The sequence below is a fragment of the Aulostomus chinensis genome, chromosome 12, assembly GCF_037954235.1.
Source record: "Aulostomus chinensis isolate RoL2024-O1b breed Wild chromosome 12, RoL_Achi_v1.0, whole genome shotgun sequence".
Lineage (NCBI taxonomy): Eukaryota > Metazoa > Chordata > Actinopteri > Syngnathiformes > Aulostomidae > Aulostomus > Aulostomus chinensis.
In genome coordinates, this window is record NC_141331.1 from 15,907,036 (window position 1) to 16,020,143 (window position 113,108).

Sequence of the window (113,108 nt, forward strand, 5' to 3'; positions counted from 1 at the left end):
TATCAATCAGCCTCGTCCTCTCTTGATGTCTTTGGACTGTGGGAGGAAGCTGGAGTACCAGAGAGAACCCACACAGGAACAGGGAGAACATGGAGACTCACACAGAAAGATCCTGTGCTGGAGCCGGGGCTCGAACCTAGAACCTTCTTGCTGTGAGGCGACAGTGCTGACCACTGTTGTTCAATATTCAAAAAAAAACCAAAAACAAAATCCTGTCTTCAGCTCTCCGGTGGGTGTCCCCCCCACCCTGCTGCGAGCAGCGCTGTGTCCGCCCACAACTTAAAGGCGGATTGCTGATGACCTCCTGGTGCCCTGCAGAAGCAGAAAACTGGAAAACGGCAACAGTTTTTGTGATTTGGGCTAAAAACGTTACAATCACAATTAAAAAAAAAACAAACACAGAGAACACTTTAAAACAGCTAAAAAGGAGGATTGGAGCGGGTCGTTAAGGCACATTCGAAACGTGTCTCCGTCACCAAACTTTTAGTTAGGTTTGTAAGTCTGTGGTTAATGGGTACAAATGAAATGAAGCATAAATATCAAGATCGTTAATAGTAGAAGTAGACCAAAACCATTGAAATGACTGAAGAGTAAGAGTAGTTCAGTTTAATAGTAATAACCAAAGAAAGCACTATTGTGTCAACAAGACTTAATTGCAATGACAAAAAAAAAGAAACAAACGTAGAACTGACAACTTGAAATATTATCCCTGAACAGTTAGAGAATTGAATAGTTGTTTTAAAATATATACATAAATACAGGCCCCAACACAACTAGCCAACTTTTTAAATGATATCTCCATAGCAAGTATGAGTCAACAGAGTTTACTCAACAGGAAGTTAGCAGTATCAGAGGGAAGCAGTACACACACACGCGCACGCACACACAGAGGGAGAGAGAGAACATTTTTTTTCTTTTTCCCTACAGTTGAGTTGATCTGTTTGAAAGGAGGGGGAAAAAAAATGATATGGGGAACCACAGCCGACCGGAGCAGCATTTGACCACTAGCTGAGAGATTTTGCAATTATGCTGAAAAGTTAGTTCCAGTGTCTCGTGTGTGCCAGCTCACTGTCAGCTGAACCTCTGCAGCCATATGTGAAATAAACAATGTCTAATATTAGATGTCAAAAAAGAGAACAGATGAAACAACAAACAGTTGAACTTGAACACTCTTACCACACACACACACACACACACACACACACACACACACGCATCCTTGTACTCATAATTTTGTGAGGACTTTTGTTGACGTAATGCATTCCCTAGCTTCTTACCCTAAATGTAACCCTAACCCTAACCCTAAATGTAACCATCTCAGCTGACTGCCTAACTTTGACCCTAAGCCTAACCATAACCTAGTTCTAACCCCAGCCCTGAGACCAAGTCCAAGTCAAGTGTTTTTAATATATCTCTGAAGTCAGCGTCAAGACAAGGAGGAGCGTCCTCTGTTGAAACGTTTAGTGAGGTGATTTTTATTACATCAAACCAACCATCTTTCATCAGTGAAGGATTTTCTATGTTTTATTCTGGCTGCTAAATGCAGGTGTTGAAATGCAGCGTGTTGCCACTCACTGAAGAAGCTGGTCATGTGACTTACTAGAAAGGAAACTGTCTTCTCATTTGTCAGACATCATATTGTTTGAAAGGAGCAGGCACATGTTTGGGTAGAAAAGGGGAAGGGATAGAGAGAGAGAGGAGGAGGAGAGAGAGAGAGAGGAGAGAGATCTGTTGGCCACACACTCTTCATATCTTTCCACCATGAGGCATATTGAGTTGGATCAACCTACCTCACTGTTGGATATAGCAACATGTCATGATAGCGCGCACCAGACCAGACGTGTCTGTAGGCTGGGTTCACTTTGAATCCTGACACCAGACTGGTTTGACTGGCGTGAGCAGCTCTAGGACACAGGGACCTGAGGACATGGGGGACATGATTTTGCTGTTGGCGGTGATGATCTTCTTGGTGGGTGAAGCAAGGGCTGTGGACAAAGGTTTGAACTTTTTTCAAATTGATATTTATATCCTTGAAAAAATGAAGTATACATACTAAAGCATTGTGTTAGCATGATTACTGCTTTTGACACGCATGCTAACTCATACCGTGTGGGTAAAGTAGAATACACTTTGTGGTATGTCATGATTTTTTAGATAAATAGAGTAGGGCAGTCTGAGTTGTCAACCGTGTGACTCAGACAACCAGTGGAAAGAAAGAGCTTTCATGGAGGTGGTGCTGGGGAGGGTTGAGTAGCAGAAAAGGTTCCCCCTTATTTTCTCAATTAACAAGCAATGAGAATGGAAACCTTGATTCCACATCGGGCTCACGCAGAGACCTGTGCCCCTCAACGCCCATCAGGAGTAAACACCCCTCACACACACGCTATCCCCACAGATTTATTTTGAACTCAACCACCGCTTCCTCCCTGATTCCTTTCTTTCTGTTCTCTTCATTATTTTGCCGTCAGCGCTCTCTTGGATCCGGCTGATATTACTTAATGCTCCACTACTACTTAATTACACAATATAATTCAGAGGAAGATGATTAGCAATTATCAAATTCTCAGAGACGTTTAACACAACAGTGGACTAATACCACTGTGGACTTTGATAACTACATTTGAGAAATTATTATTAAAATAATTACATTTATTTACCAGTTCCTTTAGAGTAAGAGCGTATTGTTCAAGCTGGAGTTATTACAATATTTTGTGAAACTGTAAATTGACTTTTCTTCATGGCATATATAAGTGTTTAATAGCTATGTTTCAAATATAAGGTCAGAGTTGTACTACATCGATATGTAGTGTTCTCTCACTCCCTGGTACCAGTATTGATCGTGAACCGGGTATCACTCAAGCCCTCTTATCCTCCCACTTTATGATTAGGAAAAAAAAAACAAGTATTTAGGTGTGACTCCTCCGAATTGAATGGAAACAACCTTTTTTTTTCTCCGAGTAAGATTATCGAATTAAGAAGTATTTTTTTCTTCGACGTACTGAAACGTTGGTTTTCCTCTGAAGCACATTTTGTTGATTTTCATTTCAAAAAGCAAACACAAGGAGACGATCATTCCAGTGGAGCTGAGCTGTCCTGATTGAGGTTCCTTAGGATCCAATCAGCTTCCATCTGATTCACTGAGGGCGGAATATTATAGATTCTTTTGAATTTGAAATACCGTAATACGTCAGCGGTCATTTCCGACTGATTTCTTTGAGTTTATTTTTTAACACCCCAGCCTCACGCCTTCATTAATGAACTGAATAACAAAACATCAGATAAATGAATGCATTTTGTCACTTTGAATTGATTAAACATTTGGTCCCGAACATATTTCTGCTTTACTGTGTTGAAATGTAATTTTATAGAATCCGTTAATTTTAAGTTGTTGGTTTATTTTTTTTCCTCTTTTGCATGTTAGAGTTAGAGAATACGGGTTTTTAAATCATTGTCTGGTTTTGTTCAGTTCTATCGATGTGTGTGATACCTATTTTGTGAAGGACGCCAAACCCCGCTGTAAAATCTGTACCTTTTGTGTTTTTTTGTTTTGTTTTTTTTTGCAGTTTTCAATTCATTCTTCAAACTGGGGACGGACAGCAACCTGACCTTCAGCAATAAGACATGGAATGACACCATCTTTGTCGTCTGTGATATCAACTTCAAGTACAAACAGTGTAAAATCGCCCTCTCCACTGATAAACGCATAGATACCTGCAATGACGGCAAGTCTCTCCGACTGACGCCAAAAAATGGGATACACCTGCACATTCCAAACTTCTCAACCAAGGACGAGGGCTTCTACAGCTGTTCCACGGCTTACAAGGGATCAAGTGACACCTGCAACATCACCGTGTCTATCATAGGTAGAAATTCATCTCTATTGTTGCTATTGCTATTGTAGCTCTAGCGCTTTTAATTTGAACCTTAAATTTGTCATGAAAAAAAATTGCTTGTCACACAAGTGTTCTTTTCCCTCAACAGACACTTGTATGGTTTGGGACAGAAAAAAAATCCAATTCTGCTCCTGGCATAGAGACAACGCAGTTTTAGTTGCCTTAAAAAGGAAAATAAAAGAGCTACTCTACCATCGTGTACAAAACCTGGAAAAGAGATGATTAAATGAACCAAAATAAGAAAAAACAAATAATACTTGTTCTGTTTTATTGTGGATGAATGGATGATGACTTAAGCTCTGGTAAGTTATTTATCCCTATTTTGCCTGGCCCAGTTCCTCCCAGTTTATCCTACTGGATAGAATGGAAGAACAAAGACATGGTGGCGGTGTGTAAAGCTGAAAGGGGAAAACCAGCAGCCAGGATCATCTGGAGCCGAGAGGGAAACTCCTCACTTGTGGAAGCCCAGACAAGCTCAGATGGGTTCGTCACAGTAGAAAGCCGCCTGGAGCTTCCAGAAGGAACCGACACAGAGAACCTGACCTGCAGCGTCACACATCCATACTGGGAATCAGAGAAAGTGTTGGCTCCTAAACTACAGAGAGGTCAGTCGGCAGTTTATAACCACTCTCAAACCAATCATATCCAGACCAAGCAAACAAAGTAACGAAGAAACAAGCAGCAGTTCCTCCTTGGAGTGCCTAAGCTGTACTTGAGTGGGGTGAAATATCCCACATAACTCATAATAAAAGAATAGCAGCACATTATTATCAATATGAAAGCTGGCGGCCGCTGGCCCTACAGCGATGTGCACTCTACACCACTATCACCACAGGAACATTTGTCTGACTCGATTTATTCCCAACTGCACAACGCATTCAAGTGATGATCTTGAGATGTGTTTCTATGCTTACAGTACATTTTTGTTGACGTGTTGACCTCAGCATTTCTAACCAGACGTGTTGTTATATGCAGTGTTAAACCGTGATCTCTGACAAAAATAAAGGGAAAATTTTTTCCGACCAAAATCAATTCTGATCCCCAGCAATTGGTTGCCTCTTTGGGGGGCTAAGTAGCCCCAAGGAGAGGAATATGTAGCGATTCTGAACTTTTTTAAGAACAAAAAGGTCACTGTTCAGGTAGTTTTAGCTAAGGTAGGTTTTAACTGCAGCCAAGGCTTGTGCGAGGTACACCAAAAAATGTCAAATGAAGCAACTTTTTTTGTCGAAGAAAGCAGTGAAACTTCTGATGTTCTTGAACTGATTTTGTGTAACCTCGGCCTGTGACAACGATGCATTATGTGTTGCACATTCATGATAAAGAAACTATAAAATATCACATCAGGGTTCTGATTATTTGCAAATAACTGTTGGATCCACAATCGGCCTTCAGTCTTTACCGAAAATTCTGTTTATTTGTATTTACTGCCTTTGTACTGAGTCATCAGCGTAGTACATGAATGAATATTTCAGCTTTTGGAGTTCAGAATGTTTCGCTCTTGATGTTGTTTTTGAAAAAATGATCTCTGATTTATAGGCATCGATTTAATCTAACAGATATCATGTGCATCGTTGATGACAACCTTCTCTTTCTTCTCTTGCTCCAGGTCTTAACTTTATTGTGGTGTGCATCGTTTCAGTCTTGCTAATCCTCGTATTTTTGGCGGGATTCTTACTCTTTATGCATAAGAAACCAGTATTGTTGAGGTAAGAATTGTCAAATGATAAGTGGTCTATTTGATGAACTTCTTAGTAGTGAAATAATTCAAGTATCCACCTCGTTCCAGATTTCGCCAGCGGAACGACTCCTCAACGTCAAAATCTCCTCCGGTAAGTGATTTCTCTGTTCCGCGATCCATGGTTTGTAATTCTGTAACTTCAGTTTGTGAAGTTTGCATCACTTCTCTGTTTTTTTTCAGCCTGAAGATGCGGAGGAAGTAGAGCCGTACGCCAGCTACGTTCAACGTGTCAACTCCATCTATAACTCATGACCTGTTGGTTTGCTTGAAATCTGTACATGCGTTTCACACATTTCTGTCAGTAAGAAACTGTGAAACTGACAACTAGAAAAAAGAGGAGCGACAATGATTGGGGGCCTCACGGTGATGACGGAGGAGGCGATGAACCTGAAGCCACTGGCCCATCACTCTGTGCTTCTTTGTAGAAATGCTAGAACTGCTGCACAGCGTGAAAACCATCCTCAGCAGGCTGAGGTTCCCACCATTGGACTTTACTGTTGCTGATAGAATATATAATATATGAAATATGTGTAAAGATATTCTCACCTTTAATGGCTTCTAACTGAAACCAGTGCAATGTGTGTATATATATATATATATATATATATATATATATATATATATATATATATATATATATATATATATATACACACACACACACAAAACAAAACCTACTTACTTAACTGCTTGAAGATGAATAGAACTATGTATTTACATGCCAAAGGAAAGGTTTGACCATTAACCCTTTCAGTGCACATATGGATATGTTGGTGTGCTTAATATCATCCTTTCATTCCAGTTAAGAACACTAAAACACTGGAAAAAAAAAAAGTCATCATGTTTGGGATACACTTCTGCTTCACAGTGTGAAGTACAAACTAGGTTAGTATTAAAACACACACTGGAGATCCTTGTTTCACGAGTGACAACTATCACTGCTCTGCCTCCCGAATAAACGCAAAGTCTGTGAATGAGGCTCATTATTTTCATAATGACTGTGTGCTAATTTCTGGAGAAACTGAATGAAGTGAACAGGAAGTGAACAACGAGTAAACTGAACTTTTGGGCCATCTAGTGGTGGAGATCATAACTACACTGCATCAGTGTTACGCCATCTGAGTCATGAGAAAAACGCCTGAATGAATGGATTTATGTTCAATGGTACTATTTGATACTTCGAGCTGATACTTGTAGAATTACACAGCCAGGATCTGGATTTCTATCATTCCTGCAGCTAAAACTTTCTACATGAATGGGAAGCCTTTTTTCTTTTTAGTTTGGTCTCAAAATGTATTTCTATCCTCAGAACATGGGACACATTTTACAATTTTCCCCCCACATCTACATTTCTGATAAAGTCATCGGTGAGGGGACACAAATATCTCCGTTGAAGGTTTGACTCAAGATCTGTCATCTCGTATTTGTAGGTTTTCTGGCCAAAGGCGGGCCAGTGAGTTGACGTGAAAGCGTGCTAGACCAGACACACCCTGCATGTGGGAGTATTTCAGATAACTGGAAGCCAGTTCTCAGAGTTTTCATGAATATCAGACTTGTGCATAGAGGTCAACGTGAGTGCTTTCTCAAAAGTAGTACTATGACTCAGTTCTGGAGTCCAAACTCATCGGTCGCTGGATTTGACGTGTGATGGGTGACCTGAAAACCTGACGCACAAGCATTTACAAACCCCGAGTCTCCCTAACGACACCGGTGGATTTCTTTCTTTTTTTTTTTTTTTTTTTTTTTACATTTTAACACTTTAGAATTCATTTCTGTTTAATGAAATAATACATGAAAAAAAGAAGATAAGATTGGATGTTTTTGTGATGCAGATTTTTGGCAAAAAAAAAAAAAATCCCACTCAATTAAAGACAAACTTCAGACAAAAAAACAAAAAACCTACATGAACCGATGGAGAAGAGAGTGGAATTATGACGAGAAACAAGAAGCTGAGGAGGAGAGGCAAAGTTTTAACTTAGAAATGAACCAAGTTTATTTTCATGCATGAGTTGACAGATTTCTTTTGGGCGAAGAAGAAGAAGAAGAAGAAGAAGGAGACTGGTAAGAAACGTTAGTCATTTTTTTTTAGGTTGAAATGTAAACAGATCCATCACATCATCCACCTGCATCTTGAACGGAGCTCCTGTCAGCTTTTCGGCTTCATTATGTAAGAATTCTCAACTCAAAAAGAAACGGGATTTTAGGTGAAATGATATCTCTTTGCACACGGCTAAAAACGGAGATTATTTGTCCAGCGACAACATTCGTATTACAGTATTGCAAATAATAATAAAGAATAAATAAAATGAAGGTTTAGTCCTTCTTGTTGACAAGACATCCTTCCCTGGTTTTCAAGACGGTGGTGTGAATGGGCCACACTCTGGCGGTAGATGAAGAGCTCCTCCTTCTCATCATCATCATCATCATCATCATCATCATCATCATCATCATCATCATCATCATCATCATCATCACCATCATCATCACCAGCTGTTTAGAAATCCCACTGACGTCTCAGCCCTTTCAGAGGATCTTGAAGGAACTTTTCCTTGTTAACTTCTTATTCAGCTCATGAGAACATAATCGTCCGTACAGTCGTCTTTAGAGGAGGCGTCTGATCCACGTCTGGGCCGGGGGGTTCCAACCACAACCACAGAGTAGTCACAGTTGTCGTCACTTGGTAGTTTGGTTCTTCTCGATCCTTTGGTGTTGATGTGATCAATGGAGGCGTACATTACCTCCTCCTTAGCCTGTTATGAGATAGTGACGCGCTGACTCCTCGGTCCTGAGCACACGCTACTCATCTCACAACTTTTCACAGTTACTGCTAATTAGGCAGTTCGTTAGGGCTCACATTAGTGTTTGAGTAAACATGTCTAGGCAACAAATAGCCGTGATGGCTTCCGGTATATTGACTGCAAACTATGGAGATTCATTAATGATGTGACGTAAGCAGGCCTACCTTATCATCTGCACTTCTTTTGTTATCTGACGTAGAGAGGAGAACATGTCAAATATCAAATACTCTTCTGTTTTCAGTGTTCATGATATTAGAAACAATCACAAATGGAGCCTTACCTTCCTTTTCCCCCCTTAACCTGACAGTAAAACAAATGAAAATCGTTATAGATGCAAGTTTTCCCCCGACCAGAACTAAAAAATCGTATTTATGTTTTAAATACTTACAGTATGTCCTTCACATTTTACATGCAGCCTAATAAAACATCATAACTCATTTCTCCTCAGCCCACTGCAGTTTTTTTGTCCTTGACAGCTGAGCTGCTGTGTGTGCAGCAACAGGAAACCGATTATTTACCACATCCTTCTCTGACTAGCTGTGTAGAGGCTAGTTCAATAGAACAGGACATTAAACTCTGAGTGCTTCTGAGTCTCGGCTCACACTTTAACACATACAAAGTGGAACTGTGTGTGTTTGTGTTGCTGGATTTGATGCTCAGGGAGACTTCTTGCACTCTTTCCTCGCTCAAACAGAATGTAGAAGAGGCTGACAAAGACGTGGTGCGTTCTGTCTTCTTGGATTGTTTTGTGCTAATAACAGTTGTCTTATCCTCAAACTCCATTAAACACAACAAGCAGACGTGCACTCCAAGGTCATTCTGTATGTGCAGCAGTGTTAGGAGAGGTTCATAGCACAAAGTGTGAATTTAAATGTGTTTTTAGATTCTTACTCACCGTGAAGTGCAGTTTCCCATGATGCTGTGGGAGAAAATGAAGACTCAGGGCTAAATATTAGCAGCAGATTCCTTCAGAGGAACCTAAAACCTTCCTGATGTTGCTGTAGACACTAATCTGACTGATGTCTCCACCATGGGGGGTGGGGGTGGAGAGAGTGAGCGAGGGAGAGAGGGGACCTCACAGAGTTGTTTTCTTGTGTGTGAGCGATTGTGATGTCAGAGATTATTCGTCAATCTTCAGGAAACTCATCAAAATGTATGAATTTCCTGGAAATTTACTTCAGCTGCTTCTTGCCAAATCTGAAGACTAATTTTATCATCTCAACCACTGACCAAAGAATCTGCATTTTATCATTTAGAAACGTAATTTTTGCAATAAAAAACAAAAACAACAAAAAGTAACAAAAAAAATAAAATAAAAACTTGTCTTGGGTCTAGTTTGTGTCCATTAAAGGGGCTTAAAATCAGGCCCAAATCATCCCAGGGTGGGTTCATGTGAAGAATAAATCACCCACTGTGCTTTCTAATGGAAACACACTTTTTGTGAGAGAGATTTCTTTCCAGTCAAGTAAAATATTAATCTGGAAATGTGATTGACATTTAAACCATTTCATTTTTTTTAAATTTGTAAAACAACACAAAAAAAAAACCCTTAAAAATCCATTTTCAAATAAACAAGCTTAATCTGAGATCGACTACTCATTTTAGCACGCTAACCAGTTACATTAGGCAGGGGTGCGGCAAATGATAAAGAAGCTCCTGTACTTAAAAAAAAGCTTCCTCGTTACACTTCCACCCAAAAATATTACATTTGTAGGCAGATGTTGAACTGACCCTGCATCAGAGGCCATGTTATCGACATAGGATATACACATACAGTATGAGATAAATGATATGTAACGGTTAATATGACCAAAACTATTAGCGTATGTGCAGTATAATCTGCTGAATTATTCTACACACAGACACTGTCAACTGCTGTAGATTGTACTCCACCACTACACTGGAGGGAGCTGTTGTAACAGTCTTGGTCTTGGTCCCACATACCAGAAACAACCATCTTAAACCGTCTGCTGGCTGCAGCAAGGGAACAGTCACCTGAGACGTTTGCAGAGTGAAGGCAACGCAGTTACAGTTCAAGTCATTTTTTTTGTTTTTACTGCATCTGTGGAATGAAATGTTTCCATACGCAGAAGTAAGCAAGCAGGCTGTTCTGCAGTTCTTCCGTGTGGGCAAGCCTGTGGGGTAAATGATTCTGATATGATCGAGAGCAGAAAGATCTGACAGTGAATGTGGGAGGTCAGGAAGTGGTGAGATTGTCCCAATTGAACTGAGAGGCAAGCAACTTTACTGCTGCAGTTAGAAATAATCTGTAAAGCTGCAGGTCGAGAACAAGTCGAGTCAAGTCAGTTTTATTTGTAGAGCACCAAAACACAACAAAAGTTATCTAATGACACTTTGCAAGTAGAGCAGGTCGAACACCAGATGAGTAGAGACAAGCACCTCAATACTGCAGGGTGGAGACGAGAGGGAACAAACACATTAATTGATGTGTGTAAGCAGATTCTCATCTTTTAACAGATTTTGTGAGCTCTCCTTATGCCCTCATCCTAAACTAAGCCAGAGGTCTCTTGGTACCAGCAACCTATTACTCACGAAAGCACTGAAGTAGGATGGTGGCCCTCCCCTGGGCCAATGTTCCCCACCCTTTTTGTCTCATAAACCCACTTTTGTGACCTTTGCAGTCCAACTACCGCAGTCCACCATCTACCCTGATAATCAAGAGAAACAAGCTGCTGATGCGAACAGATGAAAGTCGGGAGGTAGACTGTCATCAGACTGGGAAGGGCTGGGATACGTGTCTGGGAACGGCATGCTTCAAATCACCAAGATGAAGGAGCTGCTGATTCCACCGTCAAAGCGTCTTGAACATTTTTGATCAGTCACACAACAAGAGGTGTTGCAGAGGAGCAGAGGTCGGTTACAGAGCGGTTCCACACTCTTTTTTAAAAAAAAATTTAAACCACATGGGTTCGTTTTGTCTCTGCCGACGTCTACATTTGGGTCCACTTGACTCCTTCCTTTTGTGACAGTAATTAATGATTAGAAACAGTGTCGCTAGAAATGAACCCATGTTCACCCATGACACTGTTTCTAATCATTAATTACTGTCACAAAAGGAAGGAGTCAAGTGGACCCAAATGTAGACGTCGGCAGAGACGGGAACTGATAAATTGGGGGATTTTATTATAAAAACCTAAAGGAATGTTGAACAGATGAAAGGAGAAGAGAGAACATGTCAGTTTTAATGCTGCAATTTAAAAAAAAAGAGAGAGAGACAGAAATGGGAATCTGGCTTCAACATTTTAACATAATGTATACGGAAAAAAATCCATCTGATATATGTGGGAAATACTTAAAACTGGGAATATGTTGGACCGAGGTCAAATTCAGAATTATTATTATTACTAAAATCGAAATTATTGAACGGAAAACTGTTCAATGTCCTGATTATACAGTTGTCTGAATCATAGATGGGGATTTGAGACTCTACTAAATAACCAACATGCTTTACCTTAAGGGGCTTTAGATATGCAAAATTTGTATTGCATCTATTATTTCTTTTTGTCTTATCTCGGATGTTTTATCCATTTTTTTTTATCATTGTCATCTCTTAACATGATCGGTTGAATCTGATCTACCTTGGCCTGACCTCATTTTATCTACTTTAAGGGTGCTTTGCTTTGCAAATGAAGTCAAGCAGAGTTCATTGTTCTCTGAGTAATAAACCTTATTACCCCGATCTGTTTAGGAGAAAATATTTCATTCTGATACGATGGAGCATGTGACCTGAGTTGTATATTTCAGATACCCGCTGGAATGCATACTCGGGGGGGGGGGGGGGATTTAATGTTGAAATGCGGTTCACATGCTGCAAGGAGGTCATTAACGCTGGTTTGTGAAATGAATCAGGGGAAGTCCTTTCTGTCAGTGAGTGGAAAAGTGGAAATGTTTTCATTCAACAATGGTGTCTGGTAGTTACAGCCCATACATCTCTCTTTCTTTCTCTCTCACGCCCAGATAAACACACACACACACACACACACACACAGCGATTGTTTTTTTCCTCTTGGACAATACCTCGGTTCAGATGGAGTGCGGAGGCCCATGCGAGGGCAGCATTCGATACAGGCCTGATCAGATGGAGCTCTGGGTCATTCTGAAAGCATTTCACTTCACGCTGAAACAACCTGAAATGTTTAAAATGTCTGTAGGATTTTAAATGTCTTTTTCCTCTGAAATAAAATGACATTGAAGGCTTTACTGTAATGTAGAGACACGGTTGGCTTTTAGGGTTTTGTTCAAGATCTTTTGGCTCATTAATGAGTTTCCACATTTTCAGATACTTGTCTTAGTGGAAAGACTCAACTATCAAATCTGTGTATTTGATCTCTTAGCGACCTCTGACCACAGCACAATAATTCTGGCTTTTCTTGTGTTTCTTGTGTTATTCTCCCACTCGGGAGAATAACTTGTCTTTGATTGATTTATTTATCATTCACGTCATGTATTTTGCTCTCTCAGCTTCTACTCTTGGGTTTCTAGAGCGCAGATGAATCCTCACCTTGTTTCTTCAGCACATCCTTTGAGGCAATATTTCCCAAACTGTTTTTTATGGTGATCCTCATGACGAATCATTGCAACGCTATTAACAATAGGCCGTATCATAAGCGCAAGCATAAGTAAACATAACTAAGCATTTTTACTGCTATGACTTCTCATGATCCTCAACAGGTAAACCAGCCATACAAAGAGATGCACGTGTGATTTAGGTTAGGTTAACAAGGTGTCTCATTGGCTTTGATGTGTTTTTCCATGAAACAACTTACACACACAGAATGCTTCAATAATAAAACTCCAGCTGTATTTTTCTCATTTAGCCGTGAATCTGTTCCTTGTTGCTGGCTGCAGGGTCTGGCAGCATTCTGCCAGAAAATGTGGAGGTGGTAGAAAATCAACAAGCTCCCTCATGTGGTCATGTGGTGCAATTGTGTGCCGTAGATAATAAACTTGTGGAAATTCAATTTTGCAACTCTTTTGCAGCTCTACTGGGTGGCAACCCCGTCAGCGGGGAATAGAGATGTTAAGTAATCTTACTTGTTTAGTGTTATCTGACCTGCATTTACTGTAGTGTTACCACATAGACATGAGTTACAGTAAACATGAATAACTAGCTTGAATACAGCAGAAGAAAGAAAAGTGCTGCAGCGGGTACATACACAATATGTGTGTTTTTCATAACCTTACTGGTTTAGAATAAAAAAAAAGAGCATCTGGCCACCAGGTTTAGCACATTTGAAAGGAATTTGTTTTAATTAATCCCTTACAAGTGGTACAAAACTTCAAAAACATTTTTATTTTCATGTTTTGATCTTTTATTTCAAAATTATTTTTATTTTTTGTTTTTCTTGTCCTTGAAAAAGCATGAATATAACTTTGAATAGACATGTTTTGTGTGTGTGTGTGTGTGTGTGCGCGCGTGTGTGTGTGTGTGTATGTGTGTGTGTGTGTGTGTTTGATTTACTTACTACATATTTAGAACTGCGATACATATTTAACCGACAGAGTGAGGACATTTTAGCTGGTCCACACATTTCCAAAGGGCTGTTTGAGAGTCAAAACTTGATTTTAGGGTCTGAGACAGAATTAGGTTATGATTAGGTTTAGGCTTAGATTCAGGATCAGATTTAGGATCAGGTTTAGGGGGTCAGGCATTCAGTTGAGATGGTCAGGTTTAGGGTGAGGGGCTAGGGAATCCATTACATCAATGAAAGTCCTCAAAAAGATATCAGTACAACACAAGTGTTTACGTATGTGTTTAGGTGTGTGTTTATGTGTGTGTGTGTGTGTGTGTGTGTGTGTGTTCTTGTACTTGCTACATATTGAGGCACACAATACACATTAAACCACCAGAGTGAGTACATTTTTGGAAAGTGACGACATTTTAGCTGGTCCTCACATCTTCAAAGGGCCTGTTGAAGGTCAAGACCTGGTTTTAGGGTCGAGTTTAGATAGAATTACGTTCAGATTGGGTGTTGGGTCAAGGTTAGGGTCAGGCAGTCAGTTGAGATGGTTAGGTTTAGAAGGTTTAGGGTGAGGGGCTAGGGCATGTATTACATCAATGGAAGTCCTCACAAAGATATAAGTACAAGGGTGTGTGTGTGTGTGGTTGGTTGGTTGGTCCATACTGTAGGTGCTCATGACCACAGCTGTGAGAACTGAAGCAGACGCTTGATGTTCTACTGTGTTAAAGCAAATAAATTGGGTGTTTGCACCTTTCAGATCACAGGACCGGCTCCCCGAATCCATCCAAGGACAGTCAGATCACATGATCACATTGTAGCATTGCTTGTCTGAGTGGTAAGCTGCTAAGGGACAAAACAGGGTCCTGCATGCTTTTGATGACTGATGTGGAGGGGAGGCTCCTGCAGTGTGATACGTTGGGCCAAAAAGGAGCCACGTCTTCCAATGGAATCTTCTAGAAAAAAGTGAAAAGAGGCAAATTGCAGAGCAGGTCCACAGTGTCCTTTTTTCGGTAGGTTCTATATCATGTGACCTAAGAAGTCCAAATCAGTACCTTTTAGTGTGAGATTACAAATATAGGACATACCTCTTTTTATTTGCATTTTGTCACTTCCTATGTTTTATATAGATATTTTAGTAAAAATGCTATGATTTCTTTTATAAAATTCCAGTGTTTTCAATAGCTTCCATGTCAGGTGACCGAGCGACGCTAAATCAGTTCCAGCTATAGGTACTAGACAATAAACACAGGACGCACCTCTTTTTTTTATCTTGGTTGGCTTTGACGACCTTCTCTTTTTCTGGAGTTAGTTGCCCTCCTGGAATCCAGAACCATCTGGATCCCAGAGATCTCCGAGGAGGCCACTCTTTCTGTAGTTAAAGGGAAATTCCAGAGTTTCTGAAACCCGGGTTTGCCATTCATTCGTTTTGCAGTTGTAGTCACATCGTTCTCGTTCAATATTAGAACATTTAATTTCGGTTCCTGTCAACAACTCCGACACAAATACTTAGAAAAGAGTGACTGTAATTTCCTGCAACGGGACAAAAACCCAAACCTGATCTCATGATGCAACTGTAGGTGGTGGTCCGGTCTCTTGGAGAATGGGGGCTTTAAACAAACTTTCTTTGATGACCTCTGGACTTAATCTGATCCCATACAGTGCTTAGAAGAAACACACCAACACATATCAAACAGAACCAACACTGTATGTTACCCCAAAGCTTGTGACTTCACCAGAACAGAGGGAGGTGCCGTATATGCACAATAATCTTTGTGTTTGTCTATTCTACAAGTTCCGCCATAACCCCTCTGACTTCGGATGAAAATATGAGCATCTGGCAGCCAGGTTTGGCACATCAGAGGGGAATGTTCCACTGTAAGAGGTACAAAGACTCATAAACATTTTTTAAAAATGTTTTATTTTGTCTTTCTTGCATTGACTTTACATAGTTGGTAGTAGTGTACCGTGTCAACCTTCTTCATTTTTAACTGGACTACAGTTGTTTTTCCAGGGCTGGAGGACTTGGCACATTTCTTTAATTTTAGAGGAGTGGTCTGAGGGCTGAAGGAGCAGAAGTCTGCTGCTGCCAAACTAAATAACCAACGGGCTTAAATTGGATAAAAAAAACAACAACCTTGATATACAACATTATTTCAGCATAAAGTTTATGCTTTCGAATGCCCCTGTAGACACGCAAACATGATATACTCAATAAGCATCGTTATATTGTTTTGTAATCATAATATGTGGTTGTCATTTCGATCCAGAGCAACATACAAACGAGCAGGTAGGGCTTTCATTCGAGGTCCACCGGAGGAACACGCTGGAGCTTTTGGGGTGTTTAACCTGCAGCCCTGAAGTCATCTCTAAAGCGCTAAGCCACCGCGGTACTACACCCCACCACCATCGCAGCCCACTCGCGTAAACTCCCTGAACTTTACAATGTAGAGAGGCAACAAGACACGCATTCCTTCAAGAGGCACCGCGTAGGTTTCAGCATTGCCTCCTCAGGGAATTGATTCAAGCTATCTGACTGGAACTTAACCTGCAAAAATATTTAAGCACACACACACATACACACACACACACACACACACACACACACACACACACACTGTCTCTTTAACACAAATCACTCAAACATGTAGGAATCTTTGCAATAGGTATAACACAAATAAGAGAGAGGTATGCAGCCCTCTCTGTTGAAGGAAATGTAGGACCCCACCCATATTGCATACATACACAGACTTGATGGATATTTCTGAATGAGAAGCAGAACATGAAAGGAACAGCACTTGGGGAGTCTCTTCTTTTTCATCGTCACCAGAGCCAGACAAGATGATTAAATACCATTTTCTTTTTTGTGTGAGACCGGCTTACTGCTAGTTAGTTTAGCTCAAAAGAAAATAGTAGGGTGGTGGTGATGGTGGTGGTGGTGGTGGGGGCTATAATGACTTCATGACGCAGCTAGAAGTATTTATGATTACTTTTGGACAAACCAAGGTCCTGAACTTGATTTATTTGAACCAGAATAAACTAAAGAGCAGCTGAGCGAGAAAAGTACATGTATGCTAACACTTCCCATTCACTACTATTCATTGTGCTAAGCTAACTTTTAGTTAGCTAGCCTCTGTTGGTCTTTGGTAATGTACAGAGGACAGAAAGGTATCCTTCCTCTTGTCTGGCTTTGGGAGAAAAACAAATAAGAGTATTATCCAAGAGGTGTGCTCCTTTAAACTTGAGCTCTATGTTTAAATTAACTGTGTTACTGTTGGATGAGGTAAAAGACAGAAATGGGAACTTCAGGGTCAACAAAAGCCAACTCACTGGGCTTTAATTTGTCAATCTGAAAGGCTTTAACTATTTGGTTTGGAACATGTGGCCAACAAATGAATCAGAGCCACTCACTCATCATTTCCTCATTGACTTCATACAAGGACAACCAGGGTATTTTGTAAGAGTCAAATACAGAGACGCATGTCCTTGTACACTTGCTGGACATAAATACAATTGTATTAGACTTCCTATAAAGGTGTGAAGATCTTCCCTTTGACCCAAGTTGATGATGATGATGATGATGATGATGTTGATGATGATGATGATGATGATGGTGATGCAGGAAAGTCTGCAAGATCTATGAAGCACATCTCAGTATTTTCAGGCTCCGGTCCCATCTGAAAGATTAATCAGCTGCAAAAAAATGCATAGAGAGAGCAAAAGAAGTAATGACACTCAAATGGAACAGGAAAAGTCTCTTGACATTAAACATTTCAGACTGAATGACTAGTGAGATATTAAGAGTGTGATTTTGATGAGAATCTGCTACATTTCTGCAGGTTATATAAATGAAAAATCATCATGGGAAACCTCCTGGAAAAAAAACCACAAACAAATCAGCCACTCCACCTTCACAAAAAACTAAAACTGTGCGCACCAGACTTCATCACTCCAGATCCTGTGTCAATGGTTTGTCCAGGGACTGGTGTTGGACAGGGAACAGATCATGGAATAAAGTGCAGTTGGAGTGCAGGTAGAAAAAACAAACATGGCTGTCATGATCTCATACGTGGATAAGAGAAACATCATCATTAAGCTACTGAGCCCTGCCATAAATCATGTCATAAGAGGACATTACATAGTAAATAAGCACATTGATATACTGTATCATATAAATGGTGCAAGGTATATAAATGAACCAATAAATTACAAAAAGAGTCAAATGTTTTTTTTTTCTTATATTTTGCTCTTTTCAGGTTCAAGGTTTTTACTTGCCCTCACAAACATGCAGAAACGATGTTCCTTTCAACACTGAACATGTAACGACAACACCTAGTTCCAGTCGACATGGTGGGTGGGTGCCTCCTCGGTGCTCGTGACTGAATCAGACTGGAGCTATTCTACTATGTTAAAGCAAATAAATCGGGTATTTGCAGGGATAATAAATGTGTTAATGCTCTGAGTTCTTCTTGTCATGGGACCAACTCCCCAAAAATGTATAAACACAGTCAGATCACATGATTACATGGTTATCTTGGTTGTGTGACTGAAAGCCAGACCACCACCTTGCTGGTGAGGGTCCTGCATGCCAGTGACAGCAGTTCTGAAGTGGACACTATCATGGTGGTGAACCAACTATGGTGAGTGGGACCCATTCTTCCACTTGAATACTCTGAAGAGGACTGAGAGGAAACGAGGCAAGGAAACCCTGAAGCCACAGGCGGGTCAGACCACAACCTCAGAGGAGGTATGTTGTTTCAAGTAAGAGGAGAGTTCAGGGGCTGACTACAGATGCAGACAAGCTGACTTGTGTCCTGCAATGCAGTCTCCTGGGGAGGGACCGTCTCTTCACATGATGGCACCTGATGTGTTGCCACAGTGCAGCTACATCTCTGGGTGAGAGGTATGCCAGGTTACGCTGGAGTATAAAACACCATTCAGCTTGTCACTCTGGTGTCCTCTGACCCTGCAGTCATCCTGGACCTCAGTCCAAGAAGCTCTAGTCGGCAGCACACTGGTCCTACGTCAGCTCAATCTCTCAGGGCTCCATGAAGCCTGTGAAAAATGATTTCCTTGATGTAGTCGGACCTCGGTGAGTTCAGGTCCAAGGTCAGCCAGCACATCTGGATAGACCAGAGGATCAAGAGGTGAAAGCAAAGCCTCCAGTCAACCCCAGAATGCAGGTGGAAGCAGCAGAGGAGGCTTGAAGGTTTGCTGTACCTGAGGTGAGCGCAGTGAGTGCCCCCTAGAATCCAGAGTCATCACTCAAAACTCTAGAGGAAAGTCCTCTTTAGTTGGTATGGCACAAATGCAGGTCTGAAGGGTAGAACCGCAAGATGACCCCTTCCCCATCCAAGATACCATTGAATACTTGTTAAGCAAGGAGGGAAGAAACTAATATTGTTCTCTAATATTTGGAACTAATGTTCAGTTTCTTCAAAGTAGGTGAGAGACAGCGGAGAGACACAGTTTGCGACTGTCTTGACTGTAAAACGTGTTTTTTTTAGACTAGGAGTATTTTTGAGATCATTCGTGGCTTCCTCAGCGTGAGAAACTCATTTTACGATACTTGATTATTGAATCCAGGGAAATTGCTAACAATGTTTATGAAACTTAACACTAATCAAAAAGATCAGATGCAATAAATTCTCCAAGTTCTATTCCTACATCATCATTCATCTCTTGTTTTAGTATCGATCAAATACGGTTGAGACAGAGGCGGCAGAATTTTCTTCAAAAAAACAAAATACTGACTTACACAAAATGAATCTGGCTCCATCATCACTTACGGTCTCTAGATACAGTGGTGACTGTGTCAGTAGAGCCACTGGCCTCTGCCTGTATTTCTGACTAATTCCATATTGGTTCCCTTTTCCAGGAGCCAATCTGCAAAATCTGTCTCACAAACACACAATAATACACAGACCCAACCCCCACCCCCCCCACCCACAACAAATTCCATCCAGCACACTGGAGTAGTTATAGAACCAACCGACATGATAGACAAATACATGACAACATGCAACAGGCGTGACACGCTCTCACCTTCTTTGCGTAAGAAACACTTCCAAAGGCAGAAGCACAGGGACATGACCAAGAGGGCCGCCACTGTAGTTACTGAGATCAGGATGGTGAGAGCCTTCCCAACTGTGAGGGAGAGCGAGAGAGACCACCCATGAGATCTAATCAAGTACTATTTTTATGAACAGTATTTGACCTCAACTCCAGTGTAAGAAGTCAGATGTGTTGGCTGGTCTGTGCTCCGCCAGGCCTGCTGGTTTGGAAACGTCTCCACAGAACACTGACTTATTTGATTTGAGTATTTATACTGTTACTGACCAGGTGCCTACACTCCAGACTCACGGGGCTAAGGTTAACTTGAGGTTGTCTGGAACTAAAGCTGTGACCGTTGCAAACACATGCACCGACTCTTCACCACGACATTATTATTATTGTTGTCATATATCGAGTGTGGAGGCTCATTCAAGCACAAACCGAGCAAAACAAAATTTCTGCAATGTACAGAGAAGAACTATTGTTGTGTGTCAGAGAATAAACCATTCATCAACAGTTGTAAATGACTTAATACATAGTTTCCAATATATTAGTGCTGGGTTTGTTTTGGCGAGATAAAGGTATGCTGTACTACTGCAATTTTAAGTGTACGTGTGTAGTACGATCTGATTAACCTGCTTCACCTCGATGCATAAAAATGCAGTAATACAGCAACCTTCATCAAACCAAATAATGACCTCTCACTGATGTATAGGAAATTATGTTATAAGTCATTTACAACTGTTAATTAATGTTCATGAAGCGTTTACAATGCAGGTAATAACACACTCACAACCACTTATTAATCCTTTATGAGGGGAGACTTGTTGTAAAGTGGTGCCTTTTTTGTATCAAATTTCATTTAAAGTAGAAGAACTTTATATTTACATCAAAACAGTGCATCAGCGATGAAGTGTTATCCTTCAGCCTGGTCTCAGAGAAATGCACAACATGGTGGCACAATATCTTTAGAGTCACACTGTTTAAACAAACCTTTGTAGTTTTGCATTGAAGGTTTTTCTGACACAAACTTACTTTTCGTGTTCATGGATACAGCAATCGGTGACTCGAGCCCTTTGTGATGCACCAAGCATTTGACGGACACGTCTTTCAGAAGACCTGATTGGACAGTCAGAGTACTGATGACCAGCGTGGTCCCGTCAACCTGCTGCAGCTGTGTGGTCACTGGGGGGCCCATGGTGCGGTTATCTCGCTCGACGTTCCACACGATCTCTGCTGGTGGCCGTGACACAGAGGTGCAGTTGGCTTCAATCACACCTGGGGAGGTGGTCTTATAACTGACCTGAGGTTTGGGCAGCACTGGGAGAGACGAACAGACGACACCGTTAGGGTAGGATCACGCTGATTTGACAGGCGGATCGAAACGCGCATACAAGAGCTTTTTTTGTTGCTCCTGGTTTTTAGAGGATACCTCGAAAAAATGTCAAGCCCTTGGATCAGCTAAGGTATGTGAATTCCTGCACATCTAAGATCCATAAGTCGATCTCTGGCTGTTTTCAATCTTCTGTTCCCGGGGCTGAACAAGGAATCTCAACACTGCAACTGAGAACGTTTTTGTTGGCAGGAGCTCGTATAGCCGCAGATATTTGGCCCTGCTAGTTTTAGCGGCTTCTCGTAGCTCCGTGTGGTGAACGGCATCATCAGTCTGGATTATATCAGATTTGGGGATGAACCACAGCAGGAGGATTTTGATAGTGAGCCAAACCATAACGTCCTGCCACAGAGCACAAATCTGGTGTGAAGGAATCTGGGATCTTAGTCAAAATTAAATTCTTCTCCTTTTTTCAAAGCTTTATTTTTACACCGGTGTTGTTCAGCTCTAATACCTATTGTTCCGAAATTTTAATAACTTATTGTTTTCAATTATTTTGTATAATACTTGGAAGTAATTTTCTGAAAATACTATGTTTTCCTCTTTCTAGATATTTAGACAATATTTATGTCCATTTTCTAGAATGAATGCAGTTGTCTTTAACTTCAATTTCTAGGTGGGGTTCTTGACAGCCCCTCTGTTTGTTTGTTTTTTTTAATCACCCTGATGACCCAAAGCACACATCATCATCATCATCATCATCATCATCATCATCACCACCATCACCATCATCATCATCATTTATCCCTACAAGTGCAATGGCAATTCTTTGTTATAATTCTTGCTTGAGTCTAGCTGACAAGCTACAGAGGGAGATGAGGACTGCAGGGGAACACATCGATCCACCAGCATCTCCAAGGACCAGGTCCCCTCATACCTTCAGGTAAAAGATACGGGTCACTCAAAATGAAGACCACCACCAGGATAGTGAAGCCCCCCCCCCCAAACCAACAGTCAGGCTGCTAAACAAATCTCCCAGCTTAGTATTAGATTAAAAGAAACAAAGGCTGTTTGGACTGTCACAGTATATTAAACCATGTTGAGTTGCACTCAATTGTCTGTGTGTGTGCCTGCCTGCTGTGTGTGTCTTTATTGTTATTCAGACCACACACAGCAGGCAGGCACACAGCAGAACAAAGTTTCATGAAGTTAAAAAATAAGACAAAAAGTCTTATGATGGCATAACACAACACTAAGACACAGAATAAGTCAATGCATGAAGGAATAACAGGTCAGTTCAAGGAATCAAGTGTGTTAATGAGTAAGTAAAACGATCTGAGGCCTCATTTATAAAGGTTGTGTGCTCACAAAGTGGTGCCTACCACTTCCAACTGTTGTGACTTATCAAAACAAGAGGTTAAGGTGAAAAAAGTTACCAAGGTTTCCAATCACGACGTTTGTTATCATCTTAAGGATAAAATCAACTTTTTGGGAGAAGTGTCACTTTAACTGGTGCATGGTGAGAGACTTCTTCCCTCCACCTGCTGAATACACAAGGGGTCTGCATTTTGAATGAATAAATAAATAAATAAATAGCACATGCTTGACCTTGCTTTCATCAGTTGAAACCATCAAAAATCAGGGCTCCTCTCTTGGCCTAGTCTCCAGAGGGTCATCCATTCCAATGATTCATCTCAGTTAGACTGCAGTAATTCACTGAACTCCACTTTGAACCAAGAGGAACGTTCATGCCTTCAGCTTCTACTAAACGCAGCTGCTCGTCTGCTAACAGACACCAGAAGAAGAGACGCTATCAACCCTCTTTCAGCGTCCCATCACTGCTACCAGTTCGTCAGCATTGATCTTTAGATTAGACTGATCACTTCAAAGCCCTTGATTGCTTTTAGCTCCCCGCAGCAGTGCGTGCTCCTTCCCTCTAAGCCTGGGTGTAGCCACAGATCCTGGGTCAGATTTCTGCTGGCTGCCTGCGTCCCGTCTTAAGAACAAGGGTGACCCGGCTTTTGGACTCAGAGCCCCTCAGCTCTGGATCTGGCTGCTGGTGGATCTGAGGCTCTCAGAGTCATCACAGTCAGTGACGTCTTTCCTTAAGCGGACATGGTCTAATTTCCAGCAGCTACTATTTGCTTTATTATTTAGTATTCATCATCATCATGAGACCTGCATTTGCATTTCATGTATTCTTTCAATTTCCTTGAGTTCATTTTCTATATCCAGTACCAATCTTGTGAAGGACTTTGTGACTTTGTTTTAAAGTTCTGTAAAAATGAAATTGTTTATATTTATTCAGTCATTCATCGTCTTCCGCTAATTCCTTTCTATTAAGGGTCGTGGGGGGTGGAGCCTATCCCAGCATCTACGGGCGAGAGGCGGGGTTCACCCTGGACAGATCACCAGTCCATCACAGGACCAACACATAGAGACAGACAGCCATTCACACTCACAGTCACACCTACGGTCAATTTAGAGTATCAATCAGCCTCGTCCTCTCTTGATGTCTTTGGACTGTGGGAGGAAGCTGGAGTACCAGAGAGAACCCACACAGGAACAGGGAGAACATGGAGACTCACACAGAAAGATCCTGTGCTGGAGTCAGGACTGGAACCTGGAACCTTCTTGCTGTGAGGCGACAGTGCTGACCACTGCACCACCGTGCCGCCCTTTATTATTATTATTATTATTATTGTTGTTGTTGTTGTTGTTGTTGTTGTTGTTGTTGTTGTTAACATTGACAGAGCATAGTAATTTCTAAAATCTGTAACAGCTGGATCTGTAATTTTGGCCAAAATTCTTTTAAACTCTTGATTTAATTTGGTAAATGTCGTTTCAGAGCTTTCCGCAACCTGTCAAGACTTGGAAAGTTCTCAAGACTTTGGTCCAAAAATCACAACTGTTGACAATTTCAGAGAAAAAAATAGGATTATCGTATCCTGATTAAATGTTCTGGCAAATAATGACCAGCAAAGTGTTTCTGCAGAACATTATGATGTCACAGGCGAGTTGATCCTTGACCTTAAACGGTAACATACATCACTTCTTCAGTTAATTTACTGGAAGGTTAATTCTTGAAGCTAACTGGACAACTGGACAAAATAGAATAAAATCCCTGCCAATGTTGAGGCTTGAAATTAAAAATGTGGTCAATTATCTCTGTAAATGACAAGAATAGTGGGTGTGTGAGTGTTGGGACCTGCACACCACCAGCACTCCTCTGACCTGGAACCAACCCGGCTCTCTGGGACTGCAGCTAGCCTGCAGACTCGGGTGCAAGGCCAGGGGCTGACTCCCCCGTCCTGTCACTGCACGTGTATCAGCTACAGTCTGTTGCAAAACTGTCGGTAGCATTAACAGGGAAAAAAAGTAATGCAAATTGTGCTTCACAACTAGAAATACCTACTGTACTCCGCAGTCCAGTTTTAAACAAAAGCACATGTGTTTGTGGAGATAAATGTGATGCAAAGAGAGAAGTGGAAAAGCCAATGAGCAAAGAGAGCGAGAGACAAAGCACAGAGAGAATCACTGTCTGCAGTAAACACTGACACAGTCATAGATCAGGACCTCACGCCCTGCCTCCATCATTCTTTCCAATGGTCCATTCATTGCATGGACACACTCGCCTGGCTTGTGTGTTCACAAATCGGCCAACAGCTACATGAAAACATGGCAGCCACAATCAGGAAGGAAAGATCAACATTCCTGTCTAAACCTCAGACATAGACACAAAGCCTGAGTCTCCTTGAAAGCACCTCAACATACCTCCGCCAAGGAGATGGAATATGTACATCATCCTCCACACCGCCAAAAGAGGGTTTCCAGAATATAAATCAAAATCGTTTCTGGAAGTAGGAGCATTATTCTTTCATCCATTCAACAAAGATGTGATGGAAATTCGGAAAATATACTGATAATTATGTCCTGCCAATGGTCTGGGAGGGTCTTCGGGACACAGGTTGCATAGTTTGATCTTTCCGCCGACTTTCCTTCTTCCATTTAAAACTCTCATGTTAATTTTTAAATAAGCCCGCGGACAAACAAATAACCAAACACTCACAAGCACATTACCCAAATCTGAAACCCTCTCTGGGGCCATATCTAACTAATATTCAGACAAGATGAATGACTGGTGGGGAGAATGTTCTTTACCATAGGTGGAGAGGCACAAGGTGGAGCTCTTGGGCCCATCAGGATGTGTGTGATACAGACAGGTGTAGCAGCCCTCGTCCTGGATGGCCACTGGCTGAATGGTCAGCTGACTGTCAGACAGAGAGGCACTAAGCCACACCCTCCCCTGGTACAGTGGCTCTATCATCGGGTCGCTCCGCTTTGCATAGGAGGCGACCTCTGAAGAATCCCCTAGTGCAGAGGTGAACTTCCACGAGATCTGCTGCACTTTCTCAGGTAAACCGTAGGAGCAGGAAAACGAGGCTCTCTTGCCGCTTACTGCTGTCTTGTTGCTGTCAACGGTGATTTGTGCTGGAAGATTTTGGGAAGACAGGAGAAATAACATCATGAGTTTTAGTCAGTAAAAAAGGATCCTGGGAAAGGCACAACAACAGACATGCATACATATATACATATATATGTGTGTGTGTATGCCAAGAGTCTTTCCCACGATCCCTTTTTTTCATTCAATTTCATATTGGTTTATTGCTCATTTCAGTGTACAATAAAATCACAACACACTCTTCACAATAACTCTACAAATTCCATAAACAACCAGGAGCAGGAGAAAGAGAAAAACCTTGTAATGCCAACTCATTTATAGATAATAACATAAACCCCTTCCTTGCTTACTCTTATTTTTCACAATTCATACTGAGGACAGTAGTACTTAGTATAATAATTGCTGATATCTGACAATCAATGTTTGTCAGTCTCTTCATAATGTTCCATCACTACTTTTTAATTGAACTGAATCTTATTTGAACAGAATTTAAATCATTACTCAGAGACTGCCAGAGTTTTACTTCATACGTAGAGATGAAGTGTGATCTTAGTGTAAACCATCTCTGAGGATCAGCGAGTAATAACCTGTTTCTGGCTTTGAACAGGACTAATGAGGATTTCAAAGCAATTAAATCTTTACATTTCAACCTGCATGGCTTAAAATGCTATTTTGGACCCTGGCAGTCTGTTTCTTTGGGTAATTTTCCCTCAGTCCCACCCTGTGTTCAACAACCCTCCTACTAGGTACATCTGCCTCCTGAATTAAGCTCCTTGGTTCTTTATTCCTGGGAAACGTCACAGGAGAATGAAATACTCCCAAAATATGAGGCACCAAAACAGAGAGCAGCCAGCGTAATCTGGAACAGGTGTTTGTAGTTAGCGGGATGAACCCTCCTTCTCCCTCGGCTCCACAGCTCTTTATTAACATGGCTGACTGAGCCTCAAGTGTGTTCAGGGGTTGGATGGGGTTACTGACATCTGTATGCACATGTTTCATCTGTACAGCAGCTTTGCATGGAACTGAAGTCTAACAGAGTTCCTTTACCTTTAAAGGTCCAGTGTGTAGAATTTACAAGCGATGGCAGGCAGACTATAATACTCATAGGTTTCCTTTATATCACCGAGCAAACGTTTCTTTCACTGATGAGAATCTCATCAGAGGAGTTTGACACAACAATAAGCGTCAATCTTTCCTGAGGTGTCTGTTTTTTTTTTTTTTTTTTTTTGCTGTCTGCATCTCGCCAGACACTCCCAAAATTTGTCTTCACCTCTGGACAGTGGCAACATGGCCGACACCTGCTGACACCTAAGAAGAACAATTACAACTTGCCCAAGTTCCTCATGAGCTCTCTCCACCTCTGGCCGTTATGTGGTTGTCATCTACACTGATTGTCACACCCCTGCGTCACCAACATCTTATGACAAAATAGTTTTTTTGGTGACATCCTCAACTTCTATTCTAAAATTATACGTCTGAAAAACTTCACCCCTCGCTTCCTGAACCAGAAATGACTTGCGTTATTATTGTGTTAGCGTTATTATTAGAGGTTTGTTTTGTAACCAGCGGGAGCTGACTTTTAATCCGACCGTTGTTTTTTTTTTTTCTCTGACAAGTTTTCCTGACATTAACTTCCTCGCTTCATAGCACTTCAAGCTTGCTGTGTCAACTGCAGTGGCGATAAGCTGAGCTGTTATTTCAAATCAAACCAGAAAATGATACAGAATAAATTACTGTGACACGCAAAGATGCTGTCTTGGTTGTTCGAGCTTAATTACAATTCAAAACCAATTAAATGATCAAAAAATTGTTTGTTTTGTTTTGGAAACAACACTACGATGCTACTGCTTATAATCACCACCATGATCAAAAATGTATTACTGCATAAAGCGACACCCCCCATCCCACCCCCCCCCCCCCCCAAAAAAAAGATCTACTGTACTCAGGTGGCTTGGAGGTTTCTTGTAAATCTCACAGTATAATGCTGTCCGTTATTTACAGAAATGAGGTCATCAATAATATTAAGTTTACTCACCGGTGACTGTGAGGCATGTCTGTCCTTGCTTCGATCCAGAGGGACTCATGTCAAAGATGCAGGTGTAGCAACCCTCGTCTCGGAAGCTGACTCTTTGGATGGTGATAGCTGAGGTGTCCTTCGGGGAGGGGGCCAGCTCCACATGCTGCTGCCCACTAACGCTGTCACCCTGACCGGGCTGGTAGCTCAGCAGGGTCTGGTTCTGGACATCCAGCCAACGCACCTGCCTCAGGGATTCACCTCGCTCCCTTACAACGCTGCAGGTCAAGGTGAAAGGTTTTTCCACTGCAGCTTCCAGATGCTGTGGTGCTGTTACCCTGCCTGACACATGCATGCATGTTATTCTCCAAAAACACTCAACATTTGGCTTTGAATTCATCGTTCAGTTTGGTATATTTACCCTGTAGCTTCCCCACCATCAGTAGGAGAAAACACACCTGTAGACCTTTCCTACAGGAGGCCTGGATCATCGTCTTCATCATTGCTCATTTAACAGGGAGCGAGAGGGAAGACTGGCAGTGGAATATCGAGGGATGTTATCATTCAGTCAGAACACCAACTCCCTCATCTTTCACACAACAGGTCGAGGGCGAAGCAGAAAGAATGCTGAGCAGAAAATCTGATTTCCCTACATGTGACCCAACCTGAATTGCTTAAAAACATCCAGAAAACTATTCAATTCTATTACACGGAATATCTGTTGATCATAAATGAAACGTATCGCTGGCTCGAAAGGTCATCAGAGCTCTTCAAATATTAAAGTGATACAATGTCTCGTATATATATAAAACAGCTTACCAATTACAAAGCAGCGACACAGAATATTCAATCTGTATTGTTTGAAATAACCTTCAACAATGTAGACAACCGTGTAAAAACTAAATGGAAACACTCACCTCTACTTGTGTCGTAAAGCAAAAGGACAAAGGATATTCTACCTCAGCAGCATCTGCCTTTTCTAACATCACAGCTAAGAAAGGAACTATTTTTACTCCTCCGAGTGGTTTCTATTCAGCGCACTAATGCGCACCAGTCGGCTGAAGCTGTGCAGAGCTCTCCTCACCGGGTTGGGGCTCTTGGAGCAGGAGCTCACTTATCGGGCTCACGGTGCCCTCTAGCGCCTGCTTCGAGGTACTGTTGGAGATGGGACGACATGGCTCAGGGTAAGCAGCGCTGTCGTACTGCTATCGGGCTTTAAAAATGTTCTTTAGCAGGTGACTATGAACACACATGTGGTGCAAAAACACATCTGACATGAGAAGACTTTAAATAAACTTATAATAAGCGGGTTTTTTTTATAGTGGTACAAAAAAATCCGTTTAAATTCAGTTTTGCGGTTACAATGTACAGAGTATGTGATTAAAACTCAAGGCATCAAATATCTGTTGCATAGGTATGTATTTTTATTGAAAATTGAAGGTAATTTATGGCTAAAAAGCCATAGCAAAGCATAAATTGTAGTTCGCGTCGGTAAAAAAACAGCCATCCTTAAAAATATTTGTTATAGGAGTATTAACATTTTTTGTCGTATTTAGCAGTAGTAGTTTTAGTAATGATCAAGGTCAAAAGAAATAAGAAAATTATGACCATATTAAATTAATATATACTTTTGTATTTGAATATATTTTCCTATTTCATTCACCATTTATGTATTTTTCATTTTTTTTAAGCATTCTTAAATTTTTGAATTAGTTTCAGATATTGACGTCACACACCTGCGCCGGAAGTTCGTATGTCGACTCATCCTCCTGACGTCCGAGCACAATCGACCGTTGAGAACTGAGCTCCTATGCTGCAAAGATGAGTTGAGTTTAACAAGCGTCTCTCGTTGAGGACTTGTAACCTTTATTGTGTCAGCATGATCTGACTCTGACACCGTCCTGCGACAGTAACACTTCCGGATTTGAGCGGGCTAAAGGCTTAGAAACAGGCGGCGGGATCATGTCGTTCCTTGTGGACTCGGTCATCATGTTCACCTCACAGGTGGGTTATTTACAACTTCACCAAACTCTGTAACTGCCTCTGTGCTTTATGTTACAGCTCTGCGTCTGTAACTTCATATTTAGCTTCATTAAGTGTTATTTTAGGCGTGTGAACGACGCTAATGACTTTTGTAGTAGTGGTGCAAGCGACTCGCTAACCCAGGAATGCAGAAGCGTTAAACAGATTATGATGGTACGATAGTTTATACGTTACACATAGGTGTGTGTGTGTGTGTGTGTGTGTGTGTGTGTGTGTGTGTAAATTATTCTGTGTATATAACCAGTAATAACAAGTGAGTCCATCACTTGTCGTTTTACGTGTTAACTGGGAACTCTTGGCTGGTTTAAGGTTTTATTTTGATTATTCTGGCCATTATGAGCTTTATAAAAATATCTTGTTATTTCTACTACACATTCACCCTTGTCGCTCCTCTGGGATTCATGTAATATTTTTTCATTAAACGTGGGGTAAAATATACCACCATTCTACAGTTTTACCTGAACAGGTAACATGTATGTTTTCACTGGAATCTGTCAATAATATCTTCGTTCTCTCCTACAATGATTTGATCCACACAGGTGTTGTTCTTTGGATTTGGCTGGTTATTTTTTATGCGACAGCTTTTCAAAGACTATGAGGTACAGTGTTGTTGTCGCATTTATACTGAACATAACACCTTTTTTTCCATATCAGTATCAATATCTTTATATAAGTACATTAAAAGCTTTCTCTGCTAGTCGTCCCTCTGTGATGATGTTTTTCTGTTTGGCTCATCAGGTGCGTCAGTATGTGGTTCAGGTGGTGTTCTCCATCACCTTTGCTTTTTCATGTACCATGTTTGAGCTTATCATATTTGAGATTCTGGGTGCCTTAAGTAGTAGGTAAGTACATTTCCCGTGTGATATAACATGGTTTTATTGTTGCTAACAATCACTTTAACTCCTAATGTCTTTGCCAAAGTTCCAGATATTTCCACTGGAAGCTGAACTTGTATGTGATCCTTCTGGTTCTAATCTTTGTGGTGCCTTTCTACATTGGTTACTTTGTTGTTAGCAACATACGCCTGTGTAAGTACAGTGAAGATGTAAAACATTGTTACCAAAGAACTGATGCGCCTCCACACAGAATGTCACAGAAAGCTTTGTGTGTGTGTGTGTGTGTGTGTGTGTGTGTGTGTGTGTGTGTGTGTGTGTGTGTGTGTGTGTGTGTGCGCGCGCGCGTGCGCGTATGTGTAGTGCAGAGGCAGAGACTTCTCTTCGCCTGTATGGTGTGGTTTACCTTCATGTATTTCTTCTGGAAGTTGGGCGACCCATTTCCCATCCTCAGTCCAAAACATGGTGAGTGAGCATCCTTCTCTTCACCCTTCCCCATCTCCCGTGTACAGTTGAGGAATTGTGTGTTTGTCCTCTTTTCCTTCAGGCATTCTGTCCATCGAGCAGCTCATCAGTCGTGTCGGTGTGATTGGAGTCACTCTCATGGCTCTGTTGTCTGGCTTTGGTGCCGTCAACTGTCCCTACACCTACATGTCCTATTTTCTCAGGTAAGCTCAGCCCTAAAGTCGTAACCTTCACGCAGTAGTTCCTTCAATCAGATACATCCCTGGGTGTGTTAACCTGTCCTCAGTGGGAAGCAGAACCCATTTTTCCTCGCTGCATCTCTTCCTCTGTGACTGCAGAATGCGGAAAGAGTCAACCATGTATATTGAGCTTGAAGCTAATAGTAAATGATGGCTAACAACATTTGATGCAAAACAAACTACATCAATTGTACTTCAGCACTCATTCAATGTAGCACCGACTGAGGCCAGTTGGAGCATTCAGTGCTGCTTTATGTTCAAATCATTTAGCTCAAATCAATGTATAAAGAAGACAATGTAGGCAGGACTTGTTAATGAACAAGAGGACACACTTGTAATATCTGCTGCCATGAACTCCCCTGCTGGTTTTTTTTTGTTGCCACAGAAACGTAACAGACAGCGACATTCTGGCTTTGGAGAGACGGCTGCTCCAAACTATGGACATGATTGTCAGCAAGAAGAAACGGTGGGTGACACGATTTTGTGTGTATTAAAATGGGATCTGACCGATGTGGGATTTTTGACACCGAAACATCTTTCAACAATTATGTGCCAACAGAATATATCGGTGATGGGCTGATATATCGGTTCAGCCCTATTAAGAATGAGAAGTGTGTGCAGGATGACAGTGTGTATGTATTTTCTGTGTAGAATAGCGATGACGCGGAGGCAGATGTACCAACGTGGGGAAGACCAGAACAAACAGACAGGATTCTGGGGTATGATCAAGAGCGTCACCTCCACACAAACCGGCAGTGAAAGTATCCTTGACATTTATACTTGCGTTTGGTGTTACCTGATGAGTCTTCACTAGTGATGTGTAGTATTTATAGCAGTTATCAGGCTTGACCCGTTCCGTCCAGACCTCTCTCTGATCCAGCAGGAGGTCGATGCTCTGGAGGAACTGAGTCGTCAGCTCTTTCTAGAGACTGTGGACCTGCAGGCCACTAAGGTAACTCCGGGACGCACCTGGACACACACCAAAGTGTTTTTCAAACTTAGAAATTCTGGCCCACCCCCCCCAAAAAAAAAAGAAATTCAGTATGTAAATGTGAAAAGGTTCCTAGTTTTTATTGACTGCTCAAGGCTTCTCCGTGTCTATATTAGCCCAGGAGACAAATAGTGTTTGTTTTCGGGAAGTTTTCTTTGACCACTGAATGTCTTATCTCCTCCCCTCTGTCACAAGAAGCACTTCAAGTTCTTGTCACTGCAGTACTTTTCTGGCACCAAACAAATTGTTTCAGTACTGTTCAGTGTTAAAAGATGCCTCCAATACCAAATTTTGAATACTTGTGGAGTAAACACTCAAGTTCCAGTTTATTTTTGATGTTATACCGATATCTACCTAAAGTGTACAGTCCCTTGATAGACTTGAATTGTTCTAACAGTCAATAAAATTACATCTTATTGTGTAAAGTCTGTGTATTTATTAGTAACACATGAACAAACATTTATGGAACACAGATATTGGCTAGCTGGTGTCAGGATTACAGCTCAGGCCAAGTCTTCACCAGGTCCTGATTGGTTTGGATGGCATTTTAGAATCCTAAATCTGCTCTACACAGTCAGGTCAGCAACTTGAGGGGACTGTGTCTTTAATTCAGTCCCTGCAAAAAGGAATCTTATAGTCTAAGTCTGCACTTTCCCTCCTATGTACTTTGACTCAGTCAGTACCTGATGGAATGGTTCTAATCAAATCCTGAGATGGTGATTCTCATCATGGACATGTTTTTATCTCTGCATTTGCTTTGATACCATTTTAGATAAGGGAGTTTGACATTTTCTACCACCAGCCTTCTTCATCTTTACAGGAGCGAATTGAGTACTCAAAAACATTCCAGGGGAAATACTTCAACTTCCTTGGCTACTTCTTTTCGATCTACTGTGTTTGGAAAATCTTTATGGTGAGGACAAGATAATTGCAGCACCTGCGACTGTGATAACTCTTACCCAGTTTCATGATCTCTTTTTGTTGTTGTTGTTGTTTTAAAGGAACATTACTTTTTTTGTTTTTTTTTGTTCTTCCCCATCCTCCTCGGAGTCAAACATGTGGATAGATGCCCTTCCCTCCTCTGTGAGTGCATTTGTGAGTTTAGACCCTCAGAGAAAAGCTGACTGCTAGTTAGCTTAGCACAATGAATGGTAGTGGATGGGAAATGTTAGCATAGATGCTTCAATAATAATCAAATACATGTGGTTCATAGTCTTGATTGGTCCACAGGTAAACCTCCTCGTCCTCTCTTACACCATGATTAGCCACAGCAGTTGCTCTTGTTGTCATCAACAAATGTGTTGGTTTGTTAGCGGAAGATGTGATGCACTGCGTCAAGTCACCGCGCCCAGTCGGGGAAGTACCATATATGGTCATTTTATTTCATAGTGAATGCTGGCACAACCCAAGTTATATTAATGCACACAGATCAGAAATGTGTACTGATGACTTTTGACAGTTATGCTAACACTTCCCATCCACTGTCAGTCATTACACCAAGCTAAACCAGCGGTCAGCTGATCTCTTTGGGTTTCAGCTCCCTTATGCAGCACATCGTAGAGAAATATCCAGCTTCTAGGTTGCTTCTGGGGAGGATGGTGAAGAAGTGTATTTTCCCCAAATATCCTGCAGTCCCTGCTGTAGTTGAGAAAGTTTGATTCCTTTTCTGTCGATTGTAGGCCACGATAAACATCGTGTTTGATCGGGTTGGAAAGACGGATCCGGTGACGAGGGGTATTGAAATAACAGTGAACTACTTGGGCATCCAGTTTGATGTAAGACACACACACACACACACACACACACACACACACACACACACACACACACACACACACACACACACAGAGTACGGAATCATGTCGAGTATATAGACTCGTGCATTGAACCGAACCAGTCATTCTTTGCTTTCCAATATTTTCTCTCTTTCTCTGTGTATCAGGTGAAGTTTTGGTCCCAACACATCTCCTTCATCTTGGTGGGAATCATCATCGTTACATCCATACGGGGTCTACTCATCACCCTCACTAAGGTAAAGCCAGCCCCAGCATACGCACAGCTACACATCCAGACATTCATTTTCTGTCTGATTTTTGTATTTTTTGAAATCGAGGTATACTAGTTTGTCTTTAATCAAATTTGATGATTGTTCATTTGTAGTTCTTCTATGCAATATCGAGCAGCAAGTCCTCCAACGTGATCGTGCTCGTCCTGGCTCAGATCATGGTGAGTGTGTTTCGTCTTATTCCACAGAGAACAAAGCGACGCGTCAATCAAACACCTCTCTCTTTATCAGGGGATGTACTTTGTATCGTCGGTGCTGCTGATGCGTATGAGTATGCCGCTGGAGTATCGCTCCATTGTGACTGAGGTGCTGGGAGAACTTCAGTTCAACTTCTACCACCGCTGGTTCGACGTCATCTTCCTGGTCAGCGCCCTTTCCAGCATCCTCTTCCTCTATCTTGCTCACAAGCAGGCGCCAGAGAAGCACATGGCCCTCTGATCCCCTCCTGGATGGGACTTTAGAGATCAATCTGGAACTTACATCTAAACATCATGTTTTGTATTTTTTGTTTTTTAAATAAGGTTATAAATATTGGGACTGTCTGTTCCTGAATCAGGAATAGCTGGCTGACGGATACAAATGATGGGAATCTAACAAGGCACATCTTTGAAAGTGAATTTTCAAAATAAAGGTTCATGTTAGAAATGTAAATGTTTGCAAAATGCTTTCACATCAGTCTGTGTGCTCTTATAATTGTCAATTGTCCTTCTATTCTTCTACTGTCTTATCACACTGGAGTTACACTGTTTATGATTCATGACTGCTTCACCCCCCCACTAAAGGGTAAAGGGACTACATGGATGTCATTCATGACCTCCATCCTCCTGTTATACTACCTTTTAATTACGGAACAATCATCAACACAGTAAAAAATAATTCACATGGCTCATGCTTCTTTATTTATATTCACCAAATTTTTCATTGATTTTACCTTTTATTGCAGAAATAATAGCATCAACAGAGAGGCTGCGTGTTTCCGTGCTGTTAGCTCATGCTACATAGGTCGTTTTAAATCTCGGTAACATTTGTAATCTCAAGCGTGGGTGAGTTTCATTGCACAGTCTTAACTACTGAGTCAAAGGAAGACAAAAGCGGGAATGCGGCGATCAGACTGACAATTGAGCGAACGTGTCCTTGAGGCGTCTTCTTAAAATCTCTCATCTATACTGCCTTGAGATGAAGATGATGACACAGAGGGAGTCTGTCAAGAGAGGAAGTAATGATTATTGTAGCAAACATCAATAGGTTACCCTATAATCAGACAATACTGGAAATCTGTTTTAAATGTCAAAGATTTAGGTCCATGTCACATGTCTGTTGAAATGTGCAGTGCTGGCGTTGGATTTGTGTTTATTTGAGCACCCATGGGTGTGTTGATCTTAAGAGGCGTGGTCAGTCTTAATCTTGTTTCATTTCTATCTTGATGCAGTGCAAAGTCTTTGTACCATTGACCAACAAAAACCAGCTATAAAGTTTATTGCGCAGTATTTACTCCTGCAGTTTAAAGGGCCGAGTGTTCACAGAGTAAACTGCACTTGCACAACATTGGTACACTCCTTTTGTCACGAGTCAGGGACACTTAGCTGCTAAAACATGCCAACAAAAAAAAAACCCTAAAAACGTGAAAGATGACATAATCCACCAAAACGTTGTGAGGTGAATCAGAGTCCGTGTATATCTCTCCAAAGTCAACTTGTCTGTTAAAAGGATAAACAAATACTTCATGTCTTTGCAGCAGAACCTTTGAGTGCATCAGAGAGATGTTGTGCAGCTTCTTACGAGGCTGCAGCTCACTCAGTTAGACAGGATCGGTGTGTTGGAAGCTTCCCATATGATTTGTCTCCTCTGTTCTTGAACATTCGAGAGGCTTTTTTCAGTGGTAGTAAACTTTTCAGTGCTTGCAGTAATGTCCCTGCAGGAAAACCCGTACTAGGTAAACTAAACAGGCCAGAGGAATCTTGAGTGCCAAAAGAAACTCTCCAGTGAGAAAAGAAAATGATTCTGACGTTTTGTTTTTTTTCAACAGACCAGCAAGAAACAAGTTGTTTCCTCAGTGGAAAATCTGTTCATCAGAGTTGGTGTAAGTACACCTGGCTCTTTAGGGCGTAGGAGACCTTGACACTGATAACATCGGTGTTACACCCCTCAGAGTCTAATGACAACATCTTTGCACATTTAGCTGTGGATTGCATCACTATTACAGACCACGCCCTTTTACTCACCCTCTCTCTTGCTGGTTCAGGGGGAGTTTCTGGTCTGGGCTCCTCCTCCTCCTCCTCACATTCCTCTTGACAGGTTTCTGGGACGTCTGCAGTGTGCACCTGAGCCTCAGATGTTTCCCCGAGGAGCAGACGTGTGATTGTCACTCCTTTAGCTTTAAGTTGATCGTAGACGCTCTTTCTAGCCACCAGCATCTCGAGAGATTTGCCGCTGCTGCGTATCATTGCCACCACATCTTCATGGCTGCTCTGCTCCACATTCTTCCCGTTTACTTCCACCACAACATCCTCATCCTCCAGACCTGCCCTGTCTGCTGCACCACCCTTCACCACCTGGAACAAAATGCACCTCTCAGAACTGGACTCAAATGTGGATATGGTTAAACAGTAGACGCTGGTGCCAATCTTACCTCTTTGATGTACTGGCCATACACACCCTGGATGCCGTTTAGGTGAAAGCCATAACCAGCAGAGGTCTTTTCCATCTTACACAGCTTTGGCTTGAGCTCCTCCTCCCTCTCCTGGACAGGTGTGGGTGGTCGGGCTATGGTAGGTAAATTTAATGCCTCCGTGTAACTAGGTGGCAAGACCGAGTCCTTCCTCTCCTCCAATAAATGCATAGGAGACACTTTACCCTGCAGGGGACACAACATATCATTCTAGATAGTCACAATGTGATGTCACTGAAGTTTGTTCCCTGCACCAGAACTCACCTGCTTATACATTTGATCAGTGTCCTTGTCCACCACGAGGAGGCAGCAGTTGTTACCACTCTGTCTGATCCTGTCCACCACCTGATCATGGCTGCAGCTGTCCACCTCTTTACCGTCCACAGCCACCAGCCTGTCCATGTCTCTCAGACCTCCTCTCTCCGCTGGACTTCCTCTGTCTATGTCCCTGATGATATGTCCTGCATGGCATCAAGAAGCTCACGTCAAAGCACAGCCTCCTTTACAAGCTTTGCTGAAAACAACAGTTTTGATCCTTGCCTGGTACATTGGACTCCTCCCTGAGCAGGAAACCAAAGCCATCAGGTCCTTTGGTCAAATTGACGATACGTGGCTTGTGAGGGAGGTACTTGGTTGTAGCTAACCACGCACTCAGCTTGATGTGCTTGTTCTGATAGTACCGGTCTGTTTCCTCATCCACCAACAGGAACATGAGGCTGTTGCCCGCCAGTTTGATCTTATCCACCACTTGTTCATGCGTGGACTTCTCAATGTTCTCCCCGTTGACCTCCAGCAGCCGGTCGTTCACTGTGACCCCTGCCTTGTCTGCAACGCCTCCCATGATCACCTCTGTCATGAACAAACCTTGCTCACCTAGAGACACACAAAAAATGGAGATATAACGACACTTGAAAATACGGTGTCTACATTCTGTTGATTTATAAACTATGAATGAGAGAAACCCCATTGTTTGCCGGGCATGGAAAAAGCCTTTGGTGGTATTTTTCTTCAACACTTGCATCGATAGTTTGACCTTCTGTTAAAAAAAAAAAAAAAAAAGCAGAAGAATTGAACCAAAAATACATTTGACAGCTTATTAACATTCTCATCAACAAAGGTGATGGATTGTTGTTGTTTTCGCTCTTTCTATTTGCCAAACCACTAGTTATAAATCTTCATATACCATTAATAATGAGTGTGCATAGCAATCAGTCAATTCAATCAATTCCGCTTGGAGGTAGGTTGGGATTAAACAGCTGTCTTCCTCAAGGTCAGAGGTCAAAGACTCCATCAGAGGACTCTTGCTGATACAAATGGAATTCTTGAGGAGAATAAACCGCCAAGCAACCTATAACAACAGGATCCCACACGCAGCCTGGCATGCAACAAACCCATGTAACAGTTCCATTACACCAGATGATAAAAGTGAATTTATTGCTGGCTAGGTGCTTTATAAAAGGGGTAACATATTTTTTCTTATAAATATTTTTATATCAGGTATAAGCTATTAAAAAGAGCAATGTTTATCCAATGTTCATAATTATTTATACAATTAAAAGTTACACGGAGTGTACACGAAAGCGTTGCCTGTAAACCACCATCCAGTGGGTGAACGAGCAAGCTGGTCTCACGCAAACCATCGAGTTTAGAACAACAACTTGTTTTCTTTGGTAGTTTAGATATTTAATGGTGAGTATTTGATTTGAAACAAAAAGTATAATGTGTGGGTGAAGCATCAGTATAAAAGATGTCTCTGTAAATGTGCCAGTTTAACTGTCTTGACTAATTTTCAGTCCTCTGGTAGGAATGGCAACTACAAAAGATACATGAAATACTGTGAAATCAAAATAGCAATAAAACAAGGACCATGATTTGGAATGGATTTCAAATGAACGAGTCACCGTCTCTGATCAGCTCACCTTTGACTGAGCGAACCGAGAACCCATAGCCTGAGCTGGACCTGACCAGGTAGCAGAGTTTGGGTTTTGGAGCGTGTTTAGCTGCACCGTTGGCAACTGGAGAGCTCTGAGGGTCCGATAGGTTTACTCCCTGCACTTTAGCCTGCTTGTAGGAGGCTTCATCCAGGGTGTGGAATATGACAGTTGTCCCACTGTTCCTCACCAGGTCCACCACCTGCTCCAGAGCAAAACACAGGATGGATCCATCAATCCTCTAGAGATCACTTTGACCAAGGATGTTTTCAGTTGTGTTTGTTATCTGTCAGCAGGATAACCAAAAACTACTGGAACATTTTTTCACCAAACTTGGTGGAGGGGTGTAGTATGGCCCAAGCGATACCCCATTACATTTTGAGGCAGATTAGTCATTGCACCACCTGGTGGCAACAGGAAATGACAAGTTTGCTTTATAACTGTAACATTCTCCAAGTGAAGCAACCAGATCCCTCTCAAATTTGGTCAGAAGCACCCAAAGAACTTCATTGGTTGTTGTGAGGAATTTTCTTTAAATTGCGTGATTGTAACAGCCAATGCTGATATTTGGCCATAGAACATGATATTAAAGAAACTGGACTCCGCATGACCTGATCTCTTCTCATCTTCACAGGTTTGATGAGCCTCTGAAGACATCAACAAACAGAATACAACCGCCTAGAGGCTAAGGGATGAGACCTGATCTAACAAGCATATTTGTCCATCCATCCATCTATTTTCTATATCACTCATCTGTTAATGGTCGCAGGGGGGCTGGAGCCTATCCCAGCTGACATTGGGCGAGAGGCAGGGTTCACCCTGGATGGGTCGAAGCGTTGTTTTATTTATGTCAAAATGACGCTGTCTTGTCTTCATGGGATGAACAGATACGGTAAGTGTGTGTTCTCTAGTGCCACCTGTTGGGCATACGAAGTGATGCACCACAGTACACACTTAGTTTCATGCTAAATCCAAAAATCATCAGGTTTCACCTCCCTCTCACTCAGAGATACAGCAACACACTGTAGTGTTTAAGAGTGCATGTACCCACTCATCCCTGCTTGAAGCTTTAATTTGGCAAGTGCCAGGGGCCGAAGGTCAACCGGGAGGAAGAATGTCTCATCTCAGCGTTTTCTAGTTATGGATTCATTGACACGAAGATTCCACATCTTATTACCTCTGAATGTGACATGTTGTCCACAAATGTTCCATTGACCCGTAGGATGCGGTCCCCGTCTCTCATACCAGCCAGTTCAGCCGGACCTCCCATTTCCAAACAGCGGATCAGGTGACCCTCCTCGCCATTCTCTACCCTCAAGTAGAAGCCAAATATTTGACCTGGCCTCTTGGTGAGAGAGATCACTTTTGGCTTGTACACAGCCATTAGTCCTACGATAGAGAGAGCATCACTCACAGATTAATGTCCTGAAACATGTAGTGAAGGTTTCTGTTTAAATGTTACCAATTAAATTCATATAAAGATGAAACTAGAGTGCAGGACGTCATGAGACATGAAGATAAACAAGTAAGTGCAAGTAACAGCCTCTCTGTTTGTCAGTCTGAACTAATGCTTCAATAGAGAGAGGCAGTAACAAAATTCTGTATTCCTTCATAAGTCCCCCATCCCCTCCTCTCACCCTTTCCAACGCAGACATTTTCATTTAATGCCAACTCTGAACCAAAAGAAGCACTGACTGCTTCAGATAACAAGTTAATCTTCCATGCGAACGCTGTCACAGGGAGTTAATGGATAATAGCACGTACAGCTGAACATGGTGATGACTTTAAAAGGCAGCCTGGACTTTGATTGCACAGTAAAAAATGTCACCAGAAACCTTTTATTTGATTGCTATCATAAAGGATATGTATGTTGGGATAGTGCGTTTGCGATTGTGTGTTTGTGTGTGTGTGTGTGTGTGTGTGTGTGGGCATGTGTGTGTGTGTGTTTGTGCATGTGCCCGTGCGGACCGAGCAAGCCTTGGTATTTGCTTTCATTGTGTCTTATTTGCGGAAGGAAAAAAATAATATGAAAATGACAATAAGGGCAGACAGATCTGTTGTAACCTTTGAATAACCTTTTTAGAAGAACATGTTTACAGTGTAACTACGATAAATACATTCAAGCCTGTAAACAAACCGCTACTCTACTTTACTCTACTCTGTTCTACTCTAAACACCTGAGAGCCAAACACTGACAAGAACTTTAGATTGATCCTGTTCACAGTGGTTCGCTTTCGTTTTGCAAGATGCAGATTCTTTCAAACGATAAGGTAAAACGATCCATTCATTCACCAGAAATTTGTTAAATTGAGACATGCGAACATCTAGTTTCATCTTGGTGCTCAGTCAGACTTTGGAGACAGTCACTTTTATCCTTTCAAACGTGCCTTTCTGTCAATAAGTGCTATATATCATCACCTCCTAAAAATAATCGCCTCACCTTTTATCAAGTTTTTCGGAAAACACAAAAAACTGGAGACAAAACATCAGAAGGAGTTGATTTAGGCAAAAAAAGAATTGTCAAAAAATGACTTAGGCAATTATTTTAAGAAGGTGATGATATCTGTGTTGTACTTACCGAAGTATGAGGATTAATACTGTTTGGGAGAGTCATTTTGACTATAGATGTTCTCAATATTTTGACCATCTCAACCTCTTTCACACACTCGTAGAGCTGATAAAATGACCATTAACTGTATCAACCCCTCTCTAAACAGAACATTTTAAACCTAAATTTCGAGTTCCACATGTACCTAATAATTTGGCAGGTGATAAATTAAAAAAAAAAAAAAAAAACAGCTTCTGGAAACAAAACTCACCAGCTCCTCTCTGCTTGGTGTTCCAGTCCAAAGGAAGAGCTCACCTGTCACCGGTTTACTGTTATCCTGGGTCTCCTCCACCTGCCCCCCCCCCCCCCCCCCCCCGGCCATGACTACAAGATGGGGACTTTGACAGGCCAAAGGTGAGCCTAAAGGCTGAGTTATTTAACTGTAGCGCACGCCTCAGGAGACCTGTGCAATCTGTCCCCCGAGAGGGAGATGGAACCAAGAAAGCAGTCATCTGCTAAATAGTCACAGGTTCATGACGCATGTGGCAGAAACGTAAAGTCAGGAATCATTCAGACCATCATTCAACATTTGAATCCCTTTATTGTCATGATGAGTTTATTTATTCATTAATTTACCAAAATGAACAGAGGGGTGGCATGGCTCAGAGGTAGAGCGGCCCTCTAGCAACTGAGGGGTCGCTGGTTTGATCCTCACTTCACTTAAGTGGTATAGAAAATGAATGGAGGGAGCATGAACAGTTCAGTTTTTATCTTGTCCCCTAAAAGAGAGAGAGAGAGAGAGAGAGAGATCTTATGGATCTCTAGATGCATTTTATCATAAAATCTAGCAATAAAACATATGTATTCTACCGTAGCACAACAGCTCTGCTGTGACTCTCTCCATTATGAATGTTAGAATGTTCAGTTTCATACCAGCTTAATGGCTATTTTGGAGGCTGATGGTGGAGAATTAGATTTCTTTAATTGCATATTCACTTCCCCTCATTAGATCTTTACTGAAGCAGTCGCAGCAAACTAGAAATAAAAGCAATTCAAATGCACCAAAAAAACATAAAATAACATTTAAAATAACAGATGGCAACGGAAACGAACCCTCTCAAGACCGCTTAAACGTCATATAACATTGATTTTCAAAGGAAAAGTGTGAAGGGTTCCTGAGGTTAAAGGTAGTTATGAGGGTTGGGGTTCGTAACTAAGGGAACGTCCTTCAGTTATAAAAGTCTAATTATGATAGTGCTTTTCTCAAGATGGGACAAAGGTGACAAAAACTCAGCTAAAAAAAACAGTAAAGGGTGATTCATTACCGTGCTGTTGCTCTACAGGGAGGGCGTTTCTCACAGGATTGCGCTGAAATGAATCAACTCTCAACTCCGTCAACACAATTCTGACATTATCTGTTGCTCTCCAGACTGACACACTGCATGGAAATGAAAGACGTACCTAATGTGTGAAATAAAAACCTCTTACACACTTAAAACATGATGCATCATCTTATGGTATCTTATCTTGTGTTATCTTATCTTAATGGTTTATATATTTATTTTATTTAAGAAGACATTACAGGGATTGAGGGATCGTCTTCCAAATTCAAAGATGAATTTAAAAGATTTAAGGGCTCAAAGGTCAAAGGTCAAGGTTGCTGTCGCCTTGGAGAGTAAATCTCAAGAACACTTTGAGTGCATTTCTGCTGCAGGCGTCCATTTATATTTGAAGGATCAATAGGATTCATTTAGGAGGTCACAGTGACAGGGATACTTCCAGCTTATTTGCTACTGAATTATACTTTTAAGCAAACAACAGCGATGCTTTGATGGGTTAATTTGCCAGCGTATGAATTCATCATTATTTGTTCATGTACTTTTTTGTAAATAAATGCCAAAAGACTCCTTTTTTGTTCAACTTATGCTGTGTACCTGAACTTTCCTTCCCCGTGAAACACAGGCAAAGTCTTTTATTTTGAAAACCAGTAATTGCGTTGTATCAATTAATCATCTTGTTTTTGGTACCCTGCTCCCTCTGCCCCCCCCCTTCCCCCAATGAGAGCAGTGATAGTATTCTGTTGATGGAAAGATCAACACTTATCCATTAGCATGCAGCCGTGTTTAGCCTCACATCACCCCATGTTCACGTGGCAGGAAATGGAAGAATATTGGTTGGCTGGTTAGGGGCGCCAGGCTTACTGCCTGTACACACACACACACACACACACACACACACACACACACACACACACACACACACACACACACACACACACACACACACTCTTGTTTTAAACCTAGAGCCACTCACTACCGGTCTGAAGATGCGTGTTTGAACAAGTGAGCCCACGGCTCCTGGATCCACAATGAGACAGTCGAGGGAGACAGAAATCCTCTTCAGCTCCACTTAACACCGATGTCTTCACTTCCATTACCCTCAGTCTTCAGTTACTTTTCGGCAGAGTTGAGGGTATTTCTGCTTCGCTGGAACGATGCAACCTGCAGTTGTTCACTTGAACTGAACTGTAATCTCGCTGGTGTTTGCGGCAGCAGAGGATCCACATGCTGCAGCACCAGCAGATCCAGATGTGAGCTGTGAAAATGCCTTACTAGAAGTAATTACCTCCAACCCGCCTTCATCAGCCGAGGAGCATCAGTAATCAGCATCAGTCAGGCCAGCGTGTGATTGCTGCTCCCAACAGGCAGCACTAGTCTCGCTCTCCATCTTGATTGGCATCCTCACAAGGCTTGTTTATTTGGGCTAAGTGGCTGAGCACATGACCTGCCCGTGCTAGCTAATAAGACCAGGAGAAAGATTAGAGGTGGGCTGCAATAAATAATGGCCCCTTTATTTCTGTGGGAGTCATTTGAGTGTTGAGAGGCTACGTATGAGGTCTCAGCTCTCCACAGCAATAACGCACCTCAGAAAGCAGTGACATTTCAACCTCCCCGATGTACACTGGGCTCAGAAGAGGCAGCTTCTCTATTGCCTTGTAAAACACAAACGCTGAAGCCACGTATGTGAGGCACGTATGACATCCATCCAACTCAAAAAGTGGTGCTGCCTGAGAAAATCGTAGAATTTTAAACTTCAGTTCCAAGCTTGTCGGTTTTCAGAAGGATTTTTCGAATCAGAACAATATCCTTGACTCTCTAGTCAGTGTTAACAATTAGCATAAACAATTAACACAAGTGTTTGTCAGGTGGAGGAGTTTAAGTATCTCGGGGTCTTGTTCTCGAGTGAGGGTACAGTAAGATGGAGCGGGAGATTGACAGGCAGATTGGGGCGGCATCTGCAGTGATGCGGGTGCTAAACCAGTCTGTTGTGGTGAAGGGGGAGCTTAGCCAAAAGGCGAAGCTCTCGATTTACCGGTCAATCTACGTTCCAATCCTCACCTATGGTCATGAGCTTTGGGTAATGACCGAAAGAACAAGATCGCGAAAACAAGCGGCCGAAATGAGTTTCCTCTGCAGGGTGGCTGGGCTCTCCCTTAGAGACAGGGCGAGAAGCTCAGTCACTCAGGAGGGGCTCAGAGTAGAGCTGCTGCTCCTCCATGTCAAGAGGAGCCAGTTGAGGTGGTTCAGGCATCTGGTGAGGATGCCTCCTGGACGCTTCACTCGGGAGGTTTTCCAGGCATGCCTAACTGGGAGGATGCCCCGAGGCTGACCCAGGACACGCTGGAGGGATTATATCTCTCGGCTGGCCTGGGAACGCCTCGGGATTCCCCCAAAAGAGCTGGTGGAAGTGGCTGGGGAGAGGACAGTCCGGGCTTCCTTGCTGAGGCGGCTGCCCCCACGACCCGGACCCACCGGATAAAGCGGAGGACGACAACGACGACAAGTATTTGTCTTTTGATTCTACCTTTTATTCCTTCCAAAATGACTCACAGGAACATTTACTCACCTGAGCCCAACAAGAGGTGCCTGAGCATTTGTGAACCTATTTAGAATTCGACCTAAAAAAATGAGAAAAACCTCTGACATTTTTTAAATAACCACTTACAACCTGAGGATTTTTCGGAAGGGCCAGAAAGAATTATCGACATCAACTAAAACTTTTATTTCTGCAGCTAAGAAACTAGTGTCCCAGGCAGAGGGTGGCGAGGGTGAGACGATGAAGAACTCTTTGTCCTCAGGCGAAAAGTTGATGTGACGTTCACACCCTGCAACGACGGAGCGAAGGCAAGACACATGACAAGATATTCCTGATCTGAATGGAATGCACGGTGGTGCAGTGGTCAGCACTGTCGCCTCACAGCAAGAAGGTTCCAGGTTCCAGTCCCGGCCCCGGCTCCAGCACGGGATCTTTCTGTGTGAGTCTCCATGTTCTCCCCGTTCCTGTGTGGGTTCTCTCTGGTACTCCAGCTTCCTCCCACAGTCCAAAGACATCAAGAGAGGACGAGGACTCTAAATTGACTGTAGGTGTGAATGGTTGTCTGTCTCTATGTGTTGGTCCTGGATGGATGAATCCACGTCTCCAAAGGTTAATCTGAATCCACAGGTGTCTGCAGCAACATGATGACCCCCCCCCCCCCACACGCCCCCCACCAAACGCGGGAGGTGCGCATCAGCACCACTTGAGGGCGGCGCTGCGCATGAAAACCACAAAAGTCACTTTCAGGAGGACGATGGTCTCACACTTCGCCTTCACTCCTCTCGTCGAATTTCCCTTCAGTTCCCAACAATCCCCGGATGCTTTAGTGTTTTTGTCACCATCTGTCACAGTGACACGGTGTTGATATTAAGGAAGATCACACAGCTTACATTCTCCTTCATGAATAATTCCAGGAATTAGTTTGTAGCTGCTGCTTCCAACTCAGTTTGATTTCTCTTCCAAACTGAACTCTCGTCGCCTTGTGAAAATGGTTCTAAAATATTCGAAAACTCTCTCTCTCTCTCTCTCTCTCTCTCTCTCTCTCTCTCTCTCTCTCTCACACACACACACACACACACAAGTCCAATACACGCTCGCTCTCCTCGCTGCGCAGCGCGCCGCGCTCCTCCTCTTCCTCCCTCCTAGTTCTCCTGGTTCTCTTAATGCCTGAGATGTTCGGGGAGAAACATCTCCTGAAAGAGCGCGACCATAAACGACACAAGAAGTAAACTAGCAGTTTATTTATTCCTTCTTCTGTTGGAGGTGGTGGTGGTGGCGGGGGGAGCCGTTGCCTCGCCTTCAGGATGGACTATTGCTGCAAAGTTCAGTTATTTCACCACTTTGGGGCCTCAGGTGAATTCTGAAAGAAGGTCTGATGTAAACTTTCTGTAAGCTGAGTGACACCGTCAATCAAAGCCATGGATCTCTATGGGCGGAATGAGTCATCTCCCCCCTCCGAGTGTGCAGGAGCGCTGCAGAGCGGAGCCGGTAACGGGAGCTCGGAGTCGAACGTCACCTGCAGTAACGCGTCGACACTCCTCATCCCTCAGCGCGTGAGACAAAGAGGTGAGAGGACGTCACATTTATGAGCTCGAAAAGCTGCGAAATGACTTCCTGTTCGTTGTTGAGGCACTTGGCGAAGTCTGCGTCCTATGTTCTAAACTATGAGCCGTCTGAGTTACATTCAAATGAAGCTGAACTCATGCTGTCATTTACATACCTTTAATATTCCAGAATCATCAATTCATACTGATTAAAGCGAGGGGGAAATAAACTGGCGATATAGAGGTTCTCTTCCAAAAAGTCCTGCTTAAATAAGCACATTTGGTGCGTAAACGATTTACATAAATGTTTATTTTATTCATATTCCATCCAATAATTAAAACTAGGCTTGTAATGATTTAAAACTATGGGTCTAATAATCAGGTGATATCCAGATGAAACTATTTGTCATTGAACTCATGGGGCTCCTGTCATTTATTTTAAGTAACAGAGGGTAATGAGGATCAGAGATCGCAGACAGATGTCACAATCAGGAAAGAAATCCTGACCAAACATGGGATTTATACGGTTTAATAAAACTGAGTTATGGCCTCAAATCTGGAGCTGCCTTTATATTTATATTTGTTTCCATTCCCCGTTCAAAATTGTCTAAGAATGAGAGTGAGGCACACTGGATGAAGCTCTGAGGTAAACGTGTCGATTTGATATCAGTAAAACTAACTTGATATGGAGCTGTGAAGAAGAACCAACATTGAAGTGCGTCATTACTGTGTATCCTTGTGTCTCCATCTGCTACTTCAGCAATCAAATCGTGCTGTGCTTTCACCGTCTTCTTAACAGTTGTTTCTCTATGTGTTGATGAGGTGAATGCGTGTGTGTGTGTGTGTGTGTGTGTGTGTGTGTATGTGTGTGTGTGTGTGGGCTTCATGTAAGAGACACTGCGGAAACTGAACTGTTCATACACACTATATTATCACCTACCATCCTATTGTCAACTGACTCTGGACAGGATGGACAGGTCACCAGTCTGGAAAATATATAGAGACGGATGTCCGTGCACACTCACACCTAGCAATTTAATAATGTTGGTCTGTGGGAGCAGCAGATGCAAGGAAGCCCACGCACCCTCCAGGAACAAATATGGCCCATTATATACTTCTAAATTGGTACAATGAAACCAGCAAATATACTGGAGGAGAGTACAAGCGGTTACTATTGCTGCGTGTGTTTGCGTGCTCCACTAGTGAGTTATAAGAGGTCATTCGGAAGGCTGGGCTCTTGTATCATGAATAAAAGGACCACACACCCAGCTTCTGGATGGAAAATATAGCTGTAGCCTGTATAATTCTTTCTACTTTTACATTTCCTTAAGTAAAATGTTCATTTTAATATGTTTCTGATGATCTGTTTTTGATATAACATCATAGTTTTCAAGCCCAGAACCTTCCCCCGTTGCGGGATTAATAAAAGGATGTTGTTTTAAAAAAGAGGACTGTAAAGCTGCTGCTGTCGCCAATAGTTCTCACTCCATCACCCCAGAAATTGTTTCCTCGCCATGGCTGACCCCCCACGGCTCCTCTTTCTACCCATTATGCTCTCTTGATTGTGGAGCAGATTGAGGAGTGTCACAGATTTGTCTCTAGACCAAGGATGTCAAAGCACAGCCCCACAGTGCTGGAGGGGGAGGTGACACACACGTTTCCTGGCTCATGATCAGACTTGGTGACACAGAAATGCCAAGAACGCTGTAGGAGAAGTTGTGTGCAGCTCTCAGCTCATGAAGTTCAGAGAGGTTTCAAATTTTTGTTCAGAAGGAGATTCAACTTCTATCGAGATCCTTGGAGTCCCTCAACCAGTCAGCGCTGATGCAGATGAGCTCGGACACATCGGATTAACCCTTTCATATGATAGGGAGGTGATTATGTTTTGGTGTGACCGAAGGGAACTTAGGCAGTTATGGGGGGGGGGGGGTCGCGCTTGTGCTGAGGTGCAGACCAGGAGGAAGGAAGCTCTGGAAGAACCAGCTTCAGGCTGGCAAGGGGAAACCCTTTCCTGGGTGACCCCAGTAGCCTCACCCTTGGCCTGCATAGGAGGGGAGCCCTTGGGGGCATTGCCCACCTGGTCCCTACGGTTGGAAGAAGGGGCCGTGCCCCTGGCCTGCCTGTTATGAGGAGCTGAGAACTGTTTGGCCAGAGGCTGAAAGCTGACATGGGCCTGACTGGGGCCTTTGGAGGGGTTTTGGAACACCGATACATAAACCCTCCTCCCGTTGAGCGTGGCTGGAATATCAGGCTGCTGATGGGCAGCAGCTGGGGGCGATGAGGGCGACTGCTGAAGGTTATCAGAGGTAATGAAGCCGAGTGAAGATTAGTAGTAGATGATGAGATGAAGGAGAAAACAGAAGAGGAGCTGCCTGGTCATTGATCATGAGTCCCTCCTCCAGAAACTGTGTTAATAAATGCGAAAACGTCTCGGTGTGCTTTGGTTCACTAACTGCAAGTAATCCAAAATTATCTAGCGCTCTTTTTCATGCTGGAAATGCAGCCTGTGGATTGTTGAACATTTTAAAGTTTAAATACGTCTGTCAGGGTCCTTGCCTGGAGTCTAAATGCTGCTCGTCTACACTCTTGAGTTGTTTACTGTTTTGAAAGTGCCACTTTGTTACTCCCCATGCGTTTGATTCATCCTCCTGTGTGACTGTCTGCTGCACACTAATTTGTCTCAGGTATGTCAAGGAGCTGATTAGACCTCTGTCTTCCCCTCCTCAGTCGCTGGTTCATCTGTTTGGTTTCCCAGTTGCATAGTTGTTTTTTTTTTTAAACTTCTAAACTTGGTTGCCTGTTCTGTATAAACAAAGAACACCATTTTTGTTTTGTAATCTTAACCCCTCTTAGCATGTGGTAGCGTTGAACGTTGTATTTTGGATTGTCCCTTTCTGGACTTATCCCCTCCTCCAGGGAGGTAAGATTCTCACTTGCGTTGGCTCGTCTGTTCCAATACGATGCAAAAAACTACCTGGCTGATTCTCACCAAATCAGTGGTGAAGCGGTGCAGCACGAAGCGGATCCCTGGAAACTATTCATTTCTGGAATGTGACTTTCTATCATTTAACTGCGTTTGCTAACTCCTCTACATTTGGGTCTTTCCTCCTTGTTACATGTAACATGCATTGTTTGGACGTTGCATCTCACTGGGGTTGAACCCACGGCAGGGGATGCAGACATGCGAGCAAGGACTCAACGATGTCGGCGAACGTGTTCATTGTCTGTGAGATACCACTGTAACGCCAATAGATTTCACTTCGAAAACTGGCTTCCGACAGTGTCCTTCCAAGAAAAAGGATTCTATGGGTCTCAGATTGACAAAATCCTTCATGGACATGATAAGTTCACCTCCGGCTTCTGAGTTACCAACTACAAAATTTAGAAAAATGCTACAAAGTTGGCGAGGTGGTGCAGCAGGGAGGGTTTGAAGTCAACTTGCTAACGTAGCTAACAGCAAATATGACCATTAGCGTCAGTTTGTCAGTGGGCGTGGCTTCAGAATATGATGCGTCCGGTTTTGTCTAAGAAGATGAAAGACTTCAAAGAGATCAAACACGGAACGTAGCTCTTGAGAATATAAGAACTGACACACTGACTGACTGACGGCTCTCCACCAACACTTGCTGCTCGTCAGACGCTCGCTGTTTGTCTGTTTGCCAGTGGACGGTTTTGCTTTGGTTTACCCAATAACAGCCACCGATGGAGAGCTCAGATTTTATGGAGAGAAGTGCTGGATTCTACGAGCCCATCAGGGTAAGTGAGAAGTTTGTGTTACTTAAGCTTGACTTTTAATATTTTCAGACTTATTTGAGAAAAAGGGCTCAGACGTTTCAGGTCAAACTGCCGTATTCAAATGTATACAACTACCAAACATATGATGTCTGACACAATATGAAGATATTATTATTATTATTATTATATAATGAAGGTAGGGGTCCCTTGCAGCTCGGTCACCAGTGACTCAGTGATATGAATCTGTATCTTGGAGAAAATGAACACGTCCTCAATCCACTGTCTGTCTGCATTTACCAGACAAAAACATGCTGTTGTTAGGAAACACCAGCAATCAGTCAGTCTGAACTTATGTGTTCCATTAGGAAAGGCCACATTTACATGATTTCACTCAGTTAAATGACGACATCATTGCTCGAGTAAAACTTTATCATTGTTTAAGCAAACACAGTAAACAAACATAATGAACAAATATGATTCAATAATAAAGGTTAATTATTGATGTTTCAGGAATCTGGCCATGTCAGATAGTTGGCAGAAAACTACATTCATGTGATGTCATTTCCTCTGCAGGTCTTGTTCGGCGCCAAAATTTAAAAGTGTGCTATGTAGATCTGCCGGCACGTCAGGAGCTCCAAGGTTCAGGTAAAAGCTTCCACCAACCTGAGCGCTGATGTAAAACGCCATGTCAGCTGTGATCAGCTGTGTGACTCATCTGCTCTGTGTCCTTAAATCTGCTCTGCTGAGGGAGCCGCTGCTGCTGCAGAAGAGGAGCCGGAGCCCTGCTCACCTCACTGTGGAGGACCTGCTGGAGCCGTCATTCAGCACAGCAAAGACTCAATGAACACACACACACGCACGCACGCACACACACTCCTAACTGTAATGAAGCAGAGTAACGATGTGTGTATTCTGTCTATTTAAAGCCCGCGGGAGTTTGAACTGAAGGGCTTCGACGAAGAGGAAGCTGAGCTGCTGCTCACCCTTCTGAAACCAGAAACCCAGACGCTCACTAAGTTTGGAATTCTTGTTCCATTATTCTGAGTTGATCCTGCAAATGTGTTTGAACCTGCTCTTCAAATCTCATTCTTTATTGTTTTCAGTTTTGGGAGGTGAACAACAGAAACAAAAGGAAGGATGTCAAATTGGAGCTCGGAGGCTGCTGGAGTTCCCAGAGGTCGTCCCCCCGGAGATGAAGTGAGTCATGTGTGACATCATTTATTCAGCTGCAGGGATTCTAAAGCTGCCGTTGTATTCTGGAAGGTTAAAACATTTTTCCTCTCACCAACGGGAATCCCAGATTCTACCGTGTGGCTGAGGAGTTCGCCAACATCCTGCAGCAAACGCCACAGGCACCCCCTCTGCTCCACCCAGGTGGGCCCAAGGGAGGGGATCTTAGAGGTGGTGTCTAAAGTGCTGCAGGCGTTCTACTTACACCCTGCATGCCCCATCCTGGATATGGTCTCCAAAAAGCTCAGTAAAGCTTTTGTTGTGGTCACCAAGGCGGTTGAAGACCGGGTCTTCAGGGCTGGTGTGATGAAGGACAGCAAGGCCACGCTCTCACGCTCTATAAGGGATGAGATGGTGGTGGCCGTCAGGAACACTCACCACCATGATGGCCTGAGTAAACAGCTCACCAGTTTTGCCCCAGCAGTGCTCAGCTAGATAGCTGATGTCTGCGCGGAGCTCATTACCAAGCTGTTCCACGGCGAGGCCCCCAACGAGACTCCTCCCCTTGATCAACTGACTCCACTCCCTGTCATCCAGGAGAGGAAGCATGAGGAGGAGAAGCCCCTCCCTCCAGAAGTATTTATATTCTCAGCAACGTTCAGCCCTCCTCTGAGGAAGGAGCCCACCAGGGAGAGGAGGGTGCAGCCATGCTTTCATGGACAATTTTCCCCCACAACATAGAGCTTGATAACTGTTATAATTCCTTGAATGAATAAATTCACATTTTAAAATAAAGTCACTGTTGGCATTTTTCATTCAGAGTTTAAATTATCTACCTTTTAAAGAATAAAAACAAAACAAGAAAAATGGGATTTTTTTCTCTCACTACTTTAACATCCAGCATGAATGTAACATCTGTAATTACATTCAGGCCCATCGGGCTCTGACATGCTGGTGTCATTCAAATAAAGATTTTAATTAAAAAAAGGAAGAGAATAACCTGAAATAGCATTTTGTTTTGGAGCCGACATTAATAAAATGCTAAATCTACACTTCTGTGTTCCAGGAGTTCAAAGGGCTGAAACATTCCTCCCACAGGCGGTATAAAGCGCTCAGCGTTGAAGCTGGGAAACCTCAGGTCTTGTTTACTGTAGGAGAATGCATGTAGAGTCAATGAATACATTTAGGAGTCACAAAGGGTGGTGATTGATGGGGATTCATCACATAACAATGGCAGTTAATTACACTGAGATAATGACAGTGACAACAGGGACGTCACCTGTTACTGTTAAGATTGCTGGTTTTCCTGACTGGAACTCTATCCCGTATTTCATCTGTCACTCATCTCACCTCTGGTCCATATTTCATCATCTCCAGTGCTCGCTCACACACACACACACACACACACACACACACACACACACACACACACACTCATACACACATATATACAAAGATGTTTCTGCTTCAAGCAACCGGTGTGTTGTTTTATGTCACGGCCAGGTTGTGTTCTGAAGTGTGTCAACAGAAAGATGTTTCACGCCTCCATTAACTGTTCAGGGGTGCAGTTGGCTTAGTGACCAGGCTTGGATGACATTTACCACGCAGGATCCGCCACTAGCTGTGACATTTACCAACATCTTACCGGAGCAGAGCCGGCGTTCCTCTGATGGCTGTACTGACACCAGATGCAAGTGGGATATAGAGAACGACACATGCTGCACGTGTTCTTAGTCAGTCGAGTGTCAGATTGGCTGAGTGAGAACAGAGCGGAACCCTGTCAATATTCAAGGATAGAACAGAAACCTCATTGTTAATTCACCAACCGTTTAACTGCGTGTAAGAAACGCTGCGGTGGTGAACGTCCCAACCTCTCACATCCACACCTGAAGGTCCAATGATCGTCACTACACTTGATGTTCCACAAGAGGACCACATATTTTAATGGAGGTTTTTTTATTTGAACTTTTTAACTGCGTGCACTCAAGAAGGAAGTGTGTTATAGCAGACTTCCTGTCAGTATGTGACGCAACCACATCAGTAACAGAGATGGTTCATGCACCCGTAATGGACTCTAATGACAAATAAATAATAGAACACGTAGACACACGCTTATCTTTTAAACTTCGGGCGATCCAGCTAACCTGACACAAACCTGAGCGACGCGTCACCCGAAGGGAAAGCCAAGACGTTAAGAGAGTTGTTGGGCCGTCCCTGTATCAGTCATTATGATGTCATGCAACTAATTATGGTATAACCTCTTTTATTTGTTCAGTTATTCAACACTTAGATTCACCCACCTTGCGAAAAGCTGATGATATTTATGAGTGGAGAGAAACGCAAGGTCATGGCAGCAGACATCAGCCGGCCCAGATGCGTACTGCGTTCACTTGAGGGGGAAAAACCCTGCACTGTTATACTGAATTAATGAGATCATTTTCTTAGAAAAAGCTCTGTTGGTCTGAATTAATTCATGTTTCTATAATTTCTCTTTTGATAATCAAGTCATTAATTCAGAAAAACTCAGCCATTCCCCCCCCCCCCCCCCCTCAAAGCATGGAGTTGAAGCTGTCACCCAAGACAGATCCAGTCATGGGTCGTGGGCATGACCGATGTGGTGATTCATAAAATTTAGCTCGCTGGTGAAATTTTATCAAACATGAATTAATCCAAGTTTATGAATCATTCAGAAACCTGTATGAAGCGCTTTATGCTAATATATGTAGAAACAGGGACTCTTACTGGGTTATTTATGTAGACATCTGCCTCTGTCTAATTAATAATGTCGTATAATTGCTATTTAATTACATTGCAGCACCTCAACAGTGTCTATGACATTTTTTTTCTCCTATATTCGTACAATATTCATAAGTCATAAATCTGTCTCGGGATGCGTGTGACAAAGGTGGATGTGCAGTGCACTGGTCACTGTGGGTGGAATCATCATCATCACACACACACACAATCATCACAACTTCCACCGCTGTTGTTCCCACTGCTCTTTCACTTTATTCATTCTTCTCATCAAATCGTCAAAAGAAAAAAAAGAAACTGAACATAGGGTGAATGTAGTGTGTGTGTGTGTGTGTGTGTGTGTGTGTGTGTTGGGGGGGGGGCTCATATTTTTATGCTCCATTTACCCCCATTTCTTAAAATTCCTTTTTCTCTATTTTCTTGCTCACGGCCAATTCGGTATGATTTGTTTCGACATAGATATACATGTTATTGTAAACAAATATGTATGTAGTTCCCTGTATGTGTAATGGGACGGCAATACAATACTGGCTAGTCATAACGGAAACAGTATTTGTGTACATAGAGTCAGAGTCCATATTTTCATCTTTCCTGGAATGAAACTGTTGTCTGTTCTGTCAGGAACAAGGGTCTTGTTGAAATTATTAGCTTCGATTCAATGGTTTACAGATAAACCCAAGAACTTCTGTTGAATCTCGTAGCTCCTGCTCCACTTCATGAATGATGATTTATGTATGAGACCATGCAGCCTGAGAGTACGGACCCATCAGAGCAGATGCAGTTTCTACGAGCTGAAATGTGGAAAATATTTGTTCGCCGATATCAAAATGGCATGAAAGTACTCCTGTTCTTTATCCTTCGGATTTCCGTTCCGGAGGATGTTTGTTTCACTGGAGTCATGTCAGCGTTCAAAACCAGTCAACTAATTATTGTTGAATTTGTAAGTAAAGTCTGTTTGACAACCAGGCAAAGTTTCACAGTGATTATCCCCCAGCTGTGTAATTTATGAATGTGATGTGCGATGGTGCTGTATGGTCTCCACCAGCTGTCATGCAGAAGCACTTAGTTCAGCTAAATTGAAAACATTAGAAGAGCTTTCTTTCTCCTTGACTCTGTTTCTTTCTCATAGCCTGCAGAAAAGGGCCAAGTGCAGATATGAGTGGGGGACGTTGATGTATGCCCCCCCCCCCCCCCCCCCCGTAAAACAAAACAAACCAGAAAAAACGTGGTCACAAACAAAAGGTCTTTATTAGTTTATTGCGTCTGCAAGAGAGAATTTAACTGTTCATTGAGATTTAAGGTAAATCCAAGTATGTGATTGGATTTTAGTGAAAACACACACACACACACACACACACACACACACACACACACACACACAGAATTTCCTCCATCTCACCTCCTTAATATCAAATATATTAGGAGGGGTAAGATTTCATTTGATGATTTTTTTGTCATTTGGAAACAAGCTGTGAACTTCTTAATGAACAACTACTTCTTAAATTACTGACCCAGGCGTTAAGGTACCTAAATGAGTGTCATAAATGAGTCTCCTTTAAACTCTATATTGGTGTCCACCAACTCCTGAAATATCTCTTCGGCTGCGGCAGTGACGAGACCGTTGCTAATTTTATCTGTCTGTTGGCAGGTAGCGTGCTGTTTATTTTAGTCGCCGTGTCTAGAAAAGATGCTAATGAGAGAAGTGAGAATGAATCGAAACCGTAGACAGAGTAAAGCTTTAGAGCTGCAGGGAAACGTGTAGTCCCTCCTAATTTCTCCGCGTGGTTGATCTATTTAGAGATTTCATCCTCAATATATGTTTAATATACTATCAAAACTTGTGTTTTTTTGCATTTTTCTTTTTACCTTTTCAAGCATATATGCCACTTTTGAGTTTAACGAGAAATGAAAGCATTTGCATCTACAAACTGGTATGAACATATACACATAGCTAGCGTCACACTGCTGCAGTGGCTTTCTCTGTAATAGAGCATTTTACAGTAACTGACATGATGGAACCTTCAATTTTATGTACATTCCAGCGGAATTAAGTTTTCTCATTAAGCTTACAAGAATACTGTAAAAGCCTCAAGAGAAACCGCCGATGTGTGTGTGTGTGTGTGTGTGTGTGTGTCTGTGTGTGTGTCTGTGTGTGTTATGGTGGAAAAATTATTGACTGATTGTCCCGAGAGGCTTGAACTTCTGGTGAGATGAGTGCCAACACTTAAACAAACTGTTGTTGAGTTGTTGAAATTTGTTCCAACACAGGAGGAGCATTGTGCTGGAGAAGAATCCACAGAGGACAGAGTCACCATGCAGTCTTTGTTGCTGGGCCTTCGAAGAACAGAAAGTCAGCCGTTGTACTAAAAGAGGAAATAGAAGTTGAACTCTTGCCAGCTTTCACACCTGCCAGAAATGAACATTTACTAAATGAAGAACATAGGAAACTTATCGGCTCAATGCAGGAAGTCTTAATACAAGACGTTTTTCAGACGTACGACTGTATCGAACTTAAAGGAGGGGTAGGCGCCACCTGTTTCTGGCTTTTTTTTCTTTATTTTTTTTTTACGTATTCTTTTCTTTTGTTTAATTTGACAAAAGAAACACGATATACAAACAATCTCACTCGCCCTCCCCCTAAAACCCTCTAGTAAACCAGACTTAGAAGCCGTGGCATTGCTACAGATAGAAGATCATGGTCCTTCTAGCAACCCACAACACATAACTAACATACCAAGCTACGTAACATGACATGAGTTCCTCGGTATCACAAGCAATGTTATGGTCAATAACTAGAGGCGTTTCCAGCAGTGTTACAAAATATGATAAATCGGTAAACTATGTCACTAAATAGATCAGCGGCCGTTACATAGCGTTTCGTTCTAGCTCACAACCTACAATGGCGGTAAGTTACAGCAAATATAGCCTCTATTGCTAGCCAGCAAAGTTGGTAATGGGTTCTTTACCTGTCCAAAAGAAAGGGTTGTACTTGTGCCTCCGTCGCTAAACCTTTAGATTCTTTTAGTCTCCTCCAGCGAGCAAATGAATCCCCAAGAATCACTCGCGTTGCACCGAGCCTTTTATCCTTCTCCCTCATATTTATTGCTTGTTCTACAAAGACCTTTTTCTTTCTGCTGTTCTTCTGGCTTTTTGGGATCCATCCATCCTCCTCCTTGATGCTGCTCACCCAGCACTGATCCATCAAGGCTTTGATACCCGCTTTAGGCTTCCCGGTCTCAGCTTTTTGACGGACAGCTAAACTGCCCAATCAGGTGCATTCTGGTTTCAGCTGTTGATGGACAGCTATACGGGTCAACCAATCTAGCTGGTAACAGTTTTTGATTGGGTGGAGGTAAATTTGGCCCTGCACCCTTTATGTATTAGGGATTTTGATGCTTCCTTTTTTAAACATCAAAGTTTATTGATTACCATTGAGACATCAAGACAAAGTCAGGGATTCAAATAGACACGATTAAGTGGCTCTGCTGCAATATGGTGTTTTAAAGTAATAATATGTGCTGCATGAAGAACAGAGAATGAAGGAAAGTCATTGGTAAGCAAAGTGATTAACACTGCCTCTAATATTGGAACTAGTGGCCTGAAGGAATGTAGTGAAGGTGCTGAGGGAGTTATCAGCCATGCCTCCACAGCAGCTAATTGGCTTCGATTAGCCAGAAGCCAGTGGAACATATTTTGTTGGGCAGGGGAGAGTGAGAGACAGTAATAAAGGAGTGTTACAGTTCATTTCTCTTAGTAATCATCAGTCTGCACATTTTCATTATGCTCATGAAAACAGGAAGATTCATAATGAGGCGCTTTTAGGTGCTGCTATTTTATACGGCTGTTCTTGTGAAGGAACCCTGTCGGATATTTGAGGAGGCTGCTTTGTATGTGCATATGAGAGTGTGGGACAGATGCCGGAGCCAGATGGGAGGATTGAATGTGTCAGAGAGAGAGGCGAGGCTGACTTTTGCTGACCAAGCTGAGCTTGGAATCCATCACTAATAGGCTCCAAGTGATAGAAAAACATTTCATACTGGTCAGGAGGAAGCAGGACTATTAAATCATGTCACTGACAGGCCATCAGTCAGCTTTCATCTACGAACCACATACGTCCACGTGGACCACGGGAACTACAATCCTGTGTTTGACGCTCTTCTCCTCGTCGTTTTTACAGAGCGCCTTTGTACCTTAATAAAAGCCATTCACACACTCCAGCAGGGCTCTAACCTACTCATTCCAATCAATTAGGAGTTTGGTGTCTTGCTCAAGGACACGGGGGGGGGGGGGGTGAGGATTGAACCAGCGACCCTTCGATCATGACACAGCCACTCTACCCCCATGCAAACTCTTGCGCAATGTTATTGTGATTTTTTTTTTTTTTTTTTTTTTTACAGTTTGCGTCGTCCCTTATCTGTGCTGGTTTTTGCATATTTACAACACAAGCTGATGTTTTTTAGATCCATTTCAGTAGATGTGAAAAAGGCAAAGGGAACGGTGACTTTTCTGTTTTGTGTTTTATTGCTATTTGTGATGTTGGGAGTCAGTGGCTCTTCGATCCTCAAGGAACACAAACAACAACACTGAGCGAATGAATAACAGCGGCTGTGCAGCGCAACTCACAACAACAAGGAATTAAAATACACAGATGACAAACTAACTCCTGCATGCTACTCTTAACAGATTCTTCCTTTAAACACAGTTACTGTTATTGTACAGACAAAAACAACTCCGATTTACTGTTTCAAGTTACACTTCACAGCCTGAATCACATCACTTCCAGACTGAAAACAATCGTTTCACCGAAAAGAAATGATGATTAAGTCAAGGAGCTTTTTTATTTTAGCATCATAGATCAATAAAACCCTAACATCGCTGTAGCAATCATGAGGAGAACTGGAGAAAAGAACCGGGACGCCTCCTGAGATGGAAAATGTGAAAATGACAAAGAAAGGATGCCTGATTGAGGTGAAAGGAGAACAAAGGCTGATGTGTGACAGGGACTAACCCTCTGGGTGTATTTACAGATCCGTGTAACCGGTGGCCTCCGAGGAAATGATTGCGGTATATTTTCAATGGATTAAGGCCTGAGTGCTTGTGGTTACACATACTGCCTTAACTATTTTAATGGACTTCCTGCCCGTGGGTGCACACGGGTGCTTCTAATCCTTGGGATGTTGAATCAGTAGCCGGTTGGAAAAGCGTTGTGTCCAGCAGCAGGTGAGTTGGAGATAACGGAGCGAGAGAGTAGACAACGTGGATGTTGCAGGACATGATCCAGTGAGGCTGCTAATGGCACACAGGCTTTGAGGTGCAGTCACATGGTACTTCTCTATTTAATTTTTTTTATTGATGATGGTTGTTGAACGAGAGCAGAGACTCTGATCGATTCCAAAAATAAATACTGGGCCCGTTTGTCATGTACCGCTTTTCCTCAAAATTGTCCGTGAAAGTAGAATTAACACACACACACACACACACACACACACACACACACACACACACACACACACACAAATAAAAATGACTATGTTCATATGTCTAATATTATCAAATATAAAAGTATAAAGATCCTGTGCACAGCAATGTTTCTTCCTCCGATTCCCGGCTGGTGCAAGGTGAACAAAAGCACAGTGGACATCGGGATGCTATAATTGATACTATTTAATAAAAATAACATAGAGAAAACCCAATGTCATAAACTTTTCATAAATGATGTCAACCATGACATTCTGGTGCCTGGAATTATATGGAGCTATAATTCATAAAATGTCTCCATAATTAAACATTAGCGTATAATTCAGACATAATGAGAAAGAATGCAAATATCAATCAGTGTACAACATACTGGACCGGCGTATGTGAAACCATAAATTAGCTGAAACAAAATGTTTCTCCCTATTTAAGGACACATTCACAATTCTTCCACAGGGTGCAGGTGAGGTGCAAACTAATATACATTATTGATTCTGCTTTTTAAGTGTCTTCATAATTATAGAACGTCTTTGTATAAAGATGTAAAAAACCCTGGAGTGTTGCCACGTTGACCAGATTCCTTCACAATGAAAGACTTGAGCTTTGATGGACGCTCTGTAGCGTCTTCTCTGTTATTCTCGCAGCGTCTCTCATTTGAGTTGAAAACAGGTGAGGAAACACACACATGCACACACACACACACACACACACACACACGATCAACGACAAGGGCAGTGTGATATTATTGATCGACATGTAAAACTGAAACGATGAACTCTCCCCACTCTGCTCCTGTCCGTTCCAGATGACGACCACACGCTGCGGATCCTTCTCTACTCTCTCATCTTCTTCCTGAGTGTGTTTGGTAACCTGCTGATCATTGTGGTGCTGACGGTCAACAAGCGCATGCGAACCGTCACCAACACTTTCCTGTTGTCACTTGCCGTCAGCGACCTGATGATGGCCGTCTTCTGTATGCCCTTCACCCTCATCCCCAGCGTCCTCAAGGACTTCATCTTCGGAGCCACCATGTGCAAGATCGTGTCCTACCTAATGGGTGAGAGAAGTGAGGGAAAAGGGGGGTCGGGGGGGTGGAGGTAGGGGACATGATGAAGGTTAATTAGTGATAAACACTGGCTTGGATAAAGTGTACAGATTGCATTTCAACCTAATGCCCCCCCACAATGTGCCATGCACTAATGAGTTTCCCTACTCATGCTATGTTCTTGTTATACACCAGGAACATTATAAATAACCAAGTATTTTTGATGCCTAAATTCTACAAATCGAAACAAAAATCATATTTTATGACGGTGAAAGTCATTTCAAGAATCTCTTGCTCTAGAACAATCACGTTTTGAACTCGCCGCCTGTAGTGTTTCATCTACTTCCCATTTAAACTCTTTTGGCTGAAAGTCGTGCAAAAGGAAATGGGAAATTCGCACCCTTTACCCCAATCAATGGATGGAATTTCTTTGCTGTAACATGGCCTGCAATTCAAATTAGAGTTAATCCTTGTGTGACTTTAGGTTTGCAAAGCCAGAAACAACAAAGTCATGGACTCTGGGGGCACGAGGATGCTGCATTCATTTATGTATTAGCAGCTAGTTAGCATGTGATACCAGCAAATATATGCTGCTTCTTGTTAGTCATGACACAACAGCCGTGTTACTCTGACATGCTAAGGCTGGGAAGCACAGTACAAATTATTATCCTTTAATCCCTTCCCTGTTGACCAGCAATTAAAAAAACAAACAAACATGGAAAGAACACATTTGATAATTAGCTACCTTTAGCTCACCGCTAACATTATCATTCAACCAATTCTTTGCTAGCATTGCGGAGTGTTTGTTTGACATAAAGGCGCTAGCAAGATGAGCCCGCTTCTGTGGACCAAAAGCGCTTTTGTGAAGAGATGAAAATAAGTGAACATGCGCTCCAGTCACTATAATGTCTCTTAACAATGACTCACTCATTTTCTATCGTATCATACACCACAACTGTAACTCTGGTTGATGTTGGCTACAGGAAGCGAATCTATTCGCTTCAAATGTCCTTTTGAATATTTACTATCCATTGGTTTGTCTGTCCTGATGAAACTTGCTAAAACTATGATAAATTAGCCAGAGTCTACATTTGGCATTTACTGCAGCCTGGAACACGTCAGTAAAATGACCAACATTCTCATCCTGAGCATCAGAGAAAGATGCAGATATGGTCTGTTTTGGAATCTTTTAAACACATTTACATACATTAAACAGATTAAATCAATTGTCAGGACAAAAAAGTGATCTGTAGATCTCTTAGATATTTCAGTCTGATGAACTAATCCATAGAGCCTCAAAGAGGAATTGATTTGCACTCGTCAGAAACTGACAAAGATCAATATTTTACTACTAAAATTAAACTCAACAAGTTCTCTGTTCATGGCCTCACAAGAGAGATGGATTACCTTCAAACAGCATTCGGTTAAAAGACTCAAGATCTTTATTTATTGATGTAGCCCATTATTTCCTGTAAAAGGTGCTAATGGTTTTATTAGATCGTCAGAAGAGTAGTGAGGCTGAAATGTGCTTCACACTTTTGCCATCTCGAGTAACTGCAAATTTACCTCAAACCTTTACCTGAAGAGAGGGAGGTAGGAGAAGAAGAAGCTAATGAAGTGAGGTAAGAATTGAGTTGTAGGTTACAAATGAACACAAATCAATGACAAAAATGCATGTTTAGAATATTTTCAAACTGTCTATTAAGAAATTAAATTCTATGAGTCAGTGGCAAGAGCTTAATCAACAGAAGGATTAGAACTAAGGAGGAGCAGCCATGTGAGAATTGAAGATAAAGGATGGATTAAGTGAAGCACTTTTGAATGCGGGAGAACCACCACCACCACCACCACCATCATCATCATCATCATCATCATCATCATCATGCACTGACAAAGAGGGTGAGCTCGAGGGAGGCTGATGTCTGATTGTTCTTTGCTCCTCTGCTGCTTGAAAGCTGCCCACGTACAGCACACACAACACGTGCACACACACAACATGTGCACACACACATGCATACAAGTGTATTCTGGTTGAGGACGTGAATAAGAGAGGTAAAGAGTAATTTCCCGTCTTGTCTTGTCAGGACGGAGATGGCAGATCCCATCAGTGGCTGAGGCCAATATGATTTCCTCCAGCACAAGATTCTGATAACTACCCCACTCGCTGCCTCACACTGTTTTCATTAACAACATGTCTCCACAGAGCTACACATTTAGTTCTCGCTCTGATTGTAGATATTACCAGCACATCAACAAACAGGGTTTTGTTACTTTTTATTATGGAACTCTATTTAGCCCACGGAGCAGTAATAACTTTTCATTCATCACATAAATAATATCGGAGGACAGACGGTACCCTGTGTTCACTCATTTTCAAATCGTGTTCTGTGTTCCTACAGGCATATCAGTGAGCATCTCTACGTTTAGCTTGGTTGCCATAGCGATTGAGCGCTACAGCGCCATCTGTAACCCTCTGAAGTCTCGGGTGTGGCAAACCCGTTCCCATGCTTACAGGGTTATTGCCGCTACATGGGTGCTGGCCTTCATCATCATGATCCCTTATCCCATAATCAGTCACCTGGACTCCTTTCAACGCTCTGACAACACCACGGCTCACCAGTGTCGTCACAAGTGGCCCGTCGCAACAGCAGAGCAGACCTGGTGAGTGTGTTCTTCAGGTTCTTGAACGCTCAAGAAAAGGACAGTTTGTATCACACCTTCCTATCTTCTATCTCTCTCTCACACACACACACACACACACACACACACACACACACACACACACACACACACACACACATATACATATTCACACCCAGGCCCTGACCCTAATGCCAACCCTAACCAATATACACTTTAACCAGGAACTCAGAAATGAGGCTTTGCCGCAGTAGGACTGGTCTTCAGTCCCTGTGAGGACTACAGGTCCTGCGAAGTGTTCATTCTAGAAAAGGTCTTCAGTCAGTAATAAAAACCATCCCACACCATCTGTGGTGCAAATATCACGTCCTTGATCCACCATATGGCGCTACAGAGCACACTTATATATTATATATTATGGTGTTGACAACACAGTGTAATTTTGATGTAAAACAAATTATGTTTGTTTGTTTGTTTTTAATCAGGTTTATTTCCTGTAACCACCAGGTGGTCTATCACTGGGACTTAAATTCAGCCCGTAGACATCCTCAGAAACTCATCAGAAGTAAAGTTTAGAAAAGATCTGACCATGTGGGGTCCAGTTACTGCCGTTTCCTGCTGTACGGCGCAATATCAAAATTTGGCTGCCTTGCAACAATTGCAGCAATGAATGAAAATGACAAAGACTACATCAACGTGCGAAAAAAAAAAATCACATCATTTCCTGTCAAGTCAGGACCCACGTCACTTCTCCTCTATGATATTACCAGTGTTACTCCCAAATCTCATTAAAGCCCATCCATTACATTTTGAGATACCCTACAAATACACGCAGGTCAGCGGTCACATTTGCTCCCTGGTCGAGGTAATTACAGCGTATGAACATCGTGACATCATGTTTATCCTTGATATGCTGAAAAAAAAACCCACAGGGTCTTCAGAATCAAACAGCCATCACATTGATAAAAGCACTCATTAATTCCTGCGACATAGCAATGGTGTTTGTTAACGTCAGTGGACATGAGTCACAGTACACAGTCCGAACACGCCAAACAAGGCTCTCCTACATGCTTACACTGAACTGAGATGATTTTAAAATATTATTCCTGCTTTTCATTTTCTACAGAAAGTTCTTCTGAAGTTCAACTTTAAAATCTCTACCTTACGTTAGCGTCCGTTAGTGTCTGTTAGCGTACTTTACAACACAAAACCGTACACACCCTTTATCCTTTCTTCCATACACACGTTTCCTCTGCTTCTCTGTAGACTTGTCTGTTTTCACGGCAAACTTTCAAATTGTTATGAAGAGATAATCCTGTTCGACCAGATTCACTCACCATTTGCCCACTTCGGGTTTGGTGTTTTTTAGCAGCTATATAATAAACAAAAAAAACTCTTAATTGTACAGCTGTGTTGAAATCTCTTTGCAAAAACACTGTATATTAAATGTTTTCCTTTCCTTCATCTCAGCAATAATGGCACATAAAACATAAGATCGCTCAATCAAATGCGTGCCATCTGGACAATATGCAGTTTTATATTAAATAACCTCTAGCTGAACTGTCTGAGGGGCGAGCTTGTGTGTGTGTGTGTGTGTGTGTGTGTGTGTGTGTGTGTGTGTGTGTGTGTGTGTACTTTCATCAAAGACTGAGACATCTCATTTTTTTCCACATTTGGACCTGGAGCTTAGTTTTAAGAGCTCTTACTGTCTGTTTATTCAGAGTTTTGGTTAAAATATGAGAGCAGATGAAGGTAACAGATGAATGTTCCAGTGTGTTTTTGTTTCGGCTTTAGCTTTGGGCTAATTTCAGTCAACACAACTTGTGCACAGTTGGTGTTGTGGTACAGGGATTTGTGCTTGATTCTGTAACCGTAAATTTGCTTATGTACATTTACTGGACCTCATTTGTGCCTTATGTGTTATTATTATTATTATTATTATTATTATTATATTAGTAGTAGTAGTAGTAGTAGTAATCAAAAGAATGATTAAATGATTAAATGTAAACAAATACAGTGTTTATGTACATTATAACTGATCAGTTTAATTTAGATGTATGTAATTTCTGGCTATATCTTCTTTGCTTCAGAGCTGCTGTTATATTCATTATGCAAAAAAATAATGTGTATTTATGTTGCTGCAAAACAATCCTTGCCTCCATATGGATGTAATATGTACCTGCACACAATCTTAATCCATGAACTGTGGTATTTTACTTATATATCTCCCCCCCTCCCCCCGCCCCCGTCTTTTATAGGTACATTCTGCTATTGCTTGTACTCTTCGCTATCCCAGGAGTGGTGATGACTGTGGCCTATGGACTCATCTCCAGGGAGCTTTACAGAGGCATCCAGTTTGAGATGGGCCACAAAAAAGACTCCACTGGTGAGGAAATGTACACAACACGTAGAAAAAATATGGAAGGGGGAAAATATTATTAAAGATTCATACCGGAGGGCACCTTGTGCTACAGATATTGGGTAGTGAATATAAATGCAGATAGAAAGCACTATATAGTTATCTCTCGCTAGAATAGCTTCTGTGTCATATATGAGCATAAAACACAGTAGCGTTGAGCCCCCACAAGCCCCCCAGCAGGTCTGACTTTTGACTACGACACATGAATAGATCAGAAGAGCACACAAGCAGCAACCAAGACACCTTTAATACTATAACTGCACGATAATTGCACAAAGTACGTGTGATTCATGTATCCCAGACGTAATCGGAACAAGTTGTTTCCATAACAACCATCGCTATTCCACTCGTGTGAAAAGACTCATTGGAGAATGGAAAGGCATGTAGGAGCTGGGGAGGAGGTGGGAATGGATGCCAGGTAGAGCAAGAAAATACTTCCTCCTCTGATCGTACGCAGCTTCGGCTGATGGATGGATGATGCCAGCGGATTTACAAGAACTAAACTGCTTTGTTCCAAAAACCAGTGGCCGTAGGAGGAATATACCCTCGCTCTGCTGTCTCTTGGACACCTCTAAATACTCCATCCCTCCATCCTCAGGGAGCAAAATCACTTCTTAGTCTAAAATGTGAACAAAGCAGATTTCATGGGCAGTAAACTTCCCCTGTCTCACAGCCACATACTGAATATTTCACCATTAAACACTTGTTAATAGGTTGCAAAGAATTCTTAGAATGTTCGTCTACCCTCCACGTTGGAAGCCACTGTATGTACAAAACAGGGAGCGCCATATGTTGATTTATGAGGTATGTTGATGTCGATGAAATGATTAGGTGTCTGATTACTGGATACAGCAGGACTCTTTAACCAAAGTCCTCAAGAGGGGCTGGACTCTCTTTTCTCCTTTCCTTGTGTTGTGGAAGACATCAGGTGGGAACGAAGATGCTCCAAAGTGTTTTCATTTCTCCCGTCAACAACGTGTCTCAGGGCAGAAATGATGGCTGATCAGAGGACTCAGCTTTCTTAGATTCCCTTAGAGGTTGGTTTCCTCTTTCTGCCGGTGACTCAAAAGCATGTACCAAGACCGACCTGGTAAACCCAGACAGGCAGTTCTTGGAAAATGACAATGTCAAGCTCTATAATTACGATACTGGGCTACATGTACCCCCGGGGCTACACACACAGTTAATGTTACAGTTACAGAATCTGTAGAATCGTCTCAAACACTGAAAATAAACCAGCAATTTATGTTTTTTCCACCAGCATTTTGCCAGGTCCCTCTTTTCCTCTGACTACACCAGAAGGCATCAAGCACTAGCCAATCAGACTCAGAGTAAGGCTGTGTGCAGGTTATCTGGGGATGCACACCTAATAGGCTGATGTCCATTTCCTCCTGGGTCAGAAAAAAAGGCCCGTTAGCACGCAGTATGTTGCCTAGCTCGCAGAGGTATAGATAAATGGTTGAAACAACCTCTGTCCACACCCATGGGAGCAGCAGAGGACATCAGCTGAAGAGAGAGTCCTGACTGTTGCCTTCAGTTGTGGGGGGTAGCAGTGCTAGCCTTGCCACTGGTGGTGCTAGCACCATCTGTGGAGGGAGAGGGGGTACAAAGCAGGAGGCTGAATGATTCAGAGGGTACAGGACTACAGAACCACTGGTCTAGAAGAATCCCCGGGGTCTTGATTACCAAGCACAACTTAAAACCAACAAAATCAACATCAGCTGGCATTCAATGTCAACCACATATCCGCATTGAATGGTGCTGGTGGTGGTTACGTGAATTGTAACCTTGTGTGAGCCCAGGAAAGCGTCTGGGATAATAACAGAATGGAGCCTGGCTACTGCTCCATTAGAGGATGGAGTTGGCTGCCAGCTGCAGGCCTGGACATCCCCATCTGTTTGGTCTCACTCTGAGACAGGTTGACTGACAAAGAGCTCCAGAGACGAAGAGAATCGGTGGGAAAAACAAATGGAAAATCCATAAATGATAATTAAAACATTCCTTGGAGGTTTAAAAAACAAACAAAAAACAAAAACCTTCTATGGAATTGTGTTTGGTTTAATACACAAGGAATTTTTGAGGGATTTTTCTCTCTGTGTTTTTTAAATTTGTTTTCCTCTTCAGTAGAAGTTCCAATTTGAAGGCCTCATGCTTCCTATTATATTTATATTTTGTGGTTTGGAGATTTTTTTAAAACTTTTTTTCATAAATTCCAATATCCCTGATGGATGATTAAAGCAGCTAAACAACAATAGACAGTAATCTTTCCTTCCATTAAGTTGAGTAGTTGCTCTTCAAAAAGCCATGATTCACTCAAAACTAACTGTGTTCCTGCTCCATTGGACCGCTGTGCTCCGATGACATTATTAGCTTGTTGTTATCGGGTTGCACATGACTTCTCTGGTTAATTACATTTATTTTTTTCATTCAGTTGCAAAACCATACATGCTTTTTTAAGATGAACAAGATGGACGCTGTTACACGAAGCACACGTGGCTGTTAGTTCACGGTCATGTTCACGGTCATCATCGTGTGTGATGCAAGGCCAGGATGTGCTTCCAGGATATCTGTAATTCTGACAGGAAGAATAAATCAGCTGATGGTTTAAATACACTAAAGAACCCTGGAGCCTTGTTCTCCAGAGGAACAAATCAAAAACCCTTAGCAAGCAGGAGGAATACAAATCCATTATTTAAGCGCCACAGTCGGAAAAACGTGCTGAGTGCTTGTGTTCATAGAAGCACCAGTAGATCTGAGTCCCGTCACAGTTTTGTCTGTTTTGAACTGAACACATTACTTAGATGTCTAATTATGTGTAAGTGGATTAACATCATTGTTTTGACTGCAACCCTGGTGGTATAAATGCTCTTGTGATTAACCCAAGAACACTCATGTTAAAATTACTTACACCACCACAAACGTCGGGTGTATTTTACCTAATAAAATATCCCTGATAAAATATAGTTTTCATCAAAATATATTAAAGTTCAACACTGTATGCCAAATTGAAGTGCTCTTCCTTGATTCTCAATATGCAATGTCACTTAAAAGGGAAAAAAAAGGTGCCATGGGGGACCCTAGAAAATGACATGACAAGAATCTTGTGCGTGAAAATCACCCGGCGTTTAATGTTGTTGGGTTAAGAGACGAGGGGATCAACCAGTGTGGTTGACAGAGGTCAACAATTACAAAACATGTTTTATACCAGTCCAGATGCAAATAAATGGGTCTTACTGTCCTTTATGTCAGTAGAGATAACACCCAGAACAGAGTGTCAAGAAATAAGATGATGAGAGTGTGTTTATTTTTGTATAGAAGTTGTCTATCTGTCGCTGGAGGAGAAGGTAGAAGGAGTCAGGAAAAAGTCAAAAGCAGGAAGAAAGGAAAACTCAAGGACACGATTAGGACAGGTGGGGAGACAGTGATGAGGCAGTGCTCAAGAGCGCAGCTGAGCGTGGTGCTTGAGGGATAAATCAACATAAACACGAGCATAACTGCTGAGAGGAAGGACCTCAGAAAACAAGATGAAGAATGAAAGAGTGATGTTGCTGATGTGACATTTGCAATTGAGTTTGTGCCATTACTGCTGCTGGTCTAGCGAATAGCTACAGAGGTTCATTAACACACACACACACACACACACACACACACACACACACACACACACACACACGTGCATGCTGGCACACACGCACATACTTGCTATGTACTTAATTAAGCAGGGTATAAGTACGTACGATTTCCAATCATCTTCAGTTTCCCTCACTTCATTAGGAGAGTGACATTTAGAGAAGGCTTCCATGTGATGTTCAGGAACGCACCGACGATCTATTTTATTATTTCATTTCAAAAACTTTGCCTCAGCGTCCTCTTGCACATTCAGTTGAACAAATATTCAGTTGTGTCTAGAAATATTGCCAGATGATTTGCTCCAAAAGGATCACATGATCACATCTACAACACCAATTCGATTTTATCACAAGTCCTCGTCCCGACTGTGTTATCAATCTAACGTGTGTTTTTTAAGAGTATCTGCCTCTAAAATGGTGACACAGAAATGTTGCGTTGCTTGAGGAATGTTGTTTTCTTGAATTTATGTCACTGTAGTGCTTCAATCTCTCGTCTTTCTCATAGATGTGAAGAATGGCCTGACCTCAACTGTATCAAGTGGCAGTGATGACGGCGATGGTTGCTATGTTGCTAACGTCCAGCGGCCACACACGCTGGAGATGTCCAACATGGCTGCCTCTGGAAAGGCACTCAAAGCAGACCGGCCGCGCAGCAACACATCGGAGGCCAAGCTGGAGGCTAAGAAGCGAGTCATCCGCATGCTGGTGGTCATTGTTGTTCTCTTCTTTCTCTGCTGGATGCCGCTGTACTGTGCCAACACCTGGAGAGCGTTTGACAACATTTCTGCCAAACATGCCCTCACAGGGGCTCCCATCGCGTTCATCCACTTGTTGTGCTACACCTCCGCCTGCGTCAACCCCATAATTTACTGCTTCATGAACACGCGTTTCCGCAAGGCTCTGCTCACCACTTTCTCTTGCTGCGCTGCTCCATGCCATCGTCACTGTCGTCGTGGGTTACGGGACAACGAGGAGGATGTTATGGCAATGGGAGCATCCATGTCCAAGTTCAGTTACACTACAGTCAGCACCATGGGAACCTGCTGAGGCAGATGGATGCAGGCATGATCTAGAAGTGACAGTTACTACGGCAACACAGCACCCCACATCCTTTGTCTTTAGGCCAATCGTGTGCTCACAAGGACAGTAATGAAACACAGGTCATATAATGTAGCAGTCTAGAAGCTTCACACACGACCGAGAGGTTTTTTTTCATGAAACACAGTGTAAATACGTCCATATCACTCAAACACTGAAAGCAGAGGAGACACAGTGGACCACAGCAGATCGCTTACTTAGAGGGGCATGTGCCATTGTGTGTGTGTGTGTGTGTGTGTGTGTGTGTGTGTGTGTGTGTGTGTGTGTGTGTGTAATATGTGAGTAGTGGGGGGTTTATGTTATGTCAGAATGGGAGGGCTTGATAACCTCTAATACGCCGGGCACGTACGCGACTCTGTACCTGCAGCGATGCGCCAGCCGCGTTTTCTGAGCAGCAGGACGCTCCTGCTGTTTACATAGCCAGTATTTCTCCTCTATCATTATCAGCTTGGGGTCACTGATATAAATTCTTTTGATGTAGTTACTTTCATGTGTAATGCTCGGAAACAAAAGCAGAACATTGCACCGCCTCTGATTCATGAGCTATACATTTAAATATTTTTCAAACACATGCATTCTTAATGTCCGGAGGGTCCGTCAGTAAACAAAAGAAACTGATTAAAAAAACAGAACGTTGTTTTGATGACAAATATAATTCTAATAAAATCAAAATTAAAGATTAAAAAAGACATCAAAGCTATGAGATAAATCAATCAATCAATCAATAAATCAAAATTATTAGATAGAACCTTCACAATTATGACAAATGAAAAAAACAGAAGGTGATGAAAGCCATAGAACCTCAGCCACTGAGGTGCATCTTCAGTTCATGATATTTTATCTCATAATTCAGACTTTTACTCTGATAATTTTACCTTTGTTTGTTTTTAGTAAGACTATGCTTTTCTTCTTTTTTTATTCTGATGGAATTGGGCTTCCCTACCATAACAGCTCAGGAGTGTCAAAGGAAAAAATACACCGTCCATATAAAACTAAAGATCTGTGGTCATCAGCATCCATTGGGGATGTGTGTGTATTAATGAATTGCTGTGCCGCGTATGTGCCCGGTGTTCAGCTGTCAGTCGTCAATATGTAGCTATTAAAATAGAAGATATTATTAGCTATGTAATCGTCCAAATTGTGTTTTATATTTCTCTGTGTCTCTGTTAAAAATTGTGATTCAGTTGCCTTGTGGACCAAGTGCCTGCTTCTATTTGTTCCAGGGTGATTTGCCTCACTCACAACAGGCACCGGAGAGGTGTGTAAGTAGAGCTTAAGATCTTCTAAACAAACTCAAAATCCTTCTGAAAAGTTTGGAATTTCCTCTTGATGGGAACTGATAAATAAGTAGTTTCTCAGCTTTACACGGTTCCGTGGTTTCCTGGAAACACTTTGATGCTGTAAACAGCTTAAACGTTTCGATGGGCAGTGGTGATGCCTCGTGTCGTGGTTGTGAACTGTGCTGCTAGCCGTGTTTGTGTTTTTGGAGCCAGACCATGTTGTGTTTATGTCAAATCCTTGCAGCAGCACACAGTACCGAAGTGGGAGAAGGTTGACTCACGTCTTTGATTTATGTGTCTGTCTGTGGACGGCGGTCAACGGATGAACAAGACAGATAAGTAACAAGAGATACGTTGGAATGAGAAAAAGAGGATATGTTATATAAATCAAGCAATGGTACATTAAGAGAGAAACTTAAAGGAAAATTTTAAAAAAAGCATTATGTCTTACTGTATGTACAATTATGTGCTGTTTGAGATTTGTTAAGGTAAGGGTATACATATTTTACAAGTATTACACTGTTACTACAAATCTTGTTTTGTGTCACATTCTATGTGCAAATGAAGACCAGGATTAGAACACGTTTGAAGAATATTGAAATTGATGACATAAACCAAATAAACTGAGCTATGATGCTCATGTGGTTTAGCTGAGAAAGCTGTTGCATTTCAGTGTCTGAAACAGTGATTGACAGTCTGATGAGGACCAAATAAAAAAAATCAACTAAGTATTTGACTCCTGCTGACATTGAGTGTTTGTGTTTTTCATCTAAAATAGACATTCAAACCAGGAGCTGTGCAGAATTTTATGATTGAGGCAAATGCTCCATATAACGAGTCATTTTTATGCAGTTCCAAGAAGAGGATCAGTAATTATCTATGCAGAAGTTGTGTGACTCGCCATCACCGTTGAGCTCACCTGCAGGCTGCAGAGTCGCTGCCAGGTTTTCGGTGGTCTCTCGTTGTCGCGCCTCGTCGAACACGCCATCTTCTCATTTCACGCTAATTGCATGGAGCTAATACGACATGAACGCTGCCAGACTGAGCGAGTGAGCATATTTCACTGAGAGGACCAAAGCACAATGCTGTCAGGTGCATAACTAATAGATGTCTGATGGCATTTTTGGAAGATCGTTCCAAGTTAGTACCTTCCAACATGTCCACAGTAGGGCTGAAGGCTTCTCCTGATGTCCCACTTTGTCTGGAAGTTTGCCGGGATGTTAGTGTGTGAGTGTGTGTGTGTGTGTGTGTGTGTGAGCGTGTAAAAGAATCAGAGTCACCACTCATTTGGTTTACATTGACAAAAATGTGGAGTGACATTTACATAGAAAAAAACCTTTCCATGCATACATTCCAAGTACATTTTCAGGGTAAACATTTGTTTAGAAATATCACCAAATGTTTGCAGGCAAATTTTATTTTCCTTGAGTAAATTTTCCTCCCCAGTAAATTTCATCCGGATGACCACTGCATTCACTCAAAAATTAGTGTTTAAAAAAAAGGCTTGTTTTTTCAAAGTTTTTGACTGGCTGGTTTACATGTTTGTATTATTTGAGGAACATTTTCATTTCACATGAAAATTCAGTATAATTAATACTGTAGAAATTCTGAAGTCACCTTTTTTTTTAATAACCTTGTTTCATCAGGAGTAGCGGTGCTATATTTTGCAGAAAGAGTGCAGGGTGAGTGTTTGGGATCGAACTGGTGACTCGCGTGGTCAGAAAACACTAAACACTAAACCTTTGGCTGCGTGAAAATTGTCACCCAGGTGTTTTACCTTCACTTTGTTTTCCATGTATTTAAGAGGTTAAAATGTCTCATTTTTACCAGCAGAACTTTGGATGAGATGAACTTTTCTCATCGAGAATTGTGAGAAATTTCCCCAAGATCCTTTTTTTTTCCCCCCCAATAAATTGTTTCAATATGTGTTTGGCTTTACATCTCCTGCTACTAACAGCAGCATTTTATTGTTGACAGAATACAAATTTCCATTCATTTTCTACCGCTTATCTTGTTTAGGGTCTGGAACCTAGGGGGGGCTGGAACCTATCCCAGCAGCCTTCAGGTGAGAGGCAGGGTTCACCCTGGACAGGTCACCAGTCCATCACAGGGCCAACACATAGAGACAGACAACCATTCACACTCACAGTCACACCTACGGTCAATTTAGAGTATCAATCAGCCTCATCCCCTCTTGATGTCTTTGGACTGTGGGAGGAAGCTGGAGTACCAGAGAGAACCCACACAGGAACAGGGAGAACATGCAGACTCCACATAGAAAGATCCTGTGCTGGAGCCGGGACTTGAACCAGGAACCTTCTTGCTGTGAGGCGACAGCGCTGACCACCGCACCACCGTGCTGCATAAAATACAAAAATGAAGACTTGAATAGTAAGTTGACTTCTATTTCTATATATTTCCTGTAGTTTTCATTGAAAGTAATTTCATAATTTATTTTTTGGGACTTTCAAATCCTCAAAACTCAAGAGAAATTACACATCTATATGTAGAAGCACTCTTTAATTTGAGAACAACTGATAAAGAAATGAAGGTAAAACTGATTGTTCCTATATGTTCAAATACATAACCCAAGAAGCCGCAAGACATTGTTAACCCCCCCAGCAGGGCTACGTCAGGAGATCCATGCATGTCTGCCATACAGTATAAAGCAAAGATCATGTGATCTATATGTAGAGAGAAAGAGATTGAGTGGCTCTGTGGTCATGTGTAGAATAATCTCTGCTATGAGGTCAGGGAGACTTTACTTGGATCTGGATGAAAGGCATTCACTTTGAGACTTTTGTCATAATGGTTATGGGTCATGTCTAAAACACGATATCTGTTTTCCCCGGTAAATATAAAGAGCAGCTGAGCTGAGCTGAGCTGAGAGGTAGCAAGTGTTTCTGCCATCGACAGAAAGCAGTTCCATGATCAATATTGGTGTGAGTCATCGATCATGTGGAGTCAATGAGGTGGCCTTTACAGGATGACAAGTCCTCCCTCATTCTTGTGATTGTCCTGTCTGCTAGTTCAACGATCCTCTTCTCTCTCTGCTGACACTGTACTTGGTCCTCTGTTCCCGGATGCCAGTGCAGCAGCAGCAGCAGCTCGTAGGGTGGATGAGAATGTTGGCAGGAGCTCTCTGGAGCTCGGCGGGCTGGAGAGGGTCTTAATGGTTTACTGAGGGCAAAGCTGATATTTGAGTAAAATTGCCTCATAGGAAGCACAGCCAGGTGTACGAGAGACAAATGTGCTTAGTGCTACTAAGAGGATTAAAAGAAAATAATACCTTTTTGAATCTAATGGGAAAACTCCTGGCGAAGCAACATGTTGCAGTTTCCTGGATGAATTTAACCCACTGGGATTATTATGGTGATTATTCCTGGCATCATTTTAGTGCAAAGATCCATCAACTTTCAAAGAAGTGCAGCAAGCGCAGACTTCAGCTGACGCTGTATCCAGTACAACTGATACGAAATAACAGACAATGACGGAGATCTCACATATTTATTGAATGTTTTCTCTGGTCTCAGCTGCCTTGTTTAATCTATCTTGTGCAAATGAAAGAACATAAAGCACACTGACACAGTGACATCATGGCTGACATCACTCATATTGTAATAACAGGTCCCTCTCATTAAATCAGCTAAATGTTTGTCTCTTGACTTTGGACATTGGTTGCAGTCATCTTGTATTTTTTTAACTTTTTTTTTTTTGTAGCGAATGTCAAGCACAACCCTTGCTCTGTTAATGTAGGCAAAGAGGACGAAAGAGTGTTTGACTTTTGAGACATCTTCCTCTGCTGCCTCACTGCTAGTACTCATTGCAGCGAAGCTAAGCTAAGTCAGCTGCCGGACAGAAGAGAGAAGGGATGTGTCCCCAAAAGTTGGCCTGCTCCTTTAAAGTGGTCCAATCATCATGAAGATGGGCAGAATCCACCTCTTTATCAAACGTATCCGAATGAGTTTATGTCTTAAAAGAGTCTTCATGGTTGTAGGATAATAAGGACGTAGCTCTTTCAGCCTCATGATTTATGCGGTGTTTTGACGTGCTTTGGTGGTCCATCATTACCAGTATTAAAGTGTGTGTCATCTGAGAGTTGAGCATCTGGGTATTGTTTAATTAGTGTTGGCGCACGTGGTCTCTGGGGCTGATTCTGGATTATCCTACTGTGAATGTCAGTAAAAATAAAAGGAGCCTTTCAAGGCTTCTCCAGTGAAGATAAATTGCATTCCCTCTCATCAGAGCCATTTTGTGTCTGCTTATGAAAGCTGAGCAGGACACACTCTTCTCTTGAGATGCCTTCATTTATCAGAGAGAGCCGCAGCGACTGTTGTTTGAGGGGCGGGGCCATATTCTGTGACCTGATGTCACAAAGCATGTCAGATCCTTCTGGATATCATCTTCAGAAAAACAACAACTTTTGGTGGCCAAATATTAGATGCTCGTCAAAGTGCTTTCGTGAGGCTCCATCAATGCCCGCAGCGAGTCTGATCAGATGAATGAGGTTATTGATGAACGATCACGCTGCGGAAAGATTTGAAACTGCTGTTGATAAAACTGAGCAAATTTGATGGATGTGATTGTTGCCTTATGGGAGACGGCTGGGGGTGCATATCCAGGCAGGCTGCCAAAAACATGGCATCATGCCTGGCAGCCTCAGTCAATACTGAGGCTAAAACACAGCATCAACCTCACCTATCAAGGCACGAGGGCGCTTGGATTACTGTAGATGAGCAGTATGTCGTGTGTTTTATTTAACATTTGAAAATCGGTCGCTATCCATTCACTTCCATTGTTTCATCAGATCGCTGCAACAACTCCCCCTGTGAGTGCAAGTGTTTTTGAAACTATAAAATTCAACCCGAGTGAATTTTCATTTTTGATCCTCCTCACCAGTTTAAATTTAAAACACTTACGTATGCAACTCTCCCCAGACAGGCATAAACCTATTCCCACTTCTACGAGTTCTAAGGACTCTGAGTCTGTCAGCTGTATCAAGAAGTCTTGGTAAAAGGAACAGTGATGGTGTTGTTACCTAATAAAGTATGGCGGGCTGCACTTAGCCGTACTCAGTAAATGCTGTAGCAGACGCAGGTTAATGAAATTCAAAGTGATTCACCACTGTCATTATTAAAAGGTCAAACTGCACAAATTTTACCCCTCGGTGTCTCTGTGATAAATGTAAATGAAATGACAGTGCATCATTGTCTTCATTATGGAACCGTCTGCAGGTTCATTCAAACTGGTCAGGAAATGTTTTAAGTAATGCGGTGGTTTTGGTGTCTTTTCGTGTTTCTGAACAAAACATTTGATCTTGAGTTTCCTCCTAAAAGCGATTCACAAAGCAACTTTTAGGAGAAGATGTGAGAAATCTTCAGCTCAGAAAAAGGGGCGGGGTTAACCCTGTTGCTATGGGTTATGTCGTGTTTTAAAAACAAGTTCCCTTTTGATTGGCTGGTAGGGGAGGGGAGCCTTAGAGGGATTTCATCATAAAAACACAGCAAGAAACAGGTATCATGCCGCTTAGAATAAAGAGAGAAAGTAAATACAACCTGAGGCCAAGACTAATCTCAAGACTAGTAGGTTCCTCTAACTGTATCACAGATCTGAATAAAGGACCCCTTTGACGGTGATCCAGAGTCACATCGCGGGTGATGAGGTGTATGAGAAACCAAAGTGGACACAAGAACAGTTTTTACTTCTTGCACAGCTTGTGAATGGAAGGAAGATCATTCTGAACACTTAGAAGTGAAATGACATGAAAAGGCTCACCATTAAAGTGATACCTCTTAAAAAAAAGACCCTGGGAAGACTGGCGACCTGTCCAGGGTGAACCCCATAGACGCTGGGATAGGCTCCAGCCCCCCCGCAACCCTTAACAGGAATGAGCGGAAGGAAGTGGACAGATGGATGGATAAATATGTGTGTGTGTGTGTGTGCGTGTATATATATATATATATATATATATACATTCATTCACTCATCGTCTTCCGCTTATTCCTTACTATTATATATATATATATATATATATATATATATATATATATATTACAGACATGTAGACATATGTATTTGTAACTACAGTGGTGCATTAAACGCTATCTCATAACCTAAAGAACTGGAACCTCATATAACAATATTGAAGGGACTTTTTTGAATCACATATTTGGTTGTTCCTATACGACCTGAAAGAAGATGGCAAAAACAGGTAGCTGACTTTAAAGTATCAGCTCTAAATCCTAGCCTCTGCAGGCGTTTCATCTCATGTTCTTGGATTTTTAATCACGTCTTTGATAGTTTATTGACAAAAGTATTGAAAACTCTTGTTGTGCAAGGGTATTATTAGAATGACTTCTCTCAAGGTCTTAATAAGCATTAAATTTGATGTCACAAAGTGTGCAGCAGTCCTGTGCAAAGCTGTCTCAGTCACCCACACACATTCACACACACTGATGGCTGCCATGCACAGTGACACACTGTTGATCGGGAACAATTAAGGGTTCAGTGTGTTGCCCAAGGACACTGTGACATGTTCTCTTGAGGAGCCGGTATCAAACCGTTAGCCTTCTCATCAGTAAACAGCCACTCTACTTGAAAGCTGTCCTTAGTAAAGGAGAAACAGAACTGACAAAACGGATACGTTTCTCTTAGTAAACAGGATCAAGTCGTGGAGGACGTGAGGTCAAGTTACCGTGTCCCTCTTTGTAGAATGACATGTATAAACACATCTGTGAATGTTTCTAATGGCTCAAATAAAACGAGGGGGACAGCTGGTAAATTAGCTATTCCATTTCCTCTGTTTGTGCCGGATAAGGCAGGGTCAAATCCTCTATTAAACATATCCAACTTTAAGGTTAAAAGATGAAAGATGGTAAATCAACTCAAATATTCAATTATATGAAGTCAATAACAGCTAGGCAAACTGGCATTGAATTAATTAGCATCCCCAGATTCAAGAGGGAGTACACACACACACACACACACACACACACACACACACACACACACACACACACACACACACACGTGCGCTCAGCTAAAAAAGGTTTGTGTGCTCTGACGTGCAGTCACAGACACACACTTAAATCATAATTCTAGTAAGGGATTCATCTCATCAAAGCATTTAGAGGTAATTGTTGATGTCATCTGTACTGCATCCCTTAATGATGAGTGATGTACCTGCAGAAGGAAGGAGGAGAAGGAGGAGAAGGGTGAATGAGCGGGCGTGATATTGCTGCCTGTGTTGGGCATCCTCACAGTCAGACTGAGCGATACTGGCGGAGAGCAACCACAGAGTAGAATTCTAACATATTAATCAAACTGTGAGACTGTTTGCACTAAAGGGAAATCAATTGTTAATTTAAGACCAAGCAAAACATGCGCAGACCCCGTAAACTCAGTCAAGCTGTCACGGAGTAGCACAAGAGTACAAAGGCAGTGGCTGCGTTCACTCCTCAGCCAGAGATGTTCAACCATGTCCAGGAGATTTCACGTGGTAAACTTCTCCCCTGTGGCCAGCCATGACACGTCCTCACGTCCTCTAGTTGAGAAAGTTGATTTATTTATGATTTTATGGCATCTAATGAAATAACTTAAAAAAAACAACAACCTTAAAACAAAACATCACCTAAAACATGTATTTTGTACTTCCAAGTACAAACGTGGGTATTGAGGTCACAAAGATATTTTATTTCACGACTGCATCACCTTTTTGTGACTCCAGAACGCAGAAAGAGCCGGTTGTGTACATTTAGCTTAAAGCTAATAGCGTCCCATGGCCACCAGCTACAAACAAGAGCGAAACTGACAAAAGCATTACTTTAGAAACACCCTTCAGGTTCAGCATGAGTGACTTGATTCAACTGAATGTACTCGCTGCTAACATGCAGTGCTGCTAGCCAGGAACCAGGAAGCGTGGTTGGTTTGTTAGCTTTGAGCTCAAATTATGAACTCAAAGTATTTGCGAATTATTGAGCATCCACACACACACAGAGTTTGTAATTTTGCTGTTGTTAGCCATCAGTCACGATTAGCTTCCAGCTAAATGTATGTGGTTGGTTTTCCTGCACCCTGGCGTCACATAGAAGCGATGCAGTGATGAAAAAAAAATGCCTTTGTCAGCTCAAGACACCTATTTAATCCAAATGTACCTTTTTGGGGGTGAAGTACCACTGTAAGTGTCCTCTAGAACTACAATGTTAGATCATTTAGTGGGAAGGTTTTACAAGCAAAGAGTGTTATAAGGAGAACTGAGGCTGAGTTTGCAGGAGGCGTTCATGCAAGGGGTGTTATTTCCGCCACTGCGACATTAAAGCAGTGATAGCATTGCTCGCTTTGCAGTTAATTAATGTGAACTCCTGAGTGGATACTGGAGGAAACAAAGACCTCTCACTCATAAGATTCATTAAGTAGGACTGGCCTGATGAGTTCACTCCATCTACATTACAGCAAGGACAGGTTCAAAAATGTCACTGGCATGAAACTGGAGGTGAGCTACCTTGATTTATGCAACATGAATTTATTCCGTCTCAGACATGAAAGATCTCATCAACCTTCAATTAACCTCTCAGGTCTTCATCTCGCCTGCCCGTCTCCTCTTGTTGTTAGAGGCGTGGGTGACTAAAGCCTGTTTTTACAGTCGCCCTGGCTGTTGACAACTCGGGTAATCAAATCTATCAGCTTTAATTGTTGGCTTCCCCTCAGTGCCATTCAACAGATGATAGAATCAGCGTCGGAGTAAATCACAGCACTCGGGCTCAAGCATTTCGATTGAGGAGGGTGGCTCTCATCTTCCACCTCCCCATAGCTCTTCCTTTGTCTTCCGTTTCTAACCTGTTCGGCCTCACTTCCTTCCTCTGTTTGATTTGATGTCCTCACTTGACAGTTTGAACTGAGTTGGTGTGTTGACTGTCTATCAAATTAAAGGGGTGTTTTTATTCAAAGCCTGATAAAACCCTTATACTTCAATTTATGCAGTGTTAAAAACATACTAAATTTCCTACATTAAAATGATTTTCTTGCAGGAAATGCACTCTTCAGATCTTCTCTTTTATATTATATTATATTAAATATCAGCGATGTGTATTATCAGTGAGGGACAGCAGTGTACCGCAGTGGTAAATCCTGGTTGACATGAAAGCGGACAAAACTCCAGGAATCAATTTCTGTATGAATTAGCTAAACTGCTGAATGGATTAAATGTGGTTTACACATTCAAGGCCTCCAGAGGATTAACTACGCTGACTATTGACTTTAATGTGCAAGGAGACAAGCTAGCAAGATCGCTGAAAAGTAGCTTTTAGTCATGTGACTCTGATATATAGCCTCACAGACGGCCCGCTGCCTGTCCCATCACAGATGATGACAGACGATGACAGTCGCCAGTTTGGACCAGAGTCAAACACAGATCGGGCCTAATCCAATCCATTGTAGCACAGCATTCAATTTAATCTGGACGTTGTCGTGAGGCATGTTGTGGTTGGTATGAGAAGCCAGCGGAACTCTTTGAGACTGAGACTATACCGCTGTACGTCTCAGGAAATAAAGACGGAAAAGAGGGATGGAATTGTTGATCCAGTTGTGTGCAGGTATACTGATATAAACGGAGATAAAATACAAAGTTGTCTCATAATTTGGACTTTTCGTCCCATAACTTTTTACTTTTTATGCCACAGTGCGAGTGACAATTTCCAAGTTGCTTGGCAACGTGTTCAGACGGACCTGCAGGAGCAAAGAGGAAGACTTTTTTGATTATTCAAATGTATTATTTTCTTCATCCTGTCAAATCAATCAAACAAGGTGAGCAGAGTACAAATGAAAGTGGCTATGACTACAGCCACTCCGAAAAGCCACTGGACTCCATTTCGACTGGCCATGCATGAAGAAAGATGCAGGGGCGGTTACCCCTTAAGGCCCCTTGTGATGCGTTAAGGGGCATCAAATCTGAATGGCTTGTTGAATCAAAAGAAATGAAAGTGGATGGTTGCATCTGTAGATCTGCATGTATGAGTTTGAATGTCTGGGAGCTCGTGCCTGTATAAATATATATAGTATATAGGCTTATAGATATGTTTATGTTGTAACATATAAATTGTTCTTGCGATGTGAGTAAAGAAGATAATAATGAAAGACGAAGAGATCTGAGAAAATAGGGGCTGGTATTTCTATAAAAAAAGACCAACATCTGCAGGTACCAATGACCAGTGCCCTGCTGTAAGACATTTTTCTTTGGCAGAACCCGTTATTAAAAAGTTAAATTATGTTTTCTTCATTAGAAAACATGAACCACCCCACAAAGAGCAGCTGAACCAGGGTATTGTTGTCATGGAAAAGATATGTATGCTGTACCGGCACGGCAACTTTGTTTTTCTGAAATATTTGACGTTTCTAAAATTCTGTGAATCAAATTTGATCAGTGTTTGTGCATTAGCACAGTCTTTTTTCTTTTTCCTGACTCATCATTAATATCGAAGGCAAAGCAATTCATATCAGTAAAATATGAATGTAAATATAATAAAATCTTGCTCTGCACCAGCCTGTACAGGGTTGCAGTTATTGGTTCATGGCTGCTTTCTCTGCAGTTTGACACGTTTTCAAGGACGCATTTGTCTTTATTAGGTGATCCAACCTCCATCTGCCACAGAAATTTACTGTAACGCAACCTCTGCAGTTTACACACAAACCAACGCACACCCACAGCCCAACCTTGATTCAAATGCTGCACTATTTGATAAGGACTGGTCAAGTGATAAAGTTTCAACATGTGGGAGGGAAAGTTCGTGACACAGATGCTGGGCTCGGCCTTGACGGGTAGGCGTCCTCCACCCACGGCAGCTTAACCGACTGGAATCCCCTGTTGACGTACTGATCTGGCAGAGCTTAACTGGCAGCGCAATCCAGCAAGTAGAAGACACAGGAGCTACCCAAGAAGGCTTTTGCTGCTCTGCTGCCCTTTGCTGTACACTTACAGCTTACATACGCGCGTGTGCATGCGCGCGCGCGCTTGTGTGTGTGGGTGTACACAGTTGCTCACATATTCCGTCTCATTGCTGATTGTGAACTGCAAAAAGAAAGATGTGTGACTCAGAGAGAAGGAAAACAAAGAATTAACAATGTGCATCTATTTATAATTCACAGAAGAATCAGTGAGACGGAGAAACTGTTAATCATCTCATTCAGCAGGAAAAAAAATCCTAAAACACTTGAGATACTCAGAATATGATGAGACAGCAATTAATCTGCCAAGAATGAGCAGGCGTACTTTGACTGGAAATGACAAATAAAACTGAATACGAATCCCAAGGATGTGCATCTCTTTTTTAAAATGTATCATTTTGGAGAAGAGGAAAATTAAGTTTTGGAACCAATTTGTGGAAAAGATGTCAGTATCGTAACAACTAACTGGCAGCTGGTTAGCATAGCTTTTCTTATTCAAAGTGGTTTCGTCTGCCATTATGAAAACAGTCATACATGTTTTGTTGTTAAACACAACATACAGTATAAAATCTGTCCATCCTCTGCCTCTCAGAAACCACGGAAACATGAAGACGTGTTGTATTTTAGTACTTAGAGCTTAAAAACAAGATGTGTGAGTGGCAACGGAGACAAAACTTAATTCATCTCTATGTAAACGTAAATCTGTTCATGGTTTCCAGTAATAATGACAGAAGGACATGCAGCTTGTAAGTAAGAAAAACATGTTGAATTAAATATATATATGTAATGAAATGTACACTATGCTGTAATATATTAAAAATAGAAGTGAATTTATATCATATGTTTCATAAAAGAAACATTTATTTTCTCACACCGTGTGTATATGACATAACTTCTTTCAACTTTGTTGTGCATTTTTTTTCAGTCTGGAAAACGTTTTTCAGATTAATTCCACACCACATGAATGCAACATCTCAAATAAATCACCTAAAATGCAGTAAATGAAGTCATGCAGACTGTCATATAAATCAAGCTAGATATCAAAACTATTACATGTGACTGAAGGAACTCGCCGAAATAATAAACTGAATAGTTGTTAAGCTCTGGATTAAACCAGAGAGAAAGTGTGTTATCGGGTCTGATATTTAGAGGGGTTTGGACTGAGAGCGCTGCACTTTGAGCATAGTAGGGGTCAAAACAAACACACTCTATTTTTACTCCACAAGCTGCTTAGAACTATTTCGTAACAGTAGTTCAGGTTTTTTCACCACCGATCAGACGTCTGTTCCTATTCATTTGGAATAAAGTTGGTCGTATGTCCCCACGAAGATTCTTGCATTTGTCTGAAACTGGTCGGAGATGTTGTACAGCATTAAAAAAACCAGGAGGAAAATACTGTATCAAGCACTTATTAGATGTAGACAAGGCTTCTCAACACCAGTTACAGATTATTAGTCGTGATTTTATCACATATTTATATTATAGATATAAAGGGAAGATGTACATATTCCAAGTAATTCTCAAGAGACTGAATACAAACGGCATTTTGTGATGTTGTGTTCAATCAGATATGTTCTGTGTCGAATAAAACATGTTTTGTAAAGGTTTTCAATACCGAAAACATCCAGTCCCCTTCAAAATAAGGGCTTACACGGTGATTTGCAGCTGAAATAAACCTACATGATGCGGCACATCAGCAGGGCAGAGAGGAATTTAAGCTTCTGCACCGGCTCAGTCGGTTCTGTGTGGAAGTTTAAATCATTTTTAATCATTTTAATAGCCTGGACCTGGTTGAGCTGAGGAAAGAAAAAACATATCTCCATCAGTACCCACTTGACTGTAACAACCATCGCTACGCTCGCGCTACACAAACTAGGCTCACTTCCCACACACTTACGCCACACTGAGCATACATTATTATTATTTATTATTAATATCGCCGCCATGTCACCTGTGCTGTGGGCAGCGTGATGAGGTCATCATCCACTGCTGCATGAACTGAGAATCAGTGAGCAAAAATATTGGTGGTGTAAAATGTTAGAAAACAGAAATGTTGCTATTTGCAGTGATTGTCCAGCGTCAGTCAAGCCAGGAGTTAATGACAACAAAGGAACAACACGTAACCAAATACAACTGGAAGTCATTTTCCAAACTGGAATTGTGCTTCACGGCGAGGACATCGGATCAGATGTCATAGCCGTGTTGTGTCTAGTGACCCAATCTTCCTTCTGACAAAAAAACTTACCACCATGTGAGGCATAATAACCAGATTTAGAGCGTCTAGCTCAATAAAAGACAGCTCAATAGCCTTCTTACAATATGAGCCGGTACTGAGAGACCCTCTGCACAGCTGTGCTGATGAAAACACTCTTAATCCCGCTCTGCCATTCGGGTCTGTCAGCCTGAAAGCCTCTGAAATCCTCTTTCACAATCGCACCAGCCCATCCACTGGAACATGCAGGTTGCAGAGCGGCAGAATTCAACGATATTTAGACATCGGTTAAATGTTTAGCCGATGTGTAAGCGTGGCTCTTGGGATAGTACCGACTTGTTGGTCAGTTGGCTCATCACTTTAGTTCATTCACAAATGCTCTATGATGATTCCCACTTCAGTAATTCCTCTAGCGTCTGCAAATATTCACAAATCCCTGTGGCTGATTTCTCTATTTTTCTGATGTAGCACCACTGAGTGGTTTAGGTTTCTGGGGTTTCTTCAAAGATGAATGGATTTATTGCTGAGGCTGTGTCCACGGAGATCCAATGAATCATTCTGGTTTTTGGTTTGTCTCTAAATTACATGTCCCCTCTTTGTCCCACTCTCCTGTGGTGTTTCTCTCGCTTGGGTATGGAACATCAAACTGTTCCAGGTAGTGCTCCCCCCATAGACTTAGATGATGAATTTTGGCAAGTTAAATAAAAAAAAAAAAAAGAAGATTAAACCATCCGTCAATCATCAATCAATCATCATTTTCTTAGCCACTGTGGTCTCTACAACAGTCATCGCTCTGTTGGTGTGTTTGTGATGTTATTGTGAGCATGTGACAATGCTCAGCTTAGCATTTAGCATAGCATTGTTGTGCCAAAAGAGACTCTTGTGACGGGAGGCACAGGAATCAGGACCCAAAATGCAGAGAGACGTTCAAGCGGCTTTAGTAATAATGAAACACAAAATCAGTTCGTGGGGGAACGGAAAAAGCGCAGTTCTAAAAGAAAGTACAACAAAAATATTCTAACTAAAAATCACCAACAAAGTGGGACCCAAAAAACAGGTCCTTCTCAGAAAACAACTCAAAACAGTGACTGAGCACCGAAAAAACTCCCAGACTTCAAGAAACAAACAAAAGAAGCGAAAGCTTGGCGAGAGGCTGGAGATCAATGAGAGCACTAGAGAGCACAGGTTTCTTTCTGGAGCGTGTGGCAATCATCTGGCGCTGGAGACAAAAAAGAGAGAGTGGCTGAACTACTGGGATGATTAGAAACGAGCTGCAGGTGTGCTGGGAGCACCGCGCTCTCACTGATCGACCGGCCCCTCGCCACACCTGCAAAGACAGGAAAACAAACAGGATCACACGAAACCAAAAACCCAGAACGATAACAAGTCTGTGGAAAAGGATAGCTGATTAAGCTACATGCTACAGCCCAACTATTTTTCATGGGGAGATGATGAAAAGCTCATTAAATGACAAACCTCCTGTTAAAACCAGTCATACTTTTCTTTTCTTTCTCAAAACAACTAAATGGAGAATATTTATAAAAATGAAGATGATCTGTTGGAATAATTAGTCAAAAAAGACATAGGCCAGTAGTTATATATCATATTTGTTAGTCAAACACAGGCTTTTTCATTTTTAAATTAGTAACAAGACATATACCCTTTCTGCAGGAGTTAAATAAATTGATACACGGTAAAACGGATTTACACTAAACTTAATCTGGGGCCTTGGTAGACATGTGTCCAGTAGAAGCTGATGTTGAGAAGCAGTGTTGAGCGTTCAGGTGCCACGCTTCTGATTGCCAGAGCCATTTATTAATAGTTTTAGCACAGCCATATCAAACTATGACAGCAGAACCCATGAGCAGCCAAGGGGATGCATGGAAGGAAACATCAAGCAGCTCAATCAAGCTGATTGAAGCAAACGTCAGGGCTTTCTTCATGCTCCTGCGCTCAAGACGTCTGCTGCTTTTACTCTATTAGATTTTCTTTGCATTACCAAAACAGAAATGCTTTACTACCACTCTGGTTGATTTCAGGCAGAGAAGATAAGCAGAATAACTAGGTTAAGGAAATCAATTCGTCTTTTTGATGTCATTTTATTTGTTTGTTTCTTCTGTTGCTAATAGTAACCTGAACTGATGCAGTTTACCTAACTTACATCCTCCGTCTTGTCAGACCGAAGTAATATCCTCATAAATTTTGATTTGAAATGCTCAAAAACATGAATAACAACAGATGGAAATGAAGGTGCCCTGAATAGAAGCCTTTGAAAACTATGAAACAGACAAATGTTTACAGAATTTAATGAGTTCATAGTGTGGCGGAGGAAGACCATCCAAACTGATCTGTAATTTACAATCAGTTCTGGAATTCTTTTAAATAAACAAATTATTCCCCTTTTATAACTTTCATTTTAAATTTTTTTTTTTTAATCAGTTCCACCTCCTGACCTTTTCTTCTTCTCCCAGCTCATGTTGTTTCAGGTTTTTAGAATGGATCTGGTTTCAGGGGACAAGGCATCAGTTGAGAGTGGTGTGGAGTCGAGAGTGACGGCATAATAAAGAAGGCTGAGGACCTCCTTCCTTCAGGAAACATTGGTACTGGGAAATGTGTAACGACACTTGTAATACCCACCGTATTGATGACAAAGATCGATTTAGCAAGATGTTTTAGAGCATTCTGGGCACTTATGGGTGTGTAAGAGCAATAAACTATACCTGTCACTGCTGCAGCTGAGCTTCATGAAGAAGAGGAGGGCCGGGACAGGCTCAGTCCATTCGTGCAGAATCATATCTCGAATATTGTGTTTGACATTCAAGCATGCTATTTTTTAAGACTTGATGCCACAGGCCATGCTTAAGAAGAGAATATAACGTTAAGATAAAACATCCTCCAAAAAGGGGGAGTGCTTCGGAATCGTCTGTGCGCATCTCCTTTTGTAGGGATGAAACCCTACATGGAAAAATCCACATTAGATGCCTACGAGGAACCTAACTCAGTTGCTGGTTCAGCCTTGATGAGTTAATGAGTTAATCAGGATCAGTCGTGCCACCTTTAAGATTAGATCAATATCTTCCATTATCCCCCGGAAGTCTACAAATCTAAGAGGAGAGGTGTTTTAATACGAGTGAGGGTTTAGTCCTGCAGCGTTATACTGAAGATAAATGGCAAATAGAAACCATAAACATCATGATCAGCATCCATGATAGAGCAACTGACGGTGTGTTTCATTTCCTAAACTGATGGTTTCTTGTTGTGGTCTTATTTACAGCTGTGGCTTATTGTAGAACCGGTTCCCCTGAGGTCATAAATGTTGATTACTTCTGAGGCTGCGGTCCCTCACCAGAGTTCCTGGTCAGACACATCGTAAAGCCTTCACAGAGCTGACGGCAGGCAGACGCTGCACTGCCTGAGCCTGAGCTTTTAACCCTGAGATTGAAGGGGGGCAGGGGGGTTGGTCTTTTCATATCGGCCATTTTGACCAATCGTAGCAAGGCAAACACAGGCGTAATTGATTAAGGTCCCGATCCATTTGCTGTGTCCCAGCCAGTCTAGTGAGCCCGCTTGCACCATACCAGGGGTCCGGCCCACCTTTGGAAAGGGCGATAATTCCTTTGGTCACTTACATCATCACAAATACAAACAAACCAAATGTCCTTTTATGTTGTCTGCGCCGCTGAAACGGTGTTACGCAAGACTCACCACACACGTCTATTTACTGCAGGCAGAGTCGGCCTGCGGCAGATGGCATCAGAAGCAGATGCTGGCAGTCAGAGTTCAGCTCCAGTTTGGTCTAATCACCGATGCTCTGGGTGACCTGTGTTTGCATGTGCATGTGGTGACCCTCCTGCACTATTGGCACACATTTTAGTCCCCTCCCACTGCTACATATGTAGCTATTTAAACGTTTATAGGCTAGTTTTGCATGTTCAGTACAAACGACCACACAGCATGCACACAGTAGTCACGTTGTGGGTGTTGGGATACGATACAGTTGACAAATTTTGTGGTTTTTGTAAAATCATTTTAAATTTCCCACAAATGTCCACCGGGACTGACGGCAGAACTGAGAAGGTTTTGGTTGTGGAAGGTCAATGTCACAGTGAACTCACACAGTCACAATGTCTCTGGAAAGCCTGGAAGGAATCTCTCCAAATTTGCCGCAAGCATCCATGTGGACTTCAGGAGGAACTGAGAAGATTTTGGTGGGTCAAGGGTCAAAGGTCAAATTCACCTCAGATAAATGTGATATTTCTGAAATGCCTGGAGGAAATTTCTGCAAATTTACCGCAAGCATCCACTGGGACTGCAGGATGAAATGAAAGCGGTCACTGTCACTGAAATACACAGAACGTATAATGGCTTTCAGCGAATTAATATTGGTTCTCTCTTTTTCTAAATATCAGTGCTGCTCCACCCAAAAAAAAATCCCCAGAAAAATATCATTGTCATGCTCCAGTCATCATGCTTCCTGCCTCCGGCCATGTACTTCCCATCACTATTAGTATACAAAATAACTGTCATTTGTGATTTTGTTTTGCAATTCCGAATCAGTAAATTCACTTAAACTCACGTCAGTAATTACCTAGTGAAGGCTCAGCAGGATTTATAACTGATTATAATAAAACTTGATAAGAATTTCTCCAGAGAAAAGGTTTGACAAAAAAAACAACCAACAACAATGGTGGGTTTTAAAATGAACAAAATCACTTCACTTGAAAGGCCAAAAAGCGAGCAGCTGAGCATATTTATTTCTCTCCGTCTCCCAGTCTGCAGGATAATCTTCAACTGTTTGTCAGATTTACAGCGAGACCTGCAGGTTGCTCACACACAGCACACTCATATGTTTGTCGTGTGCTCCTGCTGGATGAGTTGAGACGCGTCACCCCAGCTCGGTATGCCAAAGCTTCTGAAGTCCTTATGTAATGAGCCCTCGTCACAGTGTTTAAGCCAAGTCTCTGGCGCATCCTCCCGGTTATTTATTTGTTTATTTTTATCTCAGCTTGTTTTTCCCGCTGACCTGTGTGTCTTCCGGTTTTATGGTAAGAGGGCAGGGAGGAAATCAACATTATGACTACAGGGATTTAAGGAGACATTAGTTCAAGCAGTGTAACTCACATGGCTGATGACATGAGGAAAGGACAAAGCTGCTGCGTTCAGTATTTTCTGATAATTCTACACACTTTTAGATGCTGGGCTCAAACTGATCTTTGTCTCACCGTTGGAGCATCGACCCAACACATCATTTGCATTTCTTTTATGAAGCGCTGTTTTGGCCGTCTAATAAGGGACACTCCGTGAGTCATATAACCTCATGGGACATCATGGTGCGAATTAACCGCGGCAGTTCAGATGCTCGAGACACCCACCAGCCAGAAGTGATGAGGCCTTCCAACAAACACCGTCACTTCTACAACAACAGATGTGTTTCACAGCGGGAGACTTTTTTTTTTCTTTCCCTCCCGGTGGCATCCAGACGTCAGGACATGTGAACAATGCATTCTAAAGTGTCTGGGTATTCTAGATGTGTCAGTGTTACGTTCTGTTTTATCCAACAAACAGGACATATTTTCTGTTCCATTTTCTGATGGTCTGATGAAAAAAAAAAAACCTACAAGGCCAATTTTCATTAAAAAAAAATTGTTTTGTGGAAGAAGACAATCACCAGGCGCTGAATTACAGGTCACACTTTTTAGTTTCTATTTAACCTGCCATCAAGGCCGGAAAATTTTCAATCTTTGCACTTTTTTTGTTGCAAGGGAACGGAAACTATCTTCTCTTTTTTTACACTACGAAACTTTCTAATCAAAAAGACGCGTTTTGCTCAATGACCTCCGAAGTGACAGGATGAACCTCCACCTGCTCCACTGACCACCTTGTTCACATCAGATTGTGCAGCATCAGTTTACAGTTTCAGAATCATTTTGATGAGACGCCGACTTGCTGAAAGCAGAGTGGTGCTTCTGTTATATTAATATACATTTCTAACTGCACAAGTACTTCTTAGCGTGCCGGCGTCCTTGACCATCTCTGATGGTAATTGAACAGAGATTGACGCTAATCTGGTCCTATTCCCACACGTGAGGTCTTTCAGGCGACTCTGAAAGACATTTCAGTAAAAAAGTCCAAATACTCGTCATCTCATCTTATCTTGTTTCAGATGCATCATCTGTACCGATTTGATCCAACTTGATCGAGCAAGTTCCGTTAACAATGTGCCATTATATGATTATATCATATGGATGCCTCCAGCTGGGCTGGGGGTTCAAGGATGGCTGATACTCCCAGAGTAGATGGAAATGCCCCTTGATGCTCCAACTGTGAAATGATGTTTTGCTTGTTTTGTCAGTGTTTAGTTTTTGTGTTTTGGTGTTATTTTTATTGCTCCTTGTGCCTGGAGGAAAAAATAATCATCATAAACATATCATCAGCATTAATCACACCGTCACTGAACGGCGACATGTCAAATCGGACTCTTCTCTGAAACAACCTTCAATATAACCTTTCACATCGTCCACTAGTACCTGTCAATTCCAGCTTATTTGCCTACAGGCAAATGGTAGTCAACAAGGCCAACATCAACTGATACTGATACAGGGCGGATAAGTCAGTACATCCCTAAAATCAGCCCCAGTAGGGGGGGTTGTCCAATGATAGTAAGAATGGGGGGTGGAGGGGAATTTCTTCACTTTGCCTTGAAGGTCCACTGGGATGTGAAAGGATGAACTTTACTGTAAAGATTGTGAAGGTCAAAGGTGGAGGTCAAAGAGTCACTCTCATCTCACGTGAATAAAATGCACATCTGTCATTTTGTGATTTTTGGGGAACTTTGAGCAGTACTACACACCCCGCAGTACTACTCACCCCGCAGTACTACACACCCCGAGTGTTCCAGACGTCCAGAGAGATCTATGACAGCTTGACCCCAGAGCATAAATCCACTATTTCGTTATCCTGTGGATCAACACTTTTCTATATTTTGTCACTTTCATAAAATGTTGAAGCTCAGGTTGCAGGAACATTCTGTCACTAGTACTGGATACCCACACTCTCACTTACTCACACACACACACACACACACACACACACACACACACACACACACACACACACACAAAAACATAACCTTTTAATCACAAACGAACCCACAGTTTGCAGTCTGAATGACAGGTGGAATATTGGATGCTGACTATTGGCGGGCTGGTTGAGGATTAGTCAGCTGAGCACTTCATCCTCCCCAACAAGCTGAAATAGAAATGAGGGCTTTAATCCGAGGTGGTAGAGCCACCGACACAGAGCGGAAGGCAGGCGAGAATATGCATTTGGTATTGTTCCTCTGGTTTATAATCCACCGTCATAATAGGGATTGATCCTGTTTGTGTCCTATACATCCTTCATGTCATGAATACAGCACGACTTGATCAGCCTGTTTCACTGATGCCTGCTGTCTGTGGTCACTTGTAAACAGCACATGTGGGGCCAGCAAAAGTGTGACAACCACTGCTTCTGTTTAACACATAAATGTGCATAATCAGGACAGCGACGCTTAATCAAGTAACACGTGTGGTTGAACATTTATCCATTCGTTATCTATACCGTTTATGAGTGTGCTGACGTAGGGAGGCGGGCTACACCAGGGACAGAACCCTTCACACTGCCAATTTAGAGTCTCTGATGGAGGAAGCTTGAGCATCCGGAAGAGAGAACCCGCATGAAAACATTGCACAGAGGGAACCCCTGTGGAACATGGAACCTCTCTCACTGTGAAACATGTGACATCATATCATCGCATATAACTTATCAATGAACGCTGTTCGCTTAATGTTAAGTTGAACTACTTTTTAATTTCTTCGTCTATCTGTGCACTCTGGACAGGATTCCAGCACACGGTCGATCCAATATGTTGACACTGCCATCTCCTGGTGTTAAGTGGAACCACATGCACATATTTATCCACTGTGTGTTGATACACATGAATACATGTCAGACATTATTAGCGACGCGTGGCCTGTGACTACTGTGGTTTTATTAGTCTTGTGACTGTGAAGGGAGCAGGAATAATGCAGGTGATGTCATCAGGATGAACTCAGCTTGACTTTGGTGTTAAACACACTCACCAGAACTACAGATGTCAGAGCCACCTGCCATGAAACCTAACTTGGGCCTCCAGGAGTGAAAATGATCCTATTGATCCTGTCACACAAAGTTAAAACCCTCCCTAATTTATGATGACTGAAATAAACCTGAGCTATTTCTCACTCATTCGTCACTTACCTGCAAGTGTGTTATTCTGGAAAGTGGGAACGAGTCTAGTGGGTGTCTTTGTTGTGTTCTGAGTTACGTTCTGTTGGAATTATTACTCAGGGGACTCACGGCTGTCCAGAGTGGTGGGTGTGTAGCATTAGCAAGCTAGTGAGCAAGCTAGTGAGCAAGCTAGTGAGCAAGCTAGTGAGCAAGCTAGTGAGCAAGTTTAAAAGAAGAAAAATGTCATTTCAATGTCTCTCTGATGACAAAAACGAAACAAAACAGAGAAGAAGTGGTGAGAAACAAAATTATCCAGGATTTGAAAGCTTTAAAAGTGAGCAATAACTTTTTCATCAAGCGCAAGACAGAAGAGTTGTTTTCACAAGACAACAAGTGTACCACCTCTACACAGTTAGCAACAGTGGGGACCAACAACATTTACAAAGTGTACACGTTAAGTCACTCGTACTTTTCAGACGTCGTCATTCGTCACTCTTGGCCAGTCACGTTTTCAAATAAAACCCTTCAGTTTCAAGGTCACGTTCGTTCTCTTGCCTCCCTTCTGTCGTGAGTTATCGATATGTCAAATGAAATTAGTTGCTGAAAGCTAAAAAGTTTCATATGAGAAACTTGAGGACCTCCTCTTGACGCTGAGGTACAAAGAAATGAACCTGTTTCTTGAGAATATTGCTTTATTGATTTGGGGGGATTATTCTTTCGCCAAAGGTCAAGGTCACTGTCACCGCAGGTAAACGTTACATCTCTGGAACCCATGAAGTGGAGCACAATGAGGAAATAACAACAATAATCTAAAAATATCTCAAATACAGTAAAAATATCTGTCGGGACTGAAGGACGGCCTAAAAAAATGGTGACGGTAACAAGGTTGCATATTTGTAGTTTGTCATGAGTGAATCAGTGAGACACGATTAAAAACACAACAGAGGAACAGATTATATGTCTGTATTTATTTTCATCAGAACACAGTTTTAATCATTGTAGCAGTAGTTTTCATACTTCTTGAAAAGATCATGACTTGTGAGACTGTTTTATAAATCATTTCATCAAATTTGTTTGTAAAAAAATTAAAGAAGTTACTTGAACTAAAGCATCTATCATATTACAATATACTGGTAGTATAATAGTAATCAGAATAATCATAATGATACTTCTATATGCCTTTGAACCTTTTTCATTTCTAGAGTCATAAATCTTTCACACACAGAGCCACAACCTTTCACAACAAGGTTGCGAAGCTGAGGACGAGTCTATTGGTTCAACCTCACCACATTCTCTTCAACATCGATGATTTCAGACGCTCCAAATAAAAACAGAAAAGGAGAAAAAGTAACATCATGACTCAAATTCAGAATACACAAGGAAAACCGGACGTAAAGACATACATTGTTCAGCATACTAGGGAAACATATTTACAACCAAAATAAAGAATGGGCTTCTGCATAGATCCACAGGAGAGAGAACAGAGCTATGATGAGAGTAGAGAGAGGCTGAGGAGTGAAGGGGGGGGGGGGATCTGGTTATGGGTGCAACGTGGGGGGAGGGGGGTTGGGTGGGGTTCAAGAGGCATAAATATGTGCAAGGGTGAGAAACAATACTTGTAGGTTGGTGTGTTATGGAATGACCATACCCTACAACTGCTACAGACCATTGTCGGAGACTGAATCTAACAGTGTCTTCTTATTGTGATGCAGAAAACTTTCAAAATAAAAAAAAAAATAGAAAATGTAAGACAAATAAAAACACACAAATCACAGCAGAGTAACTGTTGCGTGCATGCCTGCATACCAACAAATTAGAGATTAACATCAATCAAATCTAATTCTATTGTCTATTGTTGTTTGGAACCTTGCACACATAAAAATGTCTAACCTTTGTGCAAAAAAAAAAAAAAAAGTTTAAAGGGAAAAGTGAGGAACAACGCGTGTGCACAGCATTCACACCCATGCAGCCACAGCGACAACACACTGGACGTGACCTTTGCTTGACTTGCAGTTTCATTGGATGAAGCGCTTAGCATGTGATGGCATTTACATCACAGCGTGACGGCTGACATGACAGGCAGACTGAAACCACATCTTCAAATGTGCTTCTGGTGAGGTTTGCTTGATACTCATGAGGCGCAAGCCCGCGTTCAAGTGACACTGACTGACCCCGTGTTTCCTCCTGTTTCCCTATCGTTTGATCATATGAGTCTTATCATATTTAAGATAGTTTTACTCTATACAAGGAATGCTTTGGCACCATTTTCTACTGCAGGTCTCCAAGTATTTTATAGGGCAGGTGCGGGGAAACTATTGGGTCATGTGGTGCTGATGCAGTCATCACGCAGTGTACAAGACCAATAGAACGCTCTCATTGTGCTGTTCGTGCAGCTTTAGGCCAGCTGAAGACAGACCAGGTGTGTCCCTCACCTGTCCTGTAGCCCCAGAGGTTGTGGCAATGCTAACAAGCTCTCAAGATAACGCACAGAAATTAGTACAGACCCTGCAGGTGACATGGAGAAAAAGGAAAAATCCATAATTGGGGAAAAACCCTGACGCCTTAACCCCTCTGCAGGAGCCCACAAAACGTTTCATACATCACAATGCTGTTCTGACATCACAACTATGGAGCGCACACATCTGTGGGGAACGATTTTAGGATCAACCTTAAATATGAAGACATCAAACCTGTGCTTGCCAGTAAGCACGGTGCTTGAACAGCACTTAACGCTAAGGGAGTTCCTCACTCCGATTGAGTTTATTAGCTGTGAATTGAAATTTATTAGCTCAAATTTAATAATGGATGTCTCCAATGAAGAAAACTTGCCGAATCCTCCTCTATCAACCTTTCATAACTTTTCCAAGCTGTCAAACCTCAAAGAATTTGCACTCCAACAGACGTGAGGGTCAACCTATTGACCCGTTAGCGCCCAGCATTTGGGTGAATATGCTGCAACTTTTCAAGGGAGTTGATGAGGCTACTTCAGACTCCAGGCTACATTCTTCTGTCATTTTGTCTGTTGTTCTGTCAGTTTTATCCTGTGGCGTTTCCACTGACATATCCAGCCCAAAGCTGGCAGCAGCACTGTTGTCAAACTGGCATTTGCCCTTTTGGCAAAATCCATAACTTTTAGGGAATTTTAAAAAGTACATATTTTTAGTTGATTTCCCCCCCTTCTCCATGTACCCTCTGGGTCTTCATAAATTATTGACAGCACTACCAGAAAAAAACACACACCAGCAAACATGCATGTATGCAAATACATGCTCCGCGTAAGCACGCACTCTTTCTCACACAGATCCATCACTGCTTCTTCTCCTGTTACTTCTATCTTTGTATGGTTCAGCAGCAGTAGCAATATAAAAGAAGAGAAACATCACCATCTACTGGTTGCCTAAAGATTAGCAGCGTTTGTCTAGTGCTGAATGCAGTCATAGATGGGCATGGGTGTGCTGTGCTGAGTGACTCTGGTGGTATTTCATGCAAGAGAATCTCTAGTGGAGGGGCGGGGTCTAAATGTGTCAAAATGGAGCAATATAACTATCATAGAGAAATCATTATATAAGATTTATAATATAATGGTTGACATCAGATATTGGATTGGACATCTCATTTAAGTAACCAACATACTGGGTGGAGTAAAATGCATTCATCTTCATGTACCTGATGTGCCAGCGTAGTTCATCAAGGAAGAAACAATAATTAAACGAGGAAACACAGAAAGTGAAGAATAGGTCAGCCCTTGAGGTCACATCATTCCTTTCTGTTCACACGCTGGTCAACATTTATAAAATAAATGCGGTGTCAGCTGACTTCGATGACTTTGCTCACACAGACGATGACATGCTCCTCTCTCTGCGTTTGTCTGCTCTGCAGGCAGGTATGAGTGAAAACAGGAAATAAGCAATGTTGTTAACTCTTCATCTTCGCCCACTAGCTGGATATGTATGTGTTTAATTGAAGGTGACAACGCGATAATAACGTTTGAACTGTATATATTAATAAGCCCTTTACTTAATGAGACATTAGTTTGATGTTTTGAGGAGAAAAATACAAGATGCATGCTCATAATAAATGAAATATACATTTGGATTGAACAGAAACTGTAACTGGATCATACATATATATATTTATATATATATATATATATATATATATATATATATATATATATATATATATATGCCTCTTTGACTCGTTGGTACCTTTGTTGAAAAAAGAATATAAAGATAAGTTTTTACAGCTGGAGCAACAGTGATAAAAACATATGTATCAGTCCAGTGTTTAAATCCCAATGTCAGCTAAGATTACGGAGCCAGATTCTGAATGAGGTTCCATTTAAATGCCTCCAATAACATCTTTGGTTAAAACAGTTTTATGTTTTGTTCTGTGAGATAAATTATCCCCTAAATGTTCTTTTTTTTTTAAGCTTTTCTTTTTTAGCCAACTAATAGAGAAAGTTTCTATTTTAACAAAGTTTAAAAATGGACCCTCTCTGCGCAGTGGTTTTACCCCACGGATCATTCGTCCCCAGTCAAACTCTCTTTGGCATCAACGCACATCAGTGACATCTAATCGTTAATCTTCACACACGACCGCTAACGCTAACATCATCATCATCGTTCGTCACATGTCATGGAACACAGGTGACATGCTACAGGATTTTAAAAAAAAAATGGTTATGAAGATGAAAATATAAAAAGAAGACGAGTATTTGGCCTTTGGGATTAGACGAAAAAATAAAGACGAGAATGGAAGATTGTTTTCTTTAAATCAAATTGTTGAGAACAGTCAAAATACTGTTTAAGTAAAAATGTGGGGAATAAACAGGATATTTTTAAATGAAATTATTGATAAGTTAAAGTAACGATTTCTATAATATCCTACATTCTCTTGTACAAATTTTCCAAAAAGGTATATCATCTCTACATTTTGATATGATATTTGACATCTCAAACTTATTGTTAACATGCAAAAAAAAAGAGAAAAAAATCCCCATGTTTGTCCCAAATAACCCTCCAAATGTGTGCTTTTTAAAAGAAGCTTTCTTTTTCTTCTGATTTTGATCAAGAGGCTCAGCCCCGCCACAGCTCTCCTGAAGCTAAAAGTGGAACGTAGGTCTTATTTCAGACCCTAAGTTTTGATGACATTGAACTCACCAGCTGAGAAACAGGCATCAAACACACTCAGAGTGAGTTTAAACAAGCAAGGGAGCAAAAAAAAAAAAAAAGTGAACATGAGTGAATGAAACTGTTACTAAAATCCTGCATCTGACTACTCTGCCCTTTCTGGCCAAGAGAGAACATTATCTTTATTAATCATGACAGATAACAAAATAAGCCTCAAAGTTTGATTTTAAAATCGTAGCTGCTTGCTAGCTTTAAACTGACGCCAGTGAACTAAATTTCCAAAAACCGTGTTTATTTGATATCATCTCACAAAACAAAGGTCATAAACCTGTGTTTAACACTGAAGGCATCAGCCTGCTACCACATTCAGAACCTGCTGAGGGTCTCAGGGGCCGTGATGAACAATCCAACATGGCAGGGCGAAGAAACATCTGGGGCGCTTCCATAAAAACGTCATCGTTACACCCTAACAGCACAGGCAGGCCTACTTTTACATGTTAGCAACACACACACACACACACACACACACACACACACACACACACACACACACACACACACACACACACACGTGCTTGTATTAATATATCTATGGGAACTGGCACCTTAAAGGAAACCCTTACAGTAGAATGCCAGACTCAAACCCAACTCCACTCTAATGTTTGAATTAGTGGACTTTTTCAGTCCCATTAAATATAGTAACACACACACACACACACACACACACACACACACACACTTGCACTCTAATTAAATTTTTACACATTATCTTTCCTTCTCCAGAGAAAACATTTTCCTCCTGCATGAGAGACCCGGAAACAAACACAAACGATGAACATTAGAAGGAGGATATGATTATGTTATTCAATAGTCAGCCAGTGCAACAGAAACCAAGAATTGGAACACAGTGTAAAAAAGCGTAGTGAGAGAAACTCAGCCATGAGGAAGCTGAGCTTCCCACTCAACAAAGGCTGTGGCATTGTCCCCCCTTTCCTACCTTAGGGACCCAAACTAGTCCCTCAATATGTCTTTTTTCCTTATTTATTTGTTTTGATTGATTTGTGTGTCTCTTTCTTCTCAAAGCATCCAACATCTTCCTTTTGCCAGATAAAGTGTTGCAGAATGTCCACAGGCACACAGCTCCAGCCGTTCACACAACCGTGGCTGTATCTTTCCACAGCGGTTGCCATGGTGAGGGGAATCCCTCCCTCCTCCTCCCCAACCTCAACAACCTCACCTCCTCCTGGCAACACTATCACTCCTCGTTGGCAGGGCTCTCCTCCAGAGGCGTGATGGCGGGGAGGCCCAGTCCTGTTGCATTGTGGGATGCAGTGAGGCTGGCAACAGTGTGTAGGAGGACGAGGACCAGCAGGCAGAGTTTGAGCCGGCTGTTACACAGTCTGCATGCTGCTGAGGAACTGAGGGAGGTACGGTGCTGGCATGGCGGGTGAGTTCTTTTCAGGGTCCCCAAGGAGCGGTTGTCCACTTTCAAGTCCCACCGCACGTCACAGCACTCTGCTTCTGGGTCCACACCTGACGGATAGTCCTCCAACAACCCTGTGGTGTTTGGTTTTATTTTTTAAAAGAGTAGAGACAGAAGCGGTTAGAGGTGCAGAGTATTTCACTCACACTGTTTTAAAGTGCCAGCCAGCTTTCACACTCCAAAAACACCAGTCAGTGTGTTGGTGTAACAATAAGTGTGTGAGTGGCTGACCAATCCCCCCCCCCCCCATCTTGACCAGATTATCTAAAACACAAACTGTATCTGGGCTGTAAATAGTCAAGCAACGTATTCAAGACTTGGACTTAAGTCACTGCAGAGCTGCAACACACACACACACACACACACACACACACACACACACACACACACACACACACACACAGAAGCACCTGAGCTGCAACCACAGACAGCAGCTCATCTCACCCATTTGACACTTTGTCACACTGGACATAGAAATAAACCAAACAATTCCTTTCAGTCACAGAAGATATTACAACAAACAAGCACCATGCACCATGGACAGCTCACTACTAACTTCACACACTCACACACACACACACACACACACACACACACACACACACACACACACACACACACACACACACACACACACACACACACACACATCCACCCACTCCACCCTGCTGTTGTAACGCTGTGAGATGTTTGCAAGCGGTTGCTATGGTGATTGACTATTTTAATAAATGAAGAAAAGTGAGGCTGTTGCGTCAGGTAGCCTCTCTAGGTGGATTACCTGACACAATAAAGAAGTTCTTTTGTGTCAGTTGGAGCAGCGACAGAGGCTGACTGGCTGCTGCTCACTACATCAGCTGCTGAAAAAAGAATCTAGCAGGAAAAGCAACTTGATCATCAAAAACAGCCACTAAACCTGCCTCACCTCCATTTCTCACGGTTCATAAATATCACGAAAGAACCACAACTACTGAATTAATCCTTCTAACGGTGATGTTTGCCTTGTTTAATCTACTGGGCCACAACACAGTCAGACTTCTCCAAAAACTATGAAACAGCATCATAGACTGGGTGACATCATCTCTCACAATGTGACCGGCTCAGTTTATTTTAGTCTCTTCTGTTCCTGTTATCACAGTTCTGCTGCTGTAAATAACCACCAGCATCTGGACTTATCCAAGGCTGAAAATACTCCAACTAATGTGCTCTGTAGCCTTGTGTGAGTGGCAGTTGTCTACAGTCAGAAAAAAAACTACAGTGTCGAGCTGTTAGAGGAAAATATGAAATTATAAATAATAAATATTAAGCCTTTTTTAAATTAATATATTTTCTTTTGAACGACTTTTCCAACAACCAGATAATGAGCCACAGGGGGCATCAAAAACTAGAGTGACTAACATAATTAAAGTGTTTGGCAATAAATGTTTCTAAGCAAAAATTCTAAATGATTGATTTGAATAATTTTTCAATAATTGACAGAATATCCTGCTTATTGTCTTCTTATCCAGCTACAAATGCGATTCATCTGTTACTCGGCAACCATTCATACGTCCAACTGGCTGAGCGCGCGACTGTTGCCTCAGGAAGTGCAGCGCGGAGTCTGAGGGTCTGACTGAGATGACAGATGAGACGCTGAATAGCTTTTGAGATGACAGACTTTGTTTTTGATATGACAGACTTTCTTTTTGAGATGACAGACTTTGTTTTTGATATGACAGACTTTCTTTTTGAGATGACAGACTTTGTTTTTGAGATGACAGACTTTCTTTTTGAGATGACAGACTTTCTTTTTGAGATGACAGACTTTGTTTTTGAGATGACAAAATCAAGAGCTGCGAGGCTCCGAGATGACAGAGCGCCTCTCTTGCCTGTAGACTAATGTGAAAAACAAAAACTTAAAACACAGTCAGAAGTGATAACCTGAAGGGAAAAAAATGAAAAGATATATTCATATTTCTGATTTTCTTCTGTCAACATGAAAGAAAGGTGCTTCTCTCTCCCTCTCTCCTTCTCTCTCTCTCTTTATGAGGTGTGTGTGTGCTGCCTTGTATATTGAACCTATGTTGAAGTTATTTTGTACTTTCATTATCTGGTATGCTGACCTGGAAGAGGAGCATAGAAGGACTCTTCATCCAGCGTCCTGCTACACGGCGCAACTGTCTTTAAAACAATGCTACAAAAACCCCAAGGATGAATCTTGCAGGATATAGCAGTTTTTATTTAGCTAAAGCCTCTTCTGATTAATGCGTTGTGTTTTCAATTAAAATGTGTCCAAAATTGAAGCTTATTGGTAATTTGCCCCTCTTTGGCTTGTCATTTTCCTGAGCGTATCCACAAAAATTGTGCTTTCTCATGCATTTCACACAGCCAATACTGCCACTGACACGTTGTACGCTCACTATGTGCAGTAAATGTGTCATTATATCTTACAGGGAGGTGGAAACAGCAAAAAAACCTTAATGTTTTATTGTGCCGGTAATGAAAAGTTCTGTGTTTTATTGATGATCGCACTGGTCCACATGTTGATGACGGTTGCACACAGTTCAGACCTTTAGGTCAGGAGTTCTCCTCAGTTTTGGCTTTTTCTTTTGTACCAGTTGAGACGTAAGTACACCTCAACTCACCAACACGCTGGTTTCATTCAAATAAAACACAGCCATACATAAAAGAGGACTCATGCAAATGAGTGACTTCAAGAGTTAACCCCACTGTATAGAAATAGAGGGAAACCATCATTCTTTTGGAGTGGTGTTTTTTTTAATCGCAGACGTCTCCGCCTGTTAAATAATTCCACTCATCATTCATGCACATTCTGTATCGTAACTATAGAAAAGAAACAGAAGTCCATCCATCCATCATCCATTTTCTATACTGCCTATACATAAAGGGGGGGGGGGCTGGAGGCTATCCCAGCTGACATTGGGTGTGAGGCGGGGTTCACCCTGGACAGGTCGCCAGTCCATCAGGAGCACTTAGGGGTTCAGTATCTTGCTCAAGGACACCAGGGGAAGTGAGGATCGAACCGACAACCCTTCAGTTGCTAGACGGCCACTCTACCTCTGAGCCATTACACCCCTAAGAAATAGATGTATTTCTTCTTTTTTTTTTTTTTAAATCTATTTGCTGCGGCAAATAAATGGAGATTTGAACTCACTGAATGAATTAAAACAAGAGGGTCGTAATGGAAAACCGCTGGAAGCCAGAATGCCCTCAGAGGGTCAGGCACTTTTAAAGAGGAGGGGTGATAACGTTCATTTGGAATATTTTGTGCTTTTTCTCTTGTTAGAGCTCTACATGACCACCAGAGGGAAGCATTCATACGTCACTGACTGCTGGTGGGCGAATGAACGATGGGGAGGACAGCGACTCCTAGTCCTCGTGTGTGGAGACGTAAAGCTGGTCTCAACAAGTCAAACTATTATTCAGGACTGAGATTGTTGTTAAATACAAAGTGCTGCTCAGCACAGAAAGAGCCTCATTTGTCACAGAGCTCCACGGTGCAGCTGCCTCTCGCTGCTGTGAATAATTGTGAGCAGTTGTTGTTGTGGTGTATCCCCGGTGATTAGACAGAACGTCCTGTAACTGTAAAGTGTTTTCTGCATCACTGCTTGTATTGTTGAGCAAGACATCACTCTTGACATGCTCACTCATTGTATTATTCAGCACTACAGGGCCAGTGGCTGGATCCACACGAAGAAGCAGATGCTCCAGAAGCATACAACTCTGAATTTGGGGCATTAACACTCTTTTATCTCTCAATTAATCACAGTAATGCTACATGTATTGTACTGATGCTTATCTTAAAGAGATGCTTCACCCCTCAAAAAAGTATTATGCCTGTCAAGTACCCACAAATAAGGTTTTTATCCCTGCGTTATTTCTTTGTGACTCCAGAATGCAGATAGAACCAGTCACGTAAAGTTAGCTTGAAAGCTAATCGAAACTTGTGACAGCAAAAAACAGCAAAACTGTACGAAAACCTTGATTTGTGAAATGGTTCAAGTGAATACGCAGGCTCATCGTGCTCGATGCCATCATGAGCAAACACAGAATTGGAGGGTTGGAGTTCATTTGCTTTGGTAAAGAAGATATGGGTTAGACCAGATGATGAGCTTGAGAATGTTCAGCTATTTTTGGGCAGTTTTACAGTTATTTGTAGTAATAAAATGCTATTGGCTTCAAGCCAACTAAACGCGGCTGCCTTTTTTTGCATTCTGGAGTCATGAAGAAGTTACGCAGCATCCGCATCCATTTGTAAGTTCTTGAAAGGCTAAATTTGGGTGAAGTATTACCTCAAATATGGAGCAAAATAAGCAGATAAGAAACAGACTATGAGACTTGTTTTTGTACCTGTACATATAAAACTGGGGCTGCCTCCGTGAATGAGATCATCATTGTCGGGCAGGACGAAGGGGCACCGCTGCTGCACCTCCAGGCAGTATCGACCACAGGGGATTCGCTTACTGCAGTGCATCTGGGTGGTCTGGAAGTACTGAGAACACAGCCAGGGCTTATAAACCATCTAGGCGGGAGACAGAGAGGTGAGGGCAAGGGAGAGAAAGACAGGTGGAGGGGGAGGGGGACGGGTGCAGAGAGAAGATATTAGGGGAGGTTGCATTTGATGACACAGACATACACACATGCTCTCACCCAGGTATGTGCATCATCCATGACCTCTGCAACTATTGAGCTCCAGTTGCTACTGATTAATGAATGTCACTATCGCTGGGAAATCATCAGTGTGTGTGTCAATATCATTTAAGATCCTCTTGTGCAGAGTATCTGGTATTCTTTCAGGGAAAATCTGCTTTTTTGTCATCAGAGTCCCCGCAACTAGACTTGTAAACTCTTGAAAACTACCCTCGGTCATCGTCTTGACAAATGAGGTCATTAATTTAGAGAAAGACAGTGGGTGTTTCTTTTTAAGGAATAAAAAGATGCAGAAATGATTAGCTGAATGGTGTAAGTTGTTAACATATTTAACTGCATGTAAACAAGCCAAACCTTCGCTCGGTGAACTCATAGGATGCTCATAATGACAGACATTCCTCGCATCACAGTCGGTACAGCTCGTTTTGTTCACTGGGAGGTGAGCTGTGCCGACAAGAATAAAAAGTAGTATAAAAACAGGCAGCTACATTGGGAAAATATGTGGCGAATGCTACAAAAACTACAAATACGCTCTTGAAACGCATCATGAGGCGGAATGTGATCCGATACAGCAACTCTACTACTGTGAAGCTTTGAAAGATGTCAGTCATAGTGGTGGAACCAGGTGAGCTCATTAGGGATCCTGAGTAACTGGTAACGTCCATGTGTCCACATTTCTATCTTAAATGGACAAATTTGGCTCCTTTTGGATTTCTGAATCACTTCAGTTAAGTATAACACATGTTTTTTTGCTCAATATCAGTAGAAAAATGTTGTGAACATGATGTCGCTTCTTGTTACAGTAGGTTTCAGTCACATGATCATGGTAATCAGCTTCAGCGAAGTCCGAGTCACTTGAAAAAGAGGTTCTCTGTAAAAGTTTTCAAAGATGGAAAGCTTCAAAATAGATGCAACTTAACTCTAAGGAACATTTCTGCCCATTGAAATCTTTGTTTGCATTCTGTCGTACAGTTGTTAGAATGACATGACCTTAAATTAACTAACTTTCGGAGAGAGATCATTTGTGTAGATTATTTGACTGATCTGTAAACTAGTCGGTAGATTACTGGATAGACAGCCCATTGGGTGACCATGACGAGGCGGCCAAGGAATTAAACATTCAGATGCAGGTCAACACGTTAGCTTCTTAGTGAAGCTATAAACAATTTCAAACTGTACCACTACCGCAATGCTAAATTAATTAGCCGCTCCGCACGGCAGCAATCCAATCAGGTTTGTTTACATCAGCGATGTTTGTCAACACAGCAGCTTTTCAGATATACAGGTTGTTGTTGTTATTTTTTTTTTATCTCACCCATTTTCTCAACTCTATTCAATGGAGACAAATGATTAACTTCGCACCTCCCGTTACGTTTCTCACTTGATAAGGTGGTCACCCCATCCTGCTATTATCACCTGGAGCAATTAGTCGCTTCTTCCTGTGAATCGCTCTGTCTGCACGTTAGACTGATACCTGCTGGGAGCTAAAGATCACACCTAAAAACTGTGTACCAAATAAACCATAACACCTCTCGTAAGCTGTAGATATACTGTGTTGATACGTGGCACGCCGTGCGCAAGAAAGAGGGTGTGTGTGTCAAACTGGTGTGGTGCAACGTGTCTTAATCAATCACCTCTGATCAAATACACGCATAAATACTAATCACATCATGAAACACACCGTAGGAAGATAGATACACATGATTGTACGTGGGGGAGGGGGATGGCTCAAAGATGCTGATTCATTTAAACTGAAAGTATCCACAAAAAAAACCTGTATTTTTGAAGTTAATGCGTTAAATAAGAGTCCTTTATTTAAAATATCCAGGCATTTAATTTGAATCAAATCATAAAAACTATTGTGTTGTATCTTGTCTGTTTATTCCTGACACCACCACCAGAGGGCGGCGCTAATGTGCATAAAACGGGACATTCTACCAACCAGCCCTGAACATCAAGAGGGCACATTGCTGCTGATGTAATTTCTTCTTCAGTTAGAAAAGACACTGTTTTAATGTTTTAATGTTTCCTCCTACTAGACTGGCTCTAGATGAGAAATGACCTGATATCATTTTTGTGTGGTTACATAAACAAATATGATGCTAGTGCAGTCATCTGAAGAATGAGGATGGAATGGGAAAACTCAGAAGAATGTTTCTCAACACATTAGAGATCATTAAGTACCAAAGATTCATGTTGATAATTTTGTATAATTTTGTAATCACAGATGATGTGTAATACGGCGTTAAAGCTAACTGGTGTAGAATAAGCTGTATCAGCTATAAAAGTTATTTATTAGCGTTAATGCTGATAACCAGCTAGGCAAGGTAACGTTTCAATGAATGTACTGTTAGAAAAGCAAATGTGGGACAAACTCAGTGATGCACCGATACCAACTGAGCACAGCGTTAGCTAAGGCAGGTCACCTCGTCAAGCTCACATCAGCTGATTGACAGGTCACTCAAGCCCACGTCAAATGACCAAATTCCTTTCTTCATAATCAATTTGGCACTCTGTCTAAACTGCTCTAGCCTGCCTACGTTGGCTGCTATCTCTACTCCCTGCTTTGCAACCCACCTCCTCCCCAGCTCCTCCTCCGCTTGTTTTTCTGACTTGTCAATGTCATTTTTGCTGCCATTGATGCTTCCTCTGTTCTGTAGGGGGTCTTATTTACCGCTGCGCTCCCTGCCTCAGGCTTTCAATGTATGCACATAGAAGGCAGAGAGGTCCCAGAACAGAGCCACACCACAAATTATCCCTTTCTGCCATTATAAGAAAGCTTTCTTTGACTCAAGTGGTCCTGACTGAACTTTTTTCTGACCTGAGTCTTAAAGCGTTAGCGTCATGATGGCACCACCTATTTCTGTCCTGTGCCGCGTGAATCCCCTTTGTCATTGACATGCCGGTCAGCTCCTGGACGTTACTGGAGTGCTGCGCCCTCTGTTTTCCTGGTGATCTTTGTTCCAAACTCCATCACAGAAGCTGGGATTTGGAGTTCTTTCCATTTGCTCCATCTTTCCACGTTGTAGTCAGTATTCGTTATTGCTAATCCGTGTCTGTCATCACACTGATCCCTAATGATGCTACTTAGATAAGAAAATTTAACATCTTAACATTCCACCTTATGATGGCAGAGCAAAGTTTGACAACTGCTTTATTTTCATCTTCCTCCATCTTAAAAAAAAAAAAAGCTTCCAAACTGCAGCCATTGCTCCTCATCTGCAGCTTACCTGCTGAGGTTAAAGGAACACTGCTGCAAAATGGAACCGGATTCGTTTGGTGAGCACAAGTACGTGAGCACAATATCGGACCTGACGCATCCCAAGACAAAATAATTAACTTTAAAGCTAATAAAAAAGTGGAACAGCTATTATTGTCTTGTAGCTCTGTTTTTGTGGTGCCCGTGTTTTCCCACATTGCAACTTCAAAGGTCATAAACACGACAAAGTCAGAAGAAGGACTTCCCAAATCAGACTGTCAAGACATCAGCTGAATGCAGCATCATAGCGCTAACTGCTGGCTAACCTCCACTGATGGATCTAGAGAGCTACAGATCCAGTAGCTAGTGACCAGAGAGAGTTTCAATAGCTTTTATTTGATGATAATATAAGCAGCAGCTGCATTTACCATCTCTAAATTATTTTTCACAGCATTGTTCTTATATAATTATTTCTCCTTTGCACGATGTGGGTAATGATCCTATTGAGAGGTCATATTATATCACCTGAATTCCAAAATATTATGATATTGTAATCACATAAATATTGCTTCCATTTAACAAACTGCAGTAACTGTTGGGCTGCAGTCATTATCCTCCATGCACATCGAAGATGTAGAAGCTTTGTGACTGATCATGAAATCATGCAGACGCTCACATTTACAGTAAATTACCATATTCTCACAATTACATTTTCAATCAGAGATAAGGTTGGTTACACACACACACACAAACACACACACACACACACTCACACACACGCACTGCCCTTCTGTCTAATCTGCTGTCACTGTGTGAATGTCAGAAAATGTGGTTTGATGACCTTCTGTAACGTTGTGCATATTATGCTAATAGCTCTAAATTATATATACTGCATGGATGTGTGGGTGTGTGTGTGTGTGTGTGTGAGCTTTTACTTGCAAAACACATTTCCCATTTCCTGTCCTGCTGTTCCTGGTGTTTGGACAACTGCTCATCCTGTAGCTGTCAGTGCAGCGAGATGCAGACAAATGGGACAAAATGTTGGTTTGCCTCATCCAGCAACAGTACTGGCTTTGCGTGTAAAGTAGTGTGTGTGAGTGTGTATGTGTGTGTGTGTGTGTTAGTATTTACCAGACGTTTCTCCTACACAAAAGAATCTCATAAAACAATGAGAAAATCAAGGTCTGTCTGGTCAGTTACACTCAGACATGAGTCAAAAAATCCAACAATGAATGATCAATAAGAATGAAACTTAAGAGACACACACACACACACACACACACACACACACACACACACACACACACACACACACACACACACACACACACAATCTGAGTTGACCATTGACCAGGAGAGAGAAACACCTGAGGGAATCCAAACCTCAGAATATCTTCCTGAAGTGATCTTTTTTCTGTACCCGTGTCCCCGTTAGTGCAGACCACCGCCGCTGCCTCATGCAAGTTCTCCACTCCCTCCACCATTAGTCTACTGCAAACGTATGACTCCTCATCTATCACACCACTGTCACATCACATAGATGAGCGCAGAGATAAAAGGAGGAGTGTCACGACAGAAATAGTAGGATGGACTCTTTCTCTCCTTCATGTAAGTTTTAGTTTCTAGTGTGACTTTCAAGCCCCTTGGGAGAGAGTAAAGTAGTCTGCTTCCCCCTCAATCAGGCGGCGGAGTTAGAGGTCAGCCAGCTGGATGCCGTTTTTGTTCTGTTTCTGTCGACTTGCACATCTCTCACTTCCTTTTTCCTGTCACTGTCATTCACACTGAGCTGGCAACGCACCTTGTGATGCACCTGAGATTTACAGACGTTTCTTGGAGACAAACACCTATCACTCGACAATATTCAAGATCACTGTGTGTGTAAATCTGTGGCAAGATGCAACAGAAAGACATCCAACAACTCAGCATACAGCTGTTGTTTATGCCAACCCAATTATACAACATATTTTTGATATGATCTGGTTAGCTTTAGGCACAAAAACAATTGGTTTTGGAAAAGATCACGGACTGGGTTAAACCAGTTTTGACAGAAACAGGACGCTAACACACCGAAAGGAAGCTAACAGCTAGCTTCTGCTGGAGCTGCGTGGAATCCACTCAGTCAAAAACGGTTGTGAAACAGCGACAGCTAACAAAGCATAATGAGTCTCCTGCACTGCACTCGGTAACAATCCCACCACTGCTCCCTCCACCTCCACGTACAGACATTCTTAGTGATGCCATGGTACTTCCGAATTCCCTGTGGTCAAAGTTACCACTGGATGTGTAGGTCACAGAGGTCATTTTGACGACTATATTACAGGCTGATAATATGAAACATATATGCAGGAAGTGTTGACATCAATGGAAGTAATCAGTCATTTCTGTCAAAAGGAGAAAGTCAAGCAATGTAGCAGTGAATGTAACAGAGTTGTTTGAATGAATTTAAATACGATGCATATAAATGAAGAAACAGGACGTTCACTGGATCAAGAACTTCTGTATATGAAGATTGTAGCTTCGAGAACATAGAAGTGGTCTACAGATCAATCCGTCTAATGTGAGTTGTCACATGGCATCAGTGCTTGTTCTCACAGAAAACTCCTTGAGAGAACTTGTTTGTCTCTTGTGGCACAAAAAAAAGGAGTTACTAGCACAGTCAGTGTAAATCCCTGCTTGTGGTTTGTCTGCCAGTGGGTGATCGGCAGGTTTGAGACTCAGCTGGCTCTCTCATTGGCTTATTTAATTACGATTAGGCTAATAAGGTTTTAATTGATGGAAGGCCTTTACCCTGCCCTGTGGTATTGGTCTTAAATGGCCCCTGATGGTTCCAGCCTTGTCAGTACCTCGGCTTTAATCTTTTATCAGGACTCATGTTTGTGGCTAACCTGCTGACAGTGGCTGAGGGAGTTGGTATAGCAGCTCGTCAGATATACCTGCAGCCTTCAACTCTTCAACTCACAGTACAGAGCAGGAGCAGCACGGCACACACGTACGCACACACACAAACACAGAGGCAGGCAGCCTCGTGAGTCACCTTGTCAATTACAACCACAGCAGCCATCCAATGCTTCAATGAATTTAGCCTCTCTTTCTTTCATCCTCCTCCATGCTCTGTTTATTTAAATGATCCTCAACTTAAATAATAGACCAGGACTTGTGCCGAGCACATCCGCATGCTTTTAGCACACTTTTCACATGGTAGCAGACAGACAGAGTGGAGTGAAAGAAACAAGACTAGGTCAAAATCAAGTATGTATCTGAACTGTGTTTGTCAGCGTGGGAAAATGTGGTCAGTTTATCACAGTTTAATGGGAACTACTGGATATTTAAATGCACCACTGCAGTTTTCTGTGGGACCAGAAATATACACGTACAAACACTGCACCAGGAAACAGTTCCTTTGATTATTATCTTATTTATTGGACTACTTCATTAAATGGGAACCTGCTAAAAAAAAAAAAAAAAAGGAAAAAAATTATGTTCCTGCTCACCGCCTGCTTCTGTGAAATCATTGAATTTTTAAAGGAAAATAGACTAAAGGAAGGAAATGACACATTCCTGTTAAAAAATCGACACAGGGAGGTGTGTGTGTGTGTGTGTGTGTGTATGTGATGGCTGATGTGTGTGTGTCATGTTTGTATTATTGAAATGTCGCTCAAAGCAGAAAATCGTTAGAAGTGTGGTGTTTTATTGGAGATCTGAACTGTCATGAACACTGAAAAAAAGGTAAGTGAAACAATTGTAAAACTTCCTTTTTGAAGGTTGCAAAACCTCAGCGACAAAAATGGTCTGTCGACAGTCCAGTCAACAACATGGAAGAAATACTGGAAATTCTACTTTAACAACTGTGAATTCCATGAATTCCCAGTATTATTCCTGTGTACTTGTGTTCATTCTTCATTTGTCACTTATTTGCCTGTCTTTTCTCTTCCCATTAAAAAATTAAAACGTCTAATTACTAGTACCACATGAAGGGGTGTGTGCCAATTTGTGCCCCGCCCCCCATCAGTCAGGTGATGCACCGCAGCCCCTAGAGACATCAACCCATAGACTGGCAGTGTGAAAGAATTGGCTATGAAAATGCAGATAAATTGTTTAGTGTCACACAACCCGGGAGAAGTGACTTGTTTCACGATCTTAATGTGATCCAGTTGGTGTGATAACATTTGGAGAGTCTGAAGGGTTGCACCATTCAGTTATTCACATTCAAATCAGCAGGGAGCTATTGAGAAGTAGCCAGTTCAGCTGGCTATGCTTTATCATGAGCATTTAGCACTATTGGCTGATGCAAATGTCAATCGATATCCAGAGAAAGTAAACCCCTAGCTTCATGATTTTACTGGAAAATTGTGAACATGCAGAAGCAAACAGCATCAGTCAGACATATCTGTCATAGGAGTTTTAAAGCTCATGTTTTATATTTATAAATTAGGCTGCCTCCTGCCTGCAGTACCTTCACGCCCCCTGCAGTATTTCTAACACATTTTGTAATTAGTCTAAATTCAAGATTCATTTATTCGCACTTCCCAATGTCCACAGAGATTTCACCTCTGCAGTGTTAGCTGTCCATTCCAGCAGTGACACTCTGCTAGATGTGCAGGGTCAAATAGAAGGTGGTGTTTAGTAGGAACCGGCAAGTACAGCAAAGCCCCATGGGAGTTCTACAACAAGATGGGGCTGAAAGGTCAGACATTAGAGGTAGAACCACAGATAATCCTAAACACAACATTGACAAACAAACATGGCCACGGCTACACACGTCGCTAAGTCAATGAATGTAATCAAGCGTGAATGTAAACACAAAAACAAACCACTGGTGTACAAATGGACAGAACGCGCATAATCAATGTCACATCATGGCGGTAACTTAAACAAGTAACTGTGATGTCATAGGCATAGCTCTGTGTGTATGTACTGTAAATTGATACATGGATGTGTATGTGTGTGTGTGTGTGTGTGTGTGTGTGTGTGTGTGTGTGTGTGTGTGTGTGTGTGTGTGTGTGTGTGTGTATTGAAAAGCCTCGGGGGTG

The 113,108-nt window shown here is 42.0% G+C and overlaps 7 protein-coding genes across 17 annotated transcripts in view; 3 read left to right on the forward strand and 4 right to left on the reverse strand.

Moving 5' to 3' along the window:
* Positions 1-1,696: 1,696 nt before the first annotated feature.
* Positions 1,697-6,591, forward strand: LOC147252250 (cell surface glycoprotein CD200 receptor 1). Its single transcript, XM_086220491.1, has 6 exons — positions 1,697-1,997; positions 3,564-3,863; positions 4,229-4,498; positions 5,500-5,599; positions 5,680-5,722; positions 5,812-6,591. The coding sequence occupies exons 1-6, from the start codon at positions 1,928-1,930 to the stop codon at positions 5,881-5,883; spliced, it is 855 nt and encodes a 284-aa protein (XP_086076617.1). The 5' UTR covers positions 1,697-1,927; the 3' UTR covers positions 5,884-6,591.
* A 1,033-nt stretch (positions 6,592-7,624) lies between these two features.
* Positions 7,625-9,476, reverse strand: LOC147252251 (uncharacterized). Of its 3 annotated transcripts, none has more exons than XR_015118834.1 (4): positions 8,818-9,476; positions 8,710-8,729; positions 8,594-8,619; positions 7,625-8,381 (listed from the first exon to the last, which is right to left on the reverse strand). XR_015118834.1 is itself a non-coding variant. In XM_086221272.1 (4 exons), the coding sequence occupies exons 1-4, from the start codon at positions 9,342-9,344 to the stop codon at positions 8,196-8,198; spliced, it is 252 nt and encodes an 83-aa protein (XP_086077398.1). In that variant the 5' UTR covers positions 9,345-9,476; the 3' UTR covers positions 7,625-8,195. The 3 variants fall into 3 exon arrangements, 1 of the variants encoding a protein (XP_086077398.1); XM_086221272.1 differs by having other exon boundaries at positions 9,325-9,476; XR_015118833.1 differs by having other exon boundaries at positions 7,625-8,619.
* Positions 9,477-13,728: 4,252 nt separating this feature from the next.
* On the reverse strand, positions 13,729-28,824 carry LOC147252252 (OX-2 membrane glycoprotein). 4 transcript variants are annotated; one of them, XM_086220492.1, is made up of 8 exons: positions 28,690-28,824; positions 28,194-28,305; positions 27,794-28,114; positions 25,458-25,787; positions 20,999-21,283; positions 19,955-20,056; positions 15,169-15,281; positions 13,729-14,865 (listed from the first exon to the last, which is right to left on the reverse strand). In XM_086220492.1, exons 2-7 carry the CDS (start codon positions 28,273-28,275, stop codon positions 15,178-15,180), a joined length of 1,224 nt encoding a protein of 407 aa, XP_086076618.1. In that variant the 5' UTR covers positions 28,276-28,305; positions 28,690-28,824; the 3' UTR covers positions 13,729-14,865; positions 15,169-15,177. The 4 variants fall into 4 exon arrangements, with proteins under 4 accessions (XP_086076618.1, XP_086076619.1, XP_086076621.1 ...); XM_086220493.1 differs by lacking the exons at positions 13,729-14,865; positions 15,169-15,281 and adding an exon at positions 15,718-19,032; XM_086220495.1 differs by lacking the exons at positions 13,729-14,865; positions 15,169-15,281 and adding an exon at positions 15,728-16,457.
* A 696-nt stretch (positions 28,825-29,520) lies between these two features.
* On the forward strand, positions 29,521-35,302 carry gphra (golgi pH regulator A). Its single transcript, XM_086221273.1, has 14 exons — positions 29,521-29,776; positions 30,355-30,414; positions 30,554-30,657; positions 30,737-30,843; positions 31,012-31,113; positions 31,196-31,316; positions 31,738-31,818; positions 32,004-32,113; positions 32,216-32,304; positions 33,164-33,256; positions 34,023-34,118; positions 34,286-34,375; positions 34,504-34,569; positions 34,640-35,302. The coding sequence occupies exons 1-14, from the start codon at positions 29,735-29,737 to the stop codon at positions 34,844-34,846; spliced, it is 1,368 nt and encodes a 455-aa protein (XP_086077399.1). The 5' UTR covers positions 29,521-29,734; the 3' UTR covers positions 34,847-35,302.
* A 205-nt stretch (positions 35,303-35,507) lies between these two features.
* pdzk1 (PDZ domain containing 1) lies at positions 35,508-41,846 on the reverse strand. The gene is made up of 8 exons (XM_086221274.1): positions 41,827-41,846; positions 40,185-40,396; positions 38,978-39,209; positions 37,617-37,949; positions 37,341-37,537; positions 37,038-37,262; positions 36,631-36,960; positions 35,508-35,609 (listed from the first exon to the last, which is right to left on the reverse strand). Exons 2-8 carry the CDS (start codon positions 40,389-40,391, stop codon positions 35,556-35,558), a joined length of 1,578 nt encoding a protein of 525 aa, XP_086077400.1. The 5' UTR covers positions 40,392-40,396; positions 41,827-41,846; the 3' UTR covers positions 35,508-35,555.
* Positions 41,847-46,537: 4,691 nt separating this feature from the next.
* On the forward strand, positions 46,538-73,287 carry cckbrb (cholecystokinin B receptor b). Of its 6 annotated transcripts, none has more exons than XM_086220497.1 (7): positions 48,932-50,731; positions 51,284-51,726; positions 51,814-51,907; positions 60,915-61,166; positions 63,554-63,815; positions 66,053-66,180; positions 70,348-73,287. In XM_086220497.1, the coding sequence occupies exons 4-7, from the start codon at positions 61,016-61,018 to the stop codon at positions 70,887-70,889; spliced, it is 1,083 nt and encodes a 360-aa protein (XP_086076623.1). In that variant the 5' UTR covers positions 48,932-50,731; positions 51,284-51,726; positions 51,814-51,907; positions 60,915-61,015; the 3' UTR covers positions 70,890-73,287. The 6 variants fall into 6 exon arrangements, 3 of the variants coding, with proteins under 3 accessions (XP_086076622.1, XP_086076623.1, XP_086076624.1); XM_086220498.1 differs by having other exon boundaries at positions 51,284-51,355; positions 51,458-51,907; XM_086220496.1 differs by lacking the exons at positions 48,932-50,731; positions 51,284-51,726; positions 51,814-51,907 and adding an exon at positions 46,538-46,997.
* A 24,524-nt stretch (positions 73,288-97,811) lies between these two features.
* The window catches only part of nalf1b (NALCN channel auxiliary factor 1b), an 84,148-nt gene continuing 68,851 nt past the window's right edge, over positions 97,812-113,108 (reverse strand). The window contains exons 2-3 of the mRNA XM_086220499.1: positions 104,580-104,751; positions 97,812-100,306 (exon numbers count right to left, since the gene is read on the reverse strand). Of these exons, the coding sequence (XP_086076625.1) occupies positions 100,005-100,306; positions 104,580-104,751 (474 nt within the window). The 3' untranslated portion in view covers positions 97,812-100,004. The remainder of the gene's footprint in view (positions 100,307-104,579; positions 104,752-113,108) is intronic.

What these genes read in the sequence shown, in the direction of transcription:
- LOC147252250 (XM_086220491.1), top strand. Translation starts at nt 1,928, where the DNA reads ATGGGGGACATGATTTTGCTGTTGGCGGTGATGATCTTCTTGGTGGGT. An exon ending in AGCAAGGGCTGTGGACAAAG is followed by an intron (nt 1,998 to 3,563) that starts GTTTGAACTTTT and finishes TTTTTTTTGCAG; the next exon opens with TTTTCAATTCATTCTTCAAA. An exon ending in GGCTCCTAAACTACAGAGAG is followed by an intron (nt 4,499 to 5,499) that starts GTCAGTCGGCAG and finishes CTCTTGCTCCAG; the next exon opens with GTCTTAACTTTATTGTGGTG.
- LOC147252251 (XM_086221272.1), bottom strand. Translation starts at nt 9,344, where the DNA reads ATGGGAAACTGCACTTCACG. An exon ending in ATGGGAAACTGCACTTCACG is followed by an intron (nt 8,730 to 9,324) that starts GTGAGTAAGAAT and finishes TTTTACTGTCAG; the next exon opens with GTTAAGGGGGGAAAAGGAAG. An exon ending in AAAGAAGTGCAGATGATAAG is followed by an intron (nt 8,382 to 8,593) that starts GTAGGCCTGCTT and finishes ATCTCATAACAG; the next exon opens with GCTAAGGAGGAGGTAATGTA.
- LOC147252252 (XM_086220492.1), bottom strand. Translation starts at nt 28,275, where the DNA reads ATGATGAAGACGATGATCCAGGCCTCCTGTAGGAAAGGTCTACAGGTG. An exon ending in GATGGTGGGGAAGCTACAGG is followed by an intron (nt 28,115 to 28,193) that starts GTAAATATACCA and finishes TGCATGTGTCAG; the next exon opens with GCAGGGTAACAGCACCACAG. An exon ending in GACATGCCTCACAGTCACCG is followed by an intron (nt 25,788 to 27,793) that starts GTGAGTAAACTT and finishes AAAATCTTCCAG; the next exon opens with CACAAATCACCGTTGACAGC.
- gphra (XM_086221273.1), top strand. Translation starts at nt 29,735, where the DNA reads ATGTCGTTCCTTGTGGACTCGGTCATCATGTTCACCTCACAG. An exon ending in AGCTTTTCAAAGACTATGAG is followed by an intron (nt 30,415 to 30,553) that starts GTACAGTGTTGT and finishes TTGGCTCATCAG; the next exon opens with GTGCGTCAGTATGTGGTTCA. An exon ending in CATCCTCAGTCCAAAACATG is followed by an intron (nt 31,114 to 31,195) that starts GTGAGTGAGCAT and finishes CTTTTCCTTCAG; the next exon opens with GCATTCTGTCCATCGAGCAG.
- pdzk1 (XM_086221274.1), bottom strand. Translation starts at nt 40,391, where the DNA reads ATGGCTGTGTACAAGCCAAAAGTGATCTCTCTCACCAAGAGGCCAGGT. An exon ending in GGAGGAGTCCAATGTACCAG is followed by an intron (nt 37,538 to 37,616) that starts GCAAGGATCAAA and finishes GATGCCATGCAG; the next exon opens with GACATATCATCAGGGACATA. An exon ending in CTGATCAAATGTATAAGCAG is followed by an intron (nt 37,263 to 37,340) that starts GTGAGTTCTGGT and finishes TGTCCCCTGCAG; the next exon opens with GGTAAAGTGTCTCCTATGCA.
- cckbrb (XM_086220496.1), top strand. Translation starts at nt 46,850, where the DNA reads ATGGATCTCTATGGGCGGAATGAGTCATCTCCCCCCTCCGAGTGTGCA. An exon ending in GATCGTGTCCTACCTAATGG is followed by an intron (nt 61,167 to 63,553) that starts GTGAGAGAAGTG and finishes GTGTTCCTACAG; the next exon opens with GCATATCAGTGAGCATCTCT. An exon ending in GCAACAGCAGAGCAGACCTG is followed by an intron (nt 63,816 to 66,052) that starts GTGAGTGTGTTC and finishes CGTCTTTTATAG; the next exon opens with GTACATTCTGCTATTGCTTG.